This window comes from Gadus macrocephalus, chromosome 8, assembly GCF_031168955.1.
Source record: "Gadus macrocephalus chromosome 8, ASM3116895v1".
Classification (NCBI taxonomy): domain Eukaryota; kingdom Metazoa; phylum Chordata; class Actinopteri; order Gadiformes; family Gadidae; genus Gadus; species Gadus macrocephalus.
In genome coordinates, this window is record NC_082389.1 from 5,338,182 (window position 1) to 5,444,777 (window position 106,596).

At 44.6% G+C, this 106,596-nt stretch overlaps 8 protein-coding genes across 11 annotated transcripts; 3 read left to right on the forward strand and 5 right to left on the reverse strand.

Annotated features, from left to right (window-relative positions):
- Window positions 1–6,430: 6,430 nt before the first annotated feature.
- On the reverse strand, window positions 6,431–11,434 carry aire (autoimmune regulator). The gene is made up of 8 exons (XM_060058277.1): window positions 11,294–11,434; window positions 10,808–10,944; window positions 10,528–10,649; window positions 10,281–10,350; window positions 9,804–9,916; window positions 9,212–9,296; window positions 8,960–9,043; window positions 6,431–8,587 (listed from the first exon to the last, which is right to left on the reverse strand). Exons 2-8 carry the CDS (start codon window positions 10,814–10,816, stop codon window positions 8,312–8,314), a joined length of 759 nt encoding a protein of 252 aa, XP_059914260.1. The 5' UTR covers window positions 10,817–10,944; window positions 11,294–11,434; the 3' UTR covers window positions 6,431–8,311.
- A 2,880-nt stretch (window positions 11,435–14,314) lies between these two features.
- LOC132462643 (ras-related protein Rab-6B-like) lies at window positions 14,315–21,223 on the reverse strand. The gene is made up of 8 exons (XM_060058279.1): window positions 20,998–21,223; window positions 19,182–19,240; window positions 18,242–18,295; window positions 17,551–17,656; window positions 16,831–16,942; window positions 16,589–16,682; window positions 16,353–16,419; window positions 14,315–15,455 (listed from the first exon to the last, which is right to left on the reverse strand). Exons 1-8 carry the CDS (start codon window positions 21,065–21,067, stop codon window positions 15,391–15,393), a joined length of 627 nt encoding a protein of 208 aa, XP_059914262.1. The 5' UTR covers window positions 21,068–21,223; the 3' UTR covers window positions 14,315–15,390.
- A 4,448-nt stretch (window positions 21,224–25,671) lies between these two features.
- Window positions 25,672–28,359, reverse strand: LOC132462644 (peroxynitrite isomerase THAP4-like). The gene is made up of 5 exons (XM_060058280.1): window positions 28,201–28,359; window positions 27,593–27,746; window positions 27,075–27,184; window positions 26,448–26,551; window positions 25,672–26,158 (listed from the first exon to the last, which is right to left on the reverse strand). Exons 1-5 carry the CDS (start codon window positions 28,232–28,234, stop codon window positions 26,042–26,044), a joined length of 519 nt encoding a protein of 172 aa, XP_059914263.1. The 5' UTR covers window positions 28,235–28,359; the 3' UTR covers window positions 25,672–26,041.
- A 10,499-nt stretch (window positions 28,360–38,858) lies between these two features.
- kif1ab (kinesin family member 1Ab) lies at window positions 38,859–73,521 on the reverse strand. The gene is given in 50 exon segments (XM_060058281.1): window positions 38,859–39,848; window positions 40,278–40,396; window positions 41,396–41,588; window positions 42,973–43,092; window positions 44,466–44,572; window positions 45,247–45,318; window positions 46,029–46,268; window positions 47,846–47,991; window positions 48,581–48,642; window positions 48,738–48,871; window positions 49,179–49,293; window positions 49,487–49,510; window positions 50,136–50,241; window positions 51,076–51,160; window positions 51,539–51,605; window positions 51,702–51,810; window positions 52,195–52,250; window positions 52,383–52,501; window positions 53,523–53,613; window positions 54,722–54,908; window positions 55,279–55,414; window positions 55,825–55,910; window positions 56,015–56,133; window positions 56,599–56,736; window positions 57,138–57,316; window positions 58,654–58,802; window positions 59,285–59,375; window positions 59,578–59,650; window positions 60,670–60,850; window positions 61,449–61,532; window positions 61,735–61,841; window positions 62,085–62,164; window positions 62,286–62,361; window positions 62,816–62,895; window positions 63,481–63,680; window positions 64,739–64,777; window positions 65,536–65,678; window positions 66,762–66,840; window positions 67,060–67,138; window positions 67,241–67,258; window positions 67,362–67,427; window positions 67,708–67,785; window positions 68,153–68,264; window positions 68,749–68,927; window positions 69,430–69,488; window positions 69,584–69,788; window positions 69,898–69,929; window positions 69,932–69,964; window positions 71,913–72,126; window positions 73,138–73,521. Coding segments are annotated over 49 exon segments (5,211 nt in total). The 5' UTR covers window positions 72,025–72,126; window positions 73,138–73,521; the 3' UTR covers window positions 38,859–39,802.
- Window positions 73,522–75,342: 1,821 nt separating this feature from the next.
- Window positions 75,343–79,199, forward strand: agxtb (alanine--glyoxylate and serine--pyruvate aminotransferase b). Its single transcript, XM_060058309.1, has 11 exons — window positions 75,343–75,685; window positions 75,879–76,071; window positions 76,255–76,319; window positions 76,529–76,629; window positions 76,719–76,789; window positions 76,903–76,987; window positions 77,261–77,359; window positions 77,648–77,717; window positions 78,148–78,243; window positions 78,385–78,513; window positions 78,750–79,199. Exons 1-11 carry the CDS (start codon window positions 75,410–75,412, stop codon window positions 78,855–78,857), a joined length of 1,293 nt encoding a protein of 430 aa, XP_059914292.1. The 5' UTR covers window positions 75,343–75,409; the 3' UTR covers window positions 78,858–79,199.
- A 33-nt stretch (window positions 79,200–79,232) lies between these two features.
- On the forward strand, window positions 79,233–82,126 carry thap4 (THAP domain containing 4). Its single transcript, XM_060058312.1, has 5 exons — window positions 79,233–79,403; window positions 79,875–80,028; window positions 80,426–80,535; window positions 81,065–81,168; window positions 81,561–82,126. Exons 1-5 carry the CDS (start codon window positions 79,379–79,381, stop codon window positions 81,675–81,677), a joined length of 510 nt encoding a protein of 169 aa, XP_059914295.1. The 5' UTR covers window positions 79,233–79,378; the 3' UTR covers window positions 81,678–82,126.
- A 7,357-nt stretch (window positions 82,127–89,483) lies between these two features.
- LOC132462649 (bcl-2-related ovarian killer protein homolog B-like) lies at window positions 89,484–100,889 on the reverse strand. Of its 2 annotated transcripts, none has more exons than XM_060058290.1 (5): window positions 100,762–100,889; window positions 94,967–95,378; window positions 94,171–94,299; window positions 91,147–91,310; window positions 89,484–90,697 (listed from the first exon to the last, which is right to left on the reverse strand). In XM_060058290.1, the coding sequence occupies exons 2-5, from the start codon at window positions 95,187–95,189 to the stop codon at window positions 90,572–90,574; spliced, it is 642 nt and encodes a 213-aa protein (XP_059914273.1). In that variant the 5' UTR covers window positions 95,190–95,378; window positions 100,762–100,889; the 3' UTR covers window positions 89,484–90,571. The 2 variants fall into 2 exon arrangements, with proteins under 2 accessions (XP_059914273.1, XP_059914272.1); XM_060058289.1 differs by lacking the exon at window positions 100,762–100,889 and adding an exon at window positions 95,878–96,242.
- On the forward strand, window positions 99,176–105,522 carry elovl1a (ELOVL fatty acid elongase 1a). 3 transcript variants are annotated; one of them, XM_060058286.1, is made up of 8 exons: window positions 99,176–99,426; window positions 102,930–103,013; window positions 103,114–103,304; window positions 103,561–103,641; window positions 104,008–104,064; window positions 104,171–104,276; window positions 104,531–104,670; window positions 104,788–105,522. In XM_060058286.1, exons 2-8 carry the CDS (start codon window positions 102,953–102,955, stop codon window positions 105,070–105,072), a joined length of 921 nt encoding a protein of 306 aa, XP_059914269.1. In that variant the 5' UTR covers window positions 99,176–99,426; window positions 102,930–102,952; the 3' UTR covers window positions 105,073–105,522. The 3 variants fall into 3 exon arrangements, with proteins under 3 accessions (XP_059914269.1, XP_059914271.1, XP_059914270.1); XM_060058288.1 differs by lacking the exon at window positions 99,176–99,426 and adding an exon at window positions 101,712–101,825; XM_060058287.1 differs by lacking the exon at window positions 99,176–99,426 and adding an exon at window positions 101,890–102,041.
- The last annotated feature ends 1,074 nt before the right edge of the window (window positions 105,523–106,596 follow it).

Consider the following 106,596-nt stretch of genomic DNA (forward strand, 5'->3'; position numbering starts at 1 on the left):
AAATGAAAATACAAATAATAATTTAATGTCTCCACTACCTTTAAACTACCAAAATTGGATGATAAGTTACAAATAAATCTATTTGTAACTTTTGTAACATATTATTAATAAGTCAAACTTTGAGGCTGTTCCTTTCCTTGGCCATGCATTGCCTTTATGCAAGATCTATAAAAGAAAGAAGTGAACGAAATAAATTTTTCAAGTGTATGGTTTAAATCACGTTGACCATGTTGGATACATGAGTCTGGGCTGAGCGGTATCACATATAATGTCCCGTAAACAAGCGAGAATCCATGTGGATGTGAGTGAGCGGGTTGTTCAGACACAACAAGGCTGACGAGTTGAGATGGTGTGGGAAAGAATGAGACAGAATGGAAGGCAGGGTCATGCGATAGTCCGGGACCGCTGGAGGAATGCAACAGGATAGGACTCTGAAGGTGTGGGATGGATTCCTCTGACTGACTCTCACATCGACCAATGTCTTCCTCATTCACGCAGACACAATAGCTTCCCAACACGAGAATGAGAAGGGATAATGGGCACTGTGTGCTTGTCGAGATGACTTCCTGTTCTTAGAGGCAGCGCGGACCCCACCCACCGCCCCCTGAACAAAGCATCTACATCCTGTTCATATTCCCTGAAACCGCTCGGATACTGTTCCGGGCGATTTGAGGGGTTTGAATGCCGTGTTCCCAGGGAATATCGAGCTGATGTTTTCCCAAGTACAGTCAATAGACATGGCCAGGCACACCTGATTTCTTTCAGGCATGTGTTGCGAATGCAAAAAACAAGATGGCGCCTTGGCATTTCATTGTGTTGAGCAACCTTCTCCCAGCGTGTCGGAGCTGGTCCTGCTGCTGCTTAGGAACTCTGGTTCACAGGAGTCAGACGTCGGGAAGTGACTAAGAACACACCTTTCTAATGGAGTTATAGGTGCCAGATTCTCAAAGGTATCTTAAGAAGGAAATTCATAGTAACCGTATATAACTGGGTAAATTTGAGGCAGACATCCTGTCCCCCATACCACCTAACTGGCCAAACCACATTTTTGTAAACCCATGATGATACTGGATATTGTCTCCTTTTGTACTATCCAGGGTGACAGTCAGTGGGTGCCAAAGGAAGGAGGCAGTAGACACAAGGGCACTTAAAAAAACACTTAGGAATGGCTCCATGTTATTGAGTTCATCATCACTAACTATTAATTCCTTATTAATTGAAAATTGGTGAATCTGTGTGGAAAAACCCACAAATACTAATCACTTGTATGACATTCCTCGGTGCGGAGGGACAGAATGTAGCTCATATGGAAGTCTCTGTTCTTTATCTTTCTCTAGTCTTTATCTTTTTCTGGAAATACTAGTGCTTTTAGAAATACTCCTCCTGCCAAGAATTGCACCTCTGTTCACTGTCGGTTGTAGTTTGACATGCCCCAAACGGTTAATTATACACAGGAGTCCCATCCACTTTCATGGATTCCCATCTCTCTTTCTAAAAAATATTCCCGACACATAAATCGTAAATTGATCTGGGAAGGCCGAGTGTCCCCGGTATTCTATAGGGCAGCAAGCTGGACAGAGGGCGGTCTCGTGCATCACGTAATGCTCCCAAGTTGGACCCACAGTATGCGTGTGAGCGCATGTGTGTTGTGCGCACTAACGACTTGTATTCATCCGGCACCTCAGAATAGAAACCACTTGTTTCGGGATCCTGGTCTAAACCCCCCTGCCCTCGCGCCTTCTCCCTCCCCCCAGTCGTGAGGGGTGAAACTGTAACTAAAATCAGTGGCCCCGCACCCAAGGGGGGCCCCGATGCATTCCTCAACAACCCCAAGGCCTCAGCCCGCGCTGTCCTTATGAGGTGTGAAAACATCTCTGCAGACGTCTGCTGCACCTCAGAGACACCACCACACACCACGCCGCCGCCGCCGCAGACAGATGACACAGCAGCGGACCACAGCGGACCCTGTCCTAAAACAGCCCCTGGACCCCCCCCCTCCCGCCAGGGCCACACCACTCTCCTCTGCCCGCCTGGGAGGTCAGCCGCATGCCGATCATTCTCTCTGTGGCCCCGGCATGCGTGTCCCCGGCAAATATCTACGTCCTCCGCTGCTGAGCCCGCACATAACATGTGATCTGATGCCTGTTTGGCCGCCGGCGTGATGGAAAAAGAGAGAGCGGGGGTGAGAGAGTGGGGGCGGGCGAGACAGAAAAGAGAGGGGGAGAGAGAGAGAGAGAGAGAGAGAGAGAGAGAGAGAGAGAGAGAGAGAGAGAGAGAGAGAGAGAGAGAGAGAGAGAGAGAGAGAGAGAGCTCTGTGTCAGATCATCAGTTCTGAAAAGCTACCGGGGTTAGGGTTAGGTTTAGGGACTTTCCACACTTTCAGCGGTGGTGAGGAATGCGTGCTGGCACTGGGCTGTAGGTAGGTATTGAGTTGAGGGGTCAGGGGGTATGAGCAGGCCTTTCTGTTTTATTCAGATGGCTGATATATGGCCTGGTTGGTTTCGGTTTGGCTCCCGGTAGATCTAAGGCATGAGCTCATGGAGCTCAAGGCATGCTTTTCAGATTGCACATTTTAACAGCTGAGGTTACCTGGCAGAAGGGTCCTGTCACGTTAAATGGTCATCAAACTGGATTGATGCAAACCTCATTTGCATGCCTGCCTTGAGGTGCAAGTGATCTATGTGATCAACGTGATCAATTGATCAGATCAATGTTGTACCATTGAATTGTTGTGAACTGTGGTTGTGAAATGTGAACTAAACCATTGACACACTTTATTTTCCTATTTTTTTTATAGGCGACAATGTTTTGCAAATTACCTTTCATCAGTTAGTTTGACTATTCAAAATGTTAATCTAGCAGATGTCTTGTCATATCCCTCAAAATATCATACCTCTAGCTATAATCATAATATTATGCGTAATTTCAAATCTATATTTATATAATATCCCAATAAGTATATAATTTTCTTTTACTCTTTACAATTAAAAACAATTTCAACTGTGAGAACCCACTATCTCTGACAGAGGACTACCAACTTTGGTGGTAGTACCAGGACAAGATGATTCAGCTGGGAGATATGTTAATGACCCTAACTCAAGGTTCTGACGTGTCTGCTGAGACACAAAGAGCTTCTTGTGTCCAACATGGACTAAAAGCTGCTCATTGTGTTGTTTAACACAGACTGCCTATTTTTACGGCGTCTATTTTCAGACGAAAATAATTCTAGATGACCTATAATGCTGAAAGGGCAAATTAAAGAAGAATTTGGTTAAAAGAAGAAGTTAATTTAGTCATGTTGTTCTTTGAACCAGATAACTGCCCTCGGCTAAGAAGTCAGTTGACCAGCCGTGTATGTTACCCTTATTAAGTCCACATATTCCAAACATAAAAAAATGAATTTATATTAACTGAATTTGATTTAATCATAACGTTTTGATGAATCGTTATTCATAGATTTTAACAAGGTTCCCTTTAAACACAATGCTAGATTTGTTTCACCCTAGGGGTTGTACTAAAACAAGTTAGGCTATGGAATACAGTGCATGTGTTATCAATCTATTAAACTGTAAACACAATATGTAAGATATGTTATCTCGATTGTTGATTTATATCTTGAGTAATATATAATAAGTGAGGTGCATTGAATGTTGTGACGGCTTGCAGTTAATCCAATGACCTGTCAGCAACATTCATATGTTTTATAAATAATGTTATGTTTAGGTTTAGGTAATGTTTTGAAACATTATTGCGGTTACTGGAAGAACTAAACAATTTTGCACCTTTCTTACATTGGCTTGTGTTGAATCATTATTTTCTACAGTAGCCTAGATATTCAAAGTACTTTGAACATGAAACATGTTTGAAGTTTCAAAAGAACCTCAACAGATAATTGACGATAAAATATTATAAAACTATGCAAAAGATAAAAAAGCTGTTGAACATCAAACCTTAAAGTAAGATGTCAGTGAACCAGTGGAATTAATATCTTGAGAAGTAAACACCACTGTTTGAACTGCTGTCAGTGCTCATGTTAGCACTGCTGTTAGCATTGTTGTTAGCACTTGGCATTGTTGTTAGCACGTGGCTAACAGAACCACAGTTAGCAACTCTGTTAGCAACACTGCTAGTACTCCTAATGCGCATGTTAGTACATCTGTTATTATTGCTGTTTGCATCCCTGTTAGCATTGCTGTTAATTAGCATTAGCATTGCTGATGGAACTGCTGTAGTAACAAGGTAAGCATCACTGTTAGCACTCCTGTCAGCGCCACAATTAGCACTGCTTCATATCACTGCCGTTAACAACTTGTTCAGCACTGCAAATAGCACCACTGTTAGTATCGCTGTTAGCCCTGCTAATAGCACCACTGTTCCACAGGGGAAGAATGCAAACACCAGAGGAGCACTTCCAAGAATCCTGTGTGAAGGACTTTTCTGGAATGTCCCGAGTAGAATATTTTGTGCTGTGTTTACACTTCCAGACCCATGGCAAACCCTGCAATCTGCCCCTTCCAGTATATCATTATCTGGCCTCCTAAGGGGGGGATATGGAGAGAGAGAGAGAGAGAGAGAGAGAGAGAGAGAGAGAGAGAGAGAGAGAGAGAGAGAGAGAGAGAGAGAGAGAGAGAGAGAGGGAGAGGGAGAGGTAGAGGGAGAGGGAGATCTCTTTTTCCTCCTTCTTGTCTTTTCCCTTTCCCATCTAGAGATTTGTCCATGAAAACATGGCAAAACAATGGGTGCATGGGACCAAAACAATGTCTTTTTTGGGCTGTTTTATGAAGTGTCAAATGCAAAGGAACGTAAATGGCCGAAGACGTCTAGACTCGGGACTATGTGCAGGGGAGTGGATGTTGCTGTCTTGGTGATGTGGTCGCTGAATGATGTGTGGGGTGAAGCAGAGAAAAAAAAAACATTTTTCTTAGTTTCTCTGAGGGCTAGTCCTTTGGTCCTGCTTTTATTCCTAAGCATGCTAAATAGTTTGCATGCCAAGCATTACAAACACTTAAAGGGGGGGGGGAGAGAGAGAGTAGGAGAGCGCTAGAGAGAGGGAGAGAGAGCAGTAATCACCAAGAGTGAAAAGAGTAAACCAAAAGAAAGAAGAGAATGACACTTTCTTGGCAAATAAAAGGGGGAAAGGCATGTGACCTGGGAGCTAGGTGCGCACGTTTGTGTTGATGTGTGTGTGTGTGTGTGTGTGTGTGTGTGTGTGTGTGTGTGTGTGTGTGTGTGTGTGTGTGTGTGTTCACCCCTAGCTAGCTGTGCGTTCTGATCCACTTCACTGGGAATCCCCAATAACAACATCTCAGGGAGTGACACACGGCTCCAGGTTTAGCAGTGGAACGCTGGAAGTGAACCCTCATCACTGCGACGAGATAAACAACTCACTCAAACAGGTTGAAGGACCGTACCTGCTCAACGGCCCAGTATAAAAGAACAGGCCCAGTAAATACGGTCAAAGGCCCAGTGTATATGGTCAAAGGCCCAGTATATATGGTCAAAGGCCCAGTATATATGGTCAAAGGCCCAGTATATATGGTCAAAGGCCCAGTATATATGGTCAAAGGCCCTGTATATATGCTCACAGGCCCAGTATACTATGCTAACATACACAGTACACGTACTACAATCAAAGCCCCAGTATGCGCTAAGAAACCGAGTATACTACGATCAAAGCCCCAGTATACGCTAGGAGACCCAGTATACTACGATCAAAGCCCCAGTATACACCAAGAGACCCATACTACGATCAAAGCCCCACTATACGCTAAGAGACCTTATATACTATGCACGCAGGCCCATTAAACCATGCCGACAGGCCCATTATACCACACAACCAGGCCCAGTAGACCCACTATAGGAGTTATGGACTGTGGTACAACAGTAATGTACTATAGGATTTCCAAAATGTCTCCAAAACCTGGTGTGCCTTGAGGAACAAAGGGCTGGAGAGACGTTGAGCCTGTGAAACCCAACACCACGCAGATCTAAGACCATACCCAGGAACCTTACACCCAGCACATCTAAAGACAATGCATCCATGAAGACAGCCTCTGTCATTTCCCGCCTGTAACAATAGTTGAAAAAAAGAGAGAAATATCTTTATTTGGGGGGCGTGGGGGGGGGGAATAGGAGAGTGGGGAGTGTGCTGACCACAAAGTTATGCAGCCCTAACCAACTCTCTCACTTTTACCCCCCACTGGTACAGGCAAGAGAAGCCAGTGTTGACACCTGTGTGAAACCCCCCCCCCCCACCCCTATCCGAGGGGGCAGAGAGCCGTAGAGGAGGACGTGAGGGCCGTGGGAACGCTACCACATCTTTCCTCGGGATTCCAATGCTGTGAACAACACTGGATGCGTTGCAACACATCGATCCTTTGTCTGTGTACTTATGTGTGCCTGTCTGTGTGTGTGCCTGCGTGTGTGTGTGTGTGTGTGTGTGCCTGCGTGTGTGTGTGTGTGTGTGTGTGTGTGTGTGTGTGTGTGTGTGTGTGTGTGTGTGTGTGTGTGTGTGTGTGTGTGTGTCTGCCTGCCTGTGTGTGTGTGTGTGCCTGCCTGCCTGCCTGTCTGCCTGCCTGCCTGCGTCTGTTCATTTAGGGCTTAACACTGAGTGTGTGTAAATATATGTGTTTTGTTTTTTTACATCCTGCTTACTCAGAGCAGAAACATTTGAATGAAACATCCATCACTAAACATCCTTCTAGGGCCCCCTTGAGGTGGGAGGTGGTGTCCATCAGAGAGCCGGCAAGATTACAAATGTGTTTTTAAATGGGGTCATGTTGGGCTTCTGAGATACGATGCCATGCATCTCTGTGATTGTAGAGGAATGTGTGGTTCCTCAATGTTTCAGCTGACCTGTGGGCTGGGATAGTAATTTGTATAGAACGCCATGCATGACAAATGGTTAACATGTAGGGAGGTTTTGAATTGTTATAATCCTCGAGGTGTGATGTGATACAGGGATCATGTTGTTTCATAATCATATAATACACTGATCTTTAGTGGCATGTCAACAGAGAGAGGGGCTATTACCATGAAGGGAATATGTACATTTTAACTCTTTCGTTTCTTAAATTAAAATTGTCTTAATACAAATCAACGTGATCTATCAACATACTCTTATTTTGGGATTTCGGAGCATTAGTTGGAGTTGAAGTCTGCAAACGAAAAATATACATACACATATTACAGATTTTGTACACAATGGCAAGGAGATCAACTCCAACTCATCTCTTTGTTTTGTGGTGTGGAGCTATCGGAAACCATGGCAACCCAAAGGGATCGAGGGAGAAAAAGAATCCTCTGGCTGCCTTGGCAGAAGTCCATCCTTCTGCAGTTATGCTAAAACTCCCGAATCCCCGGACAAAAACAACATTCCACATCTAAGTGATAGTCTTCAAGGAATTCCTGTTCAATTGAGGCCATTTTTTCTCGTGCTTCTCATATGCATACCATATCAAACTCGAACCATCTGGTGCATTGTGTGAATGTACATTCTTTCCCAGATTGAAATAATGAGAACAAAAGCCTGAGAATAATGATGAAGCTTGTCGATGCACGGGCAAGGCATTTGGGCGGTTGCAATTTGTTCTTTTTGGGAGGGTGCTTTGAGTTGATGTGCGGTAAAGTTAGGGCCTTCATGTGCCAGGGTATATAAATATACATAGGTATGTACCTATGTTAATGTATGTGCATATTTGTATGTCGATTTAGGAATACGTATTAAGCAAGCCCTTATCGAGGGCTGTCAGAATCCAAAGGGAGTGAGAGCGCAAATCTGGTAAAACTGATTTTTTCACTCGAGATGCTGCAAAAGGTGCCAAGCAAGGGAAGCTCACAAGAAGGAGCTGAATTATAGATTCAAAGAAAAAGGGGATTAGAGGAATGATAGATGGCTTAGACAAACGTCTAGACAAAACGTTATCTCTGTTTTGAAAAAAAAACATCAGGTGTAAATTAAGTGCTGCAAGGATTCCGATTTTGTTCCAGAGCGATAGCGGAAGTCACAGGTTTCCTCCAAAAGCGTTGCTATAATACGTATAATAGAGATAGGGAAGAACGGGCTGTTCCTCATTTAAGCAAGTGCATTAAATGTTAATCTACAGTCAGCCATTAGAACAGCTTCATTCATTGTTTAATCAACTAGTCAACCACATTCAACAGGCGACACGCCATAACTGGACACACCAAAACTCAAACAATCACAGCAAACATGCATGTTAAAGAAAACATAATCAAAACCCTGCTAATGCTACAACTAGGAAATGAATAATTAAAATAGAGAAGAGAGAATATGCATGTAACTCTGAAGCTATATGAGAGGGCTTTCCATACCATGCTGGGTGTTGCTGGTATTAACTCGGCAGGGAACCTGACAGTCAGGTAGGGGCCTGCTTGTAACTACCCCTATCTCTGAAATCCCCCGAGATTCAGGCAGGGGCCCGCTGGTGTCTCCCCCTAGCTGGGAGGGCCCCTGAGAGTCAGGCAGGAGCCTGGTGTCTCCCCCTAGCTGGTAGGGCCCCTGCGAGTCAGCCAGGGGCCAGGGGACACTGTGAAAGGCCCACTGCAGGAGCCCATCCATGGATTCCTGCCCAGAGAGAAATTGGTCACTATGGTGGCATCGAATGAATGACATTTTTTATTGATATGATAACAATTATGATTATGATAGCGGTAATGATTACATTTATAATTATGAGTATTGTTTTATTTTATTTATTTTATTTTATATATCACGGAGAGTCTGTGAGTCTCACAGAAATTAGTTTGGAAAACTGATGAAAGTTATTGATTGAGCTAATCAAGCAATATTTATTGAGCTAATGTATTTCAAATACACAATTTAACTCAGTTACTCTCTCTCCATTAAAACCATGCTTGGACCCCATGCAAAGGAGACCCAGTTGTGGATATGCCCGATACCGCTGGTGACACATTATGCCTGTGTAACAGTGCTTACCTCTCCGATGATACAGTCAACTTCCTCCCTCTGGATGATGGAATCAAGGAAAGAGAAGTTCTGCACATTTAGTTGTTGAACCACCTGAGAATACACACACACACACACACACACACACACACACACACACACACACACACACACACACACACACACACACATTAATAAAATGCGGATAGAGAGATGAAAAGAGTAAAATAAGTCTAGTACACACACGCACATGTGCACAGACACACAAACTCTCACACATACCTGCAACCCTGCGGCCCCAGACTCAGGCCTTTCCTCTGGGTGTGGGTTTGAGAGAAGGATGCAGGATAAGCAGACAGACCTCTCCCTGGTGTTGAAAGGACATCCAGTAAATGGTCATCAAATATGGCGCGTGTGCGTGTGCGCGCGCGTGTGCGTGTGCGCGCGCGTGTGCGTGTGCGCGCGTGTGTGTGTGTGTGTGTGTGTGTTTTCTTGTGCGTGCACGTGCTGTTGTTGATAATCAATATGTCATTATGCCTCCATCACCAAATACAGTGTTGTTCATTGACCAGCGGAAAAGGCCAATGGAGGCTGCAAAGGTCCATTACAGTCTATTAGTTGGGGGTGGGCTGGCCACATAAGTATCCACCTTCAGCATGATAATAGCAGAGTACAGCCCCACGAGCGAGTGCAGCTGCAGTCTGCACTACCAATTAGGAAGGCTACTTTAAACTTAAATCACTGTGGTGAATTATTAGCATGTGTGCCTTGCTAATGGTGGGGTGCTACAGATGCGACTAGGACTAATGTAGAGGTACAAGCGAGGAAAAATTCCTAAGGCTGCTGCTGTGTTGACGAGCTGATGGGCGTTTACTTGTTGAAGTGACATTGGAGGTGGTAGCACCGCAGACACTGAGCACATTGGCTTAGCTGGCCTCCAGTCAGGAGGCAAACAGCGCACACGGCACCATCACCCCCGCCTGAAAACTGGACACACACACAGACACACTCGCCACAAACGCGCACACACACACACACACACACACACACACACACACACACACACACACACACACACACACACACACACACACACACACACACACACACACACACACACACACACACACACACACAGTAATAAAGTTTCCCAATAAGAATCCATTGCTTCTCTGAAAAAGAACGTCATTTCATCAATAATTGTGTATCTTATCAAATATAACAAATATAATATAAGGTGAAATAGAGTAAATAATGTATTAGCCAGAAGTGATCACTGGCAACTTCCCAGCACATGTAAGCCAACAACTATGTTGTTGCTTTTAGATGATTGGATCCCTGAGTAGCTCACCTGATAAGGGGCCTTGCCAGTCTCCATTTTCAGCTTGTTGCCATGGCACCACTGACATTCCCAAGTCCCGCTGCATATTTCAAAGTGAAATCAAAACTGAACCACACATTCCTAAAGCGTGTGTTGAAATAGTGTCTGACCGTCTCTGATGTCAAGGAGGGACACAGTCACCATTAGGCAACTAAATGGGCCAACGTTGTTTGACGCATCCGCTCGTCCTTACCTAGAGCCCCACCGGACCCCATACCTCGGTATTGATGTGAGTGGAGGCTGTAGGCAGCTCAGGTGGAAGGCTCTGGGACAGCCGTCACAGCAAATCAACTCCCCGCCGTCTTTACACACGGCGCACTCATCATCGTTAAGGTGAAGCTGAGTGACGCGCACGCACACAGACACGCACGCACACACAGACGAATACACAGGCACACAGACACATACGCACACACGCACACACGCACACACGCACACACGCACGAGTTAGAGGGAAAGTTCAAATGATCAACATATCAAATGTTCAGTGTTAGTACCTCTGTCATGTTGGTGTTTGTCGCCCTCGTGTGGTGAACCAGAGTCGTTGCCACACAGACCTTTTGGGGTCCATTGTCTTCCTCGAGCACAGAGGAGTAATCCTGACTTGCGACTCCAATGCACTTTTTGGCACTTTCTGTGAAATTGCCAAGCAACTGATAATGACACCAACCAAATCTAGATCTAGGCATAGAAAGGGCAACGTTTAAATAGTAGTGGAGTTTCGAGGATAACAACATGCTCTCAAAGACAATAAATAGTAATATGATAACAATAATTATAATATAAATACCTTCGGAGCTATTGATCTGTTTATTTTTTGGTGCAGGTATAATTCAAATCTATTGTCATATATGCATATACACACACACACACACACACACACACACACACACACACACACACACACACACACACACACACACACACACACACACACACACACACACACACACACACACACACACACCATTTCTAAGGCTTACCGTTGGGGACCTGGCTCCTGGGGGCCTCCTCCCTTGCCTCCTGACTCTCCGGTACATTCCTAGTAGAGGAAGAGGAGCGTATGGAGAAGGGAGGGACGGTTCTCAGGTCCGGCGTCACTGCCCTCCCACCTTTGGTGTCACATCAGCGGCAGACGTGGTCAGGAAATGTAATGGGGAACACATCGCATTGGTTGGACAAAATGGAGGCTGAGTAGAAGTTGATAATGATCATTTTAATTGGATCGTGTTTAGATAATTACCTTTGGCCGCTAGTACTGGAGCCATCTGTGCGTTGATACTTGTTTTTTGTGACTTTAATTTGTCCTCTAAAACAATGACAATAACAAGTGTTAATACCAGCTCTGTAACTTAGAAAAATCGTTTTAATGTTTGACAGTTATTATATCTTAAACAATTATGCCAAATCACTATATTAATGTGCAATATATGTATTCACAATTAAAAACATACATCCTACACATTATACATTCTAGAACTGACAATGAAATAAATACACAAATAACAACCTTTCTTCTTCTTAGAGTTGTGTTCTACATAGTGTGTGTTGGAGGTCTTCTTTTTGTCTGCACCGTTCCGCTTTACGTGGTGATGTTCCCTGGAGCCTTCCGTAGACCTTTTCACACATCTGTATTTTCCCACATTTACACCTGTCATGAACGTGACACCATGTTAGATAATAAAGGATGATATGGGATTAAATGATATATGATACATGATATGATAATATATTATGATACATTACGTTACATTATGTCACACAAACTTTGTTGTGCTTATTTCAATGCATGCATACACATGTAAACGAGGACTAGAGCTTCCCAGTAAAGGAACTGGTGAGGCTTCAGAACAAGTGGGTGCCCACTCTAGCCAAGGTGTAGTAAAAACCCCATCCCCTACGTGCAGGCTCCCTGGTGAGCAGGCAGTGTAGCTTGGGGTAGCTCTCCATGTTGTAATCCTTGGTAAGACTGCTCCAGAAGGCCCGGAGGATGGGTCGACCCTGAAGCAGGACCCAGGACACCAGGGAGTACATGGCCCTGTGCACCCCGGCCTTCCCCTGGCTCACCATCGTGTCCTGAGAGACGTAGACAGCAGAGAGCTCTCCTCAAGCGTCGTTTTCATGATGATGCATTCAACAGTGGTACAAATATTTCATGATTTTGTCAAGTATTTAGAGTGTTTCCCGTGGATTGATAGATGGATATTTTATTCATCCCCTTGGGGAACTCAGGTTTCCAGTAGCTCACAAAGGTAGTCGACAGATGGTAACGAAATGGACAACCGGTAAAAGTCAATCAAAAAAGTAAATAAAAGTGAGCAATATTGCACACAATTGAAATTGCATTTAAAAAACAGCCAGTGGTAGACATAAATAAATAAATATTACGCAATTCCACACTGTCCAGTGTGTGTGGGGGCTGGGTTGAGGGAGAGAGAGACAGAAAGAGTCATGATAGGCCACTACCCTTGCCTGAGTTGTTGTGTAGTCTGATGGCTGTGGGGACAAAGGTTGTTCTGTACTGCTCAGGTACAGAACATGAAGATGTACACAACCTATTATTGCTTGTATAATATCCCATCAAACAATGACCTTCACAAGAGCACACTGGCAACTAAACGTAAACACAGGTGCTTATGATATCAATCCTTGACTGACCTAGTTTCAAATTGGATCCGTTTTACTATTAAGGTCAAATGATGATCTGATTATAGCATGTCAAATAAATTAAAATATTGTATTGCAACCAAAAGGTTGTAGCATGACCGTCGACGCTACGTTAGCCTCTTCCGGTCGGTGTTGTGTGATGGATGAGCTCCTATCCTCTTACCTTGAGCAGCTGGTCAGTGATGATGTTTCTATCAGCCAGGCCGTACACCAGAGGGAAGGGGTCGTCTACGGCCATGGCGATGTCGGTGCGCAGCTCTCTCAGCCGAGTGCGAAGGTCGGTGGTCCCATAAATCTCAACCCTGGACATGTTACTCTAACTCTGTGTGTAGATATCTGAGTCCCCGTAAATCTGAAGCATGGACATTTTACCCTGAGTCTTTCTTCGGTGTATGCAGGTCTGTTGCATCTGTGCATCTATACACTAAGCCTGATGGACGTTCAGTGATGTATGGACAAGAAGAACTGGGATCCTGGTTTTGATGGGTTGGACGTGTCCACCCTTTCACCCTGTCCGTCTGGGGGAATACCATGATAGATGACTTCTGAGTTAATTGGTTAAGTTGCTCGACCAAGAATAGCCTCCAAGGTTTTCCTTTCAGAGGTGCTTTCCACGCCAACTTCCCCAAAACTCCAGTCAGATTTACTGCTCGCCCTTTCAACTGCTGTGTATATGTATATATAAATATTACTTATAAATCACATTGTGAATATCTTGTATAACAATTAAACAGATCTATCTGTCAAAACATAATACATAATGTATTTTCAGCCTAAAAGTCTTTTAATTAAAAGTTCTGAGTTAAGATTTACTTAAGCAATTCCCAGAGAGGAAATCTTGGATAAGATTAGCTTTAAATAAGCCACACTGGCATTCTATTGCCCTACCTGTGATTTTGTTTGCATCGTTTGTTTTTTTGCTGCGAAACGAATCGCCTCCTTCGAGGCAGGGAGGCTATTACCTCTTGTCTGAACAAACACAGGTGTAGCTAATGCCATAATCACCGGTCCGTTCGGGTCCACCAGGGAACCCGACACACACGTTAAAGACGCTGAACCCCGGCGAGTAACCAGGACACGGTTCATGTTGGAGATCATAGCCAACGTTAATATTAGGAGCTGTATCATTTTAAGAACTCGCTGATACATCACATGTAATAAATTATGTAGGCCTACTGGTTTCTAAACCTTTGATGGAAGCTCTTGCAACACCTCTTCTGGGAATGAACCATTTCGTATGTGGAATAAAAAAATGTTTAGGTAAGCTTTGAAGCCACATTAGTCGGATGAAAACGAAAAAGGATGAGCACTCAAATAATCTACCATTTTGGTCCCACTTAGTGTTGATGGTTAGGAGAGTGAAGCCCTTTAATCTGTCATTTATTAATCATTAAACATTATTACATTATTCATACTGGTGAACAAGGACCACTTCTACAGAGGGACGTTCACAACATACATATTACATTATTATATACAGTGCAGTGCATTACAGTGGATCTTCAGTAATGTGTTACGGGAACAGGGTGGTGGTGGGGGGGTAGGGAGTAGGTGTGGATTGACTGGGAGTAGGTGTGGGGGTGGTGGGGAAACTGAAATAAGTGTGTGATATTAAGTCATCCTTTTTTTTTCTTTTTCTTTTTCTTATTATTATTGTTACTCTTCTTTGACCACAGACTAGTTTGTCGTATAAAAGTTAAACCCATATATATATATATAGTGTCACTATATCTTCACTGCTACTGTTCGGTGGAACCAACTGTAATTTGAATCTCGTGGGGGGAGGGAGGGGGGGGGGGGGGGGGGGGGGTAGGCCTCCAAAGGCTCTGGAACATTCTCTGATACATTCTGCCAACCCTTTCCTTCCCAGGGTAGAGAGAGACGGACTCTGGAAGCGGGAAGGTCACAGATCAGATCAGGGTAGAGAGAGGGAGAGATACTCTGGAGGTGGAGAGGTCGTAGATCAGATCGGTGTGCATGCGTGCTGCAGACATTCAGATGTGGTCGTCGGCCATCTTGGAAAAATGGCTTAACCCGAATATTTCTCCTTTTATGGTGAGGCATCATTTTTGGTGCTTTACCTTTTTTATATATAAAAAAATACAAAACATAATGGCGAAAAGAACTCCTATTTGTATCCCCTTTTCATCAGCCAAAACTCTTAGTTTGTTGTTGTTTTTGTTTTAGTTCAATGAATCTTTCCCCTGTTTTTCTTTCCAGCACTTACATATTGACAAAGTATACAATATTTTACAACTGAACAAGACTGAAAGATAAAGTGAGATTTTTTTCCAATCAGACACAAGGCCCGGATCCCATATCCAATTAGAGAATTTGACTGGCAGCTAACCAGTAGTAAGCAACACAACAAGCCTATGGTGTGAGGGGGAGCTGTGCAATCAGCAGCTCTGCACTAACATGAGCACCCGCCCTCGGGGACGGTCGGCTCTGCTGGTTTGTCCAGCTTGATGTCAATCACTGGAGAACAGAAGAGTTAAGGAAAAAAAATAGGTACAATTGTTTGTCTCATAAACATTATTACAGATGTTTTTTGAAATGTTAGATTTGACGCTCTATGAAGGCCCATATCCAGAACCCATATCATCACATCACAAAACATGAATAATTAATGATTTGAGTTGGTGTCCCAGTGTATTTCATATTGTCACGTCTCACATGCAGCAGCATATGATCAATGTACCCATTTGGTAAGTTCCTTTATAAATATGGATGTATAACTGTATCATAGCTTGCTAATCAGTTTGCATACAATATACACTTACTGAGTGTAAATAGGGATTGTTTGCTGTATAGGCTAGATTGCAGATAACGTAGTAAGTCACAATTATGAGCTACTAGAGTGCCACATTGATTTTTTAAATGTCCAGTTTCATCTCATCATAGTGAGTCCAAATGTAAGTCATTAATATTGGAGAAGCTGTCTGGAGACCCAGCCCCACATAAAGGGAACAAGTACATCCGAGCTCCCAACCAGCGATCACCTCTGAGGTACGCCACTAGATGGCGCTGTTACCATACCTGCAGCCCCCACTCACATGCTGGTCGTGTCATACTGACTCAGTAAAAAGGTTCCGTGTATTTCAGAACAAGAAGGATAATGGCTAGCTGGGCTCCTTCTTAGTATTGGAGCCAGAAGCAACTATGAGATTAAATGTACTTCTCTCCCTCTCTTTCCCTCTCTCTCCCTCTCTCTCCCTCTCTTTCCCTCTCTCTCCCTCTCTCTCCCTCTCTTTCCCTCTCTCTCCCTCTCTCTCCCTCTCTCTCCCTCTATCTCTCACGTCCCTCTCCCCCCTCTCTCTTGTGTGTTTGGCAGCCTTGGCCGTCCGCACTTTGAGTCTGGCTGATAAAGGATACTGCCTTCGGGGTTGGCATCGTCCAAGCTTTCCATTCCAGGTAGGGCGGCAGCAACGCGGCGAAACAGCTACAGGCGGATTGAGGCCCCGCGTCGATGATGGAAATAAACAAGAAAACAACGAATGAGGCGGGGGAAGGGCAACATTTAACCAACAATAAATCAAACCTACTTGCATTTTATCCTCAGAAGTAAATAAAAACCGAAACACGGTGCTGAAGAGAGGATGGGGCCGCACCTGTTTTACATTGCAGCCTGTCTTTGCGCTGGTCTCAATGAACATGACTTTGAGTTCTTTCGCTCTCTGCTCCCCCTCCTCGATGGTGATCTGCCTGCATGGAGACCAGGGCACAGACTGTAACGCTCAAAACCCACCTCACCCTTTCATGAAAGAAACCCGTGCATACAGTATGCATGCACACATTGTGAGTGTGGACAGGGAACAGACATGAGCAATCGATGACAGATAACCGGCCGCACCTCTTCTCCTCCAGATCTGTCTTGTTGCCCACCAGCATGATGATGACGTCAGAGCCCCTCTCAGTCCTCACGTCGTCGATCCATTTAAAGGTCTGCCGGAAGGAGTTCACGTCTGGAGAGGAGAGGACAGGTTAGACAGACGTACAGACAGAGAGATAAGATAGATATGTAGCGGGGTTATGAGAGAGGCAGAGACAGACAGACAGACAGACAGACAGACAGACAGACAGACAGACAGACAGACAGACAGACAGACAGACAGACAGACAGACAGACAGACAGACAGACAGACAGACAGACAGACAGACAGACAGACAGACAGACAGACAGACAGAGGGGAAGGAGAGAGATTGAAAGATAGATTAAAAGACAGACAGACAGATAGATATAACAGAATGGAATGGAATAGAATAGAATAGACAGACCAAAATATTGATAGCATATAATATAATAGGCAGACAGATAGATAGAGATAGAGAAATAGAGAGATTAATGGATGGAGAGAGTGTGAGAGAGAAAGACGAAGAGAAAGGGAGACGGATAGAGAGACGGAGAGAGAGACAGACAGACAGGCAGGCAGACAGACAGATAGATTGATATAGATAGAGAAATAGAGTTGATAGATGGATAGACAGAGAGAGAGAGAGAGAGAGAGAGAGAGACAGACAGACAGACAGACAAGACAGTGGGACAGAGAGAGAGACAGATAGACAGACTCACTGGTGATGTCGTACACGACCACAGCCACTGTTGAGTCTCGGATGTAGCTCGGGATGAGGCTCCTGAATCGTTCCTGTCCTGCAGTATCCCACAGCTGCAGCCTTACCTACACGCACACACACACACACACACACACACGCACACACGCACGCACGCACGCACGCACGCACGCACGCACGCACGCACGCACGCACACACACACACACAGGCTCACACAACATGCACACGCACACACAGGCATGCACACACACACACAAACACGTACAGACACATGCACACACACACACACAAACACGCAGGCTCACACACACACATACACGCACAAACACGCAGGCTCACACAACATACGCACACACACGCAAACATACACACACACGCATACACGCACACAAACACAAACACACATGCATACACACACACACACACACACACACACACACACACATATGCACACATCATCTAGTGGCTGCCCTGATCTTAAACTACTTCAAAATGACTAATACAGCATTTTAACTAGTAAAATGATTGCTTGATATGTCCGAATATTTCCCAGTTTTAATATAACTACCAATTGATTACATCATCTGATTATCAAGTACAGTTCAGGTTGGTGCTGAAGATGCATACATTTAGGAGTCTAAACATCTGTGTAAACATGTGTTCTTGGGAAAGGTCAAACAAGGTTCCTTACTGTTCGGTCCTCCAGGTACATCGTCTTCGATAAGAAGTCAATACCAATTGTGGCCTGTGGCAGAGATACAACACAACATGAGCAGAAATACAACACAACAAGAGCAGAAGTACCACACGACATGAGCCGAAATACAACACAAGCGGAAATACAACACAACATGAGCAAAAATACAACACAACACAAGCAGCAATACCACACAACATGAGCACAAATACAACAGAACATGAGCACAAATACAACACAACACGAGCGCAAATACAACGACACAGGCGAACAAATAGAAAATTACAGCAAAGAGCAGCTCTCTACTGAATCATGACAAGTGTAAGACCTAAACACTGAAATTCAATAAGCTTGAAGAGCAAAAGTAATTTCGATTTTACTGCATGCACAGTCAATCACTGAATATTTCACATACCTTAATTGATATGGGAATGACAGATTACTTGTATACTGTAGGACTCAACATTGAACTCACCAGGGAGGGACAAGAGTCCCATAAATCACATGGAATAATATACTCATAAAGTGATATCCACATTCTATGAGGATATGGTTTCACGTTTACATGTGAATGTACTGTATATTCCCTGGCCTACCCGTATGCAGAATGTGTCTGACCTACAGTGCAGCTAGCTAGCTCTCCACAGACGTTTTATCTGGCCCGCTGCAAACGGACACCAAATCAATCAAATCTGTTGAGTGCATTCAATGTTGCTCTGCTATCTAATGTACCAAACACACCCAAGGCATACCTATAGAAACATGCGTTTACTAGGATGTCGAATTTGATCTATCTATCTCCATTATATCTTCTAAGGAGAAACATGAGTCACACATTTTATGGAGGTATATTCCTCAAAGAGAAATTGTGTCCGAGGCCGTAATCCTGTGCCCTGATTGGACTAATCAGTACAAGTCTACCTCATGGGCTCACCTGATACGTGTTGTCAAAGCTGTCATACATGAACCTGGTGATCAGAGAGGTCTTCCCCACTGCAACACAACACACACACGCACACACACACGCACGCACAAACACACACACACACACACACAGGATGATAAGACAAAACACAACTCTGACAATAAATGCAATAGAACATCAACCCCAACCTTTGCCCACCTTATGACATCCTTAAGACACTCAATTCACCATAACCACGTCGCCTTATCCATAACCCCCATTGTGATGAGTTATTCAATCGAGTTGTACGGCATCCTCGTCATGCAGTGACCTGTGTCTTCCAACCAAGGTGATGTAGCGGGCTAGCATAGGACGAGCATCCACCTGGGTGCCATGCAACCGGCCAGCCATTTTATACAACATCACCAAAGATGTGGTTGAGTAAGAGACCGCTGTGCTGGGTGTCAGCAGCAGACAGCGGCCGGGTTGAGAGCTGCCAATGGGCCGTGGTGGCTGGGCGAGGGCTCCCTCTGGTTTCAGCACCACGGAGAGCACCATTGCAGCAGCGTCCACCGGGCCGGGGGACGGTGTACGTGGAAGGTGTGTGTGGGGCGAATACATGGTTTGTGCCGGTCGATGCGGTCCGTGGAGTCCATGTTGTAGTGGAGTCTAGGGCTGTGACGGCGGCCCACTCACACACGCATGTGCGCGCATGCAGGCTCACACACACGCACACGCACACGCACACACACACACACACACACACACACACACACACACACACACACACACACACACACACAAACACACACACACACACACACACGCGCACACACGCACACACACACACACACATTCAAAGTCACACACGCACACACATACACCATCCACAGATACACACATACACATACAACCACACACAGACACACATAGACACACAAACACACACACACACACACATACACACGGACACACACCATACATGGACTATTATTTCCATTCATTAATTTGGAGGACATTATATGTAGGCCTCGTATAGATGTCCGACCACGTATTCAGGGTGCGTTTTATCACTGCTCACCCGAAATCAGTTGTTTTGAATTCATGCCAAACAACTAACAAAAAAGGTGACATGTCAAACATGCGAATCTACTGGTGGGACATCATTTTAATAACATTTTTGTGTTTCTTATCGCTGCCCAGCCGCCAAATGACGGCATCGAGCAGCAGCGAGCTTCAAGGATGCTCCAGACACGGCCAACCAGGGTGTGTCCCGACCTGACATGGGGAGCGTTTCTCCATCTCTCCCCCAAAAACCAGCAGAAAAAACTCACGATGGCATCTAGGGCATGCACTGTGATATACGATGTGAATGCTGAAAACCTGACGTTAATCATCTTTTATGAAATTTCTAGTTATTTTTGTCGGCCACTGCAGCAGACTGCAACCAAACAATCGGATTCAGTGTTTGCATCCATAACGGACCGCACATATCAGAACAAAAAGGGAGGATGCTGTGCAACCTTATTGTCGCATCCAATGTTGGGGTGCTTTACTGTTAGTGGGATCGGGGCTCGTGTGGGGTGTTTTCCGGTTGCATTAAGCTTCCCCCCCCCCCCCCCCCCCTTGGCTAATACCGTTCGCCGCAAGCAGAATGGGCCAACCGCACACGCGGGGTAGAAACGTGTGGAATCAGGGCAACGACATCAGGATCAACCTTAAACTTTAAAACCAACAAGGATCGGAGGCATCGGCCTTGAAGATACGCCTGTTTGCCTTGATATGACAACCAACCTCCCCCCCCCCCCCCCCCCAAGAAGCGGTGCATGTTGGAGGCACGACTCACCGCTCTGCTCTCCTAGAAACACCAGCTTAAATTTCCTCAGAGGGTTCCCCAAGTCACCTCCAGCCGACATGATGGTAGTGATTGAGTTCTCCTGCGGTTATTTTACAATGTTCCTGGATTTTGTGGGGTTCTGGCGCTGTTAACGTCCTGGGGATACGTCCTCCTCGCCTCGTATAACGATGGGAATGCAGCTCAGCATCGCCCTGTCAGTTTCGGTAGCTAGTACGCATGCGCAGCACGACCTCAACTATTTCATTCCCTTACCTTTCTGTTCGTTTTCCTCCCCATCACGTAGAAATTGTTTTTTATTCGAATTGCTAATCGAATAATGAGTTTAATGGGTTACTAAAAATGTATGGGTGTGATCTGCTGTTTTTTGGCCGTTTTGTATTCCTTGTTATTTTATCTTATTGGTGTAGGCTATTTCTGTATTTCTGATGTATTTATTTTTACTAAAAAATTCATGAATATTTGAATAAAGAAGAAGAATAAAGTCTTTGTATCTTAGGCCTATCTTATCTTAAAATAGTAAACACACTTTTGTTCTCAGGTATTTATTCTAAAAGATACAAAGCAACAGAAACAATCTTACAAAGCCTACCATATAATATAGGCCTACACGTCCAGAAACATACCCCAACCGCTACTTTTAAGTACAAATGTTTATTTGCTCACTCGCCATTCACATGTAAACGTGAAACAATATCCTCATAGAATGTGGATATCACTTTATGAGTATATTATTTCCATGTAATTTATGGGACTCTTGTCCCACCTTGGTGAGTTCAATGTTGACGTCCTGGATAAATCTGTGAGCTGCAAGCAACAGTATCGACCCCACAGCCAGACAGCCCGTGTGTGCCGAAGAAGCTAATAAAATGACGTGATGACGACTCGGCAGCAATACGGCCGAGAAGGTTTTGGTTAAACGTGTTAATTGGACTCATGTCGGAGTTTGTCCTTGTCATACGGGCTGCATCTATGGGTTGACCCTCACAGGCTGCAGGGGTTAAACATGAATCCAAACAATGACAGTGCAGGAAATTGTCCTTTTCAGCATGAAAACAATAATAAAGTGTGGATTACAACATTGATGAAAATATATATATGTTTTGAATGTGTCGTTTTTGTAAATGTGTTGTTTATGAAAATAACGTGCTAAATATTCCACCACAGGGAAACCTGCAGTATCAATACTTGATGTGTGTTAAAGCCATTGCCATTTAAATATATATTAATACATGACTTATTCCTTTTAACAGTGAGTGCTCTTCATGGAGTAAAATAACGGCTCTGTTTTGAAAATCCGATCACGTAAGTGACAGGTTGAATATCATCACAAAGACTTCTGGGACGTTTACCTCCTAAATCAAAGAACATCCAAGCCCAACTCCCAAAGCTCTGCTTAGGGATAGCTCTGCGGAGGAGAGGGGTGTGCAGCGGGGAGTGACAAAACACAACAGCATGAAGTGTGACTGAAGACGAATAAGAGGAGAATATCTTCAGTGAAAATATCTCACCACATTTCCCCCCAAATATATTCTGACTACTTTTATCTATACCACGTTATCACCATGAATCTCCTCATTCACTGATTCACTAACCCTAACTCTATCATCATGAATCTCTTCATTCACTTATTCACTAACCCTAACTCTATCATCATGAATCTCTTCATTCACTTACTCACTAACCATATCACCATGAATCTCTTCATTCACTTATTCACTAACCCTTCATTCACTTATTTGCTTACCCTAAACGTATCACGATGACTCTCTTCATTCACTTATTCACTAACCCTAACCCTATCACCATCCATCTTGTCCCCTCACTACTGCCACCGGCTCCTCATCAACACTGTGTAGACTGGCAACTGTAAAAACACACTTATTAAACTGCCCTTCTGGAAGCCTCATCCACTTACGCAAATTAGTTTTCTTTCTGCAGAAGAGCTCCATAACGAAGCATGAAACAACCCCTCTCAACCCCGTGTGGTTTCTGGTTTCCGGCCCAGCCACTATTGCTGTCTCCGCCCAGAAGATCTGCTATAACATACACCACTGCTGGAGTCCAGACCAACCACCCATAGTTATACAGTGCTTTTTTCTAACCGGTGACCAGTCAAAGCGCTTTAAAATATTGCCTAACATTCCCCCATTCATGCGGTCAGCCATGCAAGGAGATAGCCAGCTCTTCAGGAGCAGTTAGGGTTAGGTGCCTTCCTCGGGGACACCTCGACACTCGTGGAGGAGCCGGGGATTGAACTAGCAACCTCCTGGTTGCAAGTCAACCCGCTCTCCCTCCTGAGCTACTGTCGCCCCCGACCCACCTTTACACCAAACGTGGGCAAAAACGAATAAAAGAGAAGGGGGAAAAGGCACTGTGCAAGATTAACAGATGCCCTTTGGTTTTGGGAGTTTGCTGGGAATTTTTGCTGCAGCTGGTGTCACATTGTAAGAAGTACTCTCCGCTGTCCTCCTCTCCACAGTGCAAAACACACGGTCCAAGCTGCAGCAGTATGACCGACACAGGGACAGGGAACCGGGTAAAAAGAAGCACCGATGCTATTTTTAAGTCCATTTTTATTTTAAATATACACATATCTTGTCATGCAGAATCAGAGGAAAAGCTGTGTTCTCACTCAGAGCGTACTCAGAGTGTAAGGTTGTTTCAGAAGTGTATTGCAGTGACTTGCAGCATAGCCCGACTCAAAATCAATATAAATATCACCTGTTTTGTACAAAAAGACAAAGCATGGACATGCGATCGAACCAAACGTCATACCAATTTGTAAATTGAAGGAGCACCACCACGGCAGGGAACATACTTCTATAATTCAGCCAAGCGGGGCAAGGAGGGCACTCTATATAAAGCGACGTGACGTAGGCTCAGAGTTCAGGGGCCATCAATTATTGAGCCTGAGAAGGAGTTCGTGCCACAATGGAGCAGAGAAGCTCTCGAACACATGTGTCACATCCACCCTGGCATTTGGATGTACTGAAATGAAGCATGTGTCAATAGCTGACGGACACACAAAAACAAGCACACACACACACTATCTCTTTACTATTTCCTAGGGAGATTGGTGTCCCCTATGGAGGAGGGGTGATGAGGGGGCAGTTCCCTTTCCCCAAGGCCCCTGTTCCTCCGATACACTCTCCATGTGGTAAAGAGCCAACCCTTCTTCCACCAACATGCCTTTTGGGCCTTAATGCTTTCTGTAGAAGCGTTACCTTTTGTTGACCTTACACAGTTGATGCTAGACCTCCACATGCACTCCAATCAATCATATCAGTTCATACCCTGACATCAACATGCAAGGCTTTTTGTTGTGGCGTAGAACAGAGCAGTCTTGGCTGTATCACACACTCATACACACACACAGACACCCAGGGACACACACACGCGTACACATGTACACACGCACACACAGACACACACGCACGCGCACGCACAGACACACACACACACAAACTCGCACACAAACTTGTAAAGCTGAGTGGTTTGACTTGCATCATTGTGTTGTCACCATGGACCCCTGGAGGCCTCTGTTAGGGGCTGCCCATGAAGAAGTGTGGAATACAGAGTACCACACAGAGGCAGAGAGCTCCAAAACAAACCCAGGGGGGTTCACTGAAAGGGGTCTCCGAAAACCCCATGAGCACCCCGCCAGCCAAGAGCCCAGTGGACGATGAAGGGCAGCTGAGGTCTTAGAATGGAAGATGGTGATCAGTTCACTAGGAGATTTAGTGGTCTAAGTTTAGCATAGCTCAACAATGATTCAGGTGGTGAAATAGGACCGTACCGTTACTAAACAGATGTGTTTTTTGAGAAAAATTGCTTTCTGACTGAAGGTGTGTGTGTGTGTGTTTGTACATGTATATGCCTATTCATAGGAGACTATGAATTTATTTTTTAATTCCGGAATCACACTGTCGAGCTCTATTGGCTCACTTATACTTATGGTGTGTTCCTCAATCCTCGGACGCCAGACTTCCGAGTTGAAATTCGCAGATCCCCCAGCTTTCTTGCGGCATTTCTCGGAGGCACGCCCTCTTGTCTTCATCTTTCGGAAATCTGAGAGCAGACCGAGAGCAGTGATGAAGTTCTCAACAAAATGGCTGCGCCAGTGAAGAGATTTCTTTTTGTATTTGAACCACGTTGGTCATTTTAAATGCTCTCACGCTTGATTACATAGCTACTTTATTCCGGTAAATGTATACATTGCATGGTCTTGCTGTGCGTGTAATACAATGTAAAGTCGTGTTGTTTTCGGGCTGTTCCCTATAGAGGCTATTATACCCAACGACTAGCCAATTTCATGACAAAGACGAACAGGAACGCAATAAATGCTTCGAGACCGGAAATTACGTCAAGTGCAACTCGGAAGGCTGGCGTCCCGAGGATTCAGGAACACCATTAAGCCGGGCATTGGGAGGTCTGTGCGCTGATCATATTTTGTACTTCATGGAATTAGATATACAATCATCTTATTGTGCGTCATGTGTAAGGACTGTCACAGGGCTGTATTAAGCTCCCTTGAGAAAAGGTCAAGATCAAATTTTTAACAAGCTCCATGCAGCGAGTTATCACTTCGTAAAGCACCCGAATAATGACTGCACTTGTGTCCAAAGTTCACCGCTTGAAATTGGACCATATAAACCCCACAGGTGTTGAGCAAATATTTTATTTGATTGCAAAGAACACCAAACCATAGAAATTCAAAAACACTACTTTAAATACATTCTGTTCACGTGTTGAACCGTATGGCAGCCAAGGGAACAGCGAAATGCAATTTACATGCAAAATGAATTGAAGTCTTGAAACATGTTTATACATGAACAACAAACCATCCAATAGTGCATGAACTGTTCTCCTTAATCCCTGGTCATGACCCATAAACAAATGTGCAAAGCAACGTTTTGAGGTTGGAATAATGTTGCATGATCTTCCATTACCGGCCACATAAATTACAGACCAGGTCTTTTTTTTTGTTTAGCACCAACACAGAAGGTGGCGTTCCTTTTAGAACCAATCTGCTTCAAGCCAAGCGACTGTAGGTGACGTGCAGATGCTGAGTCATTGGCTGCTTGTCCGTTGACATGGAAAGCGTCTGCTCCAGCTTCCCGTCTGGTTGGAGCTGGAACACTCTGGAGACCTGAGGATTTTTTTTTTATAATTAATGAAACCCTACTGGTAAGATTAAATCAAACTCTATGCATCGCCTTTTGTGAAAAATTGCAATACAAGGGGCTTAATACAATGAACATGAAGAAAAATATATAGAATGGATTGAGAATGCCAAGCTGAATAGGTATGGTTCAAGGTTTCTTTTAAGACGGAGTCATACACAAAGCTCAAACGCAGCTATATAATGCCATCCGACACAAGCCAGAGTCACATGGGTCAATTTATGGCTCGTTAGACCGTCCACACTGCGGCCATACCTCCTTGACGTGGGGCTCCTTGGCAAACGATGGCCTGGCCAGAGCTTGTGTATGTAGGCTCAGCTTCTTTCCCACCAGCTCCCCCTCCTCAACCTCCACCAGTCCTGCACACAGAGTCTCAGCTGAAGCATGTACACAATAGATACAACAGTCACCGTTCACCAAGTCTTGGAGGCCTAGCCGAGATTTTGGATTAAAAGGGGTGATATACTGCCACCTGGTGTGGGTGAATGGCCATTACGAGCCGTTTGAAAAGCTGCCTTTTCCTGTGTTTTAGTGACATCCCAAGTGGGAGTGTCCACCTAGATTTGTGCTGGATAGATCAGTCCGCCAGCCTACCCAGTGGACAGTAGCAAATGTTGCTTATCCATCAATCATACAGCTAGGTGGACACGCCCACTTGTTATGCCACTTAAAACACAGATTTTCAAACAGCTGTTAATGGCTTGTCACCCTCACACCTTTAAGCCCAAAACTACTGACAAAAGAAAGTCAGATGCATGCATCTTTCCAAAAGAGGGTCGACACATATTTGGATGGGTGTCAAACTCCCTCCATGTGATGTTGACGTGGAGTGCACTATTGCATGTGAGCCAATTATTCTGAATCAGGAACGTTGTGAAGTACCAGAGTTCTGTGCGATGATGAACGCCACTCGGTTGGTGCCCGTCTGCATTCGGATGAAGCCACACTCCCTGTGAAGTATCTTCTTCGTCTCTGCATCGGAGGCATTGAACCTGCGAACACAGGCGCCACAGAAACCTAGACCGACGTCTTTAGCTACCCACCACTCCCCTTCCACACGGTTTATGCTATATGGAGTCATCTGTGCTTTTACAAGCCCAGAGATGAAACGAAAAATCAGTCAATTGAATAAACCAAAAAGAGCAATAGAAAAATGGTTGTCATAGGACAACCACAAGTGTTGCTCATAGCACTAATTATGGGTCTGCTATTTTGATATACCAGGGCCAATAAAGGGTAGACTTAACGTGTGAAGAGAATACCCATTGAGCACTTGACTGGTACATAAAAGTAGACATAATTATTATTATTTATGACAGCTGTGCAAGTCCTAAAATGAACCCTATAAAAATGCAGTGGGCCTACTGCGTTGTTTTTGAATGAGCACAAAACACACGCACATAAAGTTGATGATGGGCTGTCCCATTTGGGCGAAGTGAAGATCCTCCGTGTAGCGGAAGTCCTTCAGGCTGGGGTAGGACCCCTTTCCGGGCTCGACTGATTCCCAGTTACCCAGGAGCCAATCCAGAGAAGATACGGCTTTGTCCAGTTTAGCTAATGTTGGAAAACATACAACAGAAATATAACACGCACTTCGGGAGGTATAGATTTACCAAATGTATGCTAAATGTCCACAAGAGGTCAGCATTTCAGGCCGAGGACACAAGCAGGCAGCACCAGGGAAACAAACGGTTTCCCTGGTTGAGGGCATGGATTTAAATAAGACCTTAGACCTACATGGTTTATATATGCACCACACCACTCGTGGTTATGTTTTTAAAGAACGGTCCCAAAAAGGCAAACACATTAGCTGTATAACTATGCAGCCTAGCATTATAGTAGCTATTTATGTCATACGACAACGTTTCAAAAGAATTCGGCTGTTGCAGCGTTCGCAATTAAAACAGTATTGCGGTCCATGGTGTATGGCGTCGAACACACGGAGCTAATTGTGCATATACATTAAAGGTCATGCTAATGAAGTATAGCTTATAGCTGGGCTTCTTACCGGGCAGGTAGAACGGGCACGCCAATGAAGCCATCGATAAGGTGGAGCAGGTAGGAACACTGACGCAGAAAATCAATCAAGATCAAATACTTCCGACTTTGACACTGTAGTCAAACCATGCTTTTATAGAGCGCAACAGTGCCCGCCCCCTTTTTGAACAACTCTGGTTCCGGAAGTCAACTTCCCATACATTTTCCCTGTTCACTTCTCGTAAAATCGTTACAAAAAGAGTTTTAAGCCTGGAACCAAGCCAGTCGTTCATCAAGGTAGTCATGACCATAAAACGTTTGATCCGGGGCCAAATGATAATTTGGAAAACTGAAGAATGGCCAAAGGTACACAAGTCTGTGTAGGCCAACATTATATTTTGCAAACGAGTGAGGAACTACTCATCCCATAAACCATTGCAAGCTTTTTTGCAATGGTTACAACCCAATAATTTAGCGCGTTTCTTGCATCTTATATAACCTTTGTTATTATTGTATTGTTAATACAAGTTGTGTCATATATTCTGTGGGTGTGTGTACATGTATCGTGTTTCATATAGGCCTACTGTATAGCGTTGTCTTCGACATAGTACATTCCTTCGTTCCTGACTGCAGTCACCGCTTGATAATGTTACTCGTTATTAATACATGTGAATTCAGTCTCGTATTCCAGTTCCGTATTCATTCAACATTATGTATTCCCAGCTTTTATAATATCAAAATTACTAAAAAAGCACTGCTAGTGCTCTGCATATATTTTTATTTTGATCATAAATTCTATTTCAACATATTTTTCAACACACAGCTAATTTCCTCTACAGTTCTTACAGCAATTCTAAATTCCCATTAGTCAAAGGGTTGGTTGCTGTGGTAAGCTATCGAGTTCAGTGGCAGCAGTCATCAACCACTTGACTTTCGCTGGTGCAGTAAACGTTTCCTGGTAACAGCGAGCTCCAGCAATAATCAGTCGCGTAACCCTTAAGGATTGTTAAGGTTTACGTGTATTTCTGGAATGCATGTTGTGTGTCTGTCTGTGTCCGTCCGTCCGTCCGTCCGTCCGTCTGTGTGTGTGTGTGTTTGCGTAGACATTGACTGCCGGTGGCAGTGTAATCATGCTTGTTTTGGCATCGTGAGAATGTGTGATGAGCTCAGCGGTTGTCACAGGGCCATTGATGATGACAGTCTCCTCCAGTGATGAGGCCCATGTATCTCATGGACATGTAGAACTTCAAATAAAATGAGATATATCGAAAACACATCCACACACACAAAAACACACCACTAGGCATGGCAATATAATGGACACTTATGGATTTAAATTATTTAAATCATAATACATATCACAAATACACTTTGGATCTAAAAATCAACGCAACCATCTACTAATCCCGTAAATATATATCATCACTCACAAGAAAAAACCCAATAAAGCCAGCGTGGATGACTGCGGACTACGGGGCGAAATCAAAAAGCTCCGCCTCCTTCTCTTTCCAGAAGGCGAAGCTGCGGTCGATGTATTTACAAATGTCTCCGTTGCTGAAACAGGAGAAGTCCGCCTCGCTGCTACGCTGGTCAGCCGACTCCATGCGGGCGGCGGGCCCCCGGGGGACGAGGGGGTCTCCGCGGGTGGCCGAGGGTTCGCCGAAGAAGCGCGCCTTGACGTCCTCGAAGCCGTCGCCCCAGCGCCGCCGCCCGGCCCGGACGTCCCGCACCACGGCCTTGTGGAAGTCCCGCACGGTCTCCCAGGGGAAGCCGCCCACGTGGTCGAACACCTCGAAGCACAGCAGGTGCCTCATCTTCCTCTCCTCGGGCGGCAGCTCCTGCTCCAGGATGCGGAAGTAGCCCAGCATGAAGAGCTCCAGGGTCAGGTCGTCGTGGGTCGCCGCGACGACGCCGTCCGACGCCCGTAGGAACTGCTCAGGGGAGTACGTGGTCCGGCGGGAAGCCGAAGCCACGGCCTTCCCGGGCGTCTCCGCGCGGATGTTCCTCCAGGAATGCAGCATCTTGTCCACGGCGGTTCTTTGGCAGCAGAACTGCAACATGGTGGTTCTCTGGCCGACCCCTAGCTCCTGGACCCCGTCGGCCTCTGGCCCCTGCTCCTGTCTCCGCCTAGCTGCTCTCACTGTTATGGCGTACGCCGATTTCTTCCAGTGGCTGAGGAACAGCACAACTATACGCTCTTTCCTCAAGCTCCCAGTCTCCATGACGGGTGTGACCACGTTGTGCTCCCCGACGGAGGGCCTCACGGTTAGGTCTACATTGTTGTTGTGGTGGCTGTTCAATCCGGACAGCGCCTTTTGTGTCGCTTCATCCGCTCCTTGGCCTCCCCGGTCGTCCCGTTTGCCGGCGTCAGCGACGAAGCCGGCAAAGGGGTAGATCCCTCCGAGCTTGCCCTCGAAGTTCGACCGCAGTTCTCGAACCGACACTCCGGACTGCTGGATCTCCCGCTCCGCCCTCTCCCTCTCCCTCTGCGCTCGGCTCTGCCCGTGGGCCTCCAGGCGATGGCTGAAGGCTGACGCCATCCCAACGTGTGGTATCCTGCACCCGGCGGATGCCTCCGCAGGTACCGGGGCACCCGTTACACCCCGCCGCCCCGCGTCCCGGCCGAGCCCCGGACCGGGCGAGCCGCCTCGGACCCCCCGCGGTCCCCTCGCCCCTTCCATCAACCCCTCCGCAGTGCTCCTCTCGCCGCCCTCCCGGACGCCGGTCAAATGGGACAGGAGCTGCGACATGTTCCTGACGATCTCGGTGACGCGGCCGCACCACGCGGGCAGCGGGAGGCGTCCGTCCGGGTCCATCGGTTCCTTCAGCGCCTCCTTGTTCAGGGAGACGTTGACCAGAGGATCGGGCAGCACGGTCCGCAGCTCCTCGGTGAGCCTGGTGAGCTCCAACTCGAAGGCCTGGCAGCGCTTCTGGACGGACACCTTCTCAATCTGCGTCTCGAGGTATTCCAGGTCCTCCTCTGACAACAGCTCCCCGAAGGGCCCAAGGATGGCATTGTGGGTCTGGGAGTATTTCCAGCCATCCACTGCTACGGGCCCGTCGGCTATGGCCTGGGAGACAGGGTTGGTCAATGGCCACACATGCGCTGTATATGCTATTGTCAAGATTTGAATACTACACATGAACTGTCAGGGAGAAAAGCTCAGAAACAAACAGCCTGTAAAAAGTCTGTGTAATGTGCAGCTTTTCATGTGTTGTTTGCTCATTGTCAATCTGAAACCGCACTGTGACTGGGGTTAAACATGGTCAAGTTGTTTTTATTTGCGGGAACAAGGACAGCATAACCGACAAATTGACTCACCTTTGGCAAGTCAATGACTAGGACTGGTCAATCAGCACCCATGCACAGTTTATGTTATTGTCGTGAATTCATCTCCACATCCCTTTCTTTAATATCTTCTTTATTATCTGATTGAGGTAGCAGAAGTAGCCAGCCTTTCGTGTATGGCTAGTCAGAACATACCTTCACCTCCCTCCTCTGCTCCTCTTCATCGCCCAGTCGTACCTGGAGCTGCCTCACCATCACCTGCCTCTTCCACTCCGCGATGGGCTGGCCCGCCTCATCGTGGGTGGGCACCAGGGAGTCGATGTCGGCGAGGATGACCTCCACGATCGGAACCTCCCCCTGCCACAGCTCTTCCTCAGCGTCCGGCTTCTGTCAGGGTTTCAGCAAGGAACAGGGCTTGTACATTAGAATGCATCATGGGAGTAGTAACATAATTCCCCCAAACTTAAAACACAGAAGCTTAGCCCAATCTAAACTTTGTGTTGCCACGACTCGCATGAGAAACGCTGTGTCAGAATTAACAATGTCAATGTCTCCACATCATGACAAATAAGTCACGATTACTTTCTAAACACTGACCAAAACACCATTACTATCAATAACACTCCTATGCTACCATACGTCCGAAATACATGCGGTTTTTGCGATGGCACGTCATGATGTACAAAGCCCATACAGGGTTTGGACATCCTACAACAACATACATTATGTCATTCAATCCAGCCTTTCGTGCATGAACAACAAAAACAGACATGAAAACGGTTTCTGCAATGTTATATCTTGAATGTGTGCTGTACATCTCCCTACAGATCTTGTCAGCCTCATTATGGACGTGACACCTGGTTCACCGTTTGTCCCGTGAACACTGCGGTGAAGCCAGCGTGCTTCATGGACCGGATGGCCTTCATCTGAGACGACAAGGTGTAGTCCTGGTCTGGGGGCCTCAGCAGGTTGAACGACCCGACCACTGGAAGGAGAACGTCATGCGTTCATATTCAGCCGATGAAAACATGTACTTCTGTTTACCGTTACAGGAAGTGCCCTCCCACACGATCTGAAATGTGTGTCATTTGAGATGTAAGGCTGTCCAGACTTATATTGCAGGGGTCTAAACTGAAACAATTTGTTTAAGTTGAGTCTCTACCTCCTCTACCGAATTATAACTCTTATGGTTTTAATAGACATGAGAGGCACTTTAAAATAGTACTTAGCATTGTGTAGTGTCTTATTCTAGCTATCTTTATTTGAATGGCTTATCCTAGCAATAGTGAGTGCTTGGCACTTGTTTCTATGAATATCTGTACTGTAACGACAGCGATATATTGTTTTTTCTCTTTCTTATGACCAACGTACTTATTGTAAGTCACTTGGATGAAAGTGTCTGTCAAATGCCCTAAATGTAAATGTAAATGAGACATTTGTCATTGGTCAATGCATCATGACATCACCAGGTCGATGCCGATATCAATGAGGAGCAGGGCTGTCTCACCCGAGGAGGCCATCTGCACCTGCTGCATCGAACCCGAGGCGTGTTTTATGGTCGGGCATACAGAGGGCTGGCGAGGGACCGGGGACACCTCCTTCACTGGCTGCTGGACACACACACAAACACACATGCACACGCACGCATGCACACAATCAGGCGCACACACACAAGCACTCGCGCACACAAGCACACACACACAAGCACACGCATGCACGCACATGCACACACACACACACACACATACACTCACTCACACACACACACATAAGCAAACATGCACATACAAGCACGCACGCGCAGACACAAGCACACAAGTACCCGCCCGCACACAAGTACCCGTACGCACCCACCCAAAGACACACACACACAACGCAGTGATGGTGAGGAAATGCTGTTCAGAATAAAAAAAATACAGCGTGTGCTTCGTCGGGACTGGAATCTGGACAGATTCAGAAAATAATTAATTCCTTGAAATGAATTGCTGGAAATGGGACATGCGACTAATCCTAATCAAGCTTAATTTGATGTTTTCGAAGTCTTTGGATGCAGTGGGTGAACAGTGGGTACACGTCTGCTGAACAAGGCTTCTCCATTATGCAGACTTCCCGATGCTTCAGTGCACAGTACAGTAGGTGCCCACTCCTTCGTCACTCACCTTGCTGTTCTCCATGCCGCACGGGGGGCCGGAGGAACACTCTGCTTTCTCAAGTTCCACCAGTGTCTAGGGAGGGAACATACCACAAAAAAGAAACAAAACAAGGAGGTATACATTGTTTATCATTTCACCATGACTTAACCAGTGAAGCTTTATTGTTTTGTAGGACAATTGTTTTGTTCATCATGGAAATGTGTCATAAACAAATGCACAAATCATACACAAATGCTAAATAGCATGCAATATCCAGACAATTTGTCATATTCAAATATCAAGTTGTTAGTACCCTGGTATAATCATAATCATGACCCAAAAGCCAAAGCAATGACATAATAGTGTAGATTAGACAAAACTGTCGTACAACCGTTACGGTTGAAAGACTTATCCAGATGGAGGGAAATAGGACACACTCCTCTGTTTCAGAGGCCTGAAAGTAATCTCTTTAATGTCTAATACAACCCCCCCCCCCCCCCCCCCCCCTCACACACACACACACACGCACACATACATACACACACCCCCGCACACACAAACACACACACACACAAACAAACACTTCCCCACACACACAACCCCCCCCCCCCCCTCCCAAACATACACACACACATACAAACACACACACCCCCAGCGAAGGCACACATGGCTGAAGCCGTGTTAATGTACAGATCCTGTGTGGCACCGTGCCTGGCGTGCAGGACAGACAGTTGAAACAGGAGACGGGTCATTGACTGTATCGTACCCCACCTGAAGTGCGTGGAAGTTCAGCGTGACATGATCTGCTGCTTCCGATAACCATCGCCCTCCGCGAGATTCCCTCACAATCCGTCCGGCCACTCGCAATCAGCTCCACACTAATGTCAGAATGTCTTAATTACCTTGCCTTGATTACCCAATCCACCCTGGAACCAATATGTTCTACCAACACAACAAGTGTTGCCAAAGATACAAGCCAAGCATCTTCAGTGAACAAGGTTGGACATGTATACTGTTTAATTGTAAGGTGTTGATGCCTAAACATAACCTTTTACAGTCCCTACTGTCTATCTTCCTTTGTTTACTTTCATTCCTATCATATTTAATGTTGACACATAACATAAGTTAAAGAATCTGATAACTCAGTGAATTTATACATTACATTATGAATTGGTTCCACATCATTATTATTTTTGCCCATGGTTGATGTATTTTCATGCATTCATTCATTCCTTTTAGTAATAACGGTATCATTTTTGTAAACATGACAACATTAATGTTGAAATTATGCTTTGAATATTAACAGGGCCTAAAAAATATGAGCTCCTTCATTGGAATGTAATTTCCCTCAAAAAGTATTACACAAACAAATAATACATTTGAATTAAAGTGGGTCATCAATGGGAGTTATTTGTAGGTGTGCATGCCTATGGTACTTACCTTGTTGGACGGTAGGCCCGTATAGTTGATCAGCTGGCCTGCAGGCTAAAGGACAAGGTGTGCAGAAGCACAAGCGGGCCGGACAGAGCGATTGGTGTGGACCTCGTCATGCGCAGGCTGCCATCAATTGAACCCCCACCAGAGCTAAGGAGAAGCACCAGCAGTATGTAAACCCTGGATGGGGGGCCTTCTGAGTGTGCATAATTAAACACCCAGGATAGGGTGACAAATAACACAACTGATTACATACGTTAGAAACAACTGGAATAAATACTAGGGCAGGGAATGGGGGATATGATTAGTGTCAGAAGAAATTAGAGGAATAGAAAGAAAAATGGCCAAAGAGAGAGAGAGAGAGAGAGAGAGAATGTATCCACATGTAGAAATATCTACTCACATGCTGCGATATAATGCTTCTTTTGTCTTCAGAAGTGTATTTAATATAAATGTGGTTGTAGAATAAACAAAATGCTGAATTTGTATAATGTTAGATTGTATTTAAAAATTTAAAACTTTAATGAAATATTTGTAAAACCACAAAATGTAATATGTTCATTCATGTCAAGGGAAGTAGAAACGCATAAACACATTAAGAATGAATTTGTTTAAACCTATGTTCTAATACACTTCTCCTATCCTAAAAAAAAGGGTTAAAAAACCAAAACCCCTTGGCGTGTCTTGTCTCCCGTAACCCAATCCGTACTGTGCAAAGTGGCTGGTGGTTAGTCCTACAGCTTTGTATTGCCACAGTGGCTGGTGATTACGTCTACTCTGAGGGGATTAGTCTCCTTGGAGGAGCTTGAGTGTTTCACGTCGGGAGTGTGTTATTAATAATGCAAGACTTCACAACTGCAACGGGCCGGAGACCGGGGTGCACAGGCTGTCCTGAGCTGAATCGGCTAGAATAAATATAAACGTAAAGAGCATAAGGTGTTCAAATGATGTGTCAATGCATCTATCAGTTGAGTCGGGTTGTGTGTGAATAAAATAAAATAAGGAATTGTGTCCTTAAAGTCCGGGGGTTGGGTGATAAGTCATCAAGAGATCAGAAAAACTAAACACACACACCATGGAAATGCTGCAAGTTTTTGAACACATTTATTTCGCTTGATTAAACCATTTTTTTCAACAATTTATTTTCGTATTACTGGTCCACAAACATGAGAATAAGACACCAGCAGAGGACTCCTGAACATTCACACATAAACATGAGCACAGAGACTAAGGATCCCTCCCCTGCCTTCTCCTCTGTCCCTGGGGCAGGGGCCTCCTCTGACCTGCCTCTCCCATCACACCCTCTGGTATACAGTCTCCTGTCTCTGTGGCGAGGGCCCTCAGACCTACCGCTCCCACCAGACCCTCTGACATCCATCCCCTCTGCACCAGCCCTGAAACGTGCAAGTCCGACTCGAGCTCAGCAATCCAGCACTGCGAGGACATGTGACACAATAAACAGGCTGGTTTCTTACTCATCATGGGTATCAATGGGGAGATAGAAAGAGGGTGAGAGATGGGGATACAGTAGAGAGAGAGTTAATAATAGCGTCTGTGTGTGTGTGCGTGTGTGTGTGTGCGAGTGTGTGTGTGATAGGACCTGACACAGCAGTTTTGGTTTCATATGCAAGACAAAGCCAAGAAGAAGGTTTTTCCAGTTAGTCATCATCACAAGGTATTGGTGGAGAGAGCAGTATTTTACAAGCAGCACTTGGAATTATGGGATGCATGGGGTAGGGGAGCAGGTTGGGTTGATTGCGTCACTATCAAGCATTAAGCAAAAGGTATCCAAGCGAATGGAGAAGGGACAGTAAGGGGAAGGGGGGAGGGACAGAGGCCAACGGGGGGTGTAGCAAGAGAATCAGACCCGCATGCTTTGATCCACAATGGTCGTTCATTCTTTTCTTTTTTATAAGCCTTTCAAACACAAAAAGCATCAAGTCATCTATCGCTAGACAAATATAGACCGCTGTGCACAAGTAAACCGCTTTAAAGAAACACTGGTCTCGTTTGCTTTCGAGTGATGGACTTTAAAAGTAAAAATAACTCATTTAAAGCGTTTGTTTTAACTGTAAGGTGGAGCTCAGGTGGGTTATAAAGGGATAATGATTCTGATGATTTCGGTTGTTAAGTTACAACGCTACAATTTTAACAACATCTGGGGAATAACGTCGGTGGAAATGGTTCAGTAGAATTACAGCATGTTCAACACATGCCAAACAAAAGTGCAACACATCCTTCATAATTAAGGTCTAGTACAAATCATCTGTTCCAAAGGTCTTAAGATATTAAGATGTTATGTAATACATCTAACATATCAAGAGTAATAAACCATGTTACAAAGGTTTAGTAAACTAAGATGACCCAGGACATCATTGGAGATCAAATACAATTCACAACTTCCCTTGTAATTGTGAAGAATTATGAAATAGTTTGGGTTAAGGCTTGGTAGAGTATTCTAATTTCAACAGTAGTCTAAATTGCACATTGTATGTCTCCCTTCTAGGTTTGGATGCACAAACAGGTTGGCTGGCCTGAGGCATACCTCTCTGACCAAGACCCGGACCACTCAACCACAGCACAGCATTGTGATACAATTTAAACCACTCAAAGGCTTTTTGATCTTTGTGATAAGGGTTTGGTTAATATATATATGATTCATTTTTAAACATAATTAACATTCAGTATACCCTATTGATTGATTCCTGGCCATGGAACTGCTCACACCAAGCTAGTGATACTATATGGTTGTTCAGGAGACAAGCACCAGGTGTCCAAAACAACTAGTCATCGCTACAGTACAAAAGCAAAAGTCAGGGAAGGGTTAAGTGCACAAGTTATACAACGTGAGTACAGCTACTGTAGCCGTGGTTACAGGCCATACCAAACTACTCTAAAGCATCACGGGTAAAACATCTCCTCGCCAGCAGCACACCGACGCAGATCGTGAACAGGAACACATCACTTGTTCTGGTAAATGATAAATGTCTCTGGCTTGAAAGGGGATTTCAAGGTCCCACCATTTCCGTATGGGACAGGTGTGTGCAGAATGAAAGAAAGACATAAGGTAGGTGGAGAACGGGAGGCACTGTGTGGTGCACAGAGAATGTGCTATTAAGTCAGCTCTCTTCTTCCGAACACATTGTAGGTCCCTGGCAGATCACCCCCTGTTTGTTTGTCTATTAGCCTCCATTAGCTTTTAGCTTTTGTGTGTACCCAAGTGTTAGCCTCTTTTGAACATAGCTGCTAAAGGGGATTTAATTTGGAACCTTGATCCGTTATCTTCGCAGACATCAATACATTATTATTATTATTATTATTATTATTATTATTATTATTATACATGCTCCTCCTCATAGTGGACAACATGGGTTCATATGCTCATTTGATCTCAAACATTAAATGAAGGATTGCAGTGCTTTGGTTTAAGAAAAAAAACGAGTAAATGATAGGAGACATTAACTCAATAGAATAAAGTGCCATGCAAAAAAGACAAAGTAATTGGGTCCAAGACCCCGCCATTAATACATTACAGTGCATAAAACGTAAACAAACGCCAAAAAACTAGAAAAAAAACAAAAGTCCAAGGGGGCTCCCTTCACAGTTGATGGATTACTTTGTGTGTGGCCACCATCACAACCACTTTCTTCAATTAAAAGGGGAAAAAATAAACTGGTGGGAAAACATACATCATAGCTCAACATAAATCACACCCTGCCCTCTTTCTCAATAACTTATTTCCGTCTCTCTTCCATTAAAATGCTGATTGATTGCAAAGGCTCCCTCTCTTTGTGTTTGTGTGCGTGTGTGCTTGTGTGCTTGTGTGTGTGTGTGTGTGTGTGTGTGTGTGTGTGTGTGTGTGTGTGTGTGTTTCTCTGTGTGTGTTTCTCTGTGTCTCTGTCTGCGTGTGTGTGTGTGTGTGCACGTCTGGTGTAATATCCAACCGTAGCCTGCTACTCAAAGCTCCCAGTGAGCTGTGGGGTCGGTTCCAAACTGAGGTAACGTCTAGCGCTGCTTCAGCGGGGGGGGGGGGGGGGGGGGTGAAGAGGACACACTGCAGGGAATGCTATTGTCCCCTCGCTCCCCTAAACCCACAGAGAGGGACACGGGCCTATCTGGGATAAAGACTGCACAAGAAGGGGGTCACGGTATTTCTCTCTTCCTCGTCTGACGATATCCATGGAGCAACAGCGGGTTTGTTTACCATAAGGATGGATTTATATGTACATCAAATATTTGGGGAGGGGTATTTCATGAACCACATCATAAATATCTGGAGGGGAGCATTGGTCTAGGGGATGGGGTCTACAGGGAAATAACTAGATAATGCCAGATGTACTACATGTACTACTGGACGTGGACATAGGAGGACATGACGTGGACATAGGAGGGCAGCTACTGACAACGATTTTCAGTACCCAGTATAAGATAACGTCATGACCGGGGGAATAGTGCGAGGCGTCTATCCTGTGGTCTCTACAGGGCAGGGTTAGGGCGAGGTCAGCAGGGGAACAAACCGTGCAGGGCTCGCTAAGGCAGCAACAAAATACAAATTAATACATGAGTAAAAAAGGCGGCCATTTTGGGATGATTCGTTTTTTTCAGGTGTGTGTGCTGGAGAGTTGTTTGTGACCGGGTGGGGGGGGGGGGGGGGGGGGGGTTACACCGAGCATTATCTGAACGGGCTATGAATACGTTTGTTTATATCTATTTACACGGTGGTCAGAAGGTAAATTAAGCTTGTTTTGTTGTGTTGTTGCGTTGTAGTGTCGTCCGGCTCAAAAGATGGCCGACTGGACTGACTTCCTCCTGGATAGCTTAGACCTGGAGAGGAAAAAACACATTCAAAGAATGGCACAATGAGAGTAAGGTATGGTGTGTTGGAGAAAGTGGGACTCCCCTTAAAAAGGAATTCCAACACAAAGGCAACGTCCTGTTCTATAAAGGATGGTGCCATATAAATTCAATAAATACATTATAAACATGATGCATTTAATTAACATAAAACATAATGTTGATACTGTATTAATTCGATATATATAACTACATTTTAGAATTTAGAATAGGACTTCTTAAACATTGTTTACAAACAGGAAAGATATGAAGAAACAAATGCACTCGTGGTATTGGAAGGAACTCCACGACTTCCCACTTCTCAGCTCAACCATGAGGCCTTGTCCATGAAAACATTAGGTAAGTGAACTCAGAAGCACCTCAGCGCTGGGGAGTCAATCCCCTGATCAGCGAGCTCACCTGATGGTACCAGCCAGCAGAGGGTTAAAGGCATACAGCCAGTCGTGCATCTCCTTGTCGTTGCTGGCCTGGAGCAGGATGCCCCGGTGCTCCGTGCACACCGCAAACGTGTTGGGGGTCTGCGAAACACAGATTACGCTCTCAACGCACGGGAGCGAAACATACAAAGTACATCTACATTTACATCTACATGAAGGGCATTTAGGTTATTTAGCAGACGCATGTATCCGAAGAGCCTCACAATAAGTACATTTGTCAGAAGAAAGAGAAACAATATATCGCTATCGTCGGTACAGTAAGGTTGTTCATAAAGTTCTCCCACTCGATATGTATACTTCCTTTCCCTCGCAAGAACAGGCTAGGAGCCAGGATTATCTGGTGGTACGGTGGTGGTTTCTAGCTTGACTTCGCCAGGCCGACTCACAAAGGCCTATTAATCTGGAACCTCCGAGTTATTTTTCAATTTCCGAGGGGCTTTATCAACGTGCGCAGTCCAAAAGCCCCGTGAGTATGATTTTGATAGATCTCCAACCAATCACAGAAACGAAACATGTGACGTACGATAAGCGCATCTTTCTTATCCAGAAAAGCATAAATTGCAGCTGTTCATTCTTCTTTTAGGGAGAATATACGGTCCACTTTGCTTAACACCGTCCCGATAGTGGAGTCAACGGACAGCCACATCAGCGGCACGACGCCTCAACACTCCACTGTCCAGTCATCGTACCCAACAAAGCTAATAAACCCGCCCTATTATAGATCAACGCTCGTGATTGGCCTGACCCGGGTTCAGGTCTGCTGGAAGTCTGTTTGAACGGAAGGGGGGGCCAGACCATCAGCCAGAGCAAACAGGACACCAGCTCCCAGACACGTCTGGTTCCCAGGCTACTTGTGGGTCTTCCCTCACGAAAAGGTTCTGGACTGAAGTCAGGATTGGGGTCAGGGTCAGGGTAAGGGTTAGGGTTAGGGTTAACTTCAGTGTTTGGATAAGTGCTGGTGTTGGGTCATGGTGAGAGTAGACGTACCCGCAGAAGAGTTTGCTTGTAGGCTTAGGGTTAGTGTTGACTTTAGTGTTTGGGGTAGCGCTAATGTCAGGGAGAGGGTTAGGGGAGACGTACCCTCAGCAGAGTCTGCTTGTCCTCGCTGTATTCCACCTGAGCCGACGACAGGTTGATGACGGCGCGCTCCACGCTGTCCCTCTCGCTGCGGTACAGGTAGACGTAGGGTCGGCGCACCACCACGTAGCGCTTCACCCAGCCGTTGGAGTGCGGCTCCAGGAAGTGGAGGTAGCCCTTCTTGGATACGATGGGGCTGAGGCGGGGGAGGTGAGACTTTTTAGTGAATTTACTGAAAAGCTGTGAAAGAGTCAACAAAAATGCATAAGTCTCTATTTGTCAGGACTTTAAAGCAACTGTAAAGCAACTGTGAAGCCGACTCACTGATCTACGCAATTTGAATTGACCAGCAGAAAAAAATGGGTGTAAACAACACCGGACGGATGCATAATGAAGACGGACGGCAGGACAAAATGATCTCCGCTCTGCAATCTCTTCAGCTCCGACTGTGGTGTGGGTCTGCTCATTGATCAACATAGGGGCGGACTGAAAGCAAATAGGCTCTATGCTTAAGCTTTGATGGGTTTAGGCCAGGGGTCGGCAACCCTAGGCACGCATGCCACCACTGGCACGTGGCAGCATAATCATTGGCACACTTGAGAAAGAAAACAAAATTGCACTTTATTCTGTTTTGGGCATTTCCTCCCAATGCAAATATGTTTAAATGAGTTACTGAAAGCAGTTTTCTGAAATGGGATCAATTAATAGTTTTTAGCCTAAACCTATGTTGTGAGTAATAGAGAAAGAAATATTTAGAATATTGTTGCAAGTGGCCTGTATGCATCGCCTTCACATGGTTTTGCAAAGCTGTACATGCATGGTTCCAACATTCTCATATATTCTTGTTTTTTACATTTCTCACAGTGCAAATATGTTTTTGAATGAGTTTCTGAAAGTGGTGTTTTAAGATGGGACACATGTAATTATAATTTGTAAGCCCATGTTGCAAATATAACAACAAAAATACAATTTAAAATGTTGATGCATGATTGTGGACTATATGGAAATAATACAATTCCAGGTCTTCTGGAAATGCTTTTGGTCGCTGGGTCATAATTCAGCTTAATATTTAATATATTGTTGCTTAAGGCACACTCATTAACGAGAAAATGCCAAACTGGCACTGCATGTGGAAAAGGTGGCTGACCACTGGTTTAGGCCCTCTGAGACTATACTGCATCATTGACCAGTAAAGGGATAAGGAACACACCAAAAACAAAATAAGTCAAGCATTCAATCATGAAAGCTGTAGAGAAGGATTGCACGCAGATGCCTTGCAGACAGGGCCGCTCCTGGCCGTTTCGGTGCCCTACGCAAGCGCGCGGGGGGGCTAAAAACATCTAATTCGCTGAAATTGAGTGATAGGTTATACAATTAAGAACAAACAACAGTGGGCCTCTTCATAACTGATTTTCACATTTTTTTAATTCAATAATAATTCAATAATTTTTTAATTCAGGTACTTGGTGCCCTACGCGCTCTGCGTACTCTGCGTATAGGGAGCGGCAGGCCTGCTTGCAGATCTCCCAATAGCATGCAGCATGGCCCTTTATGAAACCACATGAGCCCTCAGCCCTCACCTGACGCGGATCTCTTGGATGTCTGGAACAAACGTGCATCCTCGCAGGGCCTTCCTCTTGTCCACCGGGCTGAAGGGGTCCAGGTCTGGAGTAGAGGCCCCTGAACCGGGCTCAGTATGTCTACAACACACACACACACACACACACACACACACACACACACACACACACACACACACACACACACACACACACACACACACACACACACACACACACTTAATGTACACTATGAAACAATATGAAGGTTTGAACAAAAGTAATCCTGGATCCAGAAGGCCTACTATGTTAATACATAACTTCTGGGGCGGGGGGAAAACAGAGCGTGGATCAGAAACTAACAACTGAAAGGGGCAGAGTTATTCTATTTTTTTAGAAAAGGATTTGAATTATTGTATTTCTACAGTGGGAAGTGTACACCATTGGATTTAAAACCTTTACAGACATTTATTCTAACTATGTCGTTGTCTGAAGGATGATTTAGCTTGTTTTCCCACTGACTTGAGGATAAGTGTATGCTGGCTGAGTTTCTGTTCACTGTTCGGCAACCCATTTCACCCAGTTGAGCGGTATTCTGCAACCACACTTTAGATTAGATTATTCATAAAGTCTATGAGTAACAACACTATGAATGAACGTCGAAATACATTTGACATTCAAACTAGTTCACTCTCATTCAAAGTCGTACCCAACCGGAAACCTCAGCTCCAGCACTCCTTGTTTTATGACGGTACCCTAACCCTTGTAAATTGTTAAGACTGTAACATTATACAACAACAAAAGACCGTCCTCAGCGCTAGCAAGTTGACCGTTGTCCATCTAGACAGAGTTTAGAGTTTCTTCTTTAGAGATCGACTCTCCTATTCTGCATGACAGGAGAGTTTAATGGGTGATGGTGCAGGGAACCCTTGGGCTCACACACACACACACACTCAAGACAGATAACACACACACCCCCTGGACTCACCGCCTACTGGACTCCCTCCCCCTCCCCGTCCCTCGTTGCAGTACAGTACGCCGTGAGTGATGCGACGCGCCCGCTGGCTGCGTCCTCCTCCCGGGGTCTGAGCCGTGACACCTCCCCTCCCCAACTCCCGTCCCCCCTCCCACATGTGTTTGTGATTTGTTTTTGATATGTTGCTTATGTGTTGAGGTGTTTTTTGCTAATCCCTACACTGTGCCCCCCTTAGAGGAGCATAGTTTGGGGTATTGACATTTTTTTTCCCTCGTCACCCTCTTGTTTAGCTTTTTTAATTTTCTTATCTAACGCGTGCCGCATGTTTCTTATTTAACGAGCGCCTGACAGTCTCTCCGTCCTGTCTCCCCAAACTGTCTTTTATGTTTCTTGGACGGAATGTAACGGGTCTTTTTCGTTGCTCTGTAACGTGTGCAATGACATTAAAGTTTATTGATTGATTGAACCCTTGAGCATTGGTCCAATGTTGTGTTTGCTCAGAGTCGACTGTGTGCCACCGTCAGGACAAACAATTTACCTGATGTCATAGTTCCCCTCGACCAATGAGGGGCAGGTGGAGGACGGGGTGAGTGTGCTCAGGCCCGAGCAAGTGGAGCTCATGAGAGACGCCGACATCTCAGACAGCTGAGCAAACACACACACACACACACACACACACACACACACACACACACACACACACACACACACACACACACACACACACACACAGCACGCACGCACAGCAAAAAGGGACGAACGATTCAACACAAAAAAATACACACGCATTGAGAGATGAGATCATTTGTAAAAAGTATGGCAGACATGCATATATTTACAGGATGTGATACTGTGATATATTCTATACCATCGAAGGCAAGACTTTGTATGAGCCCCATGTTAATAAAGGACATGTCAGAGGGATAGCAGAGGTCTTCCTCAAAGAAGGGGAGATCAGAGCCAGGAACACACTCATGGAGGAGTTGTGAACCAAGGAATAAATAGCAAAGGGGAGGAGAGTTCAAGTGGGTTGAAGAAATGACTCCTTATCCATGTAATGATGAGTGGCAAATAGAATGCAGTATTCGCATTAGGTAGGTAAGGGGACAAGCAAGCAGGCTGATAGGTGTGAGGGGAAAAACAATGAGGGAATAAATATTTAAATTAATAAAACGCCAGGAGGGACTCCAAAGGGAAGGTGCTACAAAGGGGAGGGGCTACAGGGGGAGTTGGGGGAGTGAAGTCAGGTTGAAAGGTCAAAGGTGAAAAGGTGGTGGGGGGGGGTTAAAGGGGGGGGGGGGGGCTGGGCTGGGGCTCACCTTGCTCTCACTGGCACTGCTGCTCACCTGGCTGTACTCCCTGTTGAAGGTGTGCATGAGCAGACGCAGACACTGCGCACGCAGGGGCGAGAGAGGTGCGGAGAGAGAGCGGGAGAGAGAGAGAGAAAGGGGGAGACAGAGAGGAGGGGGGGAGGAGAGAGAGAGAGAGAGAGAGAGAGAGAGAGAGAGAGACAGAGAGAGAGAGAGAGAGAGAGAGAGACAGAGACAGAGAGAGAGAGAGAGAGAGAGAGAGAGAGAGAGAGAGAGAGAGAGAGAGAGAGAGAGAGACAGAGACAGAGACAGAGAGACAGATAGAGAGAGATAGAGAGAGAGAGAGAGAGAGAGAGAGAGAGAGAGAGAGAGAGAGAGAGAGAGAGAGAGAGAGAGAGAGAGAGATTAATGTTATTCCAGATAAGAAGACGATGACAGCGGGGACTTCCAGGTTACTGTGTAGTGTATCTAACTAGCAGTCAGCTGAGTGTATTCAATCAGCAATCAGCCGACTCAGCGGCATCACAAGAGTTTTACATGTTTTTTTTTTTTTTTGGATTTGATGGAAATTTATGCATACATGTAAACCGATAATAATCGGTTTATTATATCGATAATAATAAAAATACAAAGGACACTATCAAACATATTACATCTTAAACAGAGCACAATACATTCAAATTATTATTATGTAATAAAATCACAAGTATATGATGATAATAATAATAATAATAATACAGAGGTCTTAGAGGACTGTAGAGGACTCTAGAGGACCGGAGCAGGGTAGTCACCTTGGCAGCCAGCTCCCTCTGCCGCTGGTTGGGGCTGAGAGGGACGGGGCTGAGGGGGGCCAGGCTGAAGGGGGCGGGGCTCTGTGGGGCCGGGGGGCCGGCCACGGTGGGGCTCATCACGGGGCTCAGGGCGGGGCTGAGCTGGCTGGCGTCGCTGGTCTTGTAGAGCGCCTCTTGGCCCGCCTGCAGCGTGGCCTCCAGCTTCTCCCTTAGCAGCAGGTAGTGCCGGGTCTTCTCCACCTGGGGGCACGCAAACGCACACAGAGATACACACACACACACGCGCAAATGCACATACACACACACGCACGCACGCACACACAAACGCACCCACGCACGCACACACGGAAGAACGTGAGCGAATCAGAGAGACAAATATTGTTACCGTCGCTGTTATTATTGAACCTATTTACAGCTAACCTACAAATGCTGTCCGATTTAAGTGAGTTTGCCGCCCTCTAAAGGATGGTGTAGGTATGATGAGCAGCATAGCATGTATAATTTTAGGCTTGACGCCCCAAACACAAGAGAAATAAACTAGGGCTGTCAGTTAAACGCGTTATTAACGGCATTAACGCAAACCAATTTTAACGACGATAATTTTTTTATCGCACGATTAACGCAAATTCATATTTAAAAAAAATATATATATATTTAAAATTCTTTGGCTCAAAACAAAGAGGCAGTAGCCCGGCTGCTATGTTCAAGGCAGTATGTTTGTATGATCATCGTTTAATTGCACTATAGGCTTTTTTTTTTGTATCTTCCTGTTTTGATTAGTATATGCCAATGTTGTTATCAATAAAAAAACATTTGCACAAGGCAAGCCGATGCACTCCATGTTGATGAGAGCATTAAAAGAAATCAAGGGATATTTAGCATAGAAAAAAGATTTGCGATTAATCGCGATTAATTGTGAGTTAACTATGACAATAATGCGATTAATCACGATTAAATATTTTAATCTCTTGACAGCTCTAAAATAAACATCAATAGTTGGTATCTGTCCACTGCTTCAAAACATATGCCAGCACTCCAACACACACACACACACAAGACGTTTTTACACTGCCAAATATGCCCGTCTTAGGCACGCCTTTTTCCCAGCATGGTCCGCGCGTTTCGTTCGTCCCTTTTTGCTTTGAGTGCGTGCGTGCGTGCGTGCGTGCGTGCGTGCGTGCGTGCGTGCGTGCGTGCGTGCGTGCGTGCGTGTGTGCGTGCGTGCGCGCATGCGGGCCCGTGTGTGTGTGCGTTCGTGCGTGCGTGCTTGCGGGCGTGTGTGTGTGGCTCAGCTGTCAGAGATGCCAGTGTCCCTGATGAGTTCCACAGAACACCAACGAAAACATACCCACACACACACACTCCAACACACACACACACACTCCAACACACACACTCCCATACCCACACTCCAACACACACACACACACACACACTCCAACACACACACTCCCATACCCACACTCCAACACACACACACACACACTCCAACACACACACTCCCACACACACACTCCAACACACACACTCCCATACCCACACTCCAACACACACACACACACACTCCAACACACACACTCCCATACCAACACTCCAACACACACACACACACACACACTCCAGCACAAACACTCTAACAAACACTCCCAACACACACACACTTCCACACAAACACTCCGACACACACACACACACACACTCCAACACATCAGACTCAAACCCACACAGAACACACACACACACACACACACACACACTCCAACACTCCAAATACTCCAACACACACACACTCTCCGATGGCATCACGGCCCACGCACCTCCTGCAGAAGGCTGAGCTTCTCCAGCTCCCACTGGTGGTCCAGGATGAGGCTGTCGCTGCGCGGCCGCCACCCGGCCAGGTTCTCCTCGCCGCGGACGTACGCCACCGACGTGTCCAGCACGCGCCGACGCCGCCGCTGCATGCCTGCGGGCGGGCGGGCGGGCGGGCGGGCGGGCGGGCGGGACGGAGCGAGGGGGGGGGGGGGGGGGGGAAAGGTAGGTTAGCTAACTCTGCCTGGAGGAGGACGAGGGGATTGAGGCGCAGGTTGGGGGGTGGGACGCAGTGACATTATGGGATGCAGCGCTTTTTTCTCTACGTGTTGTTTCACGATTTTGTCATTGTGAAGGTGCTGGTAGATCAACATTGTTGTGCTGTGATTGTATGATTCATGTTTCTAGATACGTGCATTGATCGTGCATTAAGATTCTTGTCACAAATGAGCACATAGAGATCAAACCGCCCATATAGTGTTGACATATTGAACATTTCGGCTGGGCGTCAAACACACTTAAGTAATGAAATCTAAGGTCACATAATTCAATGTAACGTAATGTAAATAAAATCATTTAATGTCAAATGTCAAGCAATGCAATGTAATCAAATTGACTGTAAAATGATATAATTTAACATAAGGTAAGGCAACGACCAGTAAAGTGACAGCATGTTACTTCATCAGACGTTACGTAACGAAACATACTCCAATTTTATGCAACGTAACATGACAGCATCTGACCTGGACTTCCATTATCTGCCACGTGGCAGAGCGTCACCTCGTAGACCCCCGTGACCCGGTTGCTAAGGGAACAAGAGATAAAGGGACAGAAGGTTTGAACGACAGCATGGATCAACACCGTCGGGCAGGGAGCTGAACGGGAGGGGGGTCCCCCCACCTCTCTGAGGGCCGGAGGCATCCGGTGCTGAACAGGTTCCTGATGGAGCGCGGGGCGGGCAGCTTGGCGTCGCGGGAGTAGAACACCACGCAGAAGTCCTTGGTGATCACGGTTGGCTGCGTGCAGTTCTCCATCTGGGGGAACAAAAAAACACACAATGGGTGGGGTTATGTCGTGACACGGCTCATATGTTATTACACGCTATAGTCTGAGAGAGAGGGGGGGAGAGAGAGAGAAAGAGAGAGAGAGAGAGAGAGAGAGAGAGAGAGAGAGAGAGAGAGAGAGAGAGAGAGAGAGAGAGAGAGAGAGAGAGAGAGAGAGAGAGAGAGAGAGAGCGAGCAAGAGCCCGAGCGAGAACAGGAGTGGTCTCAGGCCAAAACACTCTGGGTCAAACAGAGACGGCTGGACTACAGAAACACCCTGCTGTTGTCGGGCTCCTACCTCCAGGTAAGCTGAGAGTGTGATGTAGATCTTCTCTCCGTATGGGGTGACTCGGTTCAGAAGCAGAGAGTTGTGCATGGAGCTGTCCCAGGCCGCCTCAAACCGGTAGAAGGTCCTGCTCAGAGCGGGTCAGGGGTGGTGGGTGAGGGGTGGAGAGAGGAAGAAGGACGGGAGAAACAGTGAGCTCACCGTCATGCACGCGAGAGCCACGGTTTCTACAGGGACGAATAACGGTTTGAGATATTTTTTGTTTTGCAAAAAGCTGATGAAACGACAAAACGGAGAAAGAAAAGCGATCAGCGTACTACCTATGGTCAACTCCCAAGGAGACACTGGCGTGAGCGTACGGGACAAGCACAGGAGGTTAGTGGTTAGGTGTGTCTAGGGAAATACAGGCTGAACAGCAAACCATCAGAGGCAACCAAAAGGTGGGTGGCACATTAGGAGCCCTGCAGCTTTGAAGCGTCAACGAGGCAGTCGTCAATAGGGAATTCCTCAGTTATCAAGCGCTGTTCGTGCATGAAGATTCATCAGTAAACTGTTCAACTGTTCATCAGTTGTCAATTATCAAAATGATTATTAGATAATGGTGTATAAATGTATGCCATATAATTCTTTGGTTTTGGTTTTCATCCAAGGGATAGTTTATATCTGATTATGAATTGTTTACTGATCATTTAGGAACAATGCTTTATAAATGCTGAATTCATTCATATTTACTTCTACTTAATTAATGCTTCAGTTGCAGCTGTCCTAATGTGCTACGAAAAAAGTGAGAACATAAGCCTGTTCACAGTCAAAGCGTGTAGCATAGGATATTATTAAGCAACATAAATTAGGTTTGGGTGCATGAGAGACGACAAAGCACAAACGATAAATAAGAAAGATAAGATAAGGAATATAAATACATAGTCTACAATACATAAAGCAGGAGTAGGAAATGATCTGCTTGTATACTTGTCGTCGTGCTTGGGCCAGTAGTATCCAGAGGAGAGGATGTTGAGGGAGAGGATGTTGGGGTCTATGATAGTCTCATCTGCTTCTGGGGTGTTTCTGATGCGACCTGAGGGACAAATGCATGGAGGAGAGGTCAACAAGGAAAGGTTGGGAAGTCAAACTAAATTCACATGAATGGCCAAACCATTCCACTGAGAACATTGAACCAACAACAGAGGTAGTTAATGCAAACAAAGGGTGAATATCCCCCGATTATATTTGACACATTACACATAATTCTGTATGCATTAACATTTTATTAACCTTTACGATAACCTTTAAAGAGACCCTATTATACTACTTTTCTGGTCTTAATTTCTTATTAATGACTCCTATAGCGCAACCTGACACGAATCACAGCACAAAAAACGACGTCGATTTTCGGGAAACTCTTCCTCTCATCTGGGCGCTTTCAGCCTTCTCTGTCAACGCTCGGTTTCGTCCTTCTCCGCCCCCTCGCCCCCCTCCTGCCAACCCAACTCCGTTGTGATTGGTTTCCTTTCCTCGAAGCGTGCGCACGGGCAGATTTGACCAGGCATATGGGGGCGCGGCAGGAGTGCCTCTACGTAGATGATTTCCCGGAAATGTGAACAAGTGAATCGCAAACGTTGTTCCGAGTGTTTAGCGCTCTGCACAGCCACCCCAGACTGTCAGCAGGGAATACGTCGAAATGCATGTACGTCATTATTTGACACTTTAGTATGCTTAAACATGACTACCAATCATTATAACAACGTTTATAGGTCATAAAAGTCGAAAAAGCATAATAGGTCCCCTTTAAGATAACCTGATTTACCGATGGGGAGAAGTGGCATACATTTTCTTGGCTATTTTTAGATCTATGTTTCTATGTATATATTGCACTGGCAACTAAATAGCCGTGAAGTATTTGATTACTCACCGACAACAAGCTCCTTCACTTCCTTCCACTCAATATCGTTTCCTGTTTCGTGCGCTATGGTAACGGTAATCCTCCTTTGAATTCCCTGCAGAAACACAGAGAGAGGGAGACAGACAGAGAGACAGAGATGGAGAGACAGAGAGAGAAAGAGAGAGACAGAGAGAGAGAGAGACAGAGAGAGAGAGACAGTTAGAGAGAGAGAGAGAGAGAGAGAGAGAGAGAGAGAGAGAGAGAGAGAGAGAGAGAGAGAGAGAGAGAGAGAGAGAGAGAGAGAGAGAGAGAGAGAGAGAGAGGCAGATAGACGGAGAGACAGAGAGACAGACAGAGACACAGAGAGGATGCTGTGATACTGGCACTGTAGAATGTGAAGATTTTAACTTTCCCAAGATCGATAAACAATAAGACGAGATTGGTTTGGCGTGGTGACAGGCCAAACAGGAAGTGGGCTTGAACAGGAAGTTACCTGGTGCAAGAGGAAGGTCCCGTGGCAGGGCATGCCACCTCGATGGTCCACCACAGAGGGGATGTAGCTGATGGAGAGAGCACAAAACCACAGGCTTAATACCGCCTCTTGGCCACGTCCATGTGGGCCTATTCTCACTAGTCACAGCACAACGAGGACTCACTCTCCGTTGGCCTCCAGCTCACAGATCTCGAAGAAGGCCATGAGGTCGTACTTGGAGTGGCAGGGCCCGGCGGTGGAACGTTTCAGAGTGCTGAGCTTGGTGGCCGGCACTGAGGGAAGGACATGTGACGTGTGAGGGATTGCGTTCATTCAGGAACACATGCAGCACATTGACATGGAAAGATTCAACATTTTCATTCATGCAAAGGCAATTGAGTTTGGCTCATGAATTCAACTCCTGAATCATGTATAATTATTTCACAACTTCTTCGGAGCATTGTAAAATTGCGTGCGAGGAATTAGACTAGAAAGGTTTAAAGTGCAAAACACAAAACACACACTAATCTGTCAAATACTATTTACAGATGTTTCTGTGATTGAGATGAATGCTACTTCATCAATCCAATGTAAGCGCTATATTGAATTCAAATATTAGCATTAAGACCAGCTTGTGCTATCATCTATGATAGTGAGAGCATCATGGATCTCCTCACCTGGTTTGGACAAGGGCATCACCCTGGGGAACTGTCTCCTGGATGGTCTCAGGGGACTAGAGGAGGAGTGGAAGAACCAACAACCAAGGAAACAAGTAGGGTCATTATTCCTGGTCCGTCACAACCCGTAACAAGGCAACACGGTAATCAGGGGGGGGGACAGACAGCGTCTCTCTCCGCCGTCTCACCTGATCATGTCTTTGCAGAGGGGGGGGAACGGTTGTTTCTGATAGTGTCCGAAGACCTCAAACACGATGGGCTGCGTCTTGATGTACTCCAGGAACCACTTGGTCACCTCCACTGTGATCTGGCACACACCCCAGACGATGCAATGTGTTAGTTTAAACAACTGAAATCACAATAAACTTAAGGCTACCGCTAGACAAATAGATGTCATGGGTGTGACTTCCATTAGCTTTTTGTTGTCTTTGGCGACACCTGTGGCGATAAGCAGTATCTTTCCCCATTGACATTGCAGTTGGTTTACTGCCAATGTCGCAACCCCGACTGATATATCGGCAGGCCAATATTATCGGCCGATATTAGGCATATTTCAAACTATTCGGTATCGGCATTTATAATGGCCGATAAATTAATATAAAAAAATAAAAAAAAGTTTGTCCACCAGAGGGCTCTAACGCCCCAAACCCGCTGAATCAGCCAGAGTTAGGCAGAATGAATGAGATCCTCGGTGTTGTTCTAGTCGATAAGCATGACTTAATTCATGACTACCATGTCCAGTTTTGCTGTTGTTACGTGTTAGCTGAGAGTGAAAAGGATTTAAAGGATAACTACAAATAACCAATGTTAAGGAAATCTGTTTGTTTTGTTGCACGTTTCTGGATATTTTTTTATATATCGGCATATCGATATATATACAAAATATTCGTATTGTATCGGCCTTAAAAATCCTATATCGGTCGGGCTCTAGCAACAACACCCGGTTTCTACAATTCATAATACTGAAAATGCAGTGGCTTAATCCCCTTTGTGTAGATGTCGACTTAACATACATTTATTTACATGAAAATCTTCGAGGTACCCAGTTTAAACATAAAATGCACTATAAAATATATATACATGAGCGGGGTCAGGCCTTACATTCTGAGGGTGGTGGAAGCCCAGTGGTGGACCCAGTGTGTAACCGTTACGGGGCTTACATTCTGAACGTGGACCCAGTGTGTAACCGTTACGGGGCTTACATTCTGAACGTGGACCCAGTGTGTAACCGTTACGGGGCTTACATTCTGAACGTGGACCCAGTGTGTAACCGTTACGGGGCTTACATTCTGAACGTGGACCCAGTGTGTAACCGTTACGGGGCTTACATTCTGAACGTGGTAGAACCCTAGCGGAGGTCCCCTCCCAGTGTTCTTCAGTGGCTCTGTGGAGAACGCCTCGTCATGGCGGTGGATGAAGCTGAACGCAAAACAAAAACGTTACAAATATTACTTACTGAGTAGAAATTATTATTATTCATATATTGTATCCTTTTTTTGGCTTTATGAAACACTAAAGTGTTTCATACAATTTACAATATAAGAATAAGCATCATCACGTTAAAGATGAAAAAATGATATATACATATATATATATATATATATATAGTCTAACAACCTTCTTAAAGGTTGCTTGGTAGCCTCGACAAAAACAACAACAAAAAAAACACATATTTTTAGCGGACAAGGATAACACTGTCCACAAGCCAAGAGTTCATCTGAAGACAAACTATGTGGAACGTCAGAGGCCCGCGGTTCTTTGCCTGCTGTTGAGGTTTATCACCCCCGGCAACGACCTTCAACAACGGTTTGCTTCATGGAAATGTTTCCTTTGTTTTGAAATGGTTTACCATATTGCTATATTCAACTAAACATCATAGTACTATAATATAGCCTACCTTAGTAATAATAAAAATTAATCAACCAAAAAATCATAGTACAATAATATCTAAACTACTCCTCATAGTACTAAAATAGATCAACATCTCATAGTACTATAATATATAAATTACACATTCTAGTACTAAAATAGATAAACATCCAAGTACTTTAATATATAAACTGCTCATCCTAGTACTAAGATAGATAAACATCAAAGTACTTTAATATATAAACTGCTCTTCCTAGTACTAAAATAGATAAACATCTAAGTACTTTAATACATAAACTCCTCATCCTAGTACTAAAATAGATAAACATAAAAGTACTTTAATACATAAACTCCTCATCCTACTACTAAAATAGATAAACATCAAAGTACTTTAATATATAAACTACTCACCCTAGTACTAAAATAGATAAACTAAACATCATAGTGCTATAACATATCAACTATTCACCAAAGTACTAAAACAGATCAACTAAGCATTATAGCACTGTCTCATCTAGTATACTTAGGCCCAATCCCATTTCAACCCCTTACCCCTTCCCCTTACCCCTCCCCCTTGTTTTGAAGGGGTAAGGGTAAGGGGTAGGAATGGGATCGGGCCTAGTTCCCCACCGTGGGGGCCTCGGCGCGGCTGACTCACTTGAACTGGCAGAAGATGTCGGCGTACTCTGCAGAGATGCTGGAGGCCTGGAGGACCGTCACCCTGAAGGTGAAGGTGCTCCCCACCTTCAGGTGGCTCAGGGCCTTCTCCTGGGACAGCTCCAGGGCGTCCAGGCCCGGACCCAGCCCCAGACCCTTCAGGGGGCTGAGGGGGGGCTCTGGGGTAGCTACGTGTAGACACACATCAACGGGTTCACGCATTGGTACACAGATATGCATGTGAAGATAGATAAATCAAGAGTTGTACAAAGGATAAAGATGTCGCATCAGATAAAGTCGTAGACATATATATATATATAGCTCTAGTTATATATAGATATGGATGTAGGCATTTATATAAATATAGATAGAAAGATATGAATAAAGATATTCAAATATAATTACAGGTATAAAGATATAAAGAGAGATATACATAAATAAATATAGGCAAACGAATAACCATAGATGTAGGTTAAGAGATACAGATCCATTTGCAGATATAAACACATGTTGATACAGATATAAAGGACTGAACAGACAGTATTGAGCAGTGCTGACCTGAGCAGGTGTTGTTGTTGACCTCGTCGGCAGAGATGCCCACCTCGGAGGACGGTCCCTGGCCCTCTACGATGCGCAGCTCCTCCTGGGAGCTGTGGGAGTAGGGCAGACCCCCCGGGCACGTCTCCGTCTGGAACTGAACACAACACACCCAACTCGGTCACTATCCACTACTGGATAGGTTGGATTCTAAACGGAGACGGAGATATCGTTACGAGCGCGATTAGACGGTTGAATCGCCATTCAACGTAAGGGGAGGAATGTTTTGATATGTGTCTAAAATTAAATCAATAGTAGAGGTGGACTAGTGTCTGTCATTCGTAGGCTAATTGTATTCCCTCTCTTTTGTTGACGATGTGCCAAGAACAATCAAATGGTAGTGATACATACAAAGGGAATTCTAGCAAACGACACATTAGCAGACTTTTTAATCCAAAGCGACTACATTTGGAGTCCTGGTTATAAGAACATTTGCCAGAAGAAACATAGCAGAATTTTAAAACATGTCAAGTTCGTGGGCTAAGCAGACACTTGTTGTGAATCCACCTTCTCAAACTGCTGGTCCTCGAAGGATATCTTGGCAGTGCCGGACTGCCTCACGCCCGAGCCGTAGTCTGGGGCCTCTTCGTCGGCTGAGAGGGGGGTCATAAGTGAACAGAGGTCAGACATAAGACACACTTACACCGCTTCGAGTTGAACCAAGGTCTGAACGAGGAACTTATCCCGAGGAGGGTACCTGAGATGGCTTGGACGGCCACCCTGAGGAACCCCTTCACCTCTCCCTTCTCGCTCACGATGGCCACGCGATGCACCAGCGGCACCGGGTACAGCAGGTTACTGAGGTACACAAAGGCCCTGGGGACACGCGGGGTCAGAGGTCATTGATCAGGGTTAGGGCTAGGGTCATTCACTGTAAACGCTCTGAGAACATCGAAATTAAAACATCTAAAAAGGGGAAGGGAACCGCTAGAGATGAGGTTTCTGTGGGCAGGGTGGTGCAGTGGCTGGGGTGTTTGGAGCTCCATGCTGGGGTACAACGGTTTGAGTCTGTCTTAGAGCGGGATGCCTGTACCAGCTCCATCATGACATGTATCCGATGTGCACAGTAAGCTTTGGATAAGGGCTAGTATATAGTAAACAAATAAAAATAGTTAGAAAAAGAAAAAACACTGGTGAGGACGTGTGCACAATATATAGTCGAAGGAAGAGAAGATCTAGTCATATGCTGGACTAGTTGAGACTAACTACTGGAAGTAGTTAATTGTAAAGGTTTCGTTCTTCAACAGGTCAGTCCACAGAGTCCCAAGAGCAGCGACTAACCTGCCCACCAGACGGAACCAGGGGAAGCGGTCGTAGAAGGGGTCTCCCCCGGTCAGGGCGGGGTCGCACTCCTCCACGCCACTGTTGGGCACGTCCGCAGCTCGGTCATACATCTCCCTCATCAGGTCAAGCCTCTGCCTGCAGGGGTCGAGTACACACACACACACACACACACACACACACACACACACACACACACACACACACACACACACACACACACACACACACACACACACACACACACACACACACACACACACACACACACACAAACAATTAAATAAATGCTTCTCCTCTTTCCTTCAGTTCCTCTCTTGCTCTCTCTCTCGTCCTCTCCGGCCCACGCACGCACACACACACCGAACACACACCGAACACACACACACACACACACACACACACACACACACACACACACACACACACACACGCACACACACACACACACACACACACACACACACACACACACACACACACACACACACACACACACACACACACACACGCACACACACCCCTAGCCCTTACGTTACCTGAGTTTCTCCAGAGTCCAGTAGTGTGTGGCTCCATTCTTCTGGTCTTGGACCTCGACTGCGACGATGGTCTTGGGGAAGGGCCTCCTCTCCCTCTCCTTTGCCGCGCTGGCGGGCAGCAGGTCGGGGGGCAGCGGGGAGTACAGGGTGTCGGTCAGCAGCACAAACTGGAACTGGACCTGGCAGAAGGAAGATGTCAGAGACAAGACTGGCAGTTAGCATCAGAAGGGCTGGCGTTCTCTGACTGGACGTTAGCATTAGCATCAGAAAGGGCTGTATGTACTCTGACTGGGCATTAGCATTAGCATCGAGGTACTGTATGTACATTAGCCTAAGCATCAGAGATGGTGATTGATAGCCTGGCTATTGACAGACCAAGCTCAATCGTAGATTGCACGTTGGTCTGGGGAAGCTGCCGTTATTTTCTTCAGCACAAGAGGCGTGATCAACGGGCCAAAGTTCAAATGACTCTGTACGCAATTGGCTGCTTGCCGTCGCTTCCCTGTCATCCCTACCGCAATAACGTGTCGGAAGCAGAAAGAAATGTATTGCTCTTCTCCAGACCCTTCTGCAGGGCGAACTCAAATCGTCGGCAGAATGGGCGGGGCTACCCAGTCTAGGTGGATGTACTCTGATGGCACATTTCCACCGGAGGGTTCGGTTCGGTTCGCCTCAGTCCGGTAGGGAGGGGGCGGTATAGCCAAGCTCAGTTCCGAGGTCGCGTTTCCACCGCTGACAGTACCCCTATGGTAGGCCAGATGTCGATCGCCGCGGCAGCTTCGTAAACATCGTGACATCATAGCAGCGCGACACAGTGAAGCCTGCTCAATAAAAACAATAGGCCTAAATAAAATAAAAACAATAAAAACTGCCCCATCAAGCTCCCTCTGCACGTCTTCCTAACCCAAGAATGCAGAGGAACGTCTCCACCTCCATGTTCGCCCAAGTTAAAGTTTTGCGCGACATGTCCATTGTCCAGAATAATACCTTACGGGTATGCCTACTGTTGGTTTATTTTTATCCCCATGTCGCCCGGAAGTGACCATTCTGTCTACCAATCAACGGAGGGCGTGTGTAGCTCGAACTTGCCGGCACACTTTCAGGCGTGACGTCTCAGTACCCGAACGGAGGAGTACTGGAGACGAGTGCGAAACGAGTACGGCTCAGTCCGGGTCACGCCCACTTTTGGCGGTGGAAACGCGTACCGCGCCGCACCTTGGCGAACCAAACCGAACCCTCCGGTGGAAATGCGCCATAACTGTACATTAGCATTAGCATCAGAGGTACTATACGTAGGCTATTCCGGATATTAGCTATTAAAAACGTTTGCTTACTTTAAATGGACAATGATTCCTGTACACATTTATCTTACACAATTGTTGATACAATTCACAACTTTCAAAATAGGAAATATATTAGGAAACAAAAAGGTGAACATGTCCCTCCGCAGTAGAAAGGACACAGTATGGCGGACACCACCTCAATCGCCTTAGAAAACACAGAAGGCTACGTTTACCTTCTTCTTGAGCTCCACGCTGATTGCGTTGGCCTCCTTGAGGAAGATGGCGTTTCCCCAGAGCAGGTCGCGGAGCGAGGTGAACTGGTAGAAGCGCCACTTCCGGAAGGCCCACAAAGCGAGCTCAGTCTCGCGTGGAGTCCACGGCACTACAAAGGGAAAACAGTTCACAGCGCCAGAAAAGTTTATCAAATTAACTAAAAATAAAAAAAGAAAGAAAGAAAGAAAATGTAAGAAAAAAAAAGAACAAAAAGAAAAAAAGAAAATAAATCATCAAAAGTAAAAAAAAATACAAAATAAATTATAATAAATAATAAATAATAAAATGTAGATGAATAATCAATGATACAGAAAATTGCGATATTTCATTGCAGGAGACTTCTGATGATGGTTCTATCAGAAGCACTACTCATATACTGATCTGATCTCTAAACTCTTCTGACTTCTGACCCCTCATATATTTTTTTCATATACCTTACTTTTCAATACATTAATATTCACATTCAGGCCAATTTCACAGAGCCTTTTATCTTAAGCGACTTACACTAAGCAGATTTTTCTGAAGAAAATAACATAATCAATATTATAACCAAGGTGACTAAGAAGGTTGAGTGGATGATGAACTTCGTACCTTCCTCCTCTGGCTCCTCTTCCTCCTCGGGGGACTCCAGACAGCGGGAGTCCACTTGTTTCTGAAGAGCCTCCAGTTTGCTCTCATAGTCCTGGAAATAAAAAAAAACATTACGACCAACCCCCCAAAAGTGTAGTCAAATGAGTCCGATGACCCACAAACCAACTTCACACAGCAGTAAGGTAGTGAGTTGCCCAAGTGGACTTACGGCAAATACAGAAAGCGGTCAATGGTTAGACAAATTGTACAGGCTCACACAAAGAAATAGTTTGCGGAAAAAATTGGACTCTTACCAGTCGCTGCTGCTCAAGCAGATTGCTGGCCTCTTCCCTCTCCTTGCGGTACTGGTCCTCAAGCTCCTGCAGTCTGGAGGGGTTAACAACACTTTATTCTACCCCTTCATTCACACACTCTACTGGGAATAGGACTTGTACATCAGAATGCATCATGGGGTTTTTCGTTTTGGCGATGCTCCGCCATTTTGTGATGACTCGTGAGAGTTGGAGTAACATAAAATCCTACATAAAAGGCAATCCAATTTCAGTTTTTTTACCAAAACACAATTTCTACCATCAACATTTGCGGAGGCACGTCCCCTTTTGGTCGTAGTATATTTCCCGTTTCTCATTGGCTAGTCATTGTTATTGTTAGCTACATTAGCCTCTTTATTAAACCCGCTCGAAAACAAACAACACAACTTTACATTGTATTGCACGCACAGCAAGACCGTGCAATGCATAAATTGGTGACCAGCATAAAGTAGCAACGTAATCAAGTGTGTAGAAGCATTTAAAATCTACATTAAAATGACCAACGTGATACAAACACAAAGGAAATTACGGGCACAGCCATTTTTGTTGACGAGTAGTACATTCAGCCTCACTGAACTCGGTCTACTTTCAAAGTGACGAGATATTACGACCAAAAGGGGGCGTGCCTCAGTGAAATGCCGCAAGAAAGCTGGGGGATTTGCGACTTACAAATTGCACGTACCGGCGTACCATCTAAATGGATTACAGCATTACTATAGACCCTTTAAATAAGAGCCTCTTTGTAGGACAAACACAAGTGTCGCTAATAATAATAATAATAAGCTAATAATTATGGGTCTTATTACTAGAGACACCTGTCCACGCGTCTGTGCAAGAGGGCTATTCAATTCATGCTGTAAAGGATCACTTTACAGTACTACAGTACCCAACTTACATTAATACTTCTACTATTGTTTTTACTTAATAATCATAAAAATTGCAATCATAAACAAAATAATTATAATTAACATAATAATCATAATAAATGGTTTACGTAAGCAGAGATCTTATCGTAATCAAAGTAAACATGGTCATCATTTTTGGGGTTGGTTTTCAAGATGGCCGACCACTTGCCTCTGCTCCATCTCCTGCTTCATGTCGATCCCCTGTTTGTCCAGCAGCTCCCTCTGAGCGAACGCCCAGTCCACGGGCTCCACGGGGGTCTCCGCGCACGGGGTCCTCTCCCGCTCCATGCGGGCCTGCTCCGGGTCGTTGAAGCGGAACACGTGGCTCTTACCCATGATGATGCGGTTCCCTGGAGGAGTCCACGTCAAACGTGTCAACGTTCAAAAAGAGTAACCCTAACCCTAACTCGAAGTCTAACCCTAACTCTAACCCTAAACCTAGCTCTAATCCTAACCCGAACCCTTATCCTAACCCTGACTCTAATCATTGAGTCATCATGTCTGGAGGGTTATGCAGAGGTTAAATGTGGAATAAACATAATAATAAGGCTGTTCATATGTTTGTGACCCTGATTAAAGTAAATTAGTCATACCATGAAAATAAATTGTAAATATTTACAGAGTTTACTCACAGAATACTCAAACAGTATAGCTAAATTGAGTTGGCAAAACAATTAATAGACCATTTTCACAGAGCTATCTTCACAATTTTTGTCTACTACCCTCCCAATACTACAAGGATCTATTAACTAACTTTCTGTACTTTTCCCATCAACTTAGCTGCATCTCATCAATTGCAACTTGGATAACTAAATCAGTACACATTATAAATGACTGGTTAATTAATCACGATTGAAGCAAAAACCATTTACCATTAAGCATTTCTATTTGATTCAAATAAAAATCCTAAATTATCTATTATTTGGGTATATAAAGTTTTCTGCTTACCAGACTTTAACACAATGGGGGTGGTCACTCTCTTGCCGTTGACATAGGTCTCTGCGCCTTCACACGGGTCCAGGATGACATTTCCTGTTGCAGAAAGATATTAAAAAAAAAATATAAAAACTATTATATGACCAATGAACACACTGTTATTACATAATGTAACTGGAAAGGAGCCACAAATCCGATTCACTCATGGTGGTGAACCTCGGAATTTTGATATTGATATTGATTGATATTTTTCCTATTTTGCTGTCATGTAACGGATAGGGAGAGCAGAGGTGGTGACCTTCTCCCTGGGGCCCTGTGCTGCTGCTGAACGTGCAGTGTTCATCCTGGATGAAATGGCCGCTGAGGACAATGTCTTGACGGGTCTTGGCGTCGTCCCGGCCAACCCTGGGCAAAGAAATAATTGTCGATATAATCAGTTGACATCATGGTACAATAATATCAAATATTGAAAAGGAAAGTGAAATTAAGGAAAGTGAAATTAAGGCAATCCTTTCTTTGTTAGGAAAAAATTGTAGAGAGAAAATGATGTAATAAATGATTGTATATATAACCAGTTAAAATAGTGGTACAATAATGTCAAATATTGAAAAGGAGAGACATTGTGTGAGACAATAAGGCGATCCTTACTTGGTGACGCCGTCTTTGATGTAATACAGGAGACACTCAGACATCAGTGGGTCTTCGTTGAGGTTCACCAAATGAGGAGTCTAAAGCCAACCAAGTGAGCGGGCAAATTAGCAGCCGTTTCGTCTGTTTATTAAAAGTATATAAAAAAGTATGGGGTTTATTCCAATGTGATGAATACGCACGTTTTCCTGAATATCTCACCTTTTTCGGGGAGAAGACGCCTACGGTGCCCCCATCTTCCCTCATGGCCACGCCCATCTCAGCAAGCAGGGCCTCTCTGGACGATCACAGAGAAACATTCACATTCACTTATTGTTTCCTTTTCATCTTTCAATGATAAAGCAACAGGATAATGCTATATACAGCGTTGCTATATGTGTGTGGGCAAGGATGCTGCAATCAATTATTCTCTATTTAGTAAAAAAACTGTTGATTAAATTATAAAAATACATTAGCAGACGATAGTAGACTATAGTTAATTTAAGCTTAAGATTCCCTCAAACAGAAAATCCTTGTATTCAAGTAATATTTTAATAATAAGAATATGAATGTGAATAATCCTGTGTAATTACACTATTTTTACTATTCATATGAATATGATTATATATGATTACATACAATATTGTGTAATAATAATAACATTAATATGAAAATGAAGATGAACAATTCTTTGTGGTAATACTGTTCCATGTGCATGTCTGATACTGAGTTTGAGCTCCATGTTTCCAGACCTCTCCATGCGGATGGACTCAGTGCGTCGCAGCTTTTCCTCCCACGTCACGTTCAGCTCTGCGATGATTTTCTCTGTTTCCTGTGAAGTCGAGGTTGAGAAGTGACTCACTGTAGCACAGTCTCACCCTCCTCCTAGTTACCATCGGATCACACACACACACACACACACACAAGCACGCACGCACACACGCACGTACAAACACCCATGCACGCGCACACGCACACACACACACACACATGCATACACACACACATACACACACACACACAAACTCACAAACTCAACGCACACAGCATACACACTCAACACACACAACACACACATTTTCCGATCCGGCTGGATAACAATAATCATAACACACAACATTTCTACTGCATCTTTCCTACATAAAATGCAGCTCAAAGTGCTATTTGAAGCTTCAAGATAAGAACAACCTTGACGAAAATAAATCAAAACAAATAAGTAGAAACACGTTTTCTAAAATATAGATAATTACTAAACATGCATCCTCCTTTACAGTCGACTCCTCCTTAACCTTCCCTCCGTGTGTGTGTCTGTCAGTCTGTCCGTCCGTCCCGGTGCTCCCAGCACCAGCACCCATTTCCCACTATCCCCGCCCCCCCCGCCACCAGCCCCCAGCCCCCAGCCCCCAGCCTGCCTCACCTTGAGCCTCTCGATGGCCTCCTCGCTGGCGGGGCTGAAGATGCGGTCGTGGAGGTTACTGATGGAGGCGGCCCGGCTGGACAGGGCGGAGAGGGAGGGGGAGGGGCTCATCCCAGTCATGGCGTGGGTTACTGTGGAGAGATCACCCCTTTGATGGCCAGCCTGGCGATTATTCACTGTGTTTTTGTAATCGCACAGGTCTGCCAGAGAAAGAGAGAGAGAGAGAGAGAGAGAGAGAGAGAGAGAGAGAGAGAGAGAGAGAGAGAGAGAGGAGGGAGAGAGAGGAGGGAGGAAGGAAGGAAGGAAGGAAGGAAGGAAGGAAGGAAGGAAGGAAGGAAGGAAGGAAGGAAGGAAGGAAGGAAGGAAGGAGGGGAGGAGCGGAGGATGCAGGGGAGGGGAGGAATGCCAGGAAAACGAGGGAAGGAAATGAACACGCAAGAGGAACGGATAAAAAAAGGAATGAAAAAGGGGGCAGCGGGGAGACGTACAAAACACGAAGAAAAAAAGCTCAAATAATGGATCGTAAAAGCATAGATGTTGTGCTTACCAGAGCCATTGCAGAGATACAGGATAGAAACTTAACGGGACGGGATGCACAATGCGGTCGAGATACTTGCAGCCCCAATGCGTTTTTTGACACCGAAACGGCCGGTTTGGTATGCATTACTTTGCAAGCTCACAAGTCAGAAGCAAAATAAAACAAATGTAGACTATTTAAATGGAGACATGTCCTACTGGTCTAGAGTTATGTAAAATATGTTTGAAAAGAAAGGAAAGCCGATAAAAGAAAAACACCATGCATCTCGTAGCAGGTAGCGTTTTCCAATTTGCTACCAATAAGCTACCACACACATCTAACCAGGACTAACAAGGGCTTTTAAACTATTTCAAAATCACTACCATTGTGAGGACAGACCTCTGAACTGGTACTGCCATAATTATCATTTTAAATTAAATCATTGTTACAAAATGTTCTTTATTTTTTTCAACATGAACATGATAATGGATGTTACTATGGAGATAAGGGAGGTTTAACAAGAAGAGCAACAATCATTAATTTTATGTTTGTTTGCTGTAAAAATATAAAGAGAAGTTCCTTTCAGCCAGTTAGCATTACACTTCCAATGCAAGTCGTATCTTGTCAGACTTCTAACTAGGTGCTAGGTCACTTAAGTTAGGTCTCTGGTGTGGTTGGGTATGGCTGGGAATTGTAGTTTTTTGCAAAGCTCAGGCTTGGCAGGATTTACAGTATACGAACATTTCAAACCAGTGATGACAGGGTCGGTGGATCGATACGCTGATAGGACAGAGGACAAGATTGAGTGTAAGTTACACCCAGGCACTAGTAAAACTAGTAAAACTTGTAAAACTCAACCTCTCTTTTTTCCTGTGTGCATGCACATACAGGCCTATATCCAACTATTCGTATGTGAATGATTAGGAAAATTCCAGCATTCAGTATGTATCAATGTAGATCCAGACGCATTAGTTACTATCAGTATAAGTCATGTGAACATTACAGGGGTCACACGTAAAACAGCCCCTATTTAACTAGCAGGTGCTACCCCGACGAGCCAATCGACGCCGCTGTCAAAAGCTACCCTACAGTGGCAACACAGGGCGTGTCTCCCCAGATGTACTGTATATTCTGGATACTAGCTCCACCGCAATGCTAAGGGGGCATTGCCGACAGTGGCCCATGCGAGTGCGGAGACCCACTACAAATTGTGGAATACATTGTAACTAGTTGCCCCAAACACCGGCTCCCGAACGGCGAACAAGGTCTTGTTGACCTCGATCCTAGGACACTGGTCTGGCTCACCTCAACAGAGCTGACAGTCTAAGGACATACGTCAGAAGAGAAGAAAGCCGCCCCAGTAGATTGTAGCAGCTGCTGAAATCGGTTTTGTAATTGCTCCTAAACAACACACCCCCGGTGAGTGAGCCTCCACCTCACAGCCATAGAGGCGTGAGGCTCCACCTCGCCCCCATAGAGGCGTGAGGCTCCACCTCGCCCCCATAGAGGCGCGAGGCCCCCCCGCGGTCCGTACTCACTCTCGATGATGTCCCCCAGGCCCTGGGAGAACAGCAGCTCCTTGAGGCGGGACACCTCCTCCTTCAGCTCCCTCACCAGTCGGTTGTTGGGATCCTCGTTGATCACGGCGTTGCAGCGGATCTGCTTGGCGCGGTCGGCGTATCTGGGTCAAGGAGAAGAACAACAAACAGCGTCAGGCCTCAGCTCAGCGTCGCGCCTCCGGAGCTCGATGCACTGCCGCTGTAACCATAGCCTTCTGCTAAATCTTAAATACATGGCGCGTTCATTTTTTTACTTTGCCTTTATTTTCTTCTACGTATCTATTTTCTTTTATTTAACTTTGCCTTTATTTTCTTTGACGTATCTATTTTATTTTATTGCCTCAATCTATCTTATTATACTATTGCATTTCATTGCATGACGATGTTGCTAGGCGAAGCACTTTGAGTCTGCCTTGAGCATGAAAAGTGCTGTATAAACAATGCTGCCTTGCCTTGCCCTGCCTCAAAGGGCCTGCTAGCTCCTAAGATCGAGAAACAAGGAGGCCGACGAAGTATACGGCGGGATGGCTTAGCTCAGGAGGTAAAGCAGGGTGACTTGTAACTGGAAGGTTGCTAGTTGAACCCTTGCTCCTCCTAGCTGACGGTTGAGTGTCCCTGAGCAAGACACTTAATCCTAACTACTCCTGAAGAGCTGGCTGTCATCTCGCATGGTTGACGTCGGTGTGTGTATGCAGTCTGCTAAATGTAAATGTACTGTATATTTTAAGGTTTGTAACACAGCTACTAGTACACAACTAGTACAATTGATAGTCCCTTATAAGACCTAAAAAAAATAATTGTTTGGTTCCGGTTTCCGGAACCAAACAATTTATGTGCGACCCAAATTATTTTATGAGCTTTATAAAAAAAAAAAAAAAAAAAAAATGCAAACTATAATTACGTTTTGGTACAGCACCTCTTCATTCTGTACAAGGATGAGCGAATTTTCTCGTTTTTAAATGAAAACAACCTACCTATCATTCGCTGCCGCTGGAAAAAATAAAATAAAAAAATAAAAAAAATTCCCTACCTACCCATGACCTCAACTGACAACCAACAGGAACCAAACTTTTTTTTTTTTTAGGCCTAAATATATATATCAAGTCATTCGCATGTCAAAGTATATTATATATATTATCAGAGAAATGTGTTTCTATGAGCACTCAACCCATTAAGGTGAAGTCTAACGTTGAAGTCTGTCTCACCTGAGTGTGCTGAGGGTCTCGTCGTAGTTGATGTCTGCCGGGCTGAGGGCCGCCACCATGGCCGTACGGGAGTTCCCCCCTAGCAGGGCCAACACGGCCACTCGGTGAGAACAACACGCTGATAGGTACTTCCCCTGAACGGCAGTTAGACCTTGGTAATCCTACACTACATCCATCCTTTGCTATGGGGCTGTTGGGAATGATGTGCTCCCATCTCCAAAACTTAATGAAGGTTACTCAGTATGATATATTTACTTTATTTCCACGATATATATATATTTTTTTATTAAACACATACCCAGGTTTTCTCTCAGCAGCCATGTAAGAACCGAGTCTCGGTATGGAATATGATTCTCCACTTTCTTCTTTTTCTTGTTCTGAAAACACAGCAAGGTTGAGTTTCCATATATATGAATTTAATATTTAATTGTGATGATATTTTCCACATTAAATATTAAAAAGTATTGCCAGAATTGTACCTTGTTTGGTGCTGAGTCCTGAAAAGTAAAAATTAAAAAATATAAAAAATATACTTTTTAAGGAATTTTAGGAAATCCACAAGGGCAAGAATGTTCCAGACGATGAAGAAAAACCCCTTACCACTTCGGCTAAAGCGGAGATGACTTTCCCCAGTGTGGTCAGAGATTTGTTGATATTTGCTCCCTCCTGTAAATACAAACACATTCCACATGTTAACGACGAATAAATTCAACTTCAAGGTGATTTGGAGTACTGCAGGGGGTACTCCGTGTTTAAAATGTCCACATTCATGTTCATTATATTTATGCCTAACCCTAACCCTTTCTCCCAAACATGTTTTGTGCCGGTGAAGAAAATAAATAAACATATATCTTAGAGGGGTTACTGTAGTACAAAGAGTTAGAGAACCTCTGGGTTAAAGGACGGTACAGCGGCTAGGTGCTCAGAGCTTCTGCCTCGTTCTCACCTTCAGTCTGGTGCCCTTGGCCCCCGTGGAGTCAGCCCTTTCGCTGCCAGCCAGATCCACCAGGCTAATCTTACTGACCTGCAAAAACAAGTCGAATACGGTGAAGGAAAGGCAAGGAGAAAGACAAACACACTCGCCGTTTCATACACCACTCGAGGGAGTATGTCGCACGAGGGGGAAAGTGTTAGAAATGGTATGCCGCACTTTGTCGGAATCAACAAACAACAGATGGTGTCCCACCTACTCACTAAAGCTGCTAGGCTACATGGGCTTCTCATCGACGTTCTCTAAAGTACATTCATCAGATTTGAAGCTCAACCTGACGTGTGGGGATGCACACATCATTCCCCTATTATAGATGAATGACAATTTCATTGACACACAGATCCTGTGAGCAGTAAAACTCGTGATTAGCTTATCTTCGAATCATATCTTTCGAACCAACCTTCTCGGAGGTGTTCTCTGAGTCCATGTCGTGCTTCTTCTGGGTGAAGATGATGTTGAAGACGGCGTGAGAACGGCTGCTGGTCTCGTTCATGTTGGTGGCGGCCACCGTCCTAGCAGAAAGCACCAAAAAACAACGCTTTGTGTTGGATAAGGTGGGGCCTCTATCCGATATCACTCCATGTTGATTGCATCCATAGTTAACTCACGATTCATTTTTTTTTTCTTTGCTAAATATCCCTTGATTTCTTTGTCCCATTAATTTTTCTCATTTTAATGCTCTTATCAACATGGAGAAGTGCATCGGCTTGCCTTGTGCAAATGTTTTTTGGCATATACAACATTGGCATATACTGATCAAAACAGGACGATACAAAAAAAAAAGCCTATAGTGCAACAAAACGATGAACATACAAACATACTGCCTTGAACATAGCAGTCAGGCTACTGCTTCTTTGCTTTGAGCCAAAGAAAAATAAATAAAAAATTACCCGGTTAAAATTGGTTTGCGTTAACGCCGTTAATAACGCGTTTAACTGACAGCACTATACCTAACACAAGAGGTGCCATAAGAAAAGGAGTTGATCCTGCTGTTACCTGGCCTTGTTGCCGGAGTCCATGAGGTCCTGGATGTCGTTGTAGGAGGTGACGGCCAGCTTGGACAGGTCCTCCACGTAGGGTCCCATCAGAGGGTGCTCGCGGACCCGCAGGTTCCCCTTGTTCTTGGGGTTCAGCAGGTCGCGAACGCGCTCGCAGTAGATCTCCATGTAACTCACCTTCGGTACGCCAGGGCACAGGGGAAATGGTTGCTTTTTAGCCTAGTAGTCTTATTCTGTGTTTATTCGCTTCGTTGGTAGTTGATCGATCATCAGCTGCCGATACATGTGCATATTGTGTACATGTGCATGTGCAAAATTAGTGTTGACTTATTTTGAATAATTTAGCAGTCTCTCGAAAGCCCAACACAGATAATTCGGAAACATGTCATCAGAAAACAGTTTGGCGTATGGAATGTCTGTTTCATGCATGTTAAGAAAATAACCAACATTATTTAGCTAAATTTGAGATTTGGTTCTCTCTATGGAAGATGCTAGGTGCAGTTCACAGTATTAGCATCATTCTGAACACTTTGTGCTCAGGATACCAAAGCTTCCTGTCTGGGATCAATAAATGATACTGTTATCATATCTTATCCACTCCTGTCTGAATGATATAGTTTAAAGGCTTCCAGATGATGCATCGAGGAAGCCTCTACTGACACATGAAGATGTTGCTCACCTCCACCGAATAGGACTTGCTGTTGTCATTGTTGGTGTCGCTGAACTTGGTGAACGGGTCTCACAGAGCTATTTCCAAAACAAGGAAGGTTCGTGTTATTGTACATTCTAATACAAATGTGGCCCCATTCATAATCATACACTCAATCTGGAACCAGCACAGGTTTGACGGTGCGCACCAGAGGAATGATTCCTATCTGGGTCCTTCTCCTGTCGGCCCATCATGGTGTAGCTCTTCCCCGATCCGGTTTGTCCGTAGGCGAAGATGCAGACGTTGTAGCCTCGAAGGCGTGGAGCAGCATTCTCCTCCCCGATGTCCCTGTACACCTGAACCTGGGACGCAAAGTTGCTGTCCTCTGGCTGAAGACACAGAGGGGACAGACATCAGGACTCAGGCAAAGAGGACAAATGTTTCACCGTCAGTTCGGGGGTGGGGGGGGGGGGGGGGGTTTAAGATAGTGACACTTACCGTGGTGTGTGACCAGTAAGAGTAGTCAAATTGAAGCTTTTGTTCTCTTTAGGCTGTTGGGGTTTCAGTTATGGCTGGAAGTAAAGAGAGTGGGTGATTAGACGGAGTTTACAGGGACATCCAGAAGTTTGAAGAACTCTCTCTGCCTATTTGTTTCTCCCTTGTCTCTCCCCCTCCCTCTCTCCCCCCGTCTCTTCCCCCCCCCCCCCATTTCTCTCTCTCTGTCTCCCTCTTTCTCTCTCTCCCTCCCCCACCTCTCTCTCTCTCTCTCTCTCCCTCTCCCTCCCCCACCTCTCTCTCTCCCTCCCCACCTCTCTCTCTCTCTCTCTCTCTCCTCCTCTCTCTCTCTCTCTCTCGTCTCTCTCTCTCTCTCTCTCTCTCTCTCTCTCTCTCTCTCTCTCTCTCTCTCTCTCTCTCTCTCTCTCTCTCTCTCTCTCTCTCTCTCTCTCTCTCTCTCTCTCTCTCTCTCTCTCTCTCTCAATAGGCCTTTGACACTTACTAGAACCAGGACTAAATGAATTCTGAACAGATTCACAAAAGCCCCTTGCGGACAATTCCAACAACAAAAGTGGATTACTAACATCGAGAAGAGGTAGGATTCACATGTGGGGCTGGTACTCAAAGACAGGCTGACACAACAGAACTGTTAATCAGCTGTTTCTTTAACACTCGAGAATGAGGTCATCATCGAAACAGTAACAGGCACAAAGGCCCGGCCGTATCCCCGGCAACACACACACATACACACACACACACACACACACACACACACACACACACACACACACACACACACACAAACTCACTCACACGGAGAGACACACTCTCACACCGAAATACACACTTTTTTTTCGCTCTCACAGTTACATAGACAGACACACACTCCCACTCTCACACATCCAGAAACACACACAATCCACACACACAAACAAGGAAGCCTTTGGTTCCTGTGGCTGGTGTGATGAGAGTCAAGAACTATAGAGATCACTTCACACAAACACACACACACACACACACACACACACACACACACACACACACACACACACACACACACACACACACACACACGAACAAACACCGTACACACACACCGTTCATACACACACACACACACACACTCACACCATACGCGCACACACCAAATGTACACACAACGTACACACACACACCGTTCACACACGCTGGCGAGCTACAACCCTTAGCTCTGACAAAGGCCTTTGTTAGTCTGCCTTTGGCTGGCAGGCACCCTGCATACTTCTCTCCGGCCTCCCCACTACCACGATGAACGCCACACAGACAAGGTCTCCAAATAGCCTAGGACCGAGTGGGAAGTGATTCATAATCTGAGTGAGCTTTAACATATTAAAACTCAAAGGTTTAAAGCCACTTTCTTTGTGTACTTTAGCCTTGTATAAGCCCTTGAGTTGCGTGGGAATGTACAGCAGAGTTCTTATTTTAAAAGATGGACTCAGGTGTACTAGTACGAAGAGAACTCTGTGTAGTAGAGGCGCCTCTAAATTAAATGTATTATTATTATTATTATTAGTTGTTTTAGGCTTTTAATCATTGATTGAATCACTTCTATGCATGCTAAGTGGTAGTTGACGATGTAGTTGTTGATTTAATGCCTTGGGAAGAGAATTCATTTTAATTATCCTCTCTGAATCAGTCTTCATTTGTTATATTATGTCTTCTCTCTCCTCACAGTCTTAAGTTTGTTATGCTATGTCCTCACAGTCTTTAGTTTGTTATGTTATGTCCTCTCTGCTCCAGTCTTTAGTTTGTTATGCTATGTCCTCACAGTCTTTAGTTTGTTATGTTATTTCCTCTCTGCTCCAGTCTTTAGTTTGTTATGCTATGTCCTCACAGTCTTTAGTTTGTTATGTTATTTCCTCTCTGCTCCAGTCTTTAGTTTGATATGTCATGTCCTCACAGTCTTTAGTTTGTTGTTGTTTCTCCCTCCACTACATAGGCTTCAGTGTCTTAAGGGTAGGTGATGACAGGCAGCTGATACTCACTGGTGGTGTTCCCCGACATCTGGATGATGCACTTGCTGTCCTTCCCCATTTCTCTGGAGTTGAAGGGTCGGACCCTCACCGCCACCTTGACAGAGGCCGTAGCCATGGTGCCAGTGGGTGGGGGGGGTAAGGGTTGACGATGCTGCTACTGCAAGAAGACTGTCTGTCGATCTGTAAGAGGCCGGCTCAACCACGCGACACCAAGCACCTATAAGACACATTTAGGAACATAGGAGTGAGTGACATCACTTGTGGAGGTGCCGTTCAGTGTTTTTGAAATACGTTGTGTTGCGGGTCTCTGTCCCAACACAAATAAATATGCATTAACAAATATAGTGGGCCTATTTGTTGGCAGTAGGTTTTCTGATTAGTCCATGCAGCTGCGTTCGTCATAAGCATAAGCATAGCTCCATACATATTATAGGCCTATACATCTAATGGCAGCAGATTGTGTTTAGTATTTATCATAGCTAGACTACCAGCGGAAAACCGAATCGACGTGCCACAAGAAGCTGGAACAGCATCATTGAGACTACCATCATTGCAATTCTACAATAAAATGGCTGCGTGTTCTCTTCCCCACCTAAAATCACCTGCCTCTGCTTTCCGCGAGAATCTACGCTTTCATTCCCAAAATAGAGGGGGAAAACGCCTTAACGGACACATGGCATGCCACCAAATCGCGACGCAACCGCGCCTACAACATGCGATGACAATTTTCTCTCATCGCAGTCGATAGAATGTAAATATTTTCCCCTCCATCTTGCTGGCCTGCCGCACCTCAAAAGCGCTCCTGCAGGCCGCTGCTGTGCTCCAATACCGTCCGTGTAAACATCGCCTCCATCAGCACCAACCCTACTCCACCGCTGCGTCAAAACGCACACCATTTTGTGTTATTATTTTGAATTGTCACCATGGCTTTTTGGGAGGTAGTTATTTTACGAAATTATGCCATGTCAACTGATATACACCAATTCAAGCTCGTAAGATCATCGTAGGCTATACCTTCACTCCATCTTCGACGGTAGCCTCGATTCAACCATTTAGGAAATTGTTGACATTCTAGCGCCTGTCTCTACGGTCTGTTTTTAAGCTCAGATGACACAAGGCAAAGGAAAAACACCAACATAGACAACGCACATCATGAGGAGGAGCCTGCCAGCCTGGCCACCTCTGCGCCACTATGCCACCTCGTCAGAAATAGTCATCATCATCTTACCTAAACGCCCAGACTCGACGACCGCGGCTGCTTATAATGTTACAAAAAATATGTGGGCGTCATCCGATGTTTCCTGTTATTTATTTTTCTTCTCCATCTGTTCCATCAGCGAACAGCATCTCGTAGCGCATCCATGCGTGTCGAATCCGCCCCTGTAGCGAGCGATTCGAGAGATGCTCGGACCGAGTTTACTGGGGATGGACGAGCTGGAGTCTGGAAGATGGTGCTGCGTCAATCAGAGAGCGGAAAACATCTGGAGGAGGAGGAGGAGGCAGGGCTGGAGCTGGAGACTGAGCAGATGGTTAACTAGGAGGATGGGTGTACAGGCGGTGTGCTGCGACTGCGGCCCGCCCTTGTATATCTGCGGGGGGAGGCTGGGGGTGGGAAATGGCCGAACAGACTGTGACGGGGATGTTTAGGGAATAGGATGATGACATCAGCATCAGCATCATCGCAGTGGGATGGGGCGAGCAGAGCAACGCAGCTCGTTCGGTCTGATACAGCGGGGACGACAGTGCAGGGGCACTTTAACAGTGGACAATTAACACATGATGTTATGTCTCCAGGCCTCTTTATTTGGTTCTCTGGAGGCCTTTAATTACACGGTTTTATTAACAATGCAGACGATAAGAAGTTTATTGGTCTTCTTATTTGAGTCTTGCTACCCCAGAAACTATTTTTGTGTGTACTATTTGTGTAAATGTTTGACCTGTGTGCTATAGGCCTAGTTGTTATCTTCTCCGTACCCGCTGTGTCATAAGGTCGAATTGTTCAGGTTATCGGACTCAATAATAAGTTGAACGCATACATTTATTATAGGTCTGAAGCTACAATTCTCTATCTCTTTATGTCTCTCTCTCTCTCTCTCTCTCTCTCTCTCTCTCTCTCTCTCTCTCTCTCTCTCTCTCTCTCTCTCTCTCCCTGTTTAACAGTCTGTGTCTCTCTCTCTCTCTCTCTCTCTCTCTCTCTCTCTCTCTCTCTCTCTCTCTCTATCTCTCTCTCTCTCTCTCTCTCTCTCTCTCTCTCTCTCTCTCTCTCTCTCTCTCTCTCTCTCTCTCTCTCTCTCTCTCTCTCTCTCTCTCTCTCTCTCTCTCTCTCTCTATCTCTCTCTCACTCTCCCTGTTTAACAGTCTGTGTCTCTCTCTCTCTCTCTCTCTCTCTCTCTCTCTTTATCTCTGGGGGGCTAATGTGCTGGGGCCCTTGCTGTGGAGCAAAGGCCAATGAGGGGGTAAACAACACAACTCATATTTATTTATCGAGGTTAGGGTGAATGTGAAGTAATCATTTACCTCATAGTATATTCTCTCTAACACAACAAGTTACAGTTAGAGAAATATAAAAAAATTCTTGTTCGATTTTGTGTTTTTCCAAGGTGTAATAAAATGCTTTGTAACTTGAGTTTAGGGACATATGGTCTAGAGTGCAAGTGCAACCATGGCCATAATCTTGTTTGTACCAGATGCATGGCATTGGACCTTGAGGTGAACGGGCAGTTAGTCATTACCAATGTAACTGTTTTTTTTGTGAGACTTTCTGAGCTTTTGGGAGTATTTGTTGACAAAGAGTGTTCTTGATATTATTTCTATCACTGTAGCCTTCATATTGTAACAAATTAAAAACATATCTCAAGTAATGATAATATAATGTGATGTTTTTTTCAATTACATTCAATAACCCCATAATGTATAGAAACATATCTAGAAATTGTGAAAAGAAGGCACATCCGTGCTATCTGTGGGACTGTCTGCTCAGCCAATCATGTCTCTTGAAACAGGAACACTCCTCTCTGACTCTGACACTCTGATTAGCTGTTTACAAATCGCTATATATTGGATCATAAATCTTCTTATCTTACACTTTTGTATTTTTTCTCAAATGAACATAATATTATATAATCATTTTATCCATTAACTCTCCTTATCCAAAGTCAAACATTGAACATCTCGTTAAAGTATCATCAATGATTTTGATAGAACACACACACACACACGCACGCACGCGCGCGCACACACACACACACACACACACACACACACACACACACACACACACACACACACACACACACACACACACACACACACACACACACACACACACACACACACACACACACACACCCCAAAACCACCCCCATCTATTACGTGAGTGACGCAAATGGCTCTGGGACCAATAGGTCAAAGAACTTTGTTTTAAATCTTCGCCAAATGTCCGAGTCGAGGTCAGTCTGTCCGAAGTACTCTAGCATTCCCAGGAACGAGGATCTCCAGCAATGATGCAGAGGGCAGTGTTCAGCCGGGGCGCGCTGCTGGCGCAAAACACGGCAGCGGCCCTGGAGAGTTCGCTGGCCCCTAGGAGCGCTCCGCTACTCATGCGCCTGGATCGCTCGATGTCTTCCCTGACTATCCCGCCTCCCGCGGCCCTCCTGCGGCCGCTCGAAGTCCCAAACCGTTACCTGTTTGGACCGGGGCCTTCCAACGTCCCGCCACGTGTTCTAGCGGCCGGGGGCAGGCCGATAATCGGTCATTTGCACCCAGAAATGTATGAGGTAGGCTAAATGCTGGGTATTTGGTTTTCCATTTTTTTTCATTAATAGACTGCATTCCATGACGACTAGGCCTATACATCTAATCTCAAAACGCATCGTTTATAATAATGTGATTTAATATTTATTTATTTACTAATATGTTATAAAGAATAAGGTCTAACCTGTCTGTTGTTTTCCCACTTAATCTTACCAGATCATGAACGACATCAAGAAAGGGATTCAATACATCTTCCAGACCGAAAACAACATGACGATATCCATGAGTGGCTCTGGTCATGCTGCCATGGAGTGTGCCGTTTTTAACACAGTGGAACCTGGAGAAAGTGTGCTTGTTGCCGTCAACGGAATCTGGGGAGAACGAGTAGCGGAAATAGCCGAGCGAATGGGTAGGTCTTTTTACGCACGGTTTTACGAGGGGACCCGCTCCGTCCGCAAAGGGGATAATCGATGTTAATTTAGATCTATATGTGACTATATATCAATCAATTATCGATATATAAACTATAATGAGGCTATTGACAAGATCCTCTGGTTGCTACGATAATATTGATTTTTGTTTTCCTTTGTAGGTGCTAATGTACATAAAATGGTAAAAACACCAGGGCAACTTTTCTCCAATACGGAAATTGAACAGGTACTACAGGCCTAAATGCTTCGTAAGGATGTTCGATAGGCTTATTAATGTTATTTATGGTATGATATATAATATATATATGTATATGTGTATATGACATTTAATGTACATTGTACTTAAGATCAAACTATACATCATTTAAAAGACAATATACACATAATGCAGTTGAGCCGGCTAACTTCATGCTAGGGGTCTTTCATGTTTCATAGGCCATGGCCAAACACAAGCCGGTGCTGTTCTTCCTCACACACGGAGAGTCCTCTGCCGGTCTCTGTCACCCCATGGACGGCATCGGAGACATTTGTCAAAAGTAGGTTCTCCTCCAACAATACAGTGTGAGCTGGCGTGGCTCCCCTAAGGGCAAATCAAATCAAATCATGACTTTTTTTCTTTTCCAAGGCACAACTGTCTCTTCCTGGTTGACACTGTTGCGTCAATGGGGGCAGCACCCATCTTCATGGACAACCAAAGTAAGGGTCACTGTGTGCGTGCGTGTTTTGATACACATGAGGGCAAGTGTGTTTTTGTGTGTTTGTTCCTTCATGTTGGATCATGATTAACTTTGTATATACCCTCTTTCTAGAAATTGACATACTGTACACTGGCTCTCAGAAAGCTTTAAATTCGCCCCCGGGAACAGCTCCCATTTCCTTCAACGAAAGAGCATGGTAAAGAGACTTTGTGTGTGTGTGTGTGTGTGTGTGTGTGTGTGTGTGTGTGTGTGTGTGTGTGTGTGTGTGTGTGTGTGTGTGTGTGTGTGTGTGTGTGTGTGTGTGTGTGTGCGCGGGCGTGCGTGCGTGAGTGCGTGTGTGTGTGTGTGTGTGTGTGTCCACGTGCGTGCGTAAATAAATAAAGAAAAGAAATGATGCATGAAATTCAAAAACAGAAATATGGGTCCCAGTAATCAATATCAATAACACACCTTGTTACCCCCTCTCCAGTGACAAGATGTTTAACAGGAAAACCAAGCCTGTGTCCTACCTCTTGGATATGACTCATCTTTCCAACTACTGGGGTTGCGATGGCCAGACAGTCCGAGCGTAAGTCCACTACCATCAACTATGCAGTGTGTGACCTCAACTGAAACGCATGTAAACCATAGAGGGTGCTCTGAAATGACCCCATTTTGTTTGCCCCTGTGTGTTTGTGTTTGTTGTTTAGAAAAGCGCTGACTAAATATTGTTTATTATTGTTACTATGTAACGTTTTGGTTAAATATATCAGCAGGGTATGGCAGCAACCCAAAGTCCAAACTGTTTCAACCCGCAGGGCACCAAGAATACGTTATATAACAGCCATGAATGATCACTGTTCACCGTTTGTTTTAGATACCACCACACAGGCCCAGTTTCTGGGTTCTTTTCCTTAAGAGAGAGTCTGGCCATTCTTGCTGAGAAGGTACGCATGCTACAACTTCCAAAACTTTAACATATTGAAGAACACACACAAGAACGCATTTCCAAAAAGCTGAATAATAACAGAATGATACAAGCCCAACCCGGCTGCATCTTTTTTGATTCAGATATTCGATTCAGCTACTCAGTGAAACATATTTATTTTTCTGTACATAACTTTAACTGGCCCCGCCCTTCTTTTGGGATGGCCAATCACAAATAGTTTTTTCCAGCTGGTAAATAACTTTGATGCATTAGTGGGTAATAGAGACACAGAATATGGATCCTAAACTTAGGGGGCACAATGTCTGTACCGAGGAGGCATTACATCCTTTTGCCCCCTCGTGGCACCGGGCCTGGGTTTGTTCGTCAAGGTCACGTTGCAATGCGGTGCATTACGACACAACGGTGCTCTGGTCTCTGTCTCCCCCTAGGGGCTGGAGGAATCCTGGCGGCAACACAAGGAACTGGCGGCCTACCTCTACAAGGGGCTGGAGGACTTGGGCCTCACCCTCTTCATCCGTGATAAGGTGAATTGCCATTGTTCCAGAACCCTTGCTTTAGACAGAACCCCAGTACAGAAGAATCCATACTCAGCGTAACAAGTGACCAACTAATGACTGTAGGTTCTGTGTATGTTAAACATATCATGTGACGCCTGGTTGTTGCAGGACCTGAGGCTGCCCTCGGTGACCACCATCGCCATCCCCAAGGGCTACAATTGGAGGGAGCTGCTGGTGTACATGATGAAGAATCACAACATGGAGATGACCGGGGGCCTGGGGCCCTCCATCGGCATGGTAAAGACAGGTGGTGTGTGTGTATGTTTGTGTGTCGGTGTGTGTGTGTGTGCGTGGTATGTGTGTGTGTGTGTGTGTGTGCGTGGTATGTGTGTGTGTGTGTGTGTGTGTATGTGTGTGTGTGCGTGCGTCTGAGTGTTTGTATGTGTGCGTGATTACATGTGGTTTTAAGATTCAGGCTACGATTGATCATTATTTGAATTTAGTCCTGAGTGTTAATTCTTATATGCCATTAGGTAATGCGCATTGGACTGATGGGATACAACTGCAAGAAGTCAAACGCTGACATGGCACTGCACGCCTTGGCAGATGCCCTCAAGAACTGCAAAAAGAGCAAGGACTGAGCAGAGAGGTGGACGCTCATGACATTACCACTGGACACTGAATGCAGTCGTCGTCGTCGTCGTCCCCCCCGGGCCCCCAGAACACCTAACCCAGGCCTGGGCGATCAAATGAGGAGAAAGTTTAAACTAATATATGAATGATACTGAAGCAGATGCTCATGTTTGAGCTTTGGAACACATTGATTCCTTAATAAAAAAAAAAAAAAAAAGCCACATGTTTCACACTGCAAAGGGGTAAATGTTTATGGGTGAAATGCATGTGTATGGAATTTTTACTGCATGCATGACTATTGCTCAAATGATTGTAGGATGTCAATAAAATGGTCACTATTTTATCAAAAAGTTGTCTTGTGAAACCCACACAACGACGTAAAAGGCAACATATTTATTCTGTTTTCACTACAATTCCCATGATCCTTTTTTAATGTCGTAAAGCACGGGTTTATGATCCAGACGCAAACGCGGATGTATTTGATCTTCATTGATATCTGTATCAGTGATCCGCCGGGTCAAACTTATCGATGGCGTGCCCGTTCCACCAGCCAGGTAACAAGCTCCATATAGTCTAGTCTTCAACAGCATGACCTTTATTGTTTATGCACAGAAAGTAGATCCTTGTGTTCGAGGCCATACACCATGGACCGCATACTCGTATATATATAACCTGTTTTAATAGAGAACGCTGCAACAACCGAATTATTTTGAAAGGTTTTCGTTTGAGATAAATACTTACTAAGATGCTAGGCTGCCTTAACACCTAATATATCTGACTTTATTTGGACCGTTCTATAAAAAAATATCCAAGAGGTATCTATATATTTTTATAAACCGTGTAGGTCTACGTAAGGGTCTCATTCATGCGCTCAACAATGTTGCGCTACAACGTTTGTTTCCCTGGTGCTGCCTGCTTGTGTCCTCACCTTGAACTACTGGCACCTTGTGGACATTTAGCAAGCATACATTTGATCCATTTCTACCTCCCGAAGTGTGTGTTCTATTTCTGTTTTCCAACATTAGCTAAGCTGAACGAAGCCATCTCTCCTCTTGATTGGCTCCTGGGTAACTGGGAATCAGTCGAGCCCGGAGAGGGGTCCTTCCCCAGCCTAAAGCCCTTCCGCTACACGGAGGCCCTCCACTTCACCCAAGTGGGACAGCCCATCATCAACTTTATGTGCGTGCGTTAAGTGGTCATTCAAAAACAATGCAGTACTTCATTTTCATAGGTGTCATTTTAGGACAAACACACCTATGGCTGATAACAGTAATTATGTCTCTGCTACTTTTATTTACAAAGTCACATGGTCAATGGGTGATCTCTTCACACGCACCTAACCCTATTATTGGCCCACCCTGGTAGATCTAAATAGCAGACCCATAATTGGTGCTATGAGCAACACCTGCAGTTGTCCTATGACAACCCTTTTGCTATTGCTATATTTGGTTTATTCAATTTAATGATCCTTCGTTCAATCTCTGGATTTGTGAAAGCACAAATGACTCCATTGTAGCGTACACCCTGTGGTGGATATAGACGTCGGTCTAGGTTTCTGTGGCGCCTGTGTTCGCAGGTTCAATGCCTCCGATGTGGAGACGAAGAAGCCACTTCACAGGGAGTGTGGCTTCATCCGAATGCAGACGGGCACCAACCGAGTGGCGTTCATCGTCGCACAGAACTCTGGTACCCCACAACGTTCCTGATTCACGGCCTTCAAAATAATTGCCTGACATGCAATGGCGCAGTACACGCCAACATCCCATGGAGGGACTGTAGCCCGATTGGTATCTAGCTAGAGTTTGACAACCATCCCAACGCACACCGAGTTTAACGCCAATGTGTGTACACTCTCTTTTGGAAAAATGCATGCATCTGACTTTCTTTTTAGTAGTTTTGAGTTTAAAGGGGGTTTATAATGCGAGTGTGATTAGCCCTTAGAAGCAGTTTGAAAATCTGCCTATTTCTGTTGACATCAAAAGTGGGCGTGTCCTCCTAGATGTATGACGTATAGATAAGCAACATTTGATAGAGCCACTTAAGACACAGGAAAAGGCATAGTTTCAATCTTCTTGTGATGGCCAATGACAGTCTCTCCTTGTGGCATAATGTCACCCGTTTAATGATGCGTCTGCTAAAAGATGTGATGGCACACTTGGTGAACGGTTGCTGTTGTATCTATTGTGTCATGCTTCAGCTGAGACTCTGTGTGCAGGACTGGTGGAGGTTGAGGAGGGGGAGCTGGTGGGAAAGCAGCTGAGCCTGCACACCCACGCTCTGGCCAGGACATCGTTTGCCAAGGAGCCCCACGTCAAGGAGGTATGGCTGCAGTGTGGACTGTCTAACGAGCCATTCATTTACCCAAGTGACTCTGGCTTGTGTCTGATAGCATTAAAGCTGCATTTGAACTTTCTGTATGACTCCATCTTAAAAGAAACCTCATTCAGCTCAGGTCTTAATCCATATTCTTCATTTTCATTGTATTAATCACCTTGTATTGCAATTTTGCACAAAAGGCGCTATATAAATTAAGTTTGATTGATAACCCTTACCAGTAGGGTTACATTAATTCAGCTTTTTATCTTGGAATAGCGATAATGCTCCAATTTATGGACAATACATATAGTTGCTGTGTGACAGGCTGGTCAGCATGTAATTTTTAAACGTCTTCCATCCTTGCTCCCTTCTATCCTTTATTCATTTTTTCTCAGGTCTCCAGAGTGTTCCAGCTCCGACCAGACGGGAAGCTGGAGCAGACGGTTTCCATGTCAACGGACAAGCAGCCAATGACGCGGCACCTGCACATCACCTACAGACGCTTGCCTTGACGCATACGAAGACCACCTTCTGTGTTTGTGCGAAAAAAATAATTACCTGATCTGCAATTTATGTGGCCGGAAATGGAAGACAAGACTTGAATTCATGTTGCATTTACATATAAATGGAATCTCGCTGTTCACTTTATTATTTCAACCTCAAAACTTTGCTTTGCACATATGGGTAATCACCAAGGATTAAGGAGAACATCTCATGCACTATTCAATGGTTTTATTGTTTATGTATAAACATGTATTGTACAGACAAGACTTGAATTCATGTTGCATTTACATATAATTGGAATCTCGCTGTTCACTTGGCCGCCATACAGTTTAACACGAATGCCGTCATGAGGGTGCTTCACGAAGTGGCAAAACGCAATGCATTGTGGCTGTGGAGCTTGTTTTAAAATGGACCTTATCCTTTTCTCAAGTGAGGTTAATAAATCACATTGACAGTCCTAGCGCAGTAAGATAACTTGGCATATCGAATTCCACCAAAGTACAAAATGCACTCAGGGCACAGAATTCCAAGGACCGGTTTAAGTACAGTGTTGGGAAAGTTACTTTAAAAAAGTAATTAGTTATAGTTACTCACTACTTGTTCCAAAAAAAAGTGGAAAAGTAACTATTTGCGGTTCTGTAAAAAAAGAAAGTTGCTATGTCAAAGAATTTGGATTTTTCTGAGCAGTTTTCACTTGGCCTTAATGTGTTAGATGGTTGACTGCCCATTCAAGGCCCTGATATACTTCCAACTGAATTTGTATTTGCTTGGTTGCAAAGGCTGTGGAACATCTGCCGAATGCTACAGAAAATTCCAACTTTTCATCGGATTGCTCCGGACTCGCCATTTCTGCTGCTTCATCGAATCTGTTTGGCGTGTGCGTGTGTGTGGCACACGTGTCCTGGCTTGTGTGTAAAAACACTGGCTCCGATTGGCTACCATGAAACATGACTCTGCCTTAGCCAATCATAAACGCTTATCTCGTTAAAGGGGACCTATTATGCTTTTCGACTTTTATGACCTATAAACGTTGTTATAATGATTGATAGTCATGTTTAACCATACACAAAAAACGATGTAGATTTTCGGGAAACTCTTCCTCTCATCTGGGCGCTTTCAGCATTCTCTGTCAACGGTCGGTTTCGTCCTTCTCCGCCCCCTCGCCCCCCTCCTGCCAACCCAACTCCGTTGTGATTGGTTACCTTCCTTGAAGCGCGCGCGGGCAGATTTGACCAGGCATATGGGGGCGCGGCAGGAGTGCCTCTGTCTACGTAGATGATTTTCCCGGAAATGTGAACAAGTGAATCGCAAACGTTGTCCCGAGTGTTCAGCGCTCTGCACAGCCACCCCAGACTGTCACCCCAGACTGTCACCAGGGAATACGTCGAAATGCATGATGTACGTCATTATTTGACACTTTAGTATGGTTAAACATGACTATCAATAATTATAACGTTTATAAGTCATAAAAGTCGAAAAAGCATAATAGGTCCCCTTTAACCCATCCGGTCTCCTCGCTAGTAGTTTGTGTTTGGAGCCAGGGGTGCGTTCAGATTACGCAGTGTATTCAATCAATTCATAGTAACGCACCGCATTTAACGTACAGTAACGGTAACGGCGTTGTAACGACGGTAACAGTAATTAGTTCGATTAGTCCGTTACTGATAAAGAATGGCGTTACCTAACGCCGTTCTTTTAAACTGCGTTACTACAAACACTTATTAAGTAGGAGTGAGCCCATAGAGCGCAACAGTGGTTCCGGAAGTAAAAATTCCATTCATAGTCTACGTACCACGCGCAGGGCCGGATCTACCATTAGGGCCCACGGCACTGTGCCCAGGGGCCCCAACCATTCCCAGCCAGTGGGGGGGCACCACACGAAAGAAACTTTTTCAGACATTTGTGCCCAGGGGCCTATGATTTGTTAATCTGGCCCCGGTCCACGCGCCGTTTTATTTTGAATCGATGGTACATGCTCCGGCAGAAGCCACGAGTTAAAGACGTAAGCATCAAGGTTTTAGAAAAACAAATTATAGTCAATGTCCACACTACCCATAATCCTAAAGTGTAACACGACTGATTGGGGCTCGCTGTTAACAGAAAACCTTTACTGCACCCGGGGAAGTGAAGTGGTCGACTGCTGCCAGTGAACTTGATAGCCTACCAGATAAACGATGATTTCCCTTCGATTATTGGAAAGTTAGAATTGTAGAAATTGAAGAGGAAATTAGCTGTAGGCCTACATGTTGAAAAATATGTTGAAATTGAATATATGGTCCAAGAAAAAATATGACATACAAATGACATTTGTAGTATAAAAGCTGGGAATGCATAATGTTGAATGAATACGTAACTGGAATTCGAGAATGAATTCACATGTATTAAAAAACGAGTAACGTTACCACGCGGTGACTGCAGTCAGGGACGAAGGAACTTCCCATGTCGATGGAAACGCTATACAAAATATGAAGAAACACGACACACACACACACACACACACACACACACACACACACACACACACACACACACACACACACACACACACACACACACACACACAGAATATATGACACAACTTGTATTAACAATATAATAAAGACACAGGTTATAAGACGCAAGAAACACGCTATTATTACGCTAACTATTGGGTTCTATCCTTTATTAGTTTTTTCTCAGGTCTCTAGAGTGTTCCAGCTCTGACCGGACGGGAAGCTGGAGCAGACAGTTTCCATGTCAACGGACAAGCAGCCATGACGCAGCACCTGCACATCACCTACAGACGCTTGCCTTGACGCATACGAAGACCACCTTCTGTGTTTGTGCGAAGGACTGCAGTCAGGTTCATTCGTTTCTGACTGCAGTCACCGCGTGATAACGTTACTCGTTTTTAATACATGTGAATTCATTCTCGTATTCCAGTTAGGCTACGTATTCATTCAACATAATGCATTGCCAGCGTTTACTACAAATGTCATTTGTATGTCATATTTTTCCTTTGACCATATATTCTATTTCAACATATTTTTCAACGTTGGCCTACAGCTAATTTCCTCTTCAATTTTTACAACTCTAACTTTCCAATAATCGAAGGGAAATCATAATTTCTCTATAAAGTGGCAGCAGTCATCGACCACTTCACTTTCCCGGATGCAATAAAGGTTTTCTGTTAAAAGCGAGCACCAATCATTTGCGAAAAAGCATGCAATGGTGGTGTATGGGATAATTGTTCCTCACTCGTTCGCAAATAAATAACGTACAAAGTCTTGCTGCCTTTTCCTCCGTTTTCCAAAATATCACTTTGCCTCAAATCAAACGTTTTATGGTCACGACTACCTTGACGAATGATTGGCTTGGTTCCGTGTTTAAAATTCTATATGACGATTTTAAGAAAAGTCAACAGAGAAAATGTATGGGAACTTTACTTCGGGAACCAGAGATGTTCAAAAAGGGGGCGGTCACTGTTGCGCTCTATAAGTTACTGTTTGAGACTTAAAGGCACCCAGTGCAACTTTATGTAAACATTCAATGAAAAATAAACATTCAATTTCTAGTCTTTTTTACACGTAGTAAGTTTCAATAACTCCATACCATTACATATCGACATTCAAGGAGCAAAGATGAGACGTCGTTGTGTGGTGAGAACTGATAGAAAATCGTAAACAACAACAATCGCCGGTGGGGAGAAGCCATTTTTCCATTGACTGGAAGCCTGCTTTATTTATTGTAGGTTACAAAAAATAAAGAAAATGGCGGCATTGTTGTTGTTATCGATTTTGTATCAGTTCTCACCACACAACGAGAGAGAGCAGTGTTCTGTTGTTCTCCTCATGCCTCTTCCTTTCTTGATCTCTACAGTCGGACCTTGATGCTGTGACAACGGACAAGTCTTCTTCCTCTGTCCTTTTCCCCTGCCTCTGTTCAGTATGTTCAGTGTTGTTAAATCATTTATCTTTTTTTTTATTAGTTACTGTTCTTATTGTGTTCTTGTTAGTGTGATGTTTGAATAAACTTGCCTGTTGCAATGTTGGTATAATGTTTGTATAATTACTGTTATACAACTGTTACTGTTTCAATGTGACCCAGACCATATTTCTCATTTAACAAACATGTGTAGCTTATAATGTGTTGCATGGCAGAGCAATTACGGTATATTCAATGGCTTAAAACAAACCCATCTGTAAAGATCAGTGAATGCATAGAAATCAATGACAAGTGGTGTAGATGGTTTTCCCTCTGTGCAAGGTCATTAGCCCAAGTCCTACAAAAAAATAACGACTGTAATAGCAGATGTTGAAGTTGTTAAATCGTTAACTAACCATTTGTATGGAACAATCGGTTAAGGTAAGTTAAGTGCTTGAGTCTCGACACTTTAGAGAATGTCTAGCGCGCAACTTGAATAAGCCATGTGCGATATTGGCTCCAGCGCAACTTTCCTTACCAGGTGAAGCCTCAGGTAGCCTAGGACCATTCATATACAGGAGCAAGCAAGAACGTTACCTTTTTCTGTCCTTGGTAAACGAAAAGACGGACAATCCGTTTCCACTGTAAGTGCAGTTTATCATTGCACATTTACGAGGCATTTCTTTTTTAAACTATCTTTATTTTCGAAAAATAGACAATGACAGATTAAATGATATTGAGCGGGATATTGACTGTATTATTTAAGGTGGTCATACCATACAACACATTGAACATTGAACACAAGAAATGGAAGAAATTCCATTTATGCCCATGTACTTTCACCATACATACTATCTAAAAAATAAAAGGACCTGCAGGAAAATATAAATACAGTACTCAAAAATTGAGTTAACACGTTTCTGATTGCTCTTCAGCTTCAGATGCCGTAAGAGGGGTCTCTGGTCGTAATCAGTCGCAAGTCCGTCCCTGACCAATCAGCATTCATTAGCAGAATGCTAGCGTGTATGGCCAACAACGGCCCAAACTGTAAGAAATCGAAAGGAAGTACTCACTCATTTGACTTTTGAACCATAATCTATATTGAACTTGCGGAATCTACAATAAAATTTGCGATATTTCAACGACAAGCAGGTGAAAGAGGCATAATTAGCCGTTTAGCCCCATAGACTCCCATTCAATCTGGACTCGCCCGCGATCACCCCCAGTGGATGTCTCATGGAACTACAACCAAAATCGGTACAATGGGGCGCATAGGGAGTGCCCAGGCTCTTCGTAGACGGGCTCTGGGGGAGAGCTGTAGTTCACCGAGCGGCCTCACACAAAACCTAACATTATCAAACTTCTTTGCGAAATTTTTTATTTTTCTTTGCATGAAAAATTGTCATTTAAATCCACAAACCACAAATATGTAATCCAGGGCCTATAAAGGCTGGGACCAGAAAATAATTACTTTCTCTCTATTAGAACCCCTTATTTTTCGATCTCATTGGTCCCATTGGCTCTACCGGAAGAGGCGTGACTTCGCCGCTCTATAAAGAACGGGTTGAAACCTTGAAACTGCAGTCTCAAACACTGAAGTATTTGATCTTCATTGATACCCTGTGTCAGTGCTCCTACCTGCTCCACCTTATCGATGGCTTCATTGGCGTGCCCATTCTACCAGTCTGGTAAGAAGCCCAGATATAGGCCTACACTTCATCAGCATGATCTTTAATTTATGAAAAATGCTCTAGGATACCTTGTTACACGGCTAATAATTGTACTTTACTGAGACCGTTCTATTAAAAAGAATACCCGAAGTGGTGTGTCTAGACATTTTTACACACTAAATACGTCTACGTAAGGGTCTCATTTAAATCCATGCGCTCAACAATGAGCTGCAACGTTTGTTTCCCTGGTGCTGCCTGCTTGTGTCCTCAGCCTGAAATGCTGACCCCTTGTTTCCAGCTCCACCCAGATGGGAAGCTGGAGCAGACGCTTTCCATGTCAACGGAGAAGCAGCCAATGACGCAGCATCTGCACGTCACCTACAGTCGCTTGCCTTGAAGCAGATTAGTTTAAAGGGGACATATTATACCCCCAGGTGTGAGTGTGATTAGTCCTTACAAGCCGTTTCGAAAATCTGCCCCATATGACATCAGCAGTGGGCGTGTCCACCTAGATCTGTGCTGGATAGATCAGTCTACCAGCCAACCAAGTGGACTGAAGTAAACGTTGCTCATCTATCCAGCACAGATCTAGGTGGACACACCCACTAATGGTGTCATATGTGGCAGATTTTCTAAACGACTTGTAAGGCTAATCACACTCACACCTGGTGGTAGAATATGTCCCCTTTAAATACGAAGACCACTTTCTGTGTTGGTGCTAAAAAAAAATTACCGAGTCTGCAATTTATGTGTCCGGAAATAAAAAAAATCATGCAACAATATTCCAACCTCAAAACGTTGCGTTGCACATTGGGTTATGGGTCATCACAAGGGACAAAGGAGAATATTTAATACACTATTGGATGGTTTGTTTATGTATAAGCATGTTTTGTATAAACGAGACTTGACTTCATGTTGCATTTACACTACATGGAATCTCGCTGTTCACTTGGCCGCCATACAGTTCAACACGTGAACAAAATGTATTGAAAGTGTTTTGAATTTCTATGTTTTCTTTGCAATCAAAATGATTGGCTCCGTTACGGAGATATCCAACGTCATGAAGCCCGTGGAATTAGATGCAGTAGGGCCAGGACACTGACTTTCGGTGTTTTTGTAGAATTTATTGTGGAAGACATATTTTCAGTCCTAGTGACAGTTTATACTAGCTTGAATGCGTACAGTGCTTCACATATTCACCTCCAATTTCCAGAAAACAATTGGATAAAGGAATATGAATACGGCAGTGGTATTGACTAATCAGGAAATATGAAGTAGGCCATATATCGCCACTAAACATGAACAGCTTTTATAATGGACATTAAATGACTCGGTACATTAAATAACTTGCACATACATTTCAAACTTGAACTAGGTCAAGCGAACCCTCTCGTAGTTTCTAGCGGACTTTTATTTCGCCTGTAGCCTCTCTATAACCCACAGTGCAGAACAAACACACCACGTTGAACCATACGCCCACGTTGGCGACTGACGCCGCAAAGCATAAACACGGCCATCCACCAATACCCACTGGTATCGCCATATTATAAGTGCTCCAAACAGCAACCACCGGCAGCAAATGTCCAGAGGCCATTCACACACAACGGAGCCACATGACGTCACGGCAAAGACCAACGAGTTGTCCAATGTCCAGTCCACTGGTAAACACGAGAAACAAAATACCATGATGCACTGTGCGTAGCACTATATAGTAGCAATACTGCCACCCTGTGGCCAATTGCCACACTAGAATCTAAACCTTGCAAACCATCCGCAATCCCATTCCCATGCAAGTTTATAACGGAATCTACAAACAGGTATATCAAACATCATTGGTTGACAACTATAACACTAAGTGGAAACTAAATCCTAACTGTACCACCCTGTTACAAAATTAAAGATAATCTGTTGAATAGGCTTTCAGAAGGGGATTTTAATTAGTGTAGTAGGCTACTACAGATTCTAGTCAACACAGAATTTAAACCTCAAGTAATTTTTTTTCCACATGGCACTGCAGATTTTCTCTTCCCTAAATACCTGCATAATAGGTAAATGATAGAAAATGGAAAAAGCCGATCATACACCCCGGTTTGAGCAGACTGATGTGAAGCTACCCACACACAGACGGACGGATAGACAGGGCGAGACCAACTCTTTGGCAGATGTATTTTAAGGATATTATTAATGGACATTACTAACACGCTTAAGTGGCATAATTGAAACATGACTCAAATGCTGGCATTTTGATAATATGTTGAAAGTTTATTTCAGAGTAAAAAAAGAAAAATCAGACGCGTAAATAATTTAACAGTTAAAGTGACAACCAATAGGCACACTATACAATCAATAATTGCTGTCAGAGTCAATGAAATACCACAATTGCTCCGATTGCTAAAATTATAAATAAAACTATTTACAGATTTGAAAATAATAATCACCTACATATGCAACATTGTGAAATGTTGCAGTGGAAAACCACAAATGTTACTTACACCGGGCACAACAGTTAGACTCAATATCTATAAGCATCACTCATCGTTTTTTTTGGTCACGGTGGTTATGATGTTTGGGAAGGAGAACTGGGTGCACTGTAGTAGAACACAATCGCATCAGAAAACCTCCTAAAGTGCAACACAGTTGATGGCAGTTAAAAAATAACCTCATTCCTTCTCTGGAACGAAACCTATTTGCCACATGGAGTCCTCCCAAAAAAAATAGGAATGACAGCCTGATAGTTGTCACTTAGCTGTTTAAAACAGTAAATTCCTATGTAGAGCTGAAGCGAAGAGCAATCACTTTTTCTGCACGATGCTAAGATTGAACAAAAACGACAAGCTTAGACTCTTAAAGCATCAAGGTTCACCATATACACATATCTGATTCTCCCGAATCGGTTTGGTAGTTCCCCCCAAGCACCAGACATTTCCTCTTGAGAAGCAGACCGCTTCAGGCAGTGAAGTTGTAGTAAACCAGTGGGAAGTAACGTCACAAAGTGCATTAGGTGCAACAAAACTGGACCCAGCTGCTTTTACTGCATTGATGGACATGCACGTCTTTGGACAAAATGTGTTTGAAACAATCCGGCAACAAAAAAAATGAATCATGCGATGAAAGTATAATTGTGACCAAGCTTTGAATGAAGCGTAGCCACCTATTATGGACTTATCCGAGAGGCATGACGTTAATGCTGATGATACATTTGTTGATGGCCATTCAGCAACAAACCGTTATGTCAAGTTGGGTCTGTTCCACACTGCAGCTGTGTTCATCTCAAATAACTTAAGCCTAAGCAAGCTGGAGCCTGGGCAAACTGTCTTTGTCCCATCAGATCATTGTTCCTTCATGACGTATACGTAAACTGTAGTGAGAAAGTACTTCAAGGACTCCACAGTGGAGGACAGCCAGTGGTGTTCAGAGATGACGTCCTTCTTTATGACACATTTACTAATTTCAGTCTGGAGAGGGAAAGGGGCGGGGGGAGAGAGAATGAAAGAAAGAGAGAGATCTCTTCAAAATGTGATTACTTTTGATGGAATACTGGGTTTGCTAATGAAAAGTCCAAGTTTAGCTTTAATATGGTTAATCAGCCAATAGGGGGCAGTATTTTCCTATGAAAGGCTGACCAGCGATAGATATCACACACACACACACACACACACACACACACACACACACACACACACACACACACACACACACACACACACACACACACACACACACACACACACACACACACACACACACACACACACACACACACACACACACACCATCTTCCAACATAAATTTCCATCTGATCATTTAGAAGGACTACCGTATAGGGGACTTGCATAACGATCTATAAATCCTTGAGTATACAGTGCAGGCAATAGTCTGCATACTCAGTGTTGCACTCACTCACCCAGCCTCCCTTTCTCTTGAGCCAGGGCACCAGGTACCTGCGGACCAGCTGGCCAAGGCTGTCCACAAGGACGTGCACGGTGGCTGGCCGGCCCTGCCGCACACAATCCACAGCCAGGCCCGCCGCCACTGCGAACATGGACACCACCTTGCCCCATGTTATACCTTGGGCGAGAGAAAGACACCGATGTCTTACACCATTAGAAAGAGAATGACACACAGACACATGCACAATTTAAGAAGAGAATATGAACACTTATAAATGGCTTTAATTGGCGTAAACACAACTCTTCATGTTGGATTTATATCCAAGTGTGCTAATATTGTATATACTAATAAATGGAAATATTGTTTAAAATACATCCACTTATATACACATATACATACAGGCAGACAGAGAGAAACATATTTTGATTCGATTGTAGATTATTGATGGATTATTCATCAAAATCACACGGGAAGTTGAATTCAGGCGTCAATCAATCATTTAAATCATGGTTAGATATCATACTCATTACAACCAAACTAATAATTTTGGAGGCAAACAACTCATTCTGAACCAGTTCCTAGTGACTAGACATACAGTATGTAGGCCAGGCAGTGGACCTTGCACTGAAGTAAATGGCAAATACCAGCCTTGTGTCAACACTTTTTACATTTATGCGCCTGATAAGATGTCTTGCTAGTTGCCGTGTTACATGACGCACGTGTTAATAAATAAAAAGTAAGGAGGTGTTTCAGGAGGGCTTTCACAACTCCAGGACAATAACGGGGAAGGGTGTTTGGGTGTGTGGGGAGTCACCACACGACCCCCCCACCCACACACACTCTCTTTATACAATGCATCGCATTTAATATCATCTTCCCTGATCGCTCTTGAAAAATAAATAAAGCTAATAAATAAAGCTAATAAATAAAGCCGACTTCAAAAAGAGCTCAGGTCTGGAGAACATCCCGCCGCGTTGCCATGCCAGCAGGGGGGTGTTATAACGGCACGGATCAGTGACGCAACGACGACGCCAGGTCCCAATTAGCATTAGGCTCCCTAAGCCCCGAGTACACCTCAGGGCCGATACTCTGCTCTCTGCTGACCCGAGCACAGCGGACCGGGGCCCAGGCCGGGCACCCGGAGAGGAGAGGTCGGAGAGGAGAGCTTAGAGCCGATAAGTGTCCACAGGAGACATCCAGGTCACCTGGTGCGAGGATCCCGCCCCCGTTCTGAGAAAGCCGGCCCCAAATATAGACCGTCGTGACAGACGTCGGAGGGTTAAAACTGTTTAGACGAGCAGGAAGGATAAGGAGTTTCGTTTGAACTAATGAATGAATGAATGAATGAATGAATGCATTGAATTCAATTAGTTTGTTGTATACGGGACTTGGCTAACGATTACTAGTGATGGCATATGGTTCTATGAACATTTTTACTGTACCGAGAGCCATATATTGTTTCCCCTTCTTCGGACAAATGTACTTATTGTAAGTCGCTTTGAATAAAGGGTCAGCTGTATGCCCTAAATGTAATGTAATTCTAGAGAAGGAGAGGAAGCAGTGACTGTAGTTGGATTATTACTGAAAATGGAGGCACCACTACACAGACCAATGGCAATGCCTTTGTTAACAACCATTAACACTCATCCGTGATCATGACTTGTGTGTGGAATGTGACTGTCTAACTAACTTAGTAGAGCATGCTTTCTACTCAGTTTTATATTTAGAGTTACAAAAGCAAAAAAACATTTAAAGTTCATCCCATTATAGTTCCACAATGATGGATTGAGGATTCTAAGATATTTCCTTTTTCAAGCAACGGGAGACATCGAGTGGAACAATCACACACCATAAATAGTTTCGGTCAGACAAGTGTGTAGAAAATAGCAATATCTTTCCATCTACAGTGAGTTGTCAGAGCAGAAAGCCGGGGCAGGCAAGGATCAGTGGTCTGTTATTCTTAAGATGGAATCCCACGCCATTCTAAAAATTGCTCTCTAGTGATGCAGGGACAGCGACGTATTCAACCAGAAACCCAAGCATGCTACTCTGAAAAAAAACAAGTATCTTATTTTTGATCTTTCCAGGCAATGTGCCAAAGTGGACCTCTCGGGTTCTCTGCGTTTCTTTTGCATCGCAGGGACATTTACGAGCACTCCCGACTCTCTTCTCGTTACAAAGTTATCCATCCTTTGTCAGTCGGTTACATTTAAACGGTCTCGCTGCAAGAATTCCTCTTGTGAAATCTACAAAGGCTTCTTTTGTGCGACAGACATTAGGTGTCAAGGAATGCCGAGATGAGTGCGGCACTCAGATACGACTGCAGCACAGCTCTGAATGCCAGAGGGGATAGGGTTCAAAGAGTACTAGAGTGAAATATCTGTGCACCAGACAGAGGGGTGTGGACGTTTGGATCCCTTAGGAATATCGTTAATGCCTCTCATACAATAACGATTAACTATGATCAAATCAAGAAAAACAAGAAGAACAAAAATATCAAACGTCACATGGTCATAATTATTTTAATTATTTTGAATAAAGGGAAGGACGAATAAGCACTCTGGCCAACTGTAAATCATATTGGAAGTTAATGGTCATAAAAAGATTTGCCTGGTCTTCCTATGTTTCAAAGCTGCAGATTGTGAGGCAGAGCAGGGGAAGGACTTGGACAATACAGACTCAAGTCCTCAGGTAAAACCGGCCAGCCGGTTTTGGTGCACTTTTTGACACAGAAATTTTAAAAAGCAACCCACTTCACAGTAGTCATGAGTTTGTCTTTGGCTTGGCTTCTTTAGGCTTTGGGATTTGGTGACATGTATGCAACTAAAAAAACTGAATTGAAGGATGATTACGCAAACAGGGATGTGGCACTTCCTGACGCTTAGGTTATTTTTAACCCATCTCTTTTCCCCAAGAGATTCCCCTTCCGACCGATGCCTAGTCAAGACTGTCTGCCCACAAAAGGAGACCCTGCCTGCCCTTGAGTCGGTCGCACCAACGTCACAGACGCCGCCCACGTATGGCTAAATATGTGTACCTGTTGAAAAGATCTCTGTTGCCACAGCAATGAAGGCATCCGATACCATATTCTCCATGGCAACAGAAATGTTGAGTTGCCGAGCCACGTTCCTGTAGAGACTTGGGTGCATACACTCCAACTCATCGCCTAGGTAACAGTGGAAGAAGAACCCAGAGAGAGGAGAGAGAAGATGCGTTAAGAAAATTTCACCCATTCTCTAAAGTTGATGACAAATCATGTTAATTCCAAGATCATAGTCTCAAATAAACCACATATCACCCTCTAGCATATGTCATACTAACCAACAAATGGTCCCAAGTTACCGACACAATGAGCACAATGTTTGCATTTGTACAGTTCAAGCCATTAAGGCAAACTGTTTTATGTCATTCAGAATCAACCAGATCTCCCCTTGAATCCATATCTGCATAATCAAGGGTGGTAGCCGCTAGCCATAATTCATGCATGGAATGCACTATGCAGCTTATGTTCAGCACTTCCACCTGAGCATTGAAAGGGGAACTCTGATGACCAATAGGATGCACACACACCCAGGGGTAAAGGCCGCATGAGGAATACAGTCGGCCTACCAATAAACACAAAATTGTGAACGGTCAAGGCATTTTGTGACTCATTGACCCGCCTAGACCTAGAATACACTGATGACCCTTCAGGTTTGACATTCGTGTTGCACATTAATCACTTTATTCTCACGAGATACATCAACTAGAATCTACTAGAATCTAGATCTAGAATCTACTGATTGCCCTTCAGGTTCGACATGCGTGTTGCACGTTCATCTCTTCATTCTCACCGAGATACAGGAGCACCAGAGACACCTCGGCCAGTGCTGCACTGGTGGAGGGGAAGTGGAGCTCGCTCCTGGCCCACCCAAACCCGTGTTGGTTGAGCCTGCAGAGGACGTAGTCTCGGTACAGCGCCTTGGCCTGGAACACCAGCTCCTTGTCGCTCACCGAGCGGTCAAACACGTCCAGCACCTCCGCAGCGAATTCTGAGGACTTCCGAAGCACTTCCATGATGCGGTCGCACCGCACACACACACACACACACCCCCCCCCCTGGTCCCTCTGACGACACGACCCCGCGGGAGGGGGGGTGTGGGTCAGGTCCCCAGACCTCTTTAAGAGTAAGGTAATAGTTGGCTTGGATCCAGGTTGTCACCTCGAGTGATGAGATGAACGATTGTCAAAGGTCATGACAGTACCCTGGGAGTGGGGGTAAACGAAAAGTCATTTTAAAGCAAAAACAAATTAATGCTGAATGAAAACGAATACTTTTTTTTTTTTTACTGTGTGTGTGTGTGTGTGTGTGTGTGTGTGTGTGTGTGTGTGTGTGTGTGTGTGTGTGTGTGTGTGTGTGTGTGTGTGTGTGTGTGTGTGTGTGTGTGTGTGTGTGTGTGTGTGTGTGTGTGTGTGTGTGTGTGTGTGTGTGTTCCGGCTGCAGCCACAGTTTGCCTTGTATAGAAAAATAGGTGGGTGTCAAGGAAGACTGAAAAATCCGGCCTGAAACTTACATAATATGCTGGAGGCGTTGTTATTATGACTCACGTTGTGTGATAGTCAAAACATGGCCAGATTCTTTGGTTACGAAACAACAAGAATCACAAAAGTATAATATTGTGCAACTGAGACACAGCCTTCAATGTTTGACTGAGATTATATCAACATACAAAAGCATTTCCATTCAACCGAGGCCATCCTTTACCTTGAACGTCGTGCCAAGCAAGTCCACGCGTTAGAAATCCATAAAGTGTAGATGGACTTTACTTTGTTAGAAAAACACTGTACGTGCAGAGGCCGTTTCTCATTCCACTCGCTTCCCTTCACTGTCAAAACAGCGAACGCAATCCTGAAAGGGCTACCTACTCCTTTAATTCTACCAGTTAACGGAGGGTCTGAAGTAACGCCGACTCTGTGTCAACTCTTCTGCTTGCGCCCTGCTCGTTGATCAGTTTAGTTTCCCTCTCTCCTCCACCTATGAGTTTAGTTTTCCCGTGGAGCGGCCGCACGGGGTGGTGACAGCGGATGAACACAGATCAAGCACATGTTGCTCCTCCTCCGTGTGCATTAGAGGCGGAGATAAGAGCCCCCCCGTGGATATATCACATCAATGGGCATAAGTTTCAATTGTCATGCGTAGGCTTGGTTGATATTTTTTTGGTCTAATAGGCCTACATTTTTTTGGTCTCATTTTTATTTGATTATTTTTGTGTTATTAGTTTATGTTTATTTTGCTTACAGGCCACGCTTACAGCTGGTCCCGTTGTTTTATTTTTAAGTTTGACATTGACGTCTGATGCGGGTTGGTCAACGATTATAAATGTTTTGCTATCCTCCACCACAAGATGACGCTGTTGTCATAGGTATCAGGACTTCTTTGTGCTTAGTACTGAAGAGCCTACATCCTTATCCTGCACCCTGCTGAACCTTATGTCAACATAACAATCTTAATCATCTTAATTATTAATAGGAAACGGTATTTTTGTGGAACCCATAGGTCTCATCTTTTGCCTCCTGTAGACTAATAACCAAGTGTTGCGATTCAGCAAGGTATGTCATATGAGGGGAACATAGTAGCCTATGGCTTTGTTGCTAATTAACTGCCTGTACGTTCACACCAAAAGCGAAAAAGCGTTACGAGCGATAAACGCCCATTCAGTTTCTTTAAGACATGGACGATAAAGCCTTAAGAGCGATAGAATGCTTGAGCTATAGCTTTAAAGCTGTAAATGAGAGTTGAAAACAGTCCAACTCTATGCAAATAGCTCGATTTAGCTGTAACTGTACGTTCACACCGAAAGCTGTAAAAGACTCAAAATCGCTGAATAGCTCAAAACGCCATGCTGTCAAATATATTTACAGCTCATATCACTCTGGCGCGTATTTTTACCGGAACCCACGCCGGCGAGACATCTACATTCCGATTGGCTGGCGGTCATTTACAGCCGAAACGCTACTAGCTCATTTGCATAGAGAGTTGAGCTGTTTTCAACTCTAATTTACAGCTTTAGTTTTAAAGCTATCGCTCAAGCGTTTTATCGCTCCTATCCCTTTATCGAGCATGTCTAATAGAAAGTGAATGGGCGTTTATCGCTCGAAACGCTTTATAGCTTTTGGTGTGAACGTACAGTAAATGACAAGCCTGGATACCAGCCTGAACTCCGCCCACAAAATATTTGGTCTGGAGATTCAGTCTGGAATTGAGCTCGTTGGGAGGTATTTGGTCAGATCAAAAAGTGATCTGACCAATCAAATTGTAAGGGCGGGCTTTATACGTTGATGGACAGATGATACACATTAACGTAATCAACCACGTCACCAAAGAGCGCTCAGCGCTTTTACTTTTTTTCTCAAAAATGCTGACCGTGTTGCCAATTTGTCCGTGTATCCTTAAATTATTTTTACAAAACCGGCATAAATCGTTTATGTCCATCTTCTTTTTCTACTTCTTCGAACGTGCGCTCAGTTGAGTTCCGCCCTATAATCACAGCCCAATGGTTCGGTCTCAGACTCATATTCTGACTAGAATTATGAGTATGACATCGCCAGGCTAGTAAATGACCCGACAACCAATCGGAATGTTTTGAGGAGCAAGATAGAATTTTAAAATGGTTCACGTGATGGGCGATGATATAAATATTTTGGACAGCGTTGCGTTTTGAGGTATTCTGCGATTTTGCATCATTTACAGCTTTTGGTGTGAACGTACAGTAACTGTACGTTCAAACCAAAAGCTAGCGTTTTGAGCGATAAAGACCCATACACTTTGTATTAGACATGCGCGATAAAGCGATAGGAGCGATAAAATGCTTGAGCGATAGCTTGCTGTAAAGTTGAAAACAGCTCAACTCTGTGCAAATGAGCTAGTAGCGTTTCGGCTGTAAATGACCGCCAGACAATCGGAATGTAGATGTCTCTCGCCGGCGTGGGTCCCAGTAAACATACGCGCAAACTTTAGTTCGTAGTTCCTACCAAAACATGTGTTCCTTCATTCTGGTGCGTGAAAGAATAATTGCAGCTGTTGCAGGCCATCGTATAGGCCTAAGCCTGTTCATTTACAGGGGTAGGAATTAGAAAGCAAAGGCGTGGGACGATGTGGCCAAAGAGGTTGGCCGCATCTTCATTTATAGAACATAATTTGAGCGCTAGAACGCTATAATCTAGAATATAAGCAATCGCTCCATTAACTAGTTATTCAGTGTTTCATGTATTTATGCTTATTGTTATTTTTCTATTGACCAAACTTGTGACTATCTTGTGTTTTTGTGACTCGGCTGCATCAGCAACTGCACTTGCCTCAACGCCTAGGCAAAGAGCGCGGCTACTTTAAATGGAAAAGCAAGATCGCATGAGCGATATGAGCTGTAAACATTTTTGACAACGTTGCCTTTTGAGCTGTTCAGCGATTTTGCATCTTACAGCTTTTGGTGTGAACGTACAGAAATAGAGTAGCCTACTAAAGTGTAAACGTCACGTTGTCCTGGCAACCGGATTTTCAGTTCTAAACAACCGAACGAGAGATGGCGTATGGCTGTAGTGCCGAGGACCCAAAGAAGCGCGGTGAAGGGTGTGAAGTTGTTTGGATGAGTGGTTCTCGAGAAAGCTGCACGCATGAACTACCAACGGGTAGTTCAATAAAAATAAAGAGAGGACGGGAAGGGACAGATGTAAATAAAAACACATCAGCGATGTCGCTGTTGGTGGATGCCTAAACGGGAAATGAGCTTCATTGGCGAGAGAGTGCGGGAATTTCAGATACGTTAAACGGCAAGAGGGAGGGCGTTACACTCAATCATATCCGTTTCCGTTACCTGTTCGGGATATTGTTTTATGAAATTGTTCGTCAAAACTCGATATTTATTCTCGGTCTCTTTTTTGGGGGGGGGGTTTATTTGCTCATATTATTCTCGATCTGTGGACCTCAAACAAGCGAAGGCACTAGGATATTAGGTTGTACGGATCCGGAAACTATATTGTGGTAGACCGGGGAAACGCCACACTGCAGGATCCAGGAGTACCCAGACGTTAATCATGCTGGAGGAAGCAGGTGCGTCTTCCCATCAAGACTGACCAATGAGGCCGCCGCAAAATATTCCGAGAGAAGACACGACTTTTCGAACGTTATACACATGTTTGGGCTTATTAGTGGGGAATGTGATTTAATTAAAGTTGCACAATTATGGGAGTTTAATATTAAGTTGATACACGTTATTCCTTGAATTATTAATCCCTGGAAACTATCATATGACCTCAGGTAAGTGTTAATTAAAGTAGTCTCACTTCAAACACTCAGGCCGTCGATTTGTTTCTCTCTGTGCGGTATGAATGGGGCCGACGTATGTATAGCTACCTTTTACAAAGAATAGTTGACTGAAAGTTCTCGTACACTCGTATGCCCCAAAAACCGGTGGATGACCCGTGTTGATAATTAAGGCTATTTCAGTGTTTGGTCAAATGTTGAAGGTTGGCTTTGATGGGTTGATCTTCTAGGGCCCACAAGATTCAGGGTGTTTATTGTAATTCGTTTATTTGATCATAGCAATGTGGAGCTCTTTCCATGAAGTTCGATTATGCCTAGTGGAAAACAACGCAAACGTGTGTGTGTGTGTGTGTGTGTGTGTGTGTGTGTGTGTGTGTGTGTGTGTGTGTGTGTGTGTGTGTGTGTGTGTGTGTGTGTGTGTGTGTGTGTGTGTGTGTGTGTGTGTGTGTACGTCACATAGTCCTATTTATTGTCAAGAAAATAATATACACACTGTAGTATATTTAATCAATTGAAAGGGAGGTCTTGTCATTCTGATCAGACCAAGGATGTAGAGATGCCTGAGGGTCATTTTCAACATGCCACAGCCTAGGGTATCAAGTAAACCAATAACATGAACATGGAATTTGAACAATGAAGGCACACACTGCCATGTGAATGGAGGGCTAGAAATTCTCCTCTCCAACTCAGAAAACACACATTAAAATATTTTGGTTTTAATACCTTGTCCATTATTTGATTTAGCCCTGCGGGTCACATAGCCTAGCCTTAGTCCCCCAGTAGCACCTACCATGCATAATTAGACAATTATATAATTGAGGACAAGCAGTTGGTCTCGTGGACTGTTGTGGCTGAGAGCCGTGGTAGTCGTCGTTTTGTTAGGCTGTTTGCTAGTTTCTATGGAATTCACTTTATTTGGGCAGGGCCCTACCCGTCACAAGACCCACTAGAACAGTCAGGGATCTGTATGGTGAGGAATACAATGCACAGCGGTGAGCCTAGCCATGTAGCATGATCATGATCTCTACCAGAACATATCTAGACCATGAACATAACTATATGGTTTGTTTAAATGCTGTTTTCTTTTTTTGTTTTTTTTACTACTTTCTTTTTTTTTTTTTACATATTTCAGTTGTGTTCTCTAGGATGTCTCCCTGGCTGTGATTAAATGTGCCTGGATTTTTATATTGGAATATCTTTATTAGTCGTTTATGATTTAGGCTTTATAATTGAATCATGTGTCGATTTAAACACCTGGTGACGTACAACTACAGCTACACCTTTACGACATCAGGGTCTTTCAGAGAATCTATTGGAATTGTTAATTACTTTAGTTTCGGGGCTTTTGTCGGCTTTGTTTTTCTTAAGTGGCTGAGACCCCAGTCCTGTTAGCTGGCAGCCACCGCTTCACCCAAGGTGCTGTTGAATCTAGGTGTTCACTCTACTAGGGCCTCATTATATATACTGCAATCTACTAATGAGTGACTTGAGTAAACTGCCCTCACATTGCGATACGTCATCTATCGACATTCTAAAACCTTAGCCGTGTACAACCTTTAAAAAAAATTGACATGTATGCTTATACACAAATATACACAATTACATGTGTATATTTATGGTTTCATAAATACACAAACATAATCATAAACTTCTCAACTCTTCTTTCTATAGAAAGAGTAAAACCTACGTGTGTGTGTGTGTGTGCGCATTCAGATTCTTGCAATTCTTGCAGAATGGATCAGTCAATTCCAAGTTCCCCTCTATGGCACGCCCATCCCCTATGCCCGGCAAACAGGTAGAACCAGACACGCGGGACTGTGCATAGCTTGTCATTATGAGTGTGGGCAGGCCCACAGCCATGTTCAGCTTGGCTGTGTTGTGAAGTCTTTACACACTGTAGTCATTCATTTAATGCTGTGCTGGGTTAACCTATCCCCCAAATACCAAAACTATTGATAGGTTACTTCATAGCAGTATGGTCAGTGGTTGCTACATACTGTCTTAGCCCTTCATAGAAACTCTCTTGCCCCCTCGCCCACCCCCACACACAGTCAACACATGTCCCCCACTCACAAAGTCTAACCATGATGGCAAATCATTGCCATCATGGTCGGCGACCCCATACCCATATTCAAATGACCATCGATCTCTCCATCTAAAGCCCTATCTAAACTTCCATTGATGAGGACAAGGAGGTGGAGCCTCGGCCTGAAACAGGGTGTGGGCCTGAAACTATCAAGGCGTTGTCTGTAGTAAAGGGCTGGGGTTTATAGAGTCGAAAGAGTGCCGTCCCACACTTTGGCCTTCCAGTTTGACTTCTCTCGTCTCTCTGTCTCTGGTGTCGTCCCCCTCACATTCTACAATTCCAGCGACGGTGAAAAGGACCTCACACTGTAGGTTGGATTTACATTGCTTAGGCTTTTTTTTTTTATGCCAGTGAAGCACCCCCCACCCCCCTCCCCCCCCCCCCACCCCCCCCTCCTTCACTGGCATTTCATTGGAATCACGTTGGTCTCTATGAGTAGAGAGACCGGTGTTTGATTTGCGCAGCAGTGCAGCTGCTGTACTCCAGATTGGGGGACATATAGGGGCTGAGGACCTCCACTCAGGTGAGTGACTTGTGTGAATCTAGCAGGGACATAATTACACTTGAATCCTATATGGGTAGTCTGAGACTTTCTTAAGTGTACTGGGGTAACTACCCAAGACCCTGGGGTGCCTTGATTAATAGATGCACATCAAGTGAGAGCAAGCCAAGTTTAGGATTTAACATTTAGGACTATTTGTTTCAATCAGGAGTATCATTCTGTGACTTTGGCTATATCTGTATCTATATTCTATATTGTCCCCTATTCTTGTCTCTTCTGTGTCCCGGCACCCGTTCATTCCATTCATTCGTCTCGGCTCCACGTTGAGCTCATTGAGTAAGAATGGCAGTTGAGGTATAATCCTAGGTGGATGCTTTTACTTTCCTAACCGGAAGCACCCACCTTCCGATAACAACCTGGGCTAAGTTCCTATCTATGACCTCAGATGGAAGGCTTGCTACTAGGGCTCACCTCTTTACCTGTTTGACTTGCTCAGTAAGTCACCTCCTTGTTGTACAGTTGGCAACAGGGGATTTAAAAAAAAAACTCTTGTATGATTGGACATGGGCTTTGAATTGAACATGACATTCTCCCCGATCATTTTCAATTATTTACATTAATTATTTTTTTACATTTTTGTTGAATGATATTGAGTGAAAATGCTAACGTCTTTGTGTATATTACCCCCCCCCCTGCCGCCTCTTACCTGTCGGGGCGTACTGCCCTGGGCCGTGGTGGTGTTGAATGAGTCTCCTCTGACTGTTTGTTTAGTCGGTGTGGAGGAAGCAGCTGGACCGGGTTGTTTTATTACCTCCCTTACCCACTCTCAGCTGGGCTCCATTCTCCCGCAGGCAGGCAGGATTATGTCAAACATAGCTTGAATCCTTTTTCTCGTTTTCTGAATTTCAGGGGGACAAACTTAGGCCGTCACCATGCTGCAGGAAATCATGTCAAATGTTTTACGGCTCCACGCCCTCGTTATACAGAGAACTGGTGAGTACTGTTTGCGTTGCGTTGGGTTGATACATAGTTGTGTGGTAATCTCTCCTATAGTCCATGCAACAACGCCTCCATGTGCTCTGGTGATTTGCAGATGACCGGTTGAGGGGCTACCTATTGATGCACAGCCCCGTACTGATGACCCTCATCTTGTTGACCTACGTCTTCCTCTCGGTGTACGCGGGACCCCGCTTCATGGCCAACCGCAAGCCCCTCGACCTCAAGGCCCCAATGGTGGTCTACAACTTTTCCATGGTAGTCATGAATGGATACATAGTGCATCAGGTAAATGCTTTTCCTGCTCATTGAAATGACCCAACCATTCAGTCTTTTGTGTCAATGTAAAATAAAAGTGCAAAATATTATTATTTTTCAGTGAATTCCTTCTTTTTGTAACAGAAAAGGACTAGACTAGTCTATCCGAATACAGTTCCACACAGTCACTAACCTATCGACGCCTTACTTGTTGTACCTTTTGTGGTATGTGTTGATTGGTCGATATCAAATGTGATGACCCATGTGATGTGTTTTGCCCTGCCAGTTCTTAGTGTGGGGATGGGGAACGACGTACTCGTGGCGGTGTGATCTGTGTGACTTCTCAAGCAGCACACAGGCCCTCGGGGTAAGCTGCTGAATCATTGTTTCTATCGCTGTGGGTCATACTTGATGCTACACCTTTTAGTCTGCAGGCTACACTTAGGCCCAATCCCATTTCTACCCCTTCCCCTTACCGTTCCCCTTGTTTTGAAGGGGTAAGGGGAAGGCGTAAGGGGTAGAAATGGGATTGGGCCTTAAACTCTGTTGTGAGCTCCAAGTGTGTCACGATGTTAATACTAGATGGATTGATACTTGAAAAACTGACCTAAATTCATTATCGCAGCATGCTATGAATATCATTAAATTCAGATTTTGCTTATGCATGCAGCGGCCATTTAAAAAAAAAAAAAATTAACATTCACATTCACTCACACTACTTCTATCTTTCCAGATGGTTCGAGCATCCTGGATCTTTTATATTTCGAAGTACATTGAGCTTCTTGACACTGTAAGTGTTTCAATCCAACATTTGTACCTTTTATTACTTCTTAACATCGAGTGATTGCTAAACAATTAATGTCTAAAAATGAACGAGTAAATGCTCTTGTTTGCAGCTATTCTTTGTCCTGAGAAAGAAACAGAGCCAGATCACGTTCCTCCATGTCTTCCATCACTCGTTTATGCCCTGGACCTGGTGGTGGGGCATCACCCTGACCCCTGGTAACCTCTCACCTCATTGCTGTCAACGGTCAAATGGACATTGTAGCCAAAGGCCTTACGTTCGAAAATAAATTGTGTGTGAAAGGCTCAATGCCCAACCTATTTCAATGAATATCTACTATAGGTCTGTATTTGACCCAAATTAACTCTTGATATGAGTAAATAGAAGGGGGATTGGCTGTTAAATTTTGTGTTTGGTTAGATCTATAATATTTTAGAAAAAGATCTCATCCAATTTTTGACTTGTCTTCCAGTCGCAGGAATGGGAAACTTCCACTCCATGATAAATGCAGGGGTCCACGTGATTATGTACTTCTACTACGGGCTCTCGTCTGCAGGACCCCGCTTCCAGAAGTACCTCTGGTGGAAGAAGTACTTGACAGCCGTCCAGCTGGTAGGGCTCCGTCTTAACCCAAAGTTTTGTTTTTGCATCTGACTATACGTTGAGGCACCCCTGGCATGCTCTACAACGATATTGTTGTCTAACTTGAATCGTTCATCTCCTGTCTAGATCCAGTTCATTATGGTGTCGGTGCACATCAGCCAATACTACTTCATGAAGGACTGCGACTACCAGGTGCCTATGTGGATCCTCCTCATCTGGATGTACGGAACGTTATTCTTCTTCCTCTTCGCCCACTTCTGGGTGCAGGCCTACATTAAGGGCAAGCGGCTCCCCGTGGCCCACCCCAAGGAGAACGGCGTGGCACCCGCCGTGGTCAAGGAACTAGAAAACGGAACGGCGCCCTACCTGTCAAACGGCAAAGTGCTTGTGAAGAAAGTCAAGGAAATCTAACTTTTTTTTTTTCCACTGAAGAGAGACAAAAATGACAATCTATCGGAGCTCCAGGAATGCCATCGAGTTCACACGGTTACTGTTCAACTGAATGAAATTTCTGTAATTATATTTATGCACTGTTTTTTTTGGGGACGAATGGATTTTACAGTTTGGTGTCTGCTTGCCACATTGTGTTTTCAGATTCGTTTGTTAAACTCGACCGTGATATACACTGGATGAAGATAGTCAATTGTCACTGATGGTATTCCCAGACTCAATTGACAGTTGGATTAACCCTTTTCTCGGGAGGAATCGCACAATTACTGAAAAGACTACCACATGCAAGTTGTTGCTACACAGGTTGTCAAGAATGTTGTCATTGTATCCAAGTGTCCAATGTTTCGTATTTTTTCTTAATTTAACTGAGTAAATGTTTTGAGATCAAATAAATGTGTTGCTTCGACATCAGCTATGGTCTGAGTTCAAATCGATTTGCTTTCTATGCACGAGATACGTTAAATAACCAATTACATTCCATAGCCTACTTTCCCTAACATTTGTAAATTAAGTCTAGTACAGTGTTGGAACGGCAAGGGATAGGCCAAGTAATCCACCTCATTAACTGCCCTTTAGTTGAAGTGCATATTCATACGCTAAATTCACAATTATTTTTTTACTTGTCACTAGTGTAAAAATGGAGCGTCCTGGGATAGATGCAGTCTATCCCAAAGCATGTCTTCATGTGTGCATTGGAATTGGTCGCTATTCTTGGAAAACTGCACAACAAATTTGCCTGCTCGACAGATTTCTGAATCACTGGTGCGTCTGAGTTGTGAATGCAAGTAGCCCTCTAGAGTGGCGAAGTCACGCCCCTTCCGATAGAGCCAAGCGAAAATATGAATGTGTTTCAACAGAGAATTATTTTCTGGTCCCAGTCTTTATAATCCCTGGATTACACATGTTTGTGGATTTAAATGATCAATTTTCATGCAAAGAAAACTAAAAAAGCGAAGCAAATGCACATTATCGAATAAGTTCGATAATGTAAGGTGTGAATCCGCTTTGTGAACTACAGCCCCTTGCTGTTCTCGACGCGAATGATATACGTCACCACCCGCACTTGGAAGTCCTGTACAGACATGGCGATCTCTCTGCTCCACTACACTGGTTTTTTCCAAGTGGAGGATAAAAGCATCGAAAGAGGTGAAAACCATAAATTGGCATGTGGAGAGTTTCATTTATGCCGATGGGGAGAGTGTCGGTGTTGTCCACGCCAGTCGAAGGGAGCGTGACGTCACATACGAGATTTCTCTACAGCCTTTAACTGAACCATTTCACAATCAACGGTCAAACTCTTGACCTTTGATTGTGAAAATATGAATTATTTAAATCCCCAAACATGTGCAATCCGGGGCATATAAAGACTGAGACCAGATAATTATTTTTTCCCCATTGAAACATTCATATTTTTCGATCTCATAGGTCCCGTGGGCACTACCGGAAGGGGCGTGACTTCGTCACTCTATTCAGTTGTATATTGCC

Bases quoted from the DNA above. Each gene is read 5' to 3' on its own strand.
- aire (XM_060058277.1), bottom strand. The intron at 9,297-9,803 runs GTAAACGCCCAT...TTTCAACACCAG, and splicing joins CTCCAATGTCACTTCAACAA to GGAGAGGTCTGTCTGCTTAT. The intron at 9,044-9,211 runs GTATGTGTGAGA...GTGTATTCTCAG, and splicing joins CTGGGGCCGCAGGGTTGCAG to GTGGTTCAACAACTAAATGT.
- LOC132462643 (XM_060058279.1), bottom strand. From the start codon at position 21,067: ATGTCGGCTGGAGGTGACTTGGGGAACCCTCTGAGGAAATTTAAGCTG. The intron at 16,943-17,550 runs GTGAGTCTGTCT...TCTCCTCTCCAG, and splicing joins GGTCGTGTACGACATCACCA to ACGTGAACTCCTTCCGGCAG. The intron at 15,456-16,352 runs GTATCCTTTATC...TCTGTTCTCCAG, and splicing joins CGATGCCAACCCCGAAGGCA to TGATTGACATCAAGCTGGAC.
- LOC132462644 (XM_060058280.1), bottom strand. From the start codon at position 28,234: ATGGCTTCATTGGCGTGCCCGTTCTACCTGCCCG. The intron at 27,185-27,592 runs GTGCGTGTGTTT...CTGTGTTCGCAG, and splicing joins CAGCCCATCATCAACTTTAT to GTTCAATGCCTCCGATGCAG. The intron at 26,159-26,447 runs GTATGGCCGCAG...AAAAATCCTCAG, and splicing joins AGGAGCCCCACGTCAAGGAG to GTCTCCAGAGTGTTCCAGCT.
- agxtb (XM_060058309.1), top strand. From the start codon at position 75,410: ATGATGCAGAGGGCAGTGTTCAGCCGGGGCGCGCTGCTGGCGCAAAAC. The intron at 76,790-76,902 runs GTAAGGGTCACT...CCCTCTTTCTAG, and splicing joins CATCTTCATGGACAACCAAA to AAATTGACATACTGTACACT. The intron at 77,718-78,147 runs GTACGCATGCTA...GTCTCCCCCTAG, and splicing joins TGGCCATTCTTGCTGAGAAG to GGGCTGGAGGAATCCTGGCG.
- thap4 (XM_060058312.1), top strand. From the start codon at position 79,379: ATGGCGTGCCCGTTCCACCAGCCAG. The intron at 80,029-80,425 runs GTGCGTGCGTTA...CTGTGTTCGCAG, and splicing joins CAGCCCATCATCAACTTTAT to GTTCAATGCCTCCGATGTGG. The intron at 81,169-81,560 runs GTATGGCTGCAG...ATTTTTTCTCAG, and splicing joins AGGAGCCCCACGTCAAGGAG to GTCTCCAGAGTGTTCCAGCT.
- LOC132462649 (XM_060058290.1), bottom strand. From the start codon at position 95,189: ATGGAAGTGCTTCGGAAGTCCTCAGAATTCGCTGCGGAGGTGCTGGAC. The intron at 94,300-94,966 runs GTGAGAATGAAG...ACTGTTACCTAG, and splicing joins TCTGGTGCTCCTGTATCTCG to GCGATGAGTTGGAGTGTATG. The intron at 91,311-94,170 runs GTACACATATTT...CTCTCGCCCAAG, and splicing joins AACAGAGATCTTTTCAACAG to GTATAACATGGGGCAAGGTG.
- elovl1a (XM_060058286.1), top strand. From the start codon at position 102,953: ATGCTGCAGGAAATCATGTCAAATGTTTTACGGCTCCACGCCCTCGTT. The intron at 103,305-103,560 runs GTAAATGCTTTT...TTGCCCTGCCAG, and splicing joins ATGGATACATAGTGCATCAG to TTCTTAGTGTGGGGATGGGG. The intron at 103,642-104,007 runs GTAAGCTGCTGA...CTATCTTTCCAG, and splicing joins GCAGCACACAGGCCCTCGGG to ATGGTTCGAGCATCCTGGAT.